Source organism: Salvelinus fontinalis, chromosome 18 (assembly GCF_029448725.1).
Source record: "Salvelinus fontinalis isolate EN_2023a chromosome 18, ASM2944872v1, whole genome shotgun sequence".
Lineage (NCBI taxonomy): Eukaryota > Metazoa > Chordata > Actinopteri > Salmoniformes > Salmonidae > Salvelinus > Salvelinus fontinalis.
This window is the reverse complement of record NC_074682.1, coordinates 24774430-24918005: the sequence shown is the minus strand read 5'-3', so window position 1 is coordinate 24918005 and position 143576 is coordinate 24774430. Positions and strand designations below refer to the sequence as shown.

At 45.7% G+C, this 143576-nt stretch overlaps 2 protein-coding genes across 7 annotated transcripts in view; both read left to right on the top strand.

Moving 5' to 3' along the window:
- Window positions 1-14308, top strand: part of LOC129815194 (forkhead box protein P4-like) — a 202600-nt gene extending 188292 nt beyond the window's left edge. For all 6 annotated transcript variants that reach the window (XM_055868702.1, XM_055868706.1, XM_055868705.1 and 3 more), the window contains exons 15-18: window positions 3862-3983; window positions 6892-6958; window positions 7889-8064; window positions 8151-14308. In XM_055868702.1, coding sequence (XP_055724677.1) covers window positions 3862-3983; window positions 6892-6958; window positions 7889-8064; window positions 8151-8304 — 519 coding nt within the window. In that variant the 3' untranslated portion in view covers window positions 8305-14308. The remainder of the gene's footprint in view (window positions 1-3861; window positions 3984-6891; window positions 6959-7888; window positions 8065-8150) is intronic.
- A 21334-nt stretch (window positions 14309-35642) lies between these two features.
- LOC129815193 (myoD family inhibitor-like) lies at window positions 35643-96637 on the top strand. The gene is made up of 5 exons (XM_055868699.1): window positions 35643-35788; window positions 36251-36913; window positions 39279-39456; window positions 91712-92089; window positions 92236-96637. Exons 3-5 carry the CDS (start codon window positions 39312-39314, stop codon window positions 92490-92492), a joined length of 780 nt encoding a protein of 259 aa, XP_055724674.1. The 5' UTR covers window positions 35643-35788; window positions 36251-36913; window positions 39279-39311; the 3' UTR covers window positions 92493-96637.
- The last annotated feature ends 46939 nt before the right edge of the window (window positions 96638-143576 follow it).

The following is a 143576-nucleotide window of genomic DNA, read 5'->3' as shown; positions in this document are numbered from 1 at the left end:
GTACCTGTGTTTAGTGTGTGTGTCTCTGCCATGCTCCTGTGTTTAGTGTGTGTGTCTCTACCATGCTCCTGTGTTTAGTGTGTGTGTCTCTGCCATGCTCCTGTGTTTAGTGTGTGTGTGTGTCTCTACCATGCTCCTGTGTTTAGTGTGTGTGTCTCTACCATGCTCCTGTGTTTAGTGTGTGTGTCTCTGCCATGCTCCTGTGTTTAGTGTGTGTGTCTCTGCCATGCTCCTGTGTTTAGTGTGTGTGTCTCTGCCATGCTCCTGTTTTTAGTGTGTGTGTCTCTGCCATGCTCCTGTGTTTAGTGTGTGTGTCTCTACCATGCTCCTGTGTTTAGTGTGTGTGTGTGTCTCTACCATGCTCCTGTGTTTAGTGTGTGTGTCTCTGCCATGCTCCTGTGTTTAGTGTGTGTGTCTCTGCCATGCTCCTGTGTTTAGTGTGTGTGTCTCTACCATGCTCCTGTGTTTAGTGTGTGTGTCTCTGCCATGCTCCTGTGTTTAGTGTGTGTGTGTCTCTGCCATGCTCCTGTGTTTAGTGTGTGTGTCTCTGCCATGCTCCTGTGTTTAGTGTGTGTGTCTCTGCCATTCTCCTGTGTTTAGTGTGTGTGTCTCTACCATGCTCCTGTGTTTAGTGTGTGTGTCTCTGCCATGCTCCTGTGTTTAGTGTGTGTGTCTCTGCCATGCTCCTGTGTTTAGTGTGTGTGTCTCTACCATGCTCCTGTGTTTAGTGTGTGTGTCTCTACCATGCTCCTGTGTTTATTGTGTGTGTGTGTCTCTGCCATGCTCCTGTGTTTAGTGTGTGTGTGTGTCTCTGTCATGCTCCTGTGTTTAGTGTGTGTGTCTCTGCCATGTTCCTGTGTTTAGTGTGTGTGTGTGTCTCTGTCATGCTCCTGTGTTTAGTGTGTGTGTCTGCCATGCTCCTGTGTTTAGTGTTTGTGTCTCTGCCATGCTCCTGTGTTTAGTGTGTGTGTCTCTGCCATGCTCCTGTGTTTAGTGTGTGTGTCTCTACCATGCTCCTGTGTTTAGTGTGTGTGTGTGTCTCTACCATGCTCCTGTGTTTAGTGTGTGTGTCTCTGCCATGCTCCTGTGTTTAGTGTGTGTGTCTCTGCCATGCTCCTGTGTTTAGTGTGTGTGTCTCTACCATGCTCCTGTGTTTAGTGTGTGTGTCTCTGCCATGCTCCTGTGTTTAGTGTGTGTGTCTCTGCCATGCTCCTGTGTTTAGTGTGTGTGTCTCTGCCATGCTCCTGTGTTTAGTGTGTGTGTCTCTGCCATGCTCCTGTGTTTAGTGTGTGTGTCTCTACCATGCTCCTGTGTTTAGTGTGTGTGTCTCTACCATGCTCCTGTGTTTAGTGTGTGTGTCTCTGCCATGCTCCTGTGTTTAGTGTGTGTGTCTCTACCATGCTCCTGTGTTTAGTGTTTGTGTCTCTGCCATGCTCCTGTGTTTAGTGTGTGTGTCTCTGCCATGCTCATGTGTTTAGTGTGTGTGTCTCTGCCATGCTCATGTGTTTAGTGTGTGTGTGTCTCTGTCATGCTCCTGTGTTTAGTGTGTGTGTCTCTGTCATGCTCCTGTGTTTAGTGTGTGTGTCTCTGCCATGCTCATGTGTTTAGTGTGTGTGTGTCTCTGCCATGCTCCTGTGTTTAGTGTGTGTGTCTCTGCCATGCTCCTGTGTTTAGTGTGTGTGTCTCTACCATGCTCCTGTGTTTAGTGTGTGTGTCTCTGCCATGCTCCTGTGTTTAGTGTGTGTGTCTCTACCATGCTCCTGTGTTTAGTGTTTGTGTCTCTGCCATGCTCCTGTGTTTAGTGTGTGTGTCTCTGCCATGCTCCTGTGTTTAGTGTGTGTGTGTGTCTCTGCCATGCTCCTGTGTTTAGTGTGTGTGTCTCTGCCATGCTCCTGTGTTTAGTGTGTGTGTCTCTGCCATGCTCATGTGTTTAGTGTGTGTGTGTCTCTGCCATGCTCCTGTGTTTAGTGTGTGTGTCTCTGCCATTCTCCTGTGTTTAGTGTGTGTGTCTCTGCCATGCTCCTGTGTTTAGTGTGTGTGTCTCTGCCATTCTCCTGTGTTTAGTGTGTGTGTCTCTGCCATGCTCCTGTGTTTAGTGTGTGTGTGTCTCTGCCATTCTCCTGTGTTTAGTGTGTGTGTCTCTACCATGCTCCTGTGTTTAGTGTGTGTGTCTCTGCCATGCTCCTGTGTTTAGTGTGTGTGTCTCTGCCATTCTCCTGTGTTTAGTGTGTGTGTCTCTGCCATGTTCCTGTGTTTAGTGTGTGTGTCTCTGCCATGTTCCTGTGTTTAGTGTGTGTGTGTCTCTGCCATGCTCCTGTGTTTAGTGTGTGTGTCTCTGCCATGCTCCTGTGTTTAGTGTGTATGTCTCTGCCATTCTCCTGTGTTTAGTGTGTGTGTCTCTGCCATGTTCCTGTGTTTAGTGTGTGTGTCTCTGCCATTCTCCTGTGTTTAGTGTGTGTGTCTCTGCCATTCTCCTGTGTTTAGTGTGTGTGTGTGTATCTGCCATGTTCCTGTGTTTAGTGTGTGTGTCTGCCATGCTCCTGTGTTTAGTGTGTGTGTGTCTCTGCCATGCTCCTGTGTTTAGTGTGTGTGTGTCTCTGCCATGCTCCTGTGTTTAGTGTGTGTGTGTGTGTCTCTGCCATGCTCCTGTGTTTAGTGTGTGTGTCTCTGCCATGCTCCTGTGTTTAGTGTGTGTGTCTCTGCCATGTTCCTGTGTTTAGTGTGTGTGTCTGCCATGCTCCTGTGTTTAGTGTGTGTGTCTCTGCCATGCTCCTGTGTTTAGTGTGTGTGTCTCTGCCATGTTCCTGTGCAGGAGCCATTAGTTGACTTCTTTGTCTGAACATGTTTCTGTCATATTTGATTCTGTTCAGAACAACTTCAAATAACCGTTACAAGGTTCTCTTTTCAGGCAGGCTCTCTACATGCTTATGAAAGCAAATGATCTCCTTCTCTCTCCCTCTGTGTCTCTATCTCCCTCTCTCGTCTCTCTCCCTCTGTGTCTCTATCTCCCTCTCTCGTCTCTCTCCCTCTGTGTCTCTATCTCCCTCTCTCGTCTCTCTCCCTCTGTGTCTCTATCTCCCTCTCTCGTCTCTCTCCCTCTGTGTCTCTATCTCCCTCTCTCGTCTCTCTCTCCCTCTGTGTCTCTATCTCCCTCTCTCGTCTCTCTCCCTATCTCCCTCTCTCGTCTCTCTCTCCCTCTGTGTCTCTATCTCCCTCTCTCGTCTCTCTCCCTATCTCCCTCTCTCGTCTCTCTCCCTATCTCCCTCTCTCGTCTCTCTCCCTCTCTCGTCTCTCTCCCTCTGTGTCTCTATCTCCCTCTGTGTCTCTATCTCCCTCTCTCGTCTCTCTCTCCCTCTGTGTCTCTCTCTCCCTCTGTGTCTCTATCTCCCTCTCTCGTCTCTCTCTCCCTCTGTGTCTCTCTCTCCCTCTGTGTCTCTATCTCCCTCTCTCGTCTCTCTCTCCCTCTGTGTCTCTATCTCCCTCTCTCGTCTCTCTCCCTCTGTGTCTCTATCTCCCTCTCTCGTCTCTCTCCCTCTGTGTCTCTATCTCCCTCTCTCGTCTCTCTCCCTCTGTGTCTCTATCTCCCTCTCTCGTCTCTCTCCCTCTGTGTCTCTATCTCCCTCTCTCGTCTCTCTCCCTCTGTGTCTCTATCTCCCTCTCTCGTCTCTCTCCCTCTGTGTCTCTATCTCCCTCTCTCGTCTCTCTCCCTCTGTGTCTCTATCTCCCTCTCTCGTCTCTCTCCCTCTGTGTCTCTATCTCCCTCTCTCGTCTCTCTCCCTCTGTGTCTCTATCTCCCTCTCTCGTCTCTCTCCCTCTGTGTCTCCATCTCCCTCTCTCGTCTCTCTCTTTCCCTCCATTCAGAATGCTGTGCGCCACAACCTGAGTCTGCATAAGTGTTTTGTGAGGGTGGAGAACGTGAAGGGGGCCGTGTGGACGGTGGACGAAGTGGAATACCAAAAGAGAAGACCGCCAAAGATGACCGGGTACAAATTCATCACACACATGTATCTGTCTGCCTGCCCACCCTGGCTCTCATTACACACATTTATCTGTCTGTCTGCCCACCCTGGCTCTCATCACACACATGTATCTGTCTGTCTGCCAACCCTGGCTCTCATCACACACATGTATCTGTCTGCCTGCCCACCCTGGCTCTCATCACACACATTTATCTGCCTGCCTGCCCACCCTGGCTCTCATCACACACATTTATCTGTCTGTCTGCCCACCCTGGCTCTCATCACACACATTTATCTGTCTGCCTGCCCACCCTGGCTCTCATCACACACATGTATCTGTCTGCCTGCCCACCCTGGCTGTCATCACACACATTTATCTGTCTGCCTGCCCACCCTGGTTCTCATCACACACATTTATCTGTCTGCCTGCCCACCCTGGCTCTCATCACACACATTTATCTGTCTGCCTGCCCACCCTGGCTCTCATCACACACATTTATCTCCCACATGAATCTGCCTGCCTGCCCACCCTGGTTCTGATGATAAGTGTGTGTGTGGGTGATGTGTCTGTGAGGCTATAGGTGTTGGCATGTATAATTGTGTCATTATTACTAGTGATTAACCGATATTACATTTTTGGCCCTTACCGATATCCGATATTTTCCTTGCCAAAAAAAACGATACCGATAACCGATATTTAAAATTTTAGCGGCCTTTTAAGAATTCTAGTACAGTTAAATAGTTAACACACACACATGGACGGAGCGGTCTGACGCACTGCATCTCAGTGCAAGAGGTGTATCTGCAGTCCCTGGTTCGAATCCAGGCTGTATCACTTCCGTCCGTGATTGGGAGTCCCATAGGGTGGCACACAATTGGCCCAGCTTCGTCCGGGTTTGGCCGGGGTAGGCCGTCATTGTAAATAAGAATTTGTTCTTAACTGACTTGCCTAGTTAAATAATGGTTACATACACATACACACACACCACACTAACCAAAAAGTTAGTGTCATCCCAAAAGTCACCCCTGGTGAGACAAAACCGCGACTCGTCAGTGAAGAGCACTTTTTACCAGTCCTGTCTGGTTCAGCGACGGTGGGTTTGTGCCCATAGTGCGGTGATGTCTGGTGAGAACCTGCCTTACAACAGGCCTACAAGCCCTCAGTCCAGCCTCTCTCAACCTATTGCGGACAGTCTGAGCACTGATGGAGGGATTGTGCGTTCCTGGTGTAACTCGGGCAGTTGTCGTTGCCATCCTGTACATGTCCCGCAGGTGTGATGTTCGGATGTACCGATCCTGTGCAGGTGTTGTTACACGTGGTCTGCCACTGCGAGGACGATCAGCTGTCCATCCTGTCTCCCTGTAGCGCTGTCTTAGGCGTCTCACAGTATGGACATTGCAATTTATTGCCCTGGCCACATCTGCAGTCCTCATGCCTCCTTGCAGCATGCCTAAGGCATGTTCACGCAGATGAGCAGGGACCCCAGGCATCTTTCTTTTGGTGTTTTTCAGAGTCAGTAGAAAGGCCTCTTTAGTGTCCTAAGTTTTCATAACTGTGACCTTAATTGCCTACCGTCTGTAAGCTGTTAGTGTCTTAACGACCGTTCCACAGGTGCATGTTCATTCATTGTTTATGGTTCATTGAACAAGCATTGGAAACAGTGTTTATACCCTTTACAATGAAGATCTGTGAAGTTATTTGGATTTTTACGAATTATCTTTGAAAGACAGGGTCCTGAAAAAGGGACGTTTCTTTTTTTGCTGAGTTTAGGTATGCATGTCAGCTTTGACAGCGGTTTTGCACATCGGGGCGTTAAACTAGACATTCCGATATGTTCACCCATAATTATTACCAAGGGGTTAACTCAGGAGTCAAATTTAAAGGCCTGCTCTGTCAGTGTGTGTGTTTCATATCTAAATGTGTGCATGTGTCCATTTCATATCTAAATGTGTGCATGTGTGTGTTTCATATCTAAATGTGTGCATGTGTGTGTTTCATATCTAAATGTGTGCATGTGTCCATTTCATATCTAAATGTGTGCATGTGTGTGTTTCATGTCTAAATGTGTGCATGTGTGTGTTTCATATCTAAATGTGTGCATGTGTGTGTTTCATATCTAAATGTGTGCATGTGCGTGTTTCATGTCTAAATGTGTGCATGTGTGTGTTTCATATCTAAATGTGTGCATGTGTGTGTTTCATATCTAAATGTGTGCATGTGTCCATTTCATATCTAAATGTGTGCATGTGTCCATTTCATATCTAAATGTGTGCATGTGCGTGTTTCATGTCTAAATGTGTGCATGTGTGTGTTTCATGTCTAAATGTGTGCATGTGTGTGTTTCCCATTCTACGTATTTGTCGACACCATTACTGTGCTGCTGTCTATGATGCAGGGTGGAGAGAGGTTTGTTAGTGTGAAGCGTGTGTAAACAAATCTTCACACACGGAAGACAGAGGCTTGTTAGCATGTGTAAAAAGATTTTCTTTCCAACTGCCAGAGAAATCAGGCCATATTACACAATCAAACACACACACATGCCTGCACAGCAGATATCAGAGACTGGGAACTGCTGGTGTGTGTGTGTTAACAGCATCTGTTTACAGTATGTGTGTATGCTTGTGTGTGTAGCGGGTGCATTTGTTACATTTGTAAGTTGTTTTTGGCTGCAGCTGCTCCTTTACACACATGCACTCAATATGTGGGCAGCAGGTAGCCTAGCGGTTAGAGTGTTGGGCCAGTAACTGAAAGGTCGCTGGTTCGAATACCTTAACCAACAAGGTGAAAAACCTTTCGGTTACTGGCCCAACACTCTTAATAACCGCTAGGCTTCGTGCTGCTCCGTGGCTGACCCTGTAAAAACAACACATTTCACTGCATCTATCCAGTATATGTGAGATGTGTTTAATTCTAATCTCCTTTCCTCTCTAGGAGTCCTACTCTGGTGAAGAATATGATTTCAGGCCTGGGCTTCGGTTCCCTAAACGCCAGCTACCAGGTTAGTGTACACACCTACACACACACTAGTTAGCAAGTTAGGCTAGATAGTGACACGTGCACACGTCCACAACACTCCTCCCAACACACACACACAGACGTACAGTGGTTCTTCCTTTAAAAGTTGTGGCATACTGCAGCACAGCTGGCGGGGTGCCGCAGAATTCTGTGGCACGTTATTTAAGTGTCAGCCATTGTTGCCAGAATGACGCAATTTACCACAATCTGCCACCATCTACCACAAACGGTCGCGGCATAAGCTCCAAACTTTTAAAGGAAGAACCACTGTGCACATACACCTTACTCCATCCGACTATGACTCAGATGACTTATAGCATCAAGTATTTGTTAGTTAAGGTCACTGCATGAAATTTGTGCCTGTCCTATAAAATCAATTTCAGTCACTCCCTGGGCAAACCAACCAGCAATGAATGCTCTCTCACTTTCACTCTCTTTCTCTCTCTCTACCCTCTAACCCACCCGCTCCCCACCACACACACACACACACACACACACACACACACACACACACACACACACACACACACACACACACACACACACACACACACACGCCACTAAACCCTTGAGCAGTGAAGAGTAGTGTGCAAGAGCCCCCTAGTGGTTGTATGTGGTAATCCTGAAGAGTTAGTTATCCAGGCAACACTGGTTTAGTCTTCAGCATTACTGATTATCAAATCAACGTTTATTCGTCACATACTCAGTTTACAGCAGGTTAAAACGGTGCAGCGAAATGCTCAGCAAGTACTCAACAGGACTAACCAGTCAAAGCATCTGTGTTACTGAATACATATATGGGTTCTTCTTGCTCACAAAGTTTATTTGTGGATCCATAAGTACTTGAAGTCAATTGTGATGTATGTGAGTGTCTTTTAATGTAAATCTGTGTGTTCCTGTGTGTGTGTAATAGGCAGCCCTTGCGGAGAGCAGTTTAACTCTACTGAACAGCCAGGGCCTGGTTAACCCCTCATCTGCCGCCAGCCTCAACATGCTGCATGGGATGGGTCATGATGACGTCAGCTCCACTGTGGAACAGGTCAACAGCAACGGCAGCTGCAGCCCTACACTCAGCCCACAGCAGTATGGGTAAGACACACACACGCAAACTCTCTAACAAACACACTCACTCTCTCTTTCTCTGTCTTTCTCTAACGCGTCCCTCTGCCTTTCAGACACCAGGTCCATGTGAAGGAGGAGCCCACTGAGATCGAGGAGGACAGCCGCTCCATGTCGCTCATGGCAACTGTCACTCAGAACATGGCATTTCCTAGCGATCGCGATGACCGCGATTTGGATGATGAGCTTCCCACCGAGGAGCTGGAGTAGGATTGGATGAGTTGAACCAGTGGACGGGACTTTGAGGTTTAATCCCGCCCGCTCATTTGGAGTGAAGCGAAATGATGACCACATAAAAAAGAAGATAGAGATTAAAAAAAAGATAAAGATCATAATTTTTATAAAGCAAGAAACCAACAACATTGACAAACAGGGTTAGACCTCCGTTACATACCGACGCAAAAATAACACTCTGGAGCATTGCTTTATTCCCACACATTTTCACCCACCTCACCCCCTCCTCCTCACCCCCTCCTCCCTCACCCCCTCCTCCTCACCCCCTCCTCCCTCACCCGATGAGCAGCGTATTGTCAGAGAGACAGCTCTCAGTGGTGATATTGAGGGAGGGTCCCCTCTCCTCTCTCCTCTCTCCTCTCCCTGTTGATTCACACAGATGGTCTACCCACCCTACAGTCCTTTAGTGCTGGTAGTTTGATTTCCACACCACTTCAATATACATACAGGTGTGTGAGAGAGAGTGTGGAGATACACACACATCAGATCATGTGTATATATTGTTTGGAACAGTCACCAGGAGGTGTATAACTCTCCTCCTCTTCTCCGGTCATGTTAGTTGCTTTTTCTTTTCTTATTTTGCCTGAAAAAACTGCTGGGCTTTGAGATGGAAGGAAGGACAGTGGTTTTCTCAAAGATTACCCCACCTGCTCACACATCAGAAACCAAGTGTACAAACCAGTCAGTGATCCATAGGTGGGACGGAGACTGGATTGCAGGATTCTGCCCTATGCCCACTCTCTAGCCATTCTCTGCCCTATGCCCACTCTCTAGCCATTCTCTGCCCTATGCCCACTCTCTAGCCATTCTCTGCCCTATGCCCACTCTCTAGCCATTCTCTGCCCTATGCCCACTTTCTAGCCATTCTCTGCCCTATGCCCACTCTCTAGCCATTCTCTGCCCTATGCCCACTCTCTAGCCATTCTCTGCCCTATGCCCACTCTCTAGCCATTCTCTGCCCTATGCCCACTCTCTAGCCATTCTCTGCCCTATGCCCACTCTCTAGCCATTCTCTGCCCAAGCCAGACAAGACTCTCTTTACTCATTATGACAAACAAAAAAAGAAGACATTGTTTCCCCCCAAAAAAATACCCTTTGGTGCTTTACACCTCCTTCATGAGTGATAGAGTGATGGGCACAGGTCATCCTGAGAGAGAAAGAAGAAGAGAGGGAGGAAGGAGAGATCATCCACACAGAGATATCTGACTAAAATAGTTTATGATTATGGAATACAAAACATTTTATATCCAAAAAGTGGTAGCTTTTTCACTTCCTTCTTTCTTTGATGTTATCATTAATTTTTAGGATTCATATTTCCATGGTGATATAATTCTGTTTCAAAGTGTATTTTGTAAAAATGCTTTGTTTCTTTAGTTTTTAGTTTTTATTAACTCGTTCTTGTTCAAACCATTCCAAACTAGTATTGGTGGCAAAGAAAGTGCAGTATTGTCCCAAAATTCCCCATACCCCAGCCCACCATGAATACCTTTCTGTGTGTCTGGGTTTGCCAGTTTAGATGGCAGGAGATTGAGAATAGCACTTAGGATCGAAGGCCTCAGCTCCTGAGAACACTCACCAATAATCCCAACATTATCATCCATTTGTATTATTCCTTTTTAACTAACTTTCAATCCTTATTATTTTATCTTCTCGTAGTTAGTTGAGAAACATCAGCTGTGATACAAAGCAATGCTTGAAAAAATATATTATGGCAGTCAGAGAATACCTCATCCCACAAATTTCCGCCCGGAAGTGTGTGCAAAATGTTAAAGAAGTAAGGGGGAATTCTTTGTGTGGGACACCAAAACGTGGCAACTCTGCTCAGTTTCATTTCAAAGTTCTATTGTTACTATAGTTACTGTATAGAAGCTGTCTGCAATTCACTGTGTGAGTTGAACTCATAGGAATAGCACGTGAGATTTAAAATCTTTTGTTTTCAGTGAGCGTAAAAGCATTACCTTCGCTGCAGTGCCATACCAAATTTAAACACATTATTTTTATGTATTTTCTGCTTTTTCTCCCATTTTATTTTTGTTACAGGTAACCAAAGAAATGTGTAGAAAACCAAAAACCCTGTAGTTTATTTCCCCTTTTGAGTTTTTCCTCTAAAGAACTGGCCATAAGACAATAAACATCTGACATTTAAATTATTATTGTATTATCGTAACTCTTACGTTGAATTTGTTCATGACAGTACTGACCATTCCAAAAACCAAAGTATAAAATGCTAAATAGAATTTGGTGATGTTAAAATCTTTTTACATGTGTTTAACTGGTGCAAATGACGACTAACATTAGGCATGCTATGGTTGAAGACCAAAAACAGTATTAACAAACAACCCTTTTGCAGTTCCTTAGATAAATAAAGAAAGCACTTAGGATTTAAATCTCTATCTCTCCATGCTCAGGCTACCTGTGTTTCAAACACAACCCTATGACAGGCTCTGCTGTAGGCAAGCCTAAGATGGGATTCAGGGTTAAAGATGACAAATAATTATCTTACCCTCATTAGGCACTTGAGTACAACATTTATATCCCTTTATGTGACACTAGAAGCCAGCAAAAAAACAAGTGGGCTGTTGTCAGTTGTCCATTAACTGGGATACAGTTAAAAACAAAAAAATACATTGTTATTGCACTGTAATAATGCATGTTTTGATTAATTTCCTCAACCAAAACAATATTTTCATTGTGAAACTCTATACATTCAAACATCCCTTTGTGCTATGCAGGAGAATGTCATATTTTGACCCGGCTCCCGGTTTGATTGAAAAGGACCAAAAGTCCCATTGTCTCGCAGTGAACAGTTTACTTAATGTACTTTCTTTACTCCTCACCTACAGTATACTCTAGCAGACACAACAGTTTAACAAATACCAAAAAGGACAGGTGTTATAATAAATAGGAACAAAATGATAATGTTTCGCTCTTATATTGTCTTCATGCTCTCACATTGCTATAGAAACACGTTGATATCCCCAGTCTGTGAGTAGTTGTGATAGAGACTGTTTGAAGCTGGCTGTCATTCCAAACATCACATCAGTAGACAAACAGAGGGTTTTTCAGAACAGACATACCATTATGACCATTTGTGATATTTACAGCAAAGAGAGAACAACTGACAAATTACAAAATCATACCAATGTGAAAGGAACACACCAAGGGACATGTCAACTTATGTATTTTTTCTAAAACAAAATTTGGGAACAGTTTTGTCAAATCAACTCTTGCACCATTTTCTTTGTTTTTTAATAAAGGAGTCTTTGTATTGACTTCCTGTGTAAAACAGCACTGTTTCCTGTATAAGTAGAGTTATGATGCTTCACGTCATCAGACTGATTTATAACAAACAAAGTGGGAGAGGGACACCGAGAGTAAAAACCAAAAATAACACTACCTCCTTTTCAAAATGGTTCACAATAAAAGCCAATGGGAGACTGGAGACCAGAAATATTTTTTTTTTTTTTTAATTCTTCCTCAATAATAATAGTGAAATATACCAAAACACAGCTTACTGTTAATACACATTAAGTGGGGCTGGAAAAGCTTGTCTGGTTATCTGAATTCCAAATTCATGAGCGTGAGCGCAAAAACAAAGAGACGTTACAACAACATTACACCCCGTTAAAGATGACTACCTCTCCTAAAACCACAGAGAACCGGTGCGTTCTCCTAAGAGTGAAGAGTGAAGTGGTCACCATGTTTAAAAGGTCTACTCTCAGCTGTGTATTATTGGCTCTCTCTGTACTGTCCATTATCATAAAACACCGTGAACAGCCTCTTAACTGGGTGCTCTAATTGTATGCACGCATATTTATGAGCCGGCTTTGCCGGCAGCCAATGATAGTCCGGTCGTTAGCTGCGACTCAATGGGGCAGGAAGCTGGTTGTCAGGAGTGATGATGGGCAGAATGTATGAGTGCCCTGCACCCGCCATTGGGCCCACACACAGTAGTGCCCGCCACACGCCAGTGGCCCGCACTACACATGAATGGAGAGAACAGCTTTAAGATGGCAGCGATAAAGGAAACACACCCACACACACTCACAGGCTGTAGTCAGTGTTCAGTCGAAAGGGCCCTTAGTATCAGTCAATAAGCCTCAGAGCTGGGAATTAAAGCCCTGTGACATGGAGCTGGCCCTTCACGGTGAATAGTGGCCCCTGTCACTAGGAGCCGGGCCCCTGTTGGCCCCTTGGTTCAGACAGCTGAGGAGAGGCTCTGAGTAACTAAAGATACTATCCAAAGACAAACACAGAGCTTGCTGGGAGACGGACAATAATAACAGCTTACAAAGGAATGAATGATTACTACTATTATTATTGTTATGATCCAAACTCTCACAAAAGAGGCACTGCTGCATTCAGTAAATAAATGATGTTTGAATTCTCATCCTTTAAGGTACACCTGTAAGCCAAGCTGTTTTATCAAGATGTAGATTGACATTCGTTGATGATGTTGACAGATCGCCATAGACACTTCTGTTCCTTCTCCGGTTTGGCTGTTATGGTGTATTATTGTATATTAACGCTTGGCTTAGCTCTCGAGGGCATTCTTTACCATTATTTCTTTTTGATTTTCTCTTTTGTTAATTTAGTTTTTGTAAAGCTTCCAGCTTGGATTCCTATACTGTATTGCTAATGCTGAAGTGTATGTATTTATCATATTAAGTGCTGCAGGTATCTTTGTTGAATAGTTATTCCTTTCTTTTTTTGTTTTCTTCATAAAACGTCTGGGACGATGATTTTTTAAGTGTATTATCTCTAAAAAATAAAATAATTACAGTTAGATAAGTGGTTTAGGTAACAGCTGTTTGTATATTTATCTTAGCTAGGTCTATTTTGATACATTTTGTCTCTGTACTGCATTTTTAAGGAAAGAAAAAGAAAAACAAGAGTAAAACAAAAAGTTGACTTCATTATGTATTGATGATACCTCAGAAGGTCTTTTCTCTAAGACAGGACCAAAACCTCAGAAAAAAATTGAGAAAGAGGAAAATAATTGAAGAAAATATGTAGCCCCTCTCTTGCTTTTAAAGATGGAGCAATGTAAAGGTGATGTTGTGGGTCCTTTATGTGTCCTCTGACCCCTGACCCCTGACCACAGTCATTCCTCTGATGACCTTTAACTTACAGCGGTCAATCACTCAATAGGACAACTGGGCGTGGCCCTCAATCAAACACCTGATGGCATTTGTCCAATTAGAATCATAACCAAAGGTGTTGTGAGTGGCCATGGCTTACAAGCTAACAGACCACCACAACTATAACCAAACCAACCCTAGGCACTAATCTATCACAAGCTACTTCCCATACCTCAAACCATTCTTCGCTATCACCATCGCTATCATCTCTTGGACGAGCACTCTTCCTATTGGATCATTAGTGACTCCAGGGACCTCATTGGCCCCGCCCCTGCTCTATGATTGGACAGCTCTTAGGTGTCATGTTGAGGAAAAGGGAACTTAAAGGACAGTTGCCCATGTTATTATGAACTTCACAGCCCCCCCAAAAAATGGAACTACCACTTCAGCTGTCCTCTGGTTGTATCTTAGGAATGTGTGTACATTTTCAGCAGTGACTCTCTGTAACTTTACTTCGTTTCAGTTTCTGTTTACCTCTCTTTTATCTTTTTATTTTGTTCTGTTTGTTAATTTTTTGAAAGTGTGACCCAGGGGAATGGGTAAAGTTGGAGCAGGCGGTGGTTTTTAAGATGGTCTAAAAGAGGTTTAAAAAAAGGTGACTTTGCCACCGAGACCTTTGCCCTTTCCCCCTTCCCTGGGTGGCCATGTAATGCCAGTCACTGCCCTTTTCCTCATGCTGTATAAAACACACATATATCTGTGTATTTGTAACCTGAATCTTCTTGTGTCTGTCCATGCAGACAATAAAAACAACTGTACAGTAGGTCTAGTTGCATGTAATCTGTACTAATTATTGACAATGGCATTATAAAATGCAATAAAATACTTATTACACTGTCTGACTGTGTCAGCGTGATGTTCTTTATCTGTCCAGATGTGCCACTGGTTTTACTCAACGCACGCTATTCCTAGAGGTAAAGGGATGGTTCCGTAGTGCAGTCAAGTGCCTCATACACCTGCCCCACACCATAGCTGTAGCCACTATTCCCTTGGCCCTACTCTCCCACTTCCCCACCTTTCTCTCCAGCTCACCAATGTTTCACCCCTTCCTCCTGAGACTTAGAAAGAGCTCCATGGTGTGTGTCAGAGAGAGAGAGCGAGGAGGGAAATATGCTTTGAATAAGAGCGGCAGACAGGGCGAGGCCTCAGAACAAACAGACTCCTGGCAAGGAGCACACTCACACAATACACACTCACACAATACACACACACACAATACACACCCACACGATACACACACACAATACACACTCATACAATACACACACATGTACACACAATACACAATACACACTCACACAATACACACTCACACAATACACACCCACACAATACACACTCACACAATACACACACACACACACGCAATACCCACACCCACACACAATACACACTCACACAATACACACTCACACAATACACACCCACACAATACACACACACACACGCAATACCCACACCCACACACAATACACACTCACACAATACACACTCACACAATACACACACACACACAGCACATACTGTAGGTGGACTCACTCATCAGTCCAGCCCAATTGAGGAAAGGGAGAGAGTGTGGGAGCAGGGGTCCCAATGTGGGTGTGGTGTGTGAGTCAAGGGAAACATCTGGACTAGTAGAGGTATGGAGTGTGTCTGGTGAGAGACATTCCATCCTCTACCAGTCTCGCCATCTCATTTAGCTGATGACATTTGTCAAATCATATTCACCACTTTGACTGCGTGACATAGTGCTCACCCTGTTTTTTTCTGTGTTGTAGTGCTCACCCTGTTTTTTCCTGTGTTGTAGTGCTCACCCTGTTTTTTTCTGTGTTGTAGTGCTCACCCTGTTTTTTCCTGTGTTGTAGTGCTCACCCTGTTTTTTCCTCTGTTGTAGTGCTCACCCTGTTTTTTCCTGTGTTGTAGTGCTCACCCGGTTTTTTTCTGTGTTGTAGTGCTCACCCTGTTTTTTTCTGTGTTGTAGTGCTCACCCTGTTTTCTCCTGTGTTGTAGTGCTCACCCTGTTTTTTCCTGTGTTGTAGTGCTCACCCTGTTTTTTCCTGTGTTGTAGTGCTCACCCTGTTTTTTCCTCTGTTGTAGTGCTCACCCTGATTTTTTCTGTGTTGTAGTGCTCACCCTGTTTTTTCCTGTGTTGTAGCGCTCACCCTGTTTTTTCCTGTGTTGTAGTGCTCACCCTGTTTTTTTCTGTGTTGTAGTGCTCACCCTGTTTTTTCCTCTGTTGTAGTGCTCACCCTGTTTTTGTCACGATCGTGTGGCGGATTGACGGACCAAAACGCAGCATTTGGAAAATAAGCCATCTTCTTTTATTTTAAAGACGACGAAGAAATAAACACGAAACACTTAATACAAACTAACAAAACAACAAACGATCGGGAAGCTAATAAACGTCGTGCACATACAACAGGCTACAAACGTTCCACATAGACAACTACTCACAACCAATGAAAGCCTATGGCTACCCTAAATAAGGCTCCCAATCAGAGACAACCGAAATCAGCTGTCTCTAATTGGGAACTCATTCAGGTAACCATAGACTCTCCTAGACAACTAAACATACATAGACAACGCTAGACACATGTACTCAACACAAACCCATATACTATACCCAACAACCCCTTTACCATAAAAACACCCAAAACCAACAAAACACAAACATTCCCCATGTCACACCCTGACCTAACTAAAATAATAAAGAAAACAAAGAATACTAAGGCCAGGGCGTGACATAACCCCCCCCTTAAGGTGCGAACTCCGGGCGCACCATTACACAGTCTAGGGGAGGGTCTGGGTGGGCTTCCATCCACGGTGGCGGCTCCGGCTCTGGTTGTGGTCCCCACGTCACCACAGTCCCTAACCACCTCCTAGGCTTCCTCCAAATGACCCCCCTCCACATTAACCCCATTGCATTAAGGGGCAGTTCCGGACTAAGGGGCAGCTCCGGACTAAGGGGCAGTACCAGGGTAAGGGGCAGTACCAGGGTCAGGGGCAGTACCAGGGTAAGGGGCAGTACCAGGGTAAGGGGCAGCACCAGGGTAAGGGGCAGCACCAGGGTAAGGGGCAGCACCAGGGTAAGGGGCAGCACCAGGATAAGGGGCAGCTCCGGACTGAGGAATGGCAGCTCCGGACTGAGGAATGGCAGCTCCGGACTGAGGGACTGCAGCTCCGGACTGAGGGACGGCCCATGGCTGGCTGACAGATCTGGCTGCTCATGGCTGGCTGACGGATCTGGCTGCTCATGGCTGGCTGACGGATCTGGCTGCTCATGGCTGGCTGACGGATCTGGCTGCTCATGGCTGGCTGACGGATCTGGCTGCTCATGGCTGGCTGACGGATCTGGCTGCTCATGGCTGGCTGACGGATCTGGCTGCTCATGGCTGGCTGACGGATCTGGCTGCTCATGGCTGGCTGACGGATCTGGCTGCTCATGGCTGGCTGACGGATCTGGCTGCTCATGGCTAGCTGACGGATCTGGCTGCTCATGGCTAGCTGACGGATCTGGCTGCTCATGGCTAGCTGACGGATCTGGCTGCTCATGGCTAGCTGACGGATCTGGCTGCTCATGGCTAGCTGACGGATCTGGCTGCTCATGGCTAGCTGACGGATCTGGCTGCTCATGGCTAGCTGACGGATCTGGCTGCTCATGGCTAACTGACGGATCTGGTTGCTCATGGCTGGCTGACGGATCTGGCTGCTCATGACTGGCTGACGGATCTGGCTGCTCATGGCTAGCTGACGGATCTGGCTGCTCATGGCTAGCTGACGGATCTGGCTGCTCATGGCTAGCTGACGGATCTGGCTGCTCATGGCTAGCTGACGGATCTGGCTGATCCTGTCTGGTTGGCGGCTCTGGCAGATCCTGTCTGGTTGGCGGCTCTGGCAGATCCTGTCTGGTTGGCGGCTCTGGCAGATCCTGTCTGGTTGGCGGCTCTGGCAGATCCTGTCTGGTTGGCGGCTCTGGCAGATCCTGTCTGGTTGGCGGCTCTAGCGGCTCCTGTCTGGCTGGCGGCTCTAGCGGCTCCTGTCTGGCTGGCGGCTCTAGCGGCTCCTGTCTGGCGGACGGCTCAGTAGGCTCATGGCAGACGGGCGGCTTTGCAGGCTCATGGCAGACGGGCGGCTTTGCAGGCTCATTGCAGACGGATGGCTCAGATGGCGCTGGGGAGACGGATGGCTCAGATGGCGCTGGGGAGACGGATGGCTCAGATGGCGCTGGGGAGACGGATGGCTCAGATGGCGCTGGGGAGACGGGCAGTTCAGTCATCGCTGTGCAGACGGCAGACTCCTGCCGGCTGAGGCGCACTGTAGGCCTGGTGCGTGGTGCCGGGACTGGTGGCACCGGGCTGGGGACACGCATCTCAGGGCTAGTGCGGGGAGCAGCAACAGGACGCACAGGACTCTGTGGACACACAGGAGGCTTGGTGCGTGGTTTAGACACTGGTGGTAAAGGGCTGGAGACACGCACCATATAGCTAGTGCGTGGAGGAGGCACTGGTGGTACTGGGTTGGGGCGGGGAGGTGGCGCCGGAAATACCGGACCGTGCAGGCGTACTGGCTCCCTTGAGCGCCGAGCCTGCCCAACCTAACCTGGTTGAATGCTCCCCGTCGCCTGACCAGTGCGGGGAGGTGGAATAACCCGCACCGGCCTATGTAGGCGAACCGGGGACACCATGCGTAAGGCTGGTGCCATGTACGCCGGCCCGAGGAGACGCACTTGTGACCAGATGCGTTGGGCCGGCTTCATGACATACGGCTCAACGCTCAGTCTAGCCCGGCCGATACGTGGAGCTGAAATGTACCGAACCGGGCTATGCACGCGTACAGGAGACACCGTGCGCTCTACTGCGTAACACGGTGTCTGCCCGTACTCTCGCTCTCCACGGTAAGTACAGGGAGTAGGCGCAGGTTTCCTACCTGACTTCACCACACTCCCTTTAAGGCCCCCCCCAAGAAATTTTTGGGTTGTACTCACGGGCTTCCAGCCTTGTCTCCGTGCTGCCTCCTCATATCGCCTCCTCTCGGCTTTAGCTGCCTCCAGCTCTTCACGAGGAAGGCGATATTCTCCAGGTTGTGCCCACGGCCCCTTACCATCCAGTATCTCCTCCCATGTCCACGAATCCTGTGTAGGTAGGTCCTGTTGCCGCTTTCCATGCCGCTTGGTCCTGTAATGGTGAGTAGTTCTGTCACGATCGTGTGGCGGATTGACGGACCAAAACGCAGCATTTGGAAAATAAGCCATCTTCTTTTATTTTAAAGACGACGAAGAAATAAACACGAAACACTTAATACAAACTAACAAAACAACAAACGATCGGGAAGCTAATAAACGTCGTGCACATACAACAGGCTACAAACGTTCCACATAGACAACTACTCACAACCAATGAAAGCCTATGGCTACCCTAAATAAGGCTCCCAATCAGAGACAACCGAAATCAGCTGTCTCTAATTGGGAACTCATTCAGGTAACCATAGACTCTCCTAGACAACTAAACATACATAGACAACGCTAGACACATGTACTCAACACAAACCCATATACTATACCCAACAACCCCTTTACCATAAAAACACCCAAAACCAATAAAACACAAGCATTCCCCATGTCACACCCTGACCTAACTAAAATAATAAAGAAAACAAAGAATACTAAGGCCAGGGCGTGACAGTTTTTTCCTGTGTTGTAGTGCTCACCCTGTTTTTTCCTGTGTTGTAGTGCTCACCCTGTTTTTTCCTCTGTTGTAGTGCTCACCCTGTTTTTTTCTGTGTTGTAGTGCTCACCCTGTTTTTTCCTGTGTTGTAGCGCTCACCCTGTTTTTTCCTCTGTTGTATTGCTCACCCTGTTTTTTCCTCTGTTGTAGTGCTCACCCTGTTTTTTCCTCTGTTGTAGTGCTCACCCAGTTTTTTCCTAGTGCTCATTAATTCATGTTATGTCTGCATTCTCTAACATCACAGTGATAACAGTGAGTAAATCCTCAGCCTTCTCTCTGCCCTTACCCTGTTTTGTGTTTCACCTCCGTTAAAGGTCAGGGATTCGGGAGGGACAGCTGATCCTAGAGCTGTGCCTATGGGTGATTTCTACCTGGAGTGAGCGGGTCAGCTGCAGTTGCTGTGATACAGTGTGTGGCCACCAGGAGGGGTAAACAAACCAGACAACAGAAGCAACAGCTTCAATACATAGCCTGGAGGACACCGAGCCTGTTTACATACTGTAGACATGATTCCTTCCTTTCAACTAGACACAGCCTGCAGGGCGGCAGGTAGCCTAGTGGTTAGAGTGTCAGACTAGTAACTGAAAGGTTGCAAGATCAAATCCCTGAGCTGACAAGATAAAAATCTGTCATTCTGCCCCTGAACAAGTTAGTTAAGAACAAATTCTTATTTTCAATGATGGCCTAGGAACAGTGGGAACAATGAAAATAATAATTTGTTCTTAACTGACTTGCCTAGTTAAATAAAGGTTAATAAAAAGGACACACAGGGTCTGTTCACATATTATACTGTAGAAATACTTCCTTCACTCCTTCATTCCTTGAGGTAATCACTGATTTGACCAGGTTTGGATTGGTGGAAACCATTGGGTGGAGACCTTGGGTGTGTTTCCAAAATGGGTAACTAAAGATACTGTCCAAATACAAACAGAGCTTAGTGTACACCCTCACTTGCTGGGAGACGGACAATAATAACAGCTTACAAAGGAATGAATGATTACTACTATTATTATTGTTATGATCCAAACTCTCACAAAAGAGGCACTGCTGCATTCAGTAAATAAATGATGTTTGAATTCTCATCCTTTAAGGTACACCTGTAAGCCAAGCTGTTTTATCAAGATGTAGATTGACATTCGTTGATGATGTTGACAGATCGCCATAGACACTTCTGTTCCTTCTCCGGTTTGGCTGTTATGGTGTATTATTGTATATTAACGCTTGGCTTAGCTCTCGAGGGCATTCTTTACCATTATTTCTTTTTGATTTTCTCTTTTGTTAATTTAGTTTTTGTAAAGCTTCCAGCTTGGATTCCTATACTGTATTGCTAATGCTGAAGTGTATGTATTTATCATATTAAGTGCTGCAGGTATCTTTGTTGAATGGTTATTTTCTTTTTTCTTTTTTTCTTTCTTTATAAATGTCTTGCACTGTGATTTTTTAAGCGCATTATCCCAAAAATATATATAATTAAAGTTAGATAAGTGGTTTAGGTAACACCTGTTCGTATATGAGCCGGCTCTTGTAGGTGAACGTTGGGAGCCAGCTCGCTTATCAGAAGAGCCTAATCTATTTATACAAATATTTTAAAAATTAAGATATGAATAATCAAAAGATTTAAATTAATAGAATGAACTCATTCAAATAACGAAAAATAAAAAAATATAGGCCTAAATGCTCAAGCGCACACACATTCGTTCTGACTGTCTGCTCAGACTAACAGCCTCACATGTTGTTCCTGTCAATCAGACACTCATTGTCAACCTATGAACCAAAGATGCGTGAGGTAGGGCCGAGCCAACTCACTCACAGTCACACACTGAACAGCCGAGGAGAGAGAGGAAGGACAGCTGTGAAAACAACAGCTGGAAAATGAGTCGGAAGCACAGTAGTATTTGGATGCATTTTAATAATGTAGACAATGTTAGAGCAGTGTAGAATTTGCCAAATCAAAATCTCATATAAAGCCAGTCCTATGCACATCCTACACCGGCATATGCGAACTGTACCCCCAACTGTGAAGCTAGCTGAAGCGGAGCTTCGAGAAACTAGCGGGCCTGCTAGTGATAGTGGTGGAGCCAGAACCTCCACACGTGGAGATATATCCACTCAGTCAAGTAGGCCTACTCTGTACCCACAGCTACGCAGTCTTCTATGGACCAGTTAATGCCAAAGTCTATGTCTGTAGCAAAACAAGGCCAAATTGATATTGCATTGACTAAAATGATTGCCACCGATTTCCAGCCATTTTCGACCGTGGAGGACAGAGGTTTTAGGAATTATAGCAATAGTCTATATCCAATGTACACAATTCCAAGCCGGAAAACCCTTTCAAAATCACTTATTCCACAAATGTACGACAGCACACAGGCTTCAGTGCGGGAAAGAGTCCAAAAAACTACTGCAGTTTGCCTTACCACTGACTGCTGGACATCAAGGGTAACCACTTCTTACATGTCGGTTACCTGTCACTTCATTGAATATTTTTCGATGTCTAGCTGTCTTCTGGACTGCTTTGAGTTCAGCGACAGACACACCTCAGAGAACTTGGCAGAGGAACTGTTAAGAGTGGCCAGAGAATGGCAAGTATATGGAAAAGTGGTATGTTGTGTTAGCGACAATGCAGCTAACACAACCAAAGCCATGAACATTTTTAAATGGGCCCATCATCCATTTCTTGCCCACACAATAAACCTGATTGTAAGAGATGCTCTGAAGGTAAAGAAGCCCACTGTAGACAAAGCGAAAGCAGCTGTGGAATACTTCCATAGGAGCACAGTAGGTGCTGAAAAACTAAAGTCTACACAATGCCAGATGGGGATGCCTGAACTGAGGCCTAAACAAGACTGCACTACAAGGTGGAATTCAACATTTTATATGTTGAAGCGGTTTCTTGAGTCAAAGGATGCCATCATCTCTACCCTGGCCATTGTCAATGCACCTGTTGATGCTTTGACCCAAGAGGAATGGGAGGTGGTGGAGGAGGTGTGCAGAGTCCTGGAACCCTTTGAGCAGGTCACTGTGGAGATCAGTTACTACATCATTATTTAGTCCAGTATTATATATGTATATGAGCAGTAGATGAGAATGTAGTATCAGTAGACAAAACATGAACCTGAACTAATTGTTCTCTCTTTTCAGCTATGTGACAGCCTCAAAAATGATACTCCTGTGTAAGGGTCTGCAGTGAATCACAGCCAGCCGCCAGAGAGAAGCAAATGTAACCACAGGACATGTGACAGAGTTGATGGACACCCTATGTTCATCAATGGACAGAAAGTTCCACAGAATGGAATATAATCACGTGCTATCAGAAACCTCTGCACTTGACCCCAGGTTTAAGAAGTTAGCCTTCAGTGATACCAGAGCGATTGATGAGGCTCTTAAAGAATAACCTCAGCAGCAGGGAGGGACAGCCCCAGCAGTCAGCTGGCTCAGACACCAGGGCAACAGGAAAAAGAGGGATCAGATGGAGTAGAAGCACCAGTTGTAGTGCCACAAACATCTGCTGTTTGGATAATGTTTGAGGAGAGAGCAACTGGGGATGCAGCACGAAGGAATCCCTCAGCAGATGCCATAATGGAGGTCCGATCCTATTTGGAGGAGCACCTCCAAAGATCTGAAGATCCTCTGAGCTGGTGGAAGATCAAGGCCTCTGTCTACCCACGGCTTACTAAAGTCATGACAGGGAGACTGCATAGTGGCCACATCCGTACCCTCATGAGGGTCTTCTCGAAAACGGGACAAATAATTACTGAGAGAAGAAACCGCATCAGCCCCTCGAAAGTGAGGCAGCTTGCATTTCTGAATGCAAATCTCTCATAAAAGCGAAATATGGTCAGCATTACTGTGTGCTGCTGGTCATAACATGGCAATAAAGAAGAGAGAGATAGAGGGACCAGTTTAATGTTTTAAGTGGGATGCTGCAGTTTTGCACATTGTTATTTATTTTTCTGTGATATGGTGCAATATTCTATTATTATGTTGTTCAGATTGTATTCCTTTTGAATTGTTACATTTATATGCACTTTGTTTATATACATTTTAAAGTTATACTTTAAAATAAGTATTAAATAAATATTAAAATAAGTATTCAGAACCTTTGCTATGAGACTCAATTGAGCTCAGGTGCATCTTTTTTCTAATGATTTTCCTTGAGAAGTTTCTACAACTTGATTGGAGAAACTGTGACAAAATTCAATTGATTGGACATGATTTGGAAAGGCACACACCTGGATATATAAGGTCTCACAGTTGGCAGTGCATGTCAGAGCAAAAATCAAGCCATGAGGCCAAATTAATTGTTTGTAGAGCTTCGAGACAGGATTGTGTCGAGGCACAGATCTGCGGAAGGGTACCAAAATATTTCTGCAGCGTTGAAGGTCACCAAGAACAAAGTGACCGCCATCATTCTTAAATTGAAGAAGTTTGGAACAATCAAGACTCTTCCTAGAGCTGGCCACCCGGCCACACTGAGCAATCGGGGGAGAAGGGCTTTGGTCAGGGATGTGACCTGATGGTCACTCTGACAGAGCTCCAGAGTTCCTCTGTGGAGATGGGAGAACCTTCCAGAAGGACAACCATCTCTGCAGCACTCCACCAATCAGGCCTTGATGGTAGAGTGGCCAGATGGAAGCCACTCCTCAGTAAAAGCCACATGACAGCCCGCTTGGAATTTGTCAGAAGGCACCTAAAGGACTCAGACCATGAGAAACAAAATTCTCTGGTCTGATGAAACCAAGATTGAACTCTTTGGCCTGAATGCCAAGCATCATGTCTGGAGGAAACCTGACACCATCCCTACGGTGAAGCATGGTGGTGGCAGGATAATGCTGTGGGGATGTTTTTTAGCGGCAGGGACTAGGAGACTAGTCAGGATCGGGGGAATGATGAAAGGAGCATAGTACAGAGAGATTCTTGATGAAAATCTGCTCCTGAGATCTCAGGACCTCAGACTGGGACAAAAGTTATCCTTCCAACAGGACAATGACCCTAAGCACATAGCCAAGACAACGCAGGAGTGGCTACGGGACAAGTCTCTGAATGTTCTTGAGGCAGAGCCCGGACTTGAACCTGATCGAACATCTCTGGAGAGATCTGAAAATAGCTGTGCATCGACACTCCCCATCAGAGCAGGAGAGGATCTGCAGAGAAGAATAGCGGTGTGCCAAAGCTTGAGCGTCATACCCAAGAAGACGTGAGGCTGTAAATGCTGCCAAAGGTGCTTCAACAAAGTACTGAGTAAAGGGTCTGAATACTTATGTAAATGTTGTATTTCTGGGGGGTTTTCAAAAAGTTTTTTTGCTTTGTCATTATGGGGTATTGTGTGTAGATTGTTGAGGGGGGAAACAATTTAATCCATTTTAGAATAAGGTTGTAACATAACAAAATGTCAAAAGTCAAGTGTTCTGAATACTTTCTGAATGCACTGTATGTGAATCTACTTCTAACATAGTGATGTTGCACACTGCTGAAGAAACTGACTAAACTCCCGGGCTGGGTGATTTTCATAGTGGATGGGAGGTTCCCATGTTTTTTACATCTGTTTGGGTGATGGGATGGGATGTAGTGGATGGGGGGCGAAATGAACCTCACCGTTTAAATTTCAGTGCTGGTTCAAGTTACTGAGAACTTGAACCTTTGGCAATGTGCAAATTTGCTACATTTGTCATTAGCTGGCTAGCAAGTTCACCAATTCAGGATTAGATAACTGTCTGGGTATTCACAATTGACACTGCTGATTTTATGATTAGTTTGTTTGGTTATTCATCCCTGAACAGCTGAAAACGAAGACGAGAATGCCTGCTAGCTAGCCATCACATCCGATGAGCTAACATAGCTTGGCCAGCAGTAATTCAACTTTTGAATAAAACATTTATATGAAAGTAATATGTTGAACATTTTGACAGAATTTGGTGAATAAATAATCTTTATATTTACATTTTACAAAGTTATTCCTGTGGAACACTTCCCCCCCCAAACGAGGATTAATCTCTACCACTTCTCTCTCCTGGATCCGGGATCCTCCTCATCAAAAAAGCTGACTAGCATAGCCTAGCCTAACGGGACAGGGATATCATATAATATAATTTTCATGAAATCACAAGTCCAATACAGCAAATGAAAGATAAACATCTTGTGAATCCAGCCATCATTTCCGATTTTTAAAAAGTTTTACAGCGAAAACACAATATGTATTTCTATTAGCTAACCACAATAGCCAAAGACTCAACCGCATATTTTCACCATGTTTCTACCGCATAGGTAGCTATCACAAAACCGACAAAATAGAGATATAATTAGTCACTAACCAAGAAACAACATCATCAGATGGCAGTCTTATAACATACATTTATGTTTTGTTCGAAAAATGTGCATATTTGAGGTATAAATCATAGTTTTACATTGCAGCTACCATCACAAATAGCACCGAAGCAGCCAGAATAATTACAGAGAGCAACGTGAAATAGATAAATACTCATCATAAAACTTTTATGAAAAATACATGGTGTACAGCAAATGAAAGATAAACATCTTGTGAATCCAGCCAATATTTCCGATTTTTTAAGTGTTTTACAGCGAAAACACAATATAGAATTATATTAGCTTACCACAATAGCCAAACACACAAATGCATTTATTCACCGCAAAAGGTAGCTATCGCAAAAACCAGCAAAAGATATAAAATTAATTACTAACCTTGAACAACTTCATCAGATGACAGTCTTATAACATCAGGTTATACAATACACTTATGTTTTGTTCGAAAATGTGCATATTTAGAGCTGCAAGCCGTGGTTATACATTGTGAATATGTATCAACATTTCCCCAGAATGTCCGGAGCTATTTTGGACACTCACCTAATCTGACCAAAGAACTCATCATAAACTTTACATAAAAATACTTGTTGTATGGCAAATGAAAGATACACTGGTTCTTAATGCAACCGCCGTGTTAGATTTTTAAAAATAACTTTACCATAACAAACAGCTTGCGTTATTGTGAGACAGCGCTCGCCAAAACGGCGGAGAATAGGAATCAACATTTTCCACAGAAATACGAAATAAAATCATAAATTGTTCTTACTTTTGCTGAGCTTCCATCAGAATCTTGTACAAGGAGTCCTTGGTCCAGAATAAATCGTTGTTTGGTTTTAGAATGTCCCTTTCTTCTGTCGAATTCGCGCCACAATGCTAGCCAATGTTGATAACGTTCCCATTTTCTCTCGACGCAAAGAACGGAAAACTCCAAAAGTCCCAATAAACATTGAATAATCTGATAAAACTTGGTTGAAAAAACCTACTTTACGATGTTATTTTCGCATGTATCAAATAAAATCAGAGCCGGAGATATTCGCCGTGTAAACCGAACGCTTATCAGAAGACAATATCGAGGTACTTCGCGCGCCTTGGTAGACAAAGGAAATTCCTGACCTGCCACTCCAAAAGCTCTTGTTCGACCTCAGATCAAGCTAGACACCCCATTCCACCTTCCACTGCCTGTTGACATCTAGTGGAAGGCGTATGAAGTGCATGCATATCGATAAATATAAGGCAATTGAATAGGCAGGCCCTGAAACAGAGCCTCGTTTTCAGATTTTTCACTTCCTGCATGGAAGTTTGCTGCAAAATGAGTTCTGTTTTACTCACAGACATAATTCAAACAGTTTTAGAAACTTCTGAGTGTTTTCTATCCAATAGTAATAATAATATGCATATTGTATGATCTAGAAAAGAGTACGAGGCCGTTTCATTTGGGCATGATTTTTTCCAAAGTGAAAACAGCGCCCCCCTATTGACAAGAAGTTTTAAAGTCTGCCATTCGTTTTTGGAATTTTCACTGTGAATATAATGTTGAGAGATAAGCTAAAATTAACTTTATTGTCAGTGATGGAAAATTGTCATGGACACATAATACTACTGTATTTTAAATATCACATATCAAATCCATATAAAAAACATAACATTTCCATTTGACTACCCACTGGACATTTTAACAATGAAATGTGGTCTCATAAGTCCAAGGATGACCTTTAAAATATAGTAGCTGGTTCCTTTTAGTCACAATGTTTCATTGTGGATCCAAAGATGCTGTGTTAGTCAAAAGCTGCTCGCACCCCAGATACACTGACAAAATACTGTGTGCGCGCCACACCCCAGATACACTGACAAAATACTGTGTGTGCGCCACACCCCAGATACACTGACAAAATACTGTGTGCGCGCCACACCCCAGATACACTGACAAAATACTGTGTGCGCGCCACACCCCAGATACACTGACAAAATACTGTGTGAGCGCCACACCCCAGATACACTGACAAAATACTGTGTGCGCGCCACACCCCAGATACACTGACAAAATACTGTGTGCGCGCCACACCCCAGATACACTGACAAAATACTGTGTGCGCGCTTGCATGCATGCCTGCACGCGTGTGTGCATCTGTGTGTGTCTACGTGGGTGAGCGTGTGCGTGTGTGTCAGGACTCCCTCACCCCTGACAGACTCAGATTGCCACTGGGTGGAGGTGTGTTATTCCAGCCCAGCTGAGAGAGATCAGGTTTCATTCCCTTTTCTCTTTCTCAATCTCTCTCTCTCTCTACTCTTCTCTTCCTACTCTTTTCTTCCTCTCTTCTTCCCTACCTCTCTCCATCCTTCTTCCACTACCTTGCCCCTCTTTCAGTTTCTCCATCTCTCTCCCCCTCTCCCTCTCCACAGGGTTTGAAACATGCCCTAAAGCGTATCTTTAAACCTCAGCATTCCACTGTGGATCTGTTGCCACAGGGAAAAGATTTAAAACCGTTGAGTGTTTTTGGAAAGTTTAAACTTTATTTAATCTGGTGCTTTTTGTGAACTGCTCTGTTAGTCACGAGGGAGGAAATTTGTTCTTGACGCTTAAATCCCTGTGACATTTGGTTTGGAAGAGACCCGCCATACGCATACTAAAAACGTGCACACACACACACATACAAACACACACACACTTTACCACCATATGCATACTAAACAGAACCTCTGTACAGTACACAATGTGAGCCAAGGTGTAGGTTCCACCTTAAAAAGCACAACAATCTCTGATTGTTCTGAAATGTTTACTCAGTGCTTCAACAAAGTACTAAGTAAAGGGTCTGAATACTTAAGTAAATGTCATATTTCAGTTTTTTTTTAAAATAAATTAGCAAACATTCCTGAAAACCTGTTTTTGCTTTATCATTATAGGCTATTGTGTGTAGATTGATGAGGAACAAAACAATTTAATCAATTTAAGAATAAGGCTGTAATGTAACAAAATGTGAAATACTTTCCGAAGGAACTGTATAGTACTCAACATCTGATTTGCATCAAATTTTTTCCACCAATGGGTAAGATACCAAATAGCAGGAACAGCACCATCTAGTGGTCAGAACTTGGTAATATCAGGATGTATAATGGGACATAAACCTAACAGCTTCAATTACTAATTTCTCTGAAGAGGGGAAAATAACCATCACCAAATTCACTGGAAATACATTACATGCTCCCGAGTTATGCAGCGGTCAAAGGCACTGCATCTCAGTGCCTGGTTCGAATCCAGGCTGAATCAAGGCGCACAATTGGTCCAGCATCGTCCGGGTTTGGTCGGGGTAGGCCATCATTGTAAACAAGAATTTGTTCTTAACTGACTTGCCTAGTTAAATAAAGGTTAAATAAAAAATATTTTTTTTAAAATTGAACATAGAGAACATGGGTCTGTGGGTGGCTTTTGACTATTTTCAAGGGATTCCTCATGTCTTTCCCATTGGTACAAACAAGTTTAGTCCAAATCAGATGTTGGCTACTATATTTATTGAATATTATATGAATCCTGTAAAATAAAATGCCCAATTTGGGTGCAATCAGTTAGCTTAATATCTCAGAGATCAAATTATATTTCAACAAAATAATGTTGCAGGAATGCTAATCTTATATGTTTCTAACTGCAGAAACCATTTCAGAACAATCTGAGATGGTGGGTGTCATGGCTTGCTGAAATGACATGGAACGACCCAGGTGCAACACACAGAGACGTTATTCTTGGCTTGCTACACTAGAGTTTGGCGTATACGTGTTACTCATTTATATTAAACTACTGTATGTCTTACTCATCTGGAGAGAAATACTGGACAAGCTCAACCCGGGTTCTTTCGTGTGAGAGAGTTTGTGCGTCTGTGTGCATACTCTACGTTTGTGAATTTGTGCGTATGTGTGTCACTGGTGTGCATGTGTATATGATCATCGACATACACATTCGTGCATGTATTTATGCAATCGTATTGGCTTGTGTGTTGTGTGTGTGGTAGGTGTATATGTGAGTGTGTGCAGGCGTGCGTGTTTGAGGAAGAGGCTAAAGCTGAGCCAAGGCTAGCTGTTAGCTGTAGCTCTGAGAGGAACGCTGAAACACTGAGGTCCAGACAGACCCTCTGAGTCATGCTCATCCTGTACAGAGACCTCTCTCTGCCTCTCTCTGTGTATGTGTATATGTGTGTGTGTGCATGCTTGTGTGTTTGCATGTGTGTGTGTGTGTGTGTGTGTGTGTGTGTGTGTGTGTGTGTGTGTGTGTGTGTGTGTGTGTGTGTGTGTGTGTGTGTGTGTGTGTGTGTGTGTGTGTGTGTGTGTGTGCGTGCGTACTAGAGAATGTTTTTGCTGTCCTGTATGTTGACTCACTCTACAACAACACAGGACAGTTCTTTTTGGTTCTTTTTGGATAGGCTTGTTTGGGTTAAACTAATAGAAGAGGCCTATTGGGCTCTCACTCTGTGGTTAGGCCCAAAATTGTGAAACACACAAACGAACCAATAAAGTATACAAATGACACAATGATTTAAATACTCATATATACAGTGTTTACATTTATGTGCATACTAATACACACACAGGTCTGTGTTCCATCCACGTACAATTGGTATTAAGATCATTTAAGAAGCATTTTTGTGCTATCAAACTGTCACCCTATGTCACCCAAATGTCACACAGTTTGCCAATAGTTGTAACTGTCCCCGTCCAGAGCCATACTGTAGCAGCCACTCATACTGTAACTGTCCCCGTCCAGAGCCATACCGTAACTGTCCCCGTCCAGAGCCATACTGTAGCAGCCACCCATACTGTAACTGTCCCCGTCCAGAGCCATACTGTAACTGTCCCCGTCCAGAGCCATACTGTAACTGTCCCCGTCCAGAGCCATACTGTAACTGTCCCCGTCCAGAGCCATACTGTAGCAGCCACCCATACTGTAACTGTCCCCGTCCAGAGCCATACTGTAACTGTCCCCGTCCAGAGCCATACTGTAACTGTCCCCGTCCAGAGCCATACTGTAACTGTCCCTGTCCAGAGCCATACTGTAACTGTCCCCGTCCAGAGCCATACTGTAACTGTCCCCGTCCAGAGCCATACTGTAACTGTCCCCATCCAGAGCCATACTGTAGCAGCCACCCATACTGTAACTGTCCCCGTCCAGAGCCATACTGTAACTGTCCCCGTCCAGAGCCATACTGTAGCAGCCACCCATACTGTAACTGTCCCCGTCCAGAGCCATACTGTAGCAGCCACCCATACTGTAACTGTCCCCGCCCAGAGCCATACTGTAGCTGCCACCCATACTGTAACTGTCCCCATCCAGAGCCATACTGTAACTGTCCCCGTCCAGAGCCATACTGTAGCAGCCACCCATACTGTAACTGTCCCCATCCAGAGCCGTACTGTAACTGTCCCCATCCAGAGCCATACTGTAACTGTCCCCGTCCAGAGCCATACTGTAACTGTAAGTGCAGTCATCTTCAGTGTAATAATGCCTGTGATGAGAGCAGCACTCCAGTCTGCAGGCTCCTGAGGGCTCACTGAGAGAGAGGGCCCCAGCTGCAGAACAAAAGCATCTTTGTGAGTGATTGAAACCACATTTTCTCCTCCCTCTCCTCTCCTCCCTCTTCCCAGCTACGCCAGACCGTTCGAACCCACTGAAAACAATCAACGTCAAAAGTTTAAAATAATACCCAGAAAAACCTCCCTGCAGATATCTAAAGCACAAAGCGGTGGTCTATGTTGCACATACACACACACACACATAGTCATTGCCAACACTTCGCCTAGCTCTCCCAAATTCTCACTTTCAACCTGACCTCTTTCTTTCTCTCTCTCTCACTCTCTTTCTCTCTCCCTCCCTTGTCCCTTTCCCTTCCTTCCCTCCATCTCCTTCCATAATCCCCCCTTCTCCATTCCCCTCTTTCCTTCTCTCTCTTTTCTTTCTCTTCTTGCTAGAGTCAGTGTGTTGTACTGTGTTGTGTTGTTCTGTGTATTTTGTGTTGTATTTTCCTGCATTGTCTGTGATACTGAAAAAATAAGACCCACTCCAGGCATCAGCCACTAGATGAGACAAACTGGCTTTCACGGTGGAAATCCTGTCTTTAGAGCAATACCTCACCCTAAAACATATGTTTGCCAGACCTTTACATACCTTATGTTGTCTAAAGTAGAGCTGAGTAAACAGTACCCACCATATGTTGTGTAGACCCAACTACACGTAATTGCCAAAATAAAGGAAACACCAACATAATGTGTCTTAATAAGGATTTGGGCCACCACGAGCTGCCAGAACAGCTTCAGTGCGCCTTGGCATTGATTCTACAAGTGTCTAGAACTGTATGGGACGCCATTCTTCCACAATAAATTCCATAATTTGGTGTTTTGTTGATGGTGGTGGAAAACACTGTCTCAGACATTGCTCCAGAATCTCCCATAAGTGTTCAACTGGGCTGGAATCTGGTGACTGAGACACACACACACCCTTTAAACCCCCTATGCTCCTTTAAGACCCCTCTTTCAAAGACACTGAGATCTCTTCTTCTAGCCATGGTAGGAATAATAATAGGCAACTGGGCGTATTTATACAGGACCCTAAGCATGATGGGATGTTACTTGCTTAAATAACTCAGGAACCACACCTGTGTGGAAGCACCTGCATTCAATATACTTTGTATCCCTCATTTACTCAAGGGTTTCCTTTATTTTGGCAGTTACCTGTATACACATTAGGATAAATATGCAGTCTTCAATGCATCGGAAAGAGTTCCCAAGGGTAGTACAGTACAGTAAACAGTTAATTGGCTGCCTGGACATGGGGCTAGCCCAAAATTTTAACATACTGGGTTAAAATATTTGTACAAGTAGTCCTATCCTGTTTTGCGTTCTGTGCCTGTTTGACCCAGTATAGCAGCTTTCTGGGCTGTGATTCATGTTTCATCCATTGGAAGGTGATTTGAGAGGAGCGGGCAGACAGAGGTGTGGAATGTTTAGGGCCAGTGCCATATTTGGCTGGCTGTCAGATGATGAGCTGGCATATTGAGCTGCCGATGGCAACACATCATATCTCAGGAGTAGGGCAAGAGAACTTCCTGACCATGTGACTTGACCAAGAAAAAGCCTGGGAGGGAGTTATATGTAGGGGCAGGAGTTTAACCTGGTCAGGTCATGCTTTAAGGAAAAACTCCTGTTCCCGCTCATGAGGTGCAGAGCAGAGAGAAGTGTAATAATATAGAGGAATCAAATCAAATCAAATGTTATTTGTCATATGCTTCATGAATGACAGGTGTAGACTAACAGTGAAATGCTTAATTACGGATCCTTTTCCAACAATGCACGAGAAATAAATACACAGTGAATAACGAACAAGAATAATGAGTAAAAATAACATGGCTATATATAGGGAGTAGCAGTACCAAATCGATTTGCAGGGGTACGAGGTAATTAAGGTGGCTACAGCATGTACATATAGGTAGGGGTAAAGTGAATAGACAACAGGATAGATAATAGACAGTAGCAGCAGCGTATGTGGTGAGTGTGAAAGTGAGTGTGTGTGAGTATGAATGTGTCTGTTGCATCAGTATGCATGTGTGCGCGTGTTACGTTTGTATGGGTGCATGTAGTGTGTGTGTGTGTGTGTGTGTGTGTGTGTATGTGTGTGTGTGTGTGTGTGTGTGTGTGTGTGTGTGTGTGTGTGTGTGTGTGTGTGTGTGTGTGTGTGTGTGTGTGTGTGTGTGTGTGTGTGTGTGTGTTTTGGGGTGTCAGAGAATACATGTATATAAACTCTGCAAAAAAAGGACCCTGTTTTTTTAAAGTTGATTCGTAAAAAGAACCATAAACAATGAATGAACATGCACCTGTGGAACGGTCGTTAAGACACTAACAGCTTACAGATGGTAGGCAATTAAGGTCACAGTTATGAAAACTTAGGACACTAAAGAGGCCTTTCTACTGACTCAGAAAAACACCAAAAGAAAGATGCCCAGGGTCCCTGCTCATCTGCGTGAACGCACCTTAGGCATGCAGCAAATAGGCATGAGGACTGCAGATGTGGCCAGGGCAATAAATTGCAATGTCCATACTGTGAGATGCCTAAGACAGCACTACAAGGAGACAGGACGGACAGCTGATCGTCCTCGCAGTAGCAGACCACGGGTAACAACACCTTCAAAGGATCGGTACATCCGAACATCACACCTGCGGGACAGGTACAGGATGGCAACAACAACTGCCCGAGTTACACCAGGAACGCACAATCCCTCCATCAGTGCTCAGACTGTCCGCAATAGGTTGAGAGAGGCTGGACTGAGGGCTTGTAGGCCTGTTGTAAGGCAGGTCCTCACCAGACATCACTGGCAACAACGTCGCCTATGGGCACAAACCCACCGTCGCTGGACCAGACAGGACTGGCAAAAAGTGCTCTTCACTGACGAGTCGCGGTTTTGTCTCACCAGGGGTGATGATCGGATTTGCGTTTATCGTCGAAGGAATGAGCGTTACACCGATGCCTGTACTCTGGAGCGGGATCGATTTGGAGGTGGAGGGTCCGTCATGGTCTGGGGCGGTGTGTCACAGCATCATCGGAATGAGCTTGTTGTCATTGCAGGCGATCTCAACACTGTGAGTTACAGGGAAGACAGCCTCCTTCCTCAGAAATGTCCAGGAACTTGCAGGAGCCTTGGTGGAAGAGAGGGATTACATCTCACCGCAAGAACTGGTAAATCTGGTGCAGTCCATGAGGAGATGCACTGCAGTACTTAATGCAGCTGGTGGCCATACCAGATACTGACTGTTACTTTTGATTTTGACCCCCCCTTTGTTCAGGGACACATTATTCCATTTCTGTTAGTCACATGTCTGTGGAATTTGTTCAGTTTATGTCTCAGTTGTTGAATCTTGTTATGTTCATACAAATATTTACACATGTTAAGTTTGCTGAAAGTAAACGCAGTTGACAGTGAGAGGACGTTTATTTTTTTGCTGAGTATATGTATACACTGAGTGTACAAACCATAAGAAACATCATTTTTTCTATGACATAGACTGATCAGGATAATCCAGGTGAAAGCTATGATCTGTTATTGATGTCACCTGTTAAATTCACTACAATCAGTGTAGATGAAGGGGAGGAGACAGGTTAAAGAAGGATTTTTAAACCTCGAGACAATTGAGACATGGATTGTGTATGTGTGCCCTTCAGATGGTGAATGGGAAAGACAATAGATTGAAATGCCTTTGAACTGGGTATGGTAGTAGGTGCCAGGCGCACCGGTTTGAGTGTGTCAAGAACTGCAATGCTGCTGGGTTTTTCACACTGAACAATTTCCCGTGTCTATCAAGAATGGTCCACCACCCAAAGGACATCCAGCAATCTTGACACAACTGTGGGAAGCATTGGATTCAAAATGGGCCAGCATCCCTGTGGAATGCTTTCAACACTTTGTAGTCCATAACCCAATGAAATGAGGCTGTTCTGAGGGCAATAGGGGTGCAACTCAATATTAGGAAGGTTTTCCTAATATACTTAGTGTATGTGTGTCCAGTGTGTGAGCATAGAGTCACTGCAAGAGAGTTAGTGAAAAAAAGGGTCAAGGTGGGTAGTCTGGGTTAGCTATTTAGCAGTCTTGTTTAGCAGTCTTATTCGAGATTTGGTGAACTGCTAACTGCTGCTCTCCAGTACACACCTAGTAGGCTAGTAAAGCAGTGTGGACCTGAACATACATTTGTCAGGTCTCAAACATTGTTACTATAATAATGGTTTGTGCCAGAGCAGTTAAGTGAGCACTGTGCAGACCCTATCATTATGTTAGTCATGGTCTTTCAGAGTATGGCCTACAAAACGTTAGTAGGATCATGGGAGTTTGTTTTTAAAAGAGCCACCTCAAAGCATTTATATATAGTGTTCTCTGTGTTTTTTCACTACAAAGCTTGCTTTGTTTTCAGCTGCTTCAAATGGGTAACATGTGTTAAGAATATAACCTGACTGATTGATTGATTAAATGACACCTGTGCACCCTAAACATCTTGATAAGAGAAAGGATGGGCTACAGTTGACCTAGTGTCAAGATCCAGTAACAGGGTGATTTATTTGTGAGACAAATTGAATAGGATTTGGCATGCGTGTGTTGTTGAACTTCAAGCCTCTCTCGCTCTGAAAAATGCAGACTATTTTGTTTGAAAGCGCTTAAAGATGATTTACCGCGGCAATTTACTTCGCGCCTCCACCAGTCCTTCACACGTCAATCACACCAACGACTCTCATCAGTTTCGCTACCACGCCAGGTGCGCCTTGCGCTAGGATGAGGCTGCGCGAATGGCGTGAATGGGGCTTTTCAACTGTTTGATATACGATAACGACACGAGTTGCGGAGGCTATACACAATTAATTGTTGTGTAGACGACCTAAACGCACTTTTAACATGAACCATTTGTTAAAATGAGAGGACCAGACATGCATAAAGTAGGCCTAGGCTAGCCTATTCGGATAAATTATTTACAATTATTCAGATTATTTATGATTATTGTTAAAAATGTGGTCATACATCATCATAATGTACTATTGTATTACATAGTCCAGCAATTTCACAGTTACAATTATCTGATTATTGTTTATTGGGCTGGTAGCCCTATATTATTCTACTACGGTAATACACATTGATATCGTAATCCTAATTATTATATTGAGGCATGCATAATAATATGTAGCGCATCTGAAATAATCTGAGATCCCGTCTCTGGTTCTAGGTTAGGGGTTTGTGCCTGGAGGAAGCGCAGTAATCAGTGCTGACTGAAGTTTCCTGTCTAACAGACTGGAGCTGTCTCCAGACAAGCGTTTGAGAGGAGAGAGAAAGAGAAGGTGAGAAAGAGAGGGTTGAGTGAAGTATGGACATGGCTGATGATATCCAAAGGTTCAAAGCTAATTTTTCTGCCACAGCTGACAAATCGGGAGTTTGGAAAGTTTAACAACGTCTTTGGGGACTTTAAAGAGCCGAGCTGTAACTGTCAAACCTCTGTAAGCGCTCGGAAAGTTGCACCCGAGACAAAGACTGTTCTAGGGACTGCCCTTAGAGCTCGAACTTACATCTGCGCTGCACTGACAGGCGGAGGAACGGCACAGACTGAACTAGTGTCGCCGAAAGGGTTCGCTTTGAAAGGAGAGAAAAATTTATCGGACAAAGTCCTAAATCCACTTTTGCATCGAGAAATGCGCTAAAACTATTCCATGAAGGACTTTATGGAGACGAGAAGAAGAGTTGTGGTGTCTTCGAGACGCGAAAGTTAGATAAGAGGAGAGCAGAAGTGGAGTGGAGATCACCGGAGAGTGAGAGGAGAGTCTACCTGGAAAGGGGTCAGAAAATGAATTAGCGAACATCGAGTGACCTGTGTCCCACTCCCAGTCAACACTAAGTAAGTGGATTTGGGAGTTCTTGTCCAACTCCTTGCCGTTTGCTTTATTATAAATCGAGCTTGAACAGGACCCACAGGGTTGAGTCGGGCTGGCTTAGGGTGAGCATGCATGGACTCGTTAGGTAAACATAATGTGAAGATGCCTTCAGCTTAACACAGCTGTATACACTTGAGGACTTTGTCAACTTCATAACGTTTTCTAACATATTTAAATGTTTTAAAATAGCATAAGTCATTAAGAGTTTGATAACATTTCGATTTTATTATCATATCACCTTTGTAGGATGCACATATTGCAGATGCAATTGAGATAATATGCTATTGTAACTGTAAAGCCATTTCAGATTACTAAAAGTGCAGAAGCCCATTGAATATATAGACTTTTGTTGACCATGGTGAAATCAATTATGGCCAAGAAAGTTCTAGAATGAGTCCAGATAGTCATGACTCATGAGAAAGGAGAAGTGGAGATTCGTGTCACATGAGAGTACAATACATGAAATATGAATAGCCTATGTGAATGGCTGACTGGCTGTGCTATATATTGAGCTGTGACAGAGGCCTTGCGTGTGTGTTGCATGAGGAGTGTGAGGGTGCGGAGGCACAGCTGTCCCACAGAGGTGGTCAAGAACATGCAGCTGAGCTGGCACTCTCAAATCCCTCGAAGTTGGCCAACTTCTGAACTTTATACACTGTTAGGATTCTGAAACATTTTCAACATTCTGAAGAAAGGGTAATTTATGAGATGTAAATACTCAGTACCAACACTGCATGGTAATTTATGAGATGTAAATACTCAGTACAAACACTGCATGGTAATTTATGAGATGTAAATACTCAGTACAAACACTGCATGGTAATTTATGAGATGTAAATACTCAGTACCAACACTGCATGGTAATTTATGAGATGTAAATACTCAGTACCAACACTGCATGGTAATTTATGAGATGTAAATACTCAGTACCAACACTGCATGGTAATTTATGAGATGTAAATACTCAGTACCAACACTGCATGGTAATTTATGAGATGTAAATACTCAGTACAAACACTGCATGGTAATTTATGAGATGTAAATACTCAGTACCAACACTGCATGGTAATTTATGAGATGTAAATACTCAGTACAAACACTGCATGGTAATTTATGAGATGTAAATACTCAGTACCAACACTGCATGGTAATTTATGAGATGTAAATACTCAGTACAAACACTGCATGGTAATTTATGAGATGTAAATATTCAGTACAAACACTGCATGGTAATTTATGAGATGTAAATATTCAGTACAAACACTGCATGGTAATTTATGAGATGTAAATACTCAGTACCAACACTGCATGGTAATTTATGAGATGTAAATACTCAGTACCAACACTGCATGGTAATTTATGAGATGTAAATACTCAGTACAAACACTGCATGGTAATTTATGAGATGTAAATACTCAGTACAAACACTGCATGGTAATTTATGAGATGTAAATACTCAGTACAAACACTGCATGGTAATTTATGAGATGTAAATACTCAGTACAAACACTGCATGGTAATTTATGAGATGTAAATACTCAGTACAAACACTGCATGGTAATTTATGAGATTTAAATACTCAGTACCAACACTGCATGGTAATTTATGAGATTTAAATACTCAGTACCAACACTGCATGGTAATTTGATTTTTGGTTTGTTTGGTAGATTTTCTCTCCTTTTTCCGTTTCCATGCTGAGGGTGCTCTGCTGATTGGTGTGCTGAGGGTGCTCTGCTGATTGGTGTGCTGAGGGTGCTCTGCTGATTGGTGTGCTGAGGGTGATCTATGATTGGTGTGCTGAGGGTGCTCTGCTGATTGGTGTGCTGAGGGTGCTCTGCTGATTGGTGTGCTGAGGGTGCTCTGCTGATTGGTGTACAGAGCATGATCTATGATTGGTGTACTGAGCATGATCTATGATTGGTGTACTGAGCATGATCTATGATTGGTGTACAGAGCATGATCTATGATTGGTGTGCTGAACATGGTCTATGTTTGGTGTGCTGAACATGGTCTATGTTTGGTGTGCTGAGCATGGTCTATGTTTGGTGTGCTGAGCATGGTCTATGATTGGTGTGCTGAGCATGGTCTATGATTGGTGTGCTGAGCATGGTCTATGATTGGTGTGCTGAGCATGGTCTATGATTGGTGTGCTGAGCATGGTCTATGATTGGTGTGCTGAGCATGATCTATGATTGGTGTGCTGAGCATGATCTATGATTGGTGTGCTGAGCATGATCTAATGTTTTTGTCTTGTAACACTAGAGACAAAACGTGCCATCTGAGAGTGGATGTAGGTTTTCTGACTATATCTCCATTTCTCTGTCTCAGGCTTGACTCCTGTTCCCCCAGCCCCAGTGAGCCATGCCAATGGATGTGGAGAGGAGCCCTCCTGTCAGCTCACCTGAGCCCCCTGATGATGGGGACCCATGTCCCCCCACTCTGCACCCCGACCCCCCCACGGACACCCCAATCTCCACCCCCAGTCCAACCCCCACACCCACCACAGGTGAGTGATCTGTAGTGTCATTGACAGTACTCCAGGTCTAAGGGAAGGCAATGTCACTGCACGATGCTAAGCTCCTTTGAAAAGTGCCATCCTGTACATAAGGACAGAGCAGGAAATAAGAAGGCCCCATTCAAATACTATAAACATGTATCATTCCTTGGAGTCTGAAAGAGAAGAGGACGCCACATCAGATAACTGAGATGCATTGTCAATTGTGCAGTAGTACATGCACATGCAATGTTTGCCTGTGTGTGTGATGAGTTTGAACATGCCTGTCTAAGTGGATGGGGGACGTGATTACCATCAACAGTGATTGTCTGGATGTTGAAAGGCCTCTGCTATGGTTTGGAGTGTGGTTGTGTGTGAGTATGCATGTGTGTGTATATGGCATGCATTCATTGATGTGAGAGAGAGAAAAAGAGAGAGAAAAAAAGAGAGAGAAAAAGAGAGCGAGAAAGAGATACATACAATCACAAGAAGACTGAGAGAGACTAATCCCTGTCAGAGTGAGGGGCTGGTGGTTGAGTGTTGAAAGGGACTGGTGTGTGTATACTGTATGTGTGTATGTCTGTATTACACAGTCCTGTGTGGCTCACTTGGTAGAGCATGGCACTTGCGATGCCAGGGTTGCAGGTTTGATTCCCATGGGGGACCAGTATGAAAATGCATGTACTCACTACTGTAAGTCGCTCTGGATAAGAGAATTTAGCGACTGCTAAATTACGTGTATGTATTATGTGTGTTTAGTAATGAGAGAGAAGGCTTCTTCACTCATGTGATCCCTGAAAGGGGGATGGTTGTGTGTGTTGCCCTAAGCAATGTGTTTGTGCTCCTAGTGGAGTAGACAGAGAGGCAGTCTGTACAGTAGGTGATTTTGAAGATTCTCTCTTCCTTCCAGGACACCTAACTAAGCTCACTGTCAAACCAACAGTAAGACTACTGTGTGCGCGTGCACACGAGTTGTGAGCTGCAGCATTATGGGTGATATAAGGGTCACCTGGGAATTTTGGGAATGGCGGTTCTCGTTGTCTTCTGAAGCATGACAAAGAGTCTGATTGGTCATGGTGAGATTGATTGACAGGCGTGAGGGAGGAGGTGGGTGGGTGTTTGTGTGTGAAAGATTCTATGTTTTCATTGGCTAGAATTGTCTTCATTTGTTTCATCTCTATTTGCATCCAAAGTCTCCAGGAAGTCCTGGTAAGAGTACAGAGCTGTTTAAGATAGAGGGAGGTGTGGTTAGGAGTTAGGGAAGTGAAATGGGATGTCAAGTGGTTTGTTGCCATGGGAACCCACCACAAAAATCCTCTGTGGTGGGAGGAGACTTCTACAGGGCAAGTCTCGACCCAGAACATTAGGATCTAGATTTTAGAAGAACACAATAATATACGAACATGTGGATGCATGTGTGTCTGTCTACCACACACATGCACAAGCACACACATACCACATCACAACACACACCTCCAAAGCTTTGTGACTAATCATCAGAAATGTAAGTAGGCCAGCATTTCCCAAACTATGGGTCACGACCCTATGTGGGGTCGCCTGACTTGAAAATCGGGTCACGAGTGAGAATCAAAAATCGAATAGAAGTCGTGCTTGGTTCATAGACCTGTGTTATGTCAGAAACCTCAGGTAGCCGCTAGAAGTGGTTGTAATAAACAGAGTTGTTTCTATTTTCTTCCTACAAATGTGGCTCTATCCGCTGAACGGTTAAGCTACAAAATATTATGACCCCATCACTGAAAGATAAGACTCGCAGGAACTGAGAAAAAAATTATGAAATAAAAAGTTGGGTCACAAAGAAAAAGCCTCATGTGTCTTCTGTTTCCCTCAAGCTGCGTAGGACTCATTAGAACAGAGAGGACAGGACCAGACACTAAATCAGACTGGGGCTAAAAGAACATCATCAATGATGATTTCACTTCAGATTGAAATACTGTCAAAAGTACTTTCAGACTGATTTGTAATATACTGTCATATTCCCAATTAAAAAAGTAAACATTGCCCTTTATTTACATCACTTTGATTGCAAAATGTTTTGACATCAGAAATGGGTCGCGGCCCAAAACTGTGGGAACCCCTGAAGTAGGCCATAATATGATAATGAGTCATATTATTTAAGGTAATTAAGTTGTCTTGTGTTTAGTTTTAGTCTTCACCGAGTGTGTTGTCCTCAACGTGCAGTTCTCCCTAACCACTAGCTCCAGGTACAAGTTACCCGTAACCACCTAGAAAGGGGTGCGAAGGAGGTGGGTTGATTTGGGACGATGGGTATGAGTTTAGGTGGGTGAGGAAGAGGAGGGGATGAGAGTGGGGAATGAGGACTGGCTTCACTGCCACAGAGGGTAACAAGGACCTGCTTTCATCACTTACCTGCCCCCCACACCCTCCCAGAATACCAGACCAGCACTGGACCCGTATCAGAAGAGGAGTACACACACACACACACAAGGCCTATTGAGTTCTGCTACCTGAGTTGGTACCACAGGGATGTGTGTTTGTGTGTCGAGAGTGGTTCTGACTTCTTATTTGGTCTAGCTTCATCAGCAGCAGTGCTGTGCTCTGCCCAAAAATGTATTTTCTCTCTCTGTGCATCTACCCAGACGTCTGATGGCACAGGAGGTAATGTGCTTGCCCTGTACAGGTAACTGCATGATTTCTGGTTCCCCTGCTATTCCCCCTCTATCACTACATACCCGCGAATGTATGCGAATGTTGATAGAACTCTCCCTCTCTCTATCCCATTCTAAATACCACCAACTGTATCTCTCTCTCACTCTCTCTCTCTCACACTCACTCACTCACTCACTCACTCACTCACTCACTCACTCACTCACTCACTCACTCACTCTAACTCTTAAAACCGTTTGTTTGTATGATGTGTAATTTGCTTTCTTTCACTGATGGAAAAAATGTTGGTGCAGTTTGAGGCATTTTTACGACAAAGTTGAACTATGAAAAAGCATGGGAATTTGTTTCCCCAACCTCTCCAACTCTAATACACATTTGGCCCTCACTGAACTGGCCTACTGTAGCTGCTGGCCTAGAGAATGCAGGAAAGCACGGATGCAGAGGCTGTACTGCTCCTTAACCATGGCTGGTCCTTGGAGTGAAGATAATCTAGACATTGTTCTCCCCTACTGGAGCTCTAGGGATGTGTTTATTCCTGAGCTGGTTGTCTCTTTACTTCCATTTCTATGGTTTGATGCTTTGCAGATGGTGGTCTTAATGTTCAGTGCTTTGCTGAGGGTGTCTGCAGTGTGTTTTAGAGTGGGGATGTCAAACATTTAGGATGCCGCACAGACTATGGAGGCTCTGGTCTACAACGTGCAGTTAAATGCAGTTTGAGAGCATTTTTAAACTCTCTAAATGGTTAAACGAGAGAGAAATAGATGTCGTTTGTGAGTGGGCAACATATACTATCATCTTAAACTGTTTAATTATTTTGGCATATTAAATAATATAATAATAATTTCCCTGATGTGGACAGTTTGTGTTACAACCTTACGCAAGCTTGCACATCCTTTTGACTTCAGATTTGTGATTTTAGTATATAGGTGTATAGTCATCACGATGAGATAAGATTGATTGGTTGAAACAGATCAATATCTTTGGTTTTGTACTGTTGATTTTGTAACACGCTCTGGGGTGCACAGGACTTTTCTAACTTAATTGGCACAAACATTTTTGGGCGGCTCTCTATAAAACATTTGTTGGCCACATACCAATACACGGATTTGACAGTCAAACTATCACTTAAAGTAAATAGCAGCCAACTGTTGTCACTGTCGATATCCTATGCCGCATCGTGATTCGCTGAAGTTAACTAACAGAAAAGTGGTTTGATCCCTTTTCCGTGTTGTCAGCCTCCCAAAATCAGGTTATTCCAAGTTTCCGTGAGGCCTTTGAATAGTTTTAAACAGTTACACCCCAAACATTTGCCCCCTGTTCTATTGATTTCAGCGTGATATCCATGGAAGTGATTAACTTTCCACATGATTCAAAATGCAACACTTCAAAATGTATCTAGCTGTTTTCTACAAATGTACTCAATCAGGTAAAAACTGCTGTGATTTATTTATTTAGATGATATACCAGAAATCACTGCCAATTTCAAATCAAATGTTATTGGTCATGCACATGTTTAGCAGATGTTCTTGCGGTTGTAGTGAAATGTTTGTGTTCCTAGCATTGCAGTAGTATGTATTCACAACAATACACACACGTAAAAGAATGGAATTAAGAAATATATAAATATTAGATTGAGCAATGTCGTCGTAGCATTGTCTAAAATACAGTAGAATAGAGTACAGTATATAATGTACATATGAGATGAGTAAAGCAGTATGTAAACATCATTAAAGTGACTAGTGTTCCATTATTAAAGTGGCCAGTGATTATAAGTCTATGTATATAGGGCAGCAGCCTCTAAGGTGCAGGGTTGTGTAACTGGGTGGAAGCCGGCTAGTGATGGCTATTTAACAGTCTGGTGGCCTTGAGATAGAAGCTGTTTTTCAGTCTCTTGGTCCCAGCTTTGATGCACCTGAACTGACCTCGCCTTCTGGATGATAGCGGGGTGAACAAGCAGTGGCTCGGGTGGTTGTTGTCCTTGATGATCTTTTTAGCCTTCCTGTGACATCGGGTGCTGTAGGTGTCCTGGAGGGCAGGTAGTTTGCCCCCGGTGATGCGTTGGGCAGACCGCACCACCCTCTGGAGAGCCCTGCGGTTGCAGGTGGTGCAGTTGCCATACCAGGCGGTGATACAGTCCGACAGGATGCTCTCATCTGTAAAGGTTTGTGAGGGTTTTAGGGGCCAAGCCAAATTTCTTCCACCTCCTGAGGTTGAAGAGGCTCTGTTGCACCTTCTTCACCACACTGTCTGTGTGCGTGGACCATTTCAAATCGTCCGTGATGTGTACGCCGAGGAACTTGAAGCTTTCCACCTGCTCTACTGCGGTCCTGTTGATGTGGATAGGGGTGTGCTCCTTCTGCTGTTTCCTGAAGTCCACGATCAGCTCCTTTGTTTTGTTGACGTTGAGTGAGAGGTTATTTTTCTGGCACCACACTCCCAGAGCCCTCACCTCCTCCCTGTAGGCTGTCTCGTCATTGTTGGTAATCAAGCCAACTACTGTTATGTCGTCTGCAAACTTGATGATTGAGTTGGAGGCGTGCGTGGCCGCGCAGTCATGGGTGAACAGAAAGTACAGGAGGGGGCTGGAGGACAGGAGGGGGCGAAATGGAGGTGTTGTTTCCTACCTTCACCACCTGGGGCGGCCCATCAGGAAGTCCAGGACCCAGTTGCACAGGGCGGGGTTCAGACCCAGGGCACTGAGCTTAATGATGAGCTTGGGACGTACTATGGTGTTGAATGCTGAGCTATAGACAATGAACAGCATTCTTACATAGGTATACCTCTTGTCCAGATGTGATAGGGCAGTGTGCAGTGCGATGGCAATTGCATCGTCTGTGGATCTATTGGGGCGGTAAGCAAATTGATGTGGGTCTATGGTGTCAGGTAAGGTAGAGGTGATATGATCCTTAACTAGCCTCTCAAAACACTGCATGATGACAGAAGTGCGATAGTAATTTAGTTCAGGTACCTTTGCTTTCTTTGGTGCAGGAACAATGGTGGACATCTTGAAGCAAGTGAGGACAGCAGACTGGGATAGGGAGAGATTAAATTTGAGGACGTGGTTAGGGATGCCCTCTGGGCCGGCAGCCTTGCGAGGGTTAACATGCTTAAATGTCTTACTCACGTCAGCCACGGAAAAGGAGAGTCCTTGGTAGCGGGCCGCATCAGTGGCACTGTTTTATCCTCAAAGCCGGCGAAGATGTTTAGCTTGTCTGGAAGTTAGACGTCGGTGTCTGCGATGTGGCTGGTCTTCCCTTTAGTCTGTGTCTGAGCCGTTGAATTGTGACTCCACTTTGTCTCTGTCCTGACGTTTTGCCTGTTTGATTGCCTTAATGAGGGAATAACTACACTGTTTGTATTCGGCCATATTCCCAGTCATCTTGCCATGGTTAAATGCGGTGGTTCCTGCTTTCAGTTTTGCGTGAATGCTGCCATCTATCCACAGTTTCTGGTTTGAGTAGGTTTTAATAGTCACAGTGGGTGCAACATGTCCTATACACTTCCTGATGAACTCAGTCACCGTATCCGTGTATTCGTTAATGTTATTCTCAGAGGCTACCGGGAACATATCCCAGTCCGCGTGATCAAAACGATCTTGAAACGTAGATTCTGATTGGTCAGACCAGCGTTGAATAGACCTTAGCACGGGTACTTCCTGTTTGAGTTTCTGCCTATAGGAAGTGAGGTGCAAAATTAAGTTGTGATCAGATTTGCCAAAGGGAGGGCAGGGGAGGACCTTGTAGGCATTTTGAAAAGTTGAGTAGCAGTGGTCCAATGTTTTTCCAGAGCGAGTACTACAGTAGTCAATGTGTTGGTCGAACTTCAGTAGCGTTTTCCTCAAATTTTCTTTGTTAAAATCCCCAGCTACAATAAATGCAACCTCAGGATATGCAGTTTCCATTTAACATAAAGTCCAGTGTAGTTCTTTGAGGGCCGTCATAGTATCGGCTTGAGGGGGAACATACACGGCTGTGACTATAGCCGATGAGAAATATATTGGGAGGTAATACGGTCGGCATTTGATTGTGAGGTATTTTAGGTCAGGTGAACAAAAAGACTTGAGATTTTGTATGTTATCACAATCACACCATGAGTAGTTAATCATGAAACATACACCTCCGCCTTTCTTCTTCCCAGAAAGTTCTTTATTCCTGTCTGTGCAATGTACTGAGAATCCAGCTGGCTGTAGGGACGAGGACAGTACATCCATGAAAGCCATGTTTCTGTGAAACAGAGTATGTTACAATCCCTGATGTCTCTCTGGAAGGAGATCCTCGTCCTGAGTTCGTCTACTTTATTATACAGAGACTGAACATTAGCGAGTAATATACTCGGAAGCGGTGGATTGTGTGCACACCTCCTGAGTCGGACTAGAAGTCCACTCCGAATACCTCTTCACGTCCGGTGGTGTTTTGGAGCAGCCTCTGGAATTAGTTTAATTGCCCTGGGAGGTACGAACAAAGGATCCAATTCGGGAAAGTCGTATTCGTGGTCGTAATGCTGGTGAGTTACCGCCGGTCTGATATCCAAAAGTTATTTCCGGCTGTATGTAATAAGACAAAAAACATTCTGGCCTAATAATGTAAGAAATGACACAACAACAAAAAAATACTGCAAAGTTGCTTAGGAGCTAGAAGCAGAGCTGCCATATCTGTCGGCGCCATCTTAACCATTTATAGCTGTGTTGATGTTGAATGTGGTAGTGGAGATAGTGTCTATGTTAGATGCTTTTCTAATGGTCTTGATGCTTCTCTGATGTTGTCTTTGTTTCTTTTTAACGTAGACAAACACTAGGCTGTTGACAACGTCTCCTGGCAATAGTCCAATATCTGGACAGCAAATTCAAATTGCATGAAAGCCAGGAGACCTAACACACAGACAGACACTCAATGTCTTCACAATGCTGACCTTTGAAACCTCGTTAGCATAAAATTCCTGTTGATTCTGTGTGGCAAATAGAGATGCATGATCTCACAAACGTGTGTGTGTGTTTCTAACGTTATTCCCCAGAAGAAGTCTGAGACAAAGTAGCACAATTAAATTCCTCTTAGGCCTGTTTAACAGCAGACAGTTTCAGTCTTTAATTAGCTTAAACTTCTGCTTCATTCCCTCGAAGCAACAATAATGTGGCTTTCTGGACTCATTCCAGCATTCCTCTTAGAATGTGCTTTTCTCTCAAGTGTGTGTTTGACTCCTGGCTGGGTTTCAGGGCAGATTAGGCTGCGCTGTTTCTCTCTCTCTCTGTGTGTGTGTGTGTGGGGGGGGGGGGGGGGGGGGGTCATTGAGGATATGCCACAGAGGACAGGAGCATATCTCCATGACTAATTGTTTTCCTTTTGTCTTTTTAATGTCTTAATTACCCCTGAACCAACCATCACACACACACACTCACACGCTCACATTTTTCAGAGGGGGGAATGGATGTAACGCTATATAACAAAGCTTATTTGACTGGAGGTATTTGGGGTGATCATTGAACATATAGATGGGATGAGAGGCCATACAGTTGAAGTCAGAAGTTTACATACACTTAGGTTGGGGTCATAAAAACTTGTTTTTCTACCACTCCACAAATTTCGTGTTAACAAACTAGAGTTTAGGCAAGTTGGTTTGTGCATGAGACAAGTCATTTTTCCAACAATTGTTTACGGACAGATTATTTCACTTATAATTCACTGTATCACAATTCCAGTGGGTCAGAAGTTTACACACACTAAGTTGACTGTGCCTTTAAACATCTTAGAAAATTCCGGAAAATTATGTCATTGCTTTAGAAGCTTCTGATTGGCTAATTGACATCATTTGAGTCAATTGGAGGTGTACCTTTGGATGTATTTCAAAGCCTACCTTCAAACTCAGTGCCTCTTTGCTTGACATCCTGGAAAAATCAAAAGAAATCAGCCAAAACCTCAGAAAACAAATTGTAGACCTCCACAAGTCTGGTTCATCCTTGGGAGCAATTTCCAAACGCCTGAAGGTACCACGTTCATCTGTACAAACAATTGTACGCAAGTATAAACACCATGGGCCCACGCAGCCGTCATACCGCTCAGGAAGGAGACGCTTTCTGTCTCCTAGAGATGAACGTACATTGGTGCGAAAAGTGTAAATCAATCCCAGAACAACAGCAAAGGACCTTGTGAAGATGCTGGAGGAAACAGGTACAAAAGTATCTATATCCACAGTAAAACGAGTCCTATATCGACATAACCTGAAAGTCCCCTCAGCAAGGAAGAAGCCACTGCTCCAAAACCGCCATAAAAAAGCAAGACTACGGTTTGCAACTGCACATGGGGACAAAGATCGTACTTTTTGGAGAAATGACCTCTGGTCTGATGAAAAAAAAATAGAACTGTTTGGCCATAATGACCATAATGGCCATAATGACATCTCAAGACATCAGTCAGGAATTTAAAGCTTGGTTGCAAATGGATCTTCCAATTGGACAATGACCCCAAGCATACTTCTTAAGTTGTGGCAAATATGCTAAAGGTCAACAAAGTCAAGGTATTGGAGTGGCCATCACAAAGCCCTGACCTCAATCCTATATAAAATTTGTGGGCAGAACTGAAAAAGCGAGAAAAAAAGAGCAAGAGCAAGAAAAAGAGCAAGGAGGCCTACAAACCTGACTCAGTTACACCAGCTCTGTCAGGAGGAATGGACCAAAATTCACCCAACTTTTTGTGGGAAGCTTGTGGAAGGCTACCTGAAACGTTTGACCCAAGTTAAACAACTTAAAGGCAATGCTACCAAATACTAATTGAGTGTATTTAAACTTCTGACCCACTGGGAATGTGATGAAAGAAATAAAAACTGCAGTAAATCATTCTCTCTGCTATTATTCTGACATTTCACATTCTTAAAATAAAGTGGTGATCCTAACTGACCTAAGAAAGGGAATTTTTACTAGGATTAAATGCCAGGATATGTGAAACTGATTTGAAATGTATTTGGGTGAAGGATCTCTGCTCTGCGTGTCTATGGTATGGATGGCAGCTGGCTCGGGAACAGACATAGAGATCAGTGGAGGCTGCTGATGGGAGGACGGCTCAAAATAATTGTTGGAATGGAGTCAATGGAATGGTATCAACCACATAGAAACCACATCATTGATGTGTTTGATACCATTCCATTCACTCCATTCCAGCCATTATTATGAACCGTCCTGCCCTCAGCAGCCTCCACTGATACATTTGCTTGAGGACTGAGCTTGAATGATGCCAGGACTTGTCACAGACACTGGAACTAGGACATTTGTGAATGGCCTATAAACTTCTCTTCCCTCAAAAGGAGAATACTCCATTGAGAGAGTGAATGTGGAGAGTGAATGGATGGACATATGTCAAATGACAGCCAGCGAGTGCACTACTTTTGACCATAGGGCTCCACTCTGGATCTGGTCAAAACTAGTGCACTACTGTGTATACAGAACAAGATGTCTTTAGAGATCTAGCCAGTGTGATGTTATGTTTCTGTCAAATCAAATCAAAGTTTATTGGTCATGTACACAGATTTGCAGATGTTGTCGCAGGTGCAGTGAAATGCTTGTGTTTCTAGCCCAGTAATCCCGAGATATGCAAAACAAAACACACATAATCAAAGACATTTAAAGAAACTAATCTAGAAATATCAGAATGAGCGTTGTCAGAGTCCGGAATATAAATATATACAGTAGGGTTGGGTGGTATTCAGATTTTCATACCGTCATACCGTTTCTGTACCATACCGGGGTATACGGTATTATCGGAAATGCACACAAGGGGTGCAATTATTATTATCATTTTTTAAACAGGTATCTTGATCCAAGAGGAGATTGAATATCTCTGCTGTAACCAAGAAGCTTGATCTTGACATCTAGCCACTTATCTAGTAAGTTAGCAAACCTATCTTGTCTTGAATCCATCAATAGCCTAGGCGTAGGTGTGTGGAGACACACATAATGTACAATATGAGGAGGAAATTATAGTCCTAAAAAAGATTTCCAGTTTTACTGACTCACCAAATTATGCTCAGCTCACTCACCGCCAATGGCCGATGCACTCGTGCCAAAAGCTTTGTAAACAATGCTGTTCGCTCAATAGGCCTATTTGGAAGTTGATAACTTAGTAGCCTACAGACAGATTAGTCTTCTCTTTTCAACAGGATCAATTTGCATGACCAAAGGTATGTGGACACCTGCTCATCTAACATCTTATTCCAAAATCATGGCCATTAATATGGAGTTGGTCCCCCCTATGCTGTTATAACAGCCTCCACTTTTCTGGGAAGGCTTTCCACTAGATATTGTAACATTGCTGCGAGACCTTGCTTCCATTCAGCCACAAGAGCTTTAGTGAGGTCGGGCACTGATGTTGGGCGATTAGGCCTGGCTCGCAGTCAATATTCCAATTCACCCCAAAGGTGTTTGATGGGGTTGAGGTCAGGACTCTGTGCAGGCCAGTCAAGTTCTCCCACACCGATCTCGACAAACAATGTCTGTATGGACATCGCTTTGTACACGGGGGCATTGTTATGCTGAAACAGGAAAGGGCCTTCCCCAAACTGAGTTGGAAGCACAGAATCGTCTAGAATGTCATTGTATGCTGTGGTTTTGAGATTTCCCTTCACTGGAACTAAGGGGCCTAGCCTGAACCATGAAAAACAGCCCCAGACCATTATCCCTCCTCCACCAAACTTTACAGTTGGCACTATGCATTCGGGCAAGTAGCGTTCTCCTTGTGTCCGCCAAACCCGGATTCGTCCGTCGGACTGCCAGATGGTGAAGCGTGGTTAATCACTCCAGAGAACGCATTTCCACTGCTCCAGAGTCCAATCGCTTTACACCACTTCAGCCGACGCTTGGTATTGTGCGTGGTGATCTTAACTTGTGTGCAGCTGCTCGGCCATGGAAACCCATTTCATGAAGCTCCAGATGAACAGTTCTTGTGCTGACTTTGCTTCCAGAGGCACTTTGGAACTCGGTGGTGAGTGACGCAAACGAGAACAGATGATTTTTACGCGCTACACGCTTCAGCACTCGGTGGGCCAGTTCTTTGAGTTTGTGTGGCCTACCTTCACAGTAACAGCACTTACAGTTGGCCGGGGCAGCTATAGCAGGGAAGAAATTTGATGAACTGACTTGTTGGAAAGGTGGCATCCTATGACGGTGCCATGTTGAAAGTCACTGAGCTCCTCAGTAAGGCCATTCTACTGCCAATGTTTGTCTATGGAGATTGCATGGCTGTGTGTTCGTTTTTATACACCTGTATTTATTTTTTAATTTTTTAAACAGCATTGTTGGTTAAGTAAGCATTTTACTGTAAGGTCTACCTACACCTGTTGAATCCGGCGAATGTGACAAATACAATTTGATTTGAAATAGCCAAATCCACTATTGCAAAAGTCCTGTTTTGGCTGCATGCTGTTTACTGACAGATTTGCTGTGTGTTCCCGACTGTAGGCATGCCTTGTGATTGGGCTACACACAATCTACAGCTAGGCTATTAAAAAATATATAACCTATAGATCCTCTGTGGCAAAATGATAGGCCTACTCCTGGTGCAGTATTCAGCATTATTTCATTTCTTTCTGAACAGACAGCAGTAATTCTATTACTTATTTATCAGGTGTGCTGCTCCCCCCAGCACCTTCCGGGGCTACGATTCTATAAGGAAATAAATGATGAAGTGCAACGCTGCAGAGATGAGAGATGCAGGCTCATGTTTATCAGAGCAGAGAGAGGGAAAGTGAATCTCATTCTTGTTCTGTGAGAGATACAGATGTACTTCTCTCTCACGCCACAGCAATGGCCACGCTTTGGTCTATATAGGTTACAATGTTGCGCAAACTAGAAATCCGGGCTGGCCCAAAACAAATACATTCTTAGAATATCATACACATTTTCACATTACGTTTTTTAGGGGGCAGCCAGGAGAATTAACGATGAGTCAACTTCAATTAACTCTGATTGCTTTTATTTGAACTTTTACATTGCGAACAGTGAAAAGGATTTTTCATGCCACTAGAGGTACCAGATAAGGGCAAATGGGTTCCGTAACGAAACAGTCCAAAACTGAGAGGTGCCGGATCCTGTTCCGGCAGGATCCAGCTCAAATTAAGGACTGTATATAGGATAAGCCATTTCTAGAATACAGTATATAGATATACAGTGGGTGAAACAGTATGTAAACATTATTAAAGTGGCCAGTGTTCAATAACTATATACATAGGGCAGCAGTCTCTAATGTGCAGGGTAGAGTAGCCGGCTATTACCAGTGACTAAGGTTCCGGGCAGGGTACGGGTGAAGGCCGGCTAGTGGTGACTGTTTAACAATCTGATGGCCTGGAGATAGAAGCTGTTAATCAGTCTATCTTTCCTAGCTTTGATGCACCTGTACTGTCTCCGCCTTCTAGATGTTAGCGGGGTGAACAGGCCGTGGCCTGGGTGGCTGTCCTTGAGGCTCATCTTGGCCTTCCTGTGACAGTGGGGGCTGCAGATGTCCTGCAGGGAAGGCAGTATTCAGCCGGTGATGCGTTGGGCTGACCACACCACCATCTGGAGAGCCCTGCGCTTTCGGACGGTGTAAATGGCTTTCCAGGCGGGGATACAGCCTGACAGGATGCTCTCAATGGTGCATCTGTAGAAATTCATGAGAGTCTTAGGGGCCAAGCCACATTTATGCAGCCCCCTGAGGTTGTTTCGCCTTCTTCACCACACTGTCTGTGTGATAGGACCATTTCAGGTGGTCAGTGAAGGCTGAGCTGTAGTCAATGACCCTCTCCACTGCGACCCCGTCGGGGTGATTTGTTGAAGTTGAGGGAGAGGTTCTTTTCTGCCTGTAGGTTGTCTTGTCGTTGTTGGTAATCAGGTCTACCACTGTTGTATCATCAGCAAACTTGATGATTGAGTTGGAGGCGTGTGTGGCCACAGCTGAGCAAGCACCCCTGTGGGGGCCCCATGTTGAGGATCAGTGTAATAGAGGAGTTGCCTACCTTCACCACTTAGCTTTGGCCCTTCAGGAAGTCCAGGACCCAGTTGCACAGGGAAGGGTTCAGACCCAGGGCCCTGAGCTCAATAATGATCTTGGAGGGACTATGGTGTTGAAGTCTGAGCTGTAGTCAATGGCCTTCCTTCTTACATACTGGAGGCATGTCTCTTGTCCAGGTGGGATAACCCAGACGACGCTGGGCCAATTGTGCGCCGCCCCATGGGTCTCCCGGTTACGGTCGGCTGCGACAGAGCCTGGACTCGAACCCAGAATCTTTAGTGGCACAGTTAGAACTGCGAGTCAACCTGTTATTAAATCCAAGGCTTCACATACTTTTTCCAACCTGCACTGTGAATGTTTACACGGTGCGTTCAATAAAGACATGAACAATTCTAATTGTTTGTGTGTTATTAGTGTAATCAGACTGTATGTCTATTGTTGTGACTTAGAGGAAGATCAGATAACATTTTATGACTAATTTATGCAGAAATCCAGGTAATTCTGAAGGGTTCACATACTTTTTCTTCCCACTGTACGTCTCGTGTCTGAGCCGTTGAATTGTCTCTGCAATATGATTGTGCCTCTTTGATTGCCTTAGAGGTCATAGCTGGTCTGTTTGTACATGTTCCCAGTCAACTTGCCATGGCTAAATGCGGTGGTTCGAGCTTTCAGTTTTGAGCGAATCCTGCCATCTATCCACAGTTTGTGGTTTGGAGAAGTTCTAATTGTCACAGTGTGAAGAACATCCTCTATGCACTTCCTGATGAACCTCGTCACCAAGTCAGTGTAGACATGTAGTGTAGTCAATACTATTCTCAGAGGCGACCCGGAACATTTCCCGCTCCGCGTGATCAAAACAATCTTGGAGCATTGATTCCGATTGGTCCAACCATTGTTGAACAGTCTTACCACGGCTGCTTTCTGTTTAAGTTTCGGTCTATAGGTGAGACCTGATCAAAGACATTGAGGTAGAGCCCTACACAGTGAGTGGGCTGGAAAGTTCTGCCCCTCTGATGAAAGTTTGTCTTTACACATCTCTACTTCTCTAGACACTGTTCGGGTGGAACACATCCCCCTGTCTACTGTCAGTCAGACACATACACATGCAGACAGCAGTGATATCCTCTGTGTAGAGTGACTTCAGAGGGGGCATTAGTGAAGGCTGAATAGACAGAGACCGAGATGGAGCTGGTTTAGGGAGTTTCAAAGACTCCAGGTAAAGCCTCCGTGACTCTTTTCTCTTTCTCCTACCATACCCCCCTCTCCAGTACTAATACCAGGCTCCAGGCCCAGTCTCTTTCATGCTGTGCTCTCTCAGAGTCTTCCAGTAAATAAAGAACACTCAGCAGAGCACTGGAGAGAGTTGTGAGGAGAGGAAGGCTAGGGCTAAGATGGCAGCCAAGGTGAAAGAGTTGGCCAACTGTAGACTTTAGAACTGGGTGCCATATTGCTGCCTCTGAAGATTCCTTTTTACCCTCCTGTCTCTCCCTGCTAATGCAAACTACAACTTAACAGTAGTCTCTCTCTATCCAGCCCTAATCAGTCTAGATCTCTCATAGTGTCAGATTAATCGTGGTTCTCTCCGTCGGCCAAACATGACATATCACAGGCTCATTGGCAGGCTCTTTTTATAACAGCTTGTATGCTGTTATGTAAGTTTCTATACTACTATCATTCATATGTTAATGCTTTATTAGCCAACACTAGCGCTGTGTTGACAAGGTGACATTCCTTTGTTTACCAAATCTAGGGGAGAGTACACATAGACAAAGTATAGCCACACGCATACGCAGGCATGCATGCATACATGGACACACACATACACACACGTCACCAACAAACTGACCAACACATGTGTACACACAGCCTGCTCAAGCATTGCTTTATTACTATGTTCAGATTTGAAGTAGAGGCTCATCATTCTCAGATTTAAAAAATTGCTCCACAGTTTGGTGGTTGAGGCGTTTGGCATGAGTGCCAGCATAGGATTGGCTTTATCCACGTTTGATATTCGGTTCAGATTTGTTTGGTCCAATGGTGGTGGTTTACTAAGGGCAGACAAGGGCTTGGAGGCACAATCCTATTGGTTTGAAAGAACAATAGAAAGAATGATAGATAAAACAATTGACAGATGGACGGACGGACGGAGAGAATGATACAATGATAGACTGATCCATGGGTTAAACTTCTCTGTCACTGCGACGGATTTCCATCATATGGATACTGGAGAGGTCGTTTTTGAGACCAGCCTGAATCTAGCTACTATTGTTAATTAGTATTTTCCTGTAACTATTTATAGACATTGGTGTATGAGCGGCCCAAAAGCCTAATGTTTTTCCAATGCATTATTATAAAAAGTGACTTGTTAGATATTAGATTATGTATTGTATATTTGGAGGATGCATTATTGACATGTGTGTCTGTTCCAGGAGCGCACACATGAACACACCTGTATGTCGTTACCCTTAACGAGTTCACAATAAAGAAGCTTACCTTCAGAGGAGACGCTAACAATACTGACGAAGGGCGAAACGTTTGTCGATCTACCAACCCCTGAATGAAATGAATACTATAACGAAACCTTGAATTTCCTTTTTGGGTGCAGACCAGCTACACAATTCTGGAATTCCATTACATTTTGGTCGACACACCTATTCTGAGCATAGTGGTCACACAAACGTTCATAACCTAATACAGAAGCGTGTCTGTTCTATGAAATATATTCCCAAATAAATGATTATTTTCATTGTTACGCTGTGTGAACTGAACTGATATGGATGATTGTTGCTGACAGCGCTGATGTTCAGATTAAAGAAATGAGACAGTCTATAATGTGCACCACTGTGGCGCTCAACTCAAACAACGGTGTGTAGCCTACTAGTGTAACGGCAGCCTTAGCAGGGATCGGACCAAGACGCAGCGTAGTTAGCATCCATGATTTAATAATAAACAACTGAACATGAACACAATACAAAATAACAAATGTGGCAAAACCGAAACAGTCCTATCTGGTGCAATGAACACAAAGACAGAAGACAACCACCCACAAACCCCAACACAAAACAAGCTACCTAAATATGGTTCCCAATCAGAGACAATGACTAACACCTGCCTCTGATTGAGAACCATATCAGGCCATACATAGAAACGGACAAACTAGACACACAACATAGAATGCCCACCCAGCTCACGTCCTGACCAACACTAAAACAAGGAAAACACAAAAGAACTATGGTCAGAACGTGACAACTGGCAAAGTCATTCAAAGCCTATACTTTATCACTCAAGATGTAACTTTTCAGTGCTGCTATTTTTGCCGTGTAATGTTGTTATTAAAACTAAATCAGACAACCCCATAGTAGAATTGTTTACCTATTTACCTAGTCTGCTTGTTGTGGTGTGTTCTGTGCGAGAGAAATATTAATCTCGAGGCGCATTTAAGTTAATTAATAGAGCCATAGGGAAGGGAATACCAGCTTTCCATTGCTACCCCGCTTATTTCCATACTCCTGTAGATTGTGTGTGTGGCATCACTTTAAAGATGCAGCTACAACAAGAGTTTCAAGCATGGTTTTGGTGCAGCTGCGCAACAGAGCTCTTAAAGTGGCAATGGCATCTTCTTAAAAAGGGCAATGACATATTATTTATAATACCAGCAATCAGGATGTTGTGTCCAATGGGGTAAATGCAGATACCTCATTTATCTCTGCTGCTTGTTTTGTCCTTGATGAAGTACTGTAGCATTTCCTGTTTGATGAGACGTCGATACAACTACAAAACTGCCCATTCAGAACTCGGCTGAGGAGCCTGATGATCTAACAGTAGAATTCCAGTTTGACATTATGTGGTATTGTGTGTAGGCCAGTGACACAAAATCTCAATTTAATCCATTTTAAATTCAGGCCCTAACACAACAAAATGTGGAAAAAGTCAAGGGGTGTGAATACTTTCTGAGGGCACTTTATCCGCCTCACTCTCAGAGAAATAAGTAGTACTGCCAGGCTTTACACAGTCAAATGTAACAAATAACAAAACATTTTATCAAGAAATGTACAAATCATACACGTGTAAAACATTTACTTTTTACATTTTAGTCATTTAGCAGATGCTCTTATCCAGAACGACTTACATTCTGTTCATTCATCTTAAAATAACTAGGTGAGACATCCACATATCACTGTCAATATACTATCGTCCCGTAGCACCCACATCTATAACCATGAAATGCTTTGAAAGGCTGGTCATGGCACACCTCAACACCATCCAATTCGCATACTGCCCCAACAGATCGACAGATGAAGCAATCTCTATTGCAATCCACACTGCTCTCTCCCACCTGGACAAGAGGAATGTCTATGTGAGAATGCTGTTCTTTGACTACAGCTCAGCATACAACACCATAGTCATCTCCAAGTTCATCACCAAGCTCGGCTACCCTGCGACTGAATACCTTCGTCTGCAACTGGATCCTGGACTTTCTGGCGGGCCGCCACCAGGTGGTGAGGGTAGGCAACACCATCTCTGCCATGCTGACCGTCAACAGGGGGGCCCTTACGAATGTGCTTAGTCTCCTCCTGTACTTCCTGTTCACCCACGACTGCATGACCACGCACGACTCCAACGCCATCATCAAGTTTGCTGACGACACGACAGCGATAGGCCTGATCACCGACGATGATGAGACAACATATAGGGAGGAGGTCAGAGAACTGGCAGTGTGGTGCCAGGACAACAACCTCTCCCTCAACAAGACAAAGGAGCTGATTGTGGACTACAGGAAATAAAAGGGCGACCACGCCGACAGGGCTGTAGTGGAGTGGGTCGAAAGCATCAAGTTCCTCAGTGTCCACATCACCAAGGACTTAACATGATCCTCTCACACCAGCACAGTGGTGAATAAGGGACGACAGAGCCTCTTCCTCCTCAGGAGATTGAAAAGATTTGGCATGGCTTGGTATGATAACTGAACCACCTTAGATCGCATGGCGCTACAGGGGGTGGTGCGGACGGCCCACTACATCACTGGGGCTGAGCTCCCTGCCATCCAGGACCTCTATACCAGGCGGTGTCAGAGGAAAGCTTGGAAAATTGTCAAAGACCCTAGCCACCCAAGCCAGAGACTGTTCACTCTGTTACCACACGGTAAGCGGTACCGGAGTGCCAAGTCTGGGACCAAAAGGCATTTGAACAGCTTCTACCCCCAGGCCATAAGACACCTGAACAGCTTCTACCCCAGGCCATAAGACACCTGCACAGCTTCTACCCCCGGACCAAAAGGCATTTGAACAGGTTCTACCCCCAGGCCATAAGACACCTGAACAGCTTCTACCCCCAGGTCATAAGACACTTGAACAGCTTCTACCCCCAGGCCATAAGACACCTGAACAGCTTCTACCCCCAGGCCATAAGACACCTGAACAGCTTCTACCCTCAGACCATAAGACACCTGAACAGCTTCTACCCCCAGGCCATAAGACACCTGAACAGCTTCTACCCCCAGGCCATAAGACACCTGAACAGTTCATCAAATGGCCACCTGGACTATTGAATTACATTTTTGCTCACACTGACTCTATGCACACTGACTGGACTCTACCCACACACTCACACATACTGCACTGACACTCCAACACATAAACACAGACACTATATTCACTCACACATGCATATTGACGCTACACACACACTCACGCACATACACACTTTAACACTCTTCACACACGCTGCTGCTACTCTGTTTATTATCTATCCTGATTACCTAGTCACTTTTACCCCTACCTACATATACATATTACCTCAATTATGTCAACTACAGTACCTCGTACCCCTGCACATTTACTTAGTACCGGTACTCCTTGTATATAGCCTCATTATTGTTATTTTATTGTGTTACTATTTTACATTTTTTGGGGTGGAAATGTTCTTACTTTTTAACTCTGCATTGTAGAGAAAGAGTTCGAAAAGTAAGTATTTCATGGTAAAGTCTACACCAGCGCATGTGACGAATACAATTTTATAAACACACACAGAGCCTCTTCATCAGAGCAAGACCACTTTTCCTAGTTACCCTAGCATGTTGTTTGGATGGCTTTGATATTTTCTTTGATATATATACTGCAACCTGTGGTTACGGACAAAGGCACCCATCATTTCTGTAAAAGCGGAACTTTACAGTAGTCTTAAAGATGGCTTATAGAGCACTCTCAAGGGCAGTTTGATGGATTTTAAATACGCTGTTAAAAAAGTTGAAAATAACAGCTAGCAAGACACCTTGTTTTTTTTACAAACCACAGAGAAACAACTATAGTCTGTACTAGACTACTCAGAATTGGGTTGTTTAAAGATACAACCCTCTGTTCGCTCTACCCACAAACACATACTCTGAGAAGCTGTTTTAACAGCATCTGTCTAACTCTAATGTAGTCCAATGTGTTTCACCTTTCCTGTGTGTTTCTGATCAGAATAGGAGTGTTAGGGTCCAGATGAGAGAGAGGACAACAAGACCTGCTCCATGGAAGTTTGGGTGTGTGGATTGTGTCTCATGTGAGAACTAGAGCAGTGAATGGGATAATGAATGGTGAATAGAGCTACAGCAGGTCAGAACTGCTGCTGTGCTGTGGTCACACTTAGCAGGCAGAGTCTGACTGGTTAGGGAATTAAAAAGTATATATCTTACCCCCCCACGATATGGCACTGAGGGAGAGAGAGGAGGAGGAAGAGGGAGAAAGTGAGAAACCGAACTGAGGGGTGGGGCAGACAGGACAGGAAAGAGAGGACGGGTAGAGAATAGAAGGACAGCGGTTAGAGTAAATAAGCAGGGAAGGGGTGGTTGAGGCCTTTCACTGTGTGTGTGTGTGTGTGTGTGTGTGCACGCCTGTGCCTGTCTCTCAGATGGCAGATCAAACCCAGCTGTCTCCCATTTGCCCAGGAATGAGTCTGCACCTCTCAGAGGCGTGTGTGTGTGTAGTCCTGCATAATTACAGCTTCATCATAGACCGCCTGGCTCCAGTAAGGACATATAAAACACGTAAACTCACATACATTTAATGCAGTGTGTGTGTCCTCACATACACAAACACTGCAGGTTTCACAGGCATGCACATAGACCCCTAAACAGTCCCACCGGGTTGGATTTTACTGTCTCCAGATGCACACACACACACAATGATGCTCTCACTCAGTGTGTTTGAGCCAGATGAGTACTTCTACAGTCTGTGTTCCATCCAGTGAATAGCTTGGAGACATCAGTAGGCCAGGCGTAGGCAACCCTGGTCCTGGAGGGCCGCAGGCACTTCATGTTCTTCATTTAACCGACCTGGACAACCAGGTGTGTTAAATTTAGGCATTCACTGAACCGATCAATTAGCTCTGGAGCCTAGTTGTCCATGTGTTTGTTTGTTATATGTGGTAGTCTTAAGCCGTGTTCACATTGGCAATTTGAAGCGACTCAAATCCCCCCAAAAATGCATATCTGATTCGAATCTGTTCTTTTTCCTGGAGTCTGAACAGCCAAAAAGCATATGGGATCGTATATTGCAAGCCACATTTCAAAACATCTTCGTAGCTGGTTTGAAGTCAGATACCAATCTGATTTCTGGCTATGTGACTTGTGTCTGAATGGTCAAATCTGATTTATTTGCTTTCAAGTGGTTTTTAGACTGTTAGGGCTTAGCAGTTAAAAGTGTTGGGCCAGTAACCGAAAGGTCACTAGTTCAAATCCCCGAGCCAACTAGGGGAAAATGTGTCAATGTGTTCTTGAGCAAGGCACTGAACTCTAATTGCTCCTATAAGTTGATCTGGGTAAGAGCCTCTGCTAAATGACTTAAATGTACATTTGGCATATCTTGTTGCTTGCTAGCTACCTTGACAGTTTGACAAGAACATGTGGTAACTTGTTGATTGTTTAAAGACAAATGAGTGAATGTGCTAGAAAGCAAAATGGCTACCTAACTGTCTAGTTGTCTGCTGGGGCTAGCCAAAAAGGACTTGTTTTTAAAGTTGGATCATCTTATCCTTTGAGGCTTTAAAAGTGTTCTCACACTATGATTTTGTAAATTCATCCATGGCAGGTATTGTTGTCACCTTAGCCTGCTACATCACCAATCAGACTACACCACTGTCACCGTTGTTACTATGACAACTAGAGTAGCCATGTCAGCAAATGACTGATGTCTAAACATGCACAAATCCGATTTGGTCATTTGTAACTTGCTGTTAGTACAGTCAATGTTCCAAAACGGATTTGAAAAACAAAACTGATTTGAGCATTAAGGCCTCCAGTGTGAACCAGGCTGAAAGAGCACTGTACATTGGCAACTCTACCAAAGGCCAAACAAGCAGCTCAGTCAGTAACAACATATTGCTGTTTCAGTTGTTCTCGGGAACCTGAGGAGACATTCATTAACTTCAGAACAATTCAAGTATAACAGTTCACAGCTTTTTTTTTGTCATAAGGGTTTTGTGAATGTGTGTGTCCTTCCTCTCTCTCTCTCTGACAACACCTAGCAAGACCATTATCTGGGAGAGACACATATGTCCGCACATATTGTATGCACACACGCACACTCACACTCACACTCACACTCGCACGCACAATCACGCACATGCACACTAAATGTTTGGGTTCCACTGGTGTTGTGAGTCACACTGTTTCGACCCTGAATGAACACACACAGCCCCAAGAAATAGGTCAGATACACACTCACATACACACGCGCGCACACACACTCACATACACACGCCTCTGAATTGAATTGTCAACAGAGGGAGTTAAGTGGGCTAGGTTCCGAATTGCTGCAGAACAGGTGTCTACACGCAACACGCCACATGCTACAACCAAATGAAACACCTCTCTCTACTCTCCTACATTTGAGTATTTTTGGTCTGTTTGGTGGTAACTGTGATTTTTCGGGAGTCGCCATGACTACTGTAGGGAGGTGAGTCTGGCAGTATAGTTTTTGGCAGTCTCTCTTGGGCATATGAACCATGTATGAGTGATGTTTGAGTCGTCATCATAGTTGATGTACAAATAGTGTTAAACCTTTACCTGGGCTAACAGATTATAGTCAGAAGTGTTGGATTCTGGGGGTCACTACACACATAATCACACTGCAGTCAGGCCAGGGGGCCTCTCTTCTCTTCCACCTCGGTGCATGCGGGAAAGCAACCTGAGCTACTTCCTGACAGTAACTCTTGGTTTCTGAGTTACCGCAAAATAACCACAATCTGTAATGATGGTGTGTTTGAGAAGCTGTGTCAGAGAGAGATTGGGTAATGCTAAGAGAGGGACTGGATTTAGGGTTATGGGAAGTTGGGGCGGGTAGTATTGAAATCCTTATGAAACAGGTTTCTGTGTGTGTGTCTGGGTCTGGGGTGTCTGGGTCTGGGGTGTCTGGGTCTGGGGTGTCTGGGTCTGGGGTGTCTGGGTCTGGGGTGTCTGGGTCTGGGGTGTCTGGGTCTGGGGTGTCTGGGTCGGGGGTGTCTGGGTCTGGGGTGTGTGGGGTGTCTGGGGTGTGTGGGGTGTGTGGGGTGTGTGGGGTGTGTGGGGTGTGTGGGGTGTGTGGGGTGTGTGGGGTGTGTGGGGTGTGTGGGGCGTGTGGGGCGTGTGGGGCGTGTGGGGCGTCTGGGGCGTCTGGGGCGTCTGGGGCGTCTGGGTCTGGGGCGTCTGGGGTGTCTGGGTCTGTGTGTGTGTGGGTCTGGGTCTGTGTGGGTCTGTGTGTGTCTGGGTCTGGGGTGTCCGGTCTGGTGTGTCTGGGGTGTGTGTGTGTGTCTGGGTCTGGGGTGTCCGGTCTGGTGTGTCTGGGGTGTGTGTGTGTGTGTCTGGGTCTGGGGTGTCTGGGTCTGGGGTGTCTGGGTCTGGGGTGTCTGGGTCTGGGGTGTCTGGGTCTGTGTGGGTCTGTGTGTGTCTGGGTCTGGGGTGTGTGTGTCTGGGTCTGGGTGTGTCTGGGTCTGGGTGTGTCTGGGTCTGGGTGTGTGGGTCTGGTGTGTGTCTGGGTCTGGTGTGTGTCTGGGTCTGGGGTGTCTGGTGTGTCTGGGTCTGGGGTGTCTGGTGTGTCTGGGTCTGGGGTGTGTGTGTCTGGGTCTGGGGTGTGTGTCTGGGTCTGGGGTGTGTGTCTGGGTCTGGGGTGTGTGTCTGGGTCTGGGGTGTGTGTGTGGGTCTGGGGTGTGTGTGTGGGTCTGGTGTGTCTGGGGTGTGTGTGTGTCTGGGGTGTCTGGGTCTGGGGTGTCTGGGTCTGGGGTGTCTGGGTCTGGGGTGTGTGGGTCTGTGTGTGTCTGGGTCTGGGGTGTGTGTGTCTGGGTCTGGGTGTGTCTGGGTCTGGGTGTGTCTGGGTCTGGTGTGTGTCTGGGTCTGGTGTGTGTCTGGGGTGTCTGGTGTGTCTGGGTCTGGGGTGTCTGGTGTGTCTGGGTCTGGGGTGTCTGGTGTGTCTGGGTCTGGGGGGTGTGTGTCTGGGTCTGGGGTGTGTGTCTGGGTCTGGGGTGTGTGTCTGGGTCTGGGGTGTGTGTCTGGGTCTGGGGTGTGTGTCTGGGTCTGGGGTGTGTGTCTGGGTCTGGGGTGTGGGTCTGGGGTGTGTGTGTGGGTCTGGTGTGTCTGGGGTGTGTGTGTGTGTGTCTGGGGGGTGTGTGTGTGTCTGGGGGGTGTGTGTGTGTCTGGGGGGTGTGTGTGTGTCTGGGGGGTGTGTGTGTGTCTGGGGGGTGCGTGTGTGTCTGGGGGGTGTGGGTTTGGATCCGACATTATTCTCTCTTTTATTTTATGTCCTCCATAAAACCAGCTCCATACCCTGTGCTGCTGCCTATATCTCCCTCATCCCCTATACTGCCCTCCTTCCATTACCTTATACCTCCCTCCCTCCATCCCCCATACCTCTATCATCCCCTATACCTCCCTCCTTCAATCCCCTATACCCCCCTCATCCCCTATACCCTCCTCATCCCCCATACCTCTATCATCCCCTTTACCTCCCTCCTTCAATCCCCTATACCTCCCTCCATCCCCTATACCCCCCTCATCCCCCATACCTCTATCATCCCCATATACCTCCTCCATCCCCTATACCTCTCTCCATCCCCCTATAACTCCCTCCATCCCCTATACCCCCCTCATCCCCCATACCTCTATCATCCCCATATGCCTCCCTCCATCCCCTATACCTCTCTCCATCCCCTGTACCTCCCTTCTTCCATCCCCTGTACCTCCCTTCTTCCATCCCCTGTACCTCCCTTCTTCCATCCCCCTATACCTCCCTCCCTCCCCCTATAGCTCCCTCCATCCCCTGTACCTCCCTTCTTCCATCCCTCTATACCTCTCTGCACCCCCCTATAGCTCCATCCATCCCTTGTACCTCCCTCCCTCCATCCCTCTATACCTCCCTGCACCCCCTATACCTCCCTCCACCCCCTATAGCTCCCTCCATCCCCTGTACCTCCCTCCTTCATCCCCCTATACCTCCCTGCACCCCCTATACCTCCCTCATCCCCCCCATACCTCCCTCATCCCCCCCATACCTCCCTCATCCCCCTATACCTCCCTCATCCCCCTATACCTCCCTCCTTCCATCCCCCCTATACCTCCCTCCTTCCAACCCTCCTCCCGCTCCAGTTAAATGTTGCCCGTAGGTACAGCGTTCCCTCCCCCAATCCCAACCTTAATCATTAGAGAGACAATGTAAAACTGACCTAAGATCAGCATCTGCAAGCAACTTCATCCAACTCTACCTTCCTCCCTCCCTCTCATCCTCCTTTCCTCCCTCCCTTCATTCTTCCTCCCTCCCTTCCTCCCATCCTCCCGCTGTTACGTCTGGTTTTCTCTGTTGATGCAGATGGCTTGTGTGTGTGTCTGGGGCTCGTACTGTGTGTGAGTGTGGGCATACATTTGGAAGTCGTACAGTTGTATCATCAGCACCCTACAGGAACACTGTGACTAACTTTATAGAACCCCTCACTCTGCTACAACCACATCAATAAAGAGAGAGAGAGTTTGTATATGGCCTGTACACTGATTATGAAATATGAAATAGTGGCTCTTGCTGCTACTAGATGACTATGGTTTGTGTGTGTGCGGTGATGTCATGATGTAAAGGACATGTGTAGATGAAAACAGAAGCGAGAGTGCATTCTGCAGCCCAGATGCTCTGTCTCGCAGTGATGACATCATGGTTGTAGCATGTGTCTGGCGCTGGGCCTCTGACAAGCTGTCTGAGAACAATGTGCAGAGAGAGCTGTTAGAGTGTGTGTGTGTGCATGCTGTTGTGTGTGCTGTGCCACATGTGTGTATGCTATTCTCTTTGGTAGTTGGGTAGTGTGTTTCTGTTTCTCTAGCACATTGATTCAATAAAGCAGCCTCATAGTTGATACACGTCATTGACACTGTCAGTGGCTTAAGCCCACGTCACAGTGCTATACAGACTGCCAGTAAGAAGCTCTGAATAAGTGAGTGTTGGTTACACTATTCTAACTCATGATAAATCCTCCTTTGGGCTCTCCTGATTTTCTGTGAGTCTTAAAATAAGCTATGTTAGTCATTTGTCAGTTCTGAGTAAGAGAAGGATGCTAGAGAGAGATGGGGGAGGAGGGGTGTGTGTTTTGGGGGTTTGGCAACTGGGTGAAAGGCTGTCTGACTATTGACGGGTCTTTACTTTGGGGGCCTTCTCTTTCCATCCAAACCTCAGTTATTCTTCTGCTCCTACAGGTGGTCGTCACTAGTTACCACAGCCACAAAGTATGAAGTTTATCTTCTTAAAATCAGATTTTAACCTTAACCCTAACCTTAACCACACTGCTAACCATATGACTAACTAATAAAAAAATATATTTTTATTTTAAATTTTAAATTCATGAATATTTACAATATAGACAATTTTGACTTTGTGGCTGTGGTAACTAGTGACAACCCTGATACACTGTCCACCATCACCACCACTCTCACTGTTAGTCAGTCCAGTGCTCTGTCAGACCCCTCAGTCACACTCTCTCACTCACTTTCTCTGGCACCACAATGACACACAGAGATGGGATTCATGACTCATTTGTACAACTTCAGTCAGAAAACACTCCATACAGACAATAGCAATTTTTGTGAAATATTTTGTTTTTAGCTTTGTAAGGCGTACAATCACGCACACACAACACTGCCGTGGAAAGGCTGTGTTGGCAGTTTGGTGAGATATGTATGATGCTGGGATCATTAAAGGGGATGTGAACTGGGTTAGCGTGTTGCCGGTGTGAAATGTAACAAGATCGTGACACAGTGCCTTTAATTACACACCAGTCTGTGATGAATCTCTCCTCTTCCTCATCCTCCTCTTTCTCCTGGAGGCCTCGGACCTGATGGTGACACACACGCACACACACAAAGGGCCTGGAAAGAGTACATCATCTCTGTTGAAGGAGACCATTTGTCACTGACAGTGAACCCCAACTTAACCTCTGACCCATTCTTTCCCCTTCCCACTCTCCTCTGTTGACTTTCATGTTTCCCCTTTCCACTCTCCTCTGTGTTAACTTTCATGGTTTCCCCTTTCCACTCTCCTCTGTGATAACTTTCATGTTTCCCCTTCCCACTCTCTTCTGTGTTAACTTTCATGGTTTCCCTTTTCCACTCTCCTCTGTGATAACTTTCATGGTTTCCCCTTTCCACTCTCCTCTGTGTTAACTTTCATGTTTTCCCTTCCCACTCTCCTCTGATTTGACTTTCATGTTTCCCCTTTCCACTCTCCTCTGATTTGACTTTCATGTTTCCCCTTCCCACTCTCCTCTGTGTTGACTTTCATGTTTCCCCTTTCCACTCTCCTCTGTGATAACTTTCATGGTTTCCCCTTTCCTCTCTCCTCTGTGATAACTTTCATGGTTTCCCTTTCCACTCTCCTCTGTGATAACGTTCATGGTTTACCCTTTCCACTCTCCTCTGTGATAACTTTCATGGTTTCCCTTTCCTCTCTCCTCTGTGATAACTTTCATGGTTTCCCTTTCCACTCTCCTCTGTGATAACGTTCATGGTTCCCTTTCCTTCTCTCCTCTGTGATAACTTTCATGGTTTCCCCTTTCCACTCTCCTCTGTGATAACTTTCATGGTTTACCCTTTCCACTCTCCTCTGTGATAACTTTCATGGTTTCCCTTTCCTTCTCTCCTCGGTGATAACTTTCATGGTTTCCCTTACCTTCTCTCCTCTGTGATAACTTTCATGGTTTCCCCTTTTCCACTCTCCTCTGTGATAACTTTCATGGTTTCCCCTTTCCACTCTCCTCTGTGATAACTTTCATGGTTTTCCCTTTCCACTCTCCTCTGTGATAACGTTCATGGTTTCCCCTTTCCACTCTCCTCTGTGATAACTTTCATGGTTTTCCCTTTCCACTCTCCTCTGTGATAACGTTCATGGTTTCCCCTTTCCACTCTCCTCTGTGATAATGTTCATGGTTTTCCCTTTCCACTCTCCTCTGTGTTGACTTTCATGGTTTCCCCTTTCCACTCTCCTCTGTGATAATGTTCATGGTTTCCCCTTTCCACTCTCCTCTGTGATAACTTTCATGGTTTCCCCTTTCCACTCTCCTCTGTGTTGACTTTCATGGTTTCCCCTTTCCACTCTCCTCTGTGTTGACTTTCATGGTTTCCCCTTTCCACTCTCCTCTGTGTTGACTTTCATGTTTCCCCTTTCCACTCTCCTCTGTGTTGACTTTCATGTTTCCCCTTTCCACTCTCCTCTGTGATAACTTTCATGGTTTCCCTTTCCTCTCTCCTCTGTGTAGACTTTCATGTTTCCCCTTTCCACTCTCCTCTGTGTCTACTTTCATGTTTCCCCTTTCCACTCTCCTCTGTGTCTACTTTCATGTTTCCCCTTTCCACTCTCCTCTGTGTCTACTTTCATGGTTTCCCCTTTCCACTCTCCTCTGTGTTAATTTTCATGGTTTCCCCTTTTCACTCTCCTCTGTGATAACTTTCATGTTTCCCCTTCCCACTCTCCTCTGTGATAACTTTCATGGTTTCCCTTTTCCACTCTCCTCTGTGATAACTTTCATGGTTTCCCCTTTCCACTCTCCTCTGTGATAACGTTCATGTTTCCCCTTCCCACTCTCCTCTGTGATAACTTTCATGGTTTCCCTTTCCTTCTCTCCTCTGTGATAACTTTCATGGTTTCCCCTTTCCACTCTCCTCTGTGATAACTTTCATGGTTTCCCCTTTCCACTCTCCTCTGTGATAATGTTCATGGTTTTCCCTTTCCACTCTCCTCTGTGATAACTTTCATGGTTTCCCTTTCCTTCTCTCCTCTGTGATAACTTTCATGGTTTCCCTTTCCTTCTCTCCTCTGTGATAACTTTCATGGTTTCCCTTCCCACTCTCCTCTGTGATAACTTTCATGGTTTCCCTTTCCACTCTCCTCTGTGATAACGTTCATGGTTTCCCCTTTCCACTCTCCTCTGTGATAACTTTCATGGTTTCCCTTTCCTCTCTCCTCTGTGATAACTTTCATGGTTTCCCCTTCCCACTCTCCTCTGTGTAGACTTTCATGTTTCCCCTTTCCACTCTCCTCTGTGTCTACTTTCATGTTTCCCCTTTCCACTCTCCTCTGTGATAACGTTCATGGTTTCCCCTTTCCACTCTCCTCTGTGATAACTTTCATGGTTTCCCTTTCCTTCTCTCCTCTGTGATAACTTTCATGGTTTCCCTTTCCTTCTCTCCTCTGTGATAACTTTCATGGTTTCCCCTTTCCACTCTCCTCTGTTAATTTTCATGGTTTCCCCTTTCCACTCTCCTCTGTGATAACTTTCATGTTTCCCCTTCCCACTCTCCTCTGTGATAACTTTCATGGTTTCCCTTTTCCACTCTCCTCTGTGATAACTTTCATGGTTTCTCCTTTCCACTCTCCTCTGTGATAACTTTCATGTTTCCCCTTTCCTTCTCTCCTCGGTGATAACTTTCATGGTTTCCCTTACCTTCTCTCCTCGGTGATAACTTTCATGGTTTCCCCTTTTCCACTCTCCTCTGTGATAACTTTCATGGTTTCCCCTTTTCCACTCTCCTCTGATAACTTTCATGGTTTCCCCTTTCCACTCTCCTCTGTGATAACTTTCATGGTTTTCCCTTTCCACTCTCCTCTGTGATAACTTTCATGGTTTCCCCTTTTCCACTCTCCTCTGATAACTTTCATGGTTTCCCCTTTTCCACTCTCCTCTGTGATAACTTTCATGGTTTCCCCTTTTCCACTCTCCTCTGATAACTTTCATGGTTTCCCCTTTCCACTCTCCTCTGTGATAACTTTCATGGTTTCCCTTTTCCACTCTCCTCTGTGATAACTTTCATGGTTTCTCCTTTCCACTCTCCTCTGTGATAACTTTCATGTTTCCCCTTTCCTTCTCTCCTCGGTGATAACTTTCATGGTTTCCCTTACCTTCTCTCCTCGGTGATAACTTTCATGGTTTCCCCTTTTCCACTCTCCTCTGTGATAACTTTCATGGTTTCCCCTTTTCCACTCTCCTCTGATAACTTTCATGGTTTCCCCTTTTCCACTCTCCTCTGTGATAACTTTCATGGTTTCCCCTTTTCCACTCTCCTCTGTGATAACGTTCATGGTTTCCCCTTTCCACTCTCCTCTGTGATAACTTTCATGGTTTCCCCTTTTCCACTCTCCTCTGATAACTTTCATGGTTTCCCCTTTCCACTCTCCTCTGTGATAACTTTCATGGTTTTCCCTTTCCACTCTCCTCTGTGATAACTTTCATGGTTTCCCCTTTTCCACTCTCCTCTGATAACTTTCATGGTTTCCCCTTTTCCACTCTCCTCTGTGATAACTTTCATGGTTTCCCCTTTTCCACTCTCCTCTGATAACTTTCATGGTTTCCCCTTTCCACTCTCCTCTGTGATAACTTTCATGGTTTCCCTTTTCCACTCTCCTCTGTGATAACTTTCATGGTTTCTCCTTTCCACTCTCCTCTGTGATAACTTTCATGTTTCCCCTTTCCTTCTCTCCTCGGTGATAACTTTCATGGTTTCCCTTACCTTCTCTCCTCGGTGATAACTTTCATGGTTTCCCCTTTTCCACTCTCCTCTGTGATAACTTTCATGGTTTCCCCTTTTCCACTCTCCTCTGATAACTTTCATGGTTTCCCCTTTTCCACTCTCCTCTGTGATAACTTTCATGGTTTCCCCTTTTCCACTCTCCTCTGTGATAACGTTCATGGTTTCCCCTTTCCACTCTCCTCTGTGTTGACTTTCATGGTTTCCCCTTTCCACTCTCCTCTGTGTTGACTTTCATGGTTTCCCCTTTCCACTCTCCTCTGTGTTGACTTTCATGTTTCCCCTTTCCACTCTCCTCTGTGTTGACTTTCATGTTTCCCCTTTCCAGTCTCCTCTGTGTTGACTTTCATGTTTCCCCTTTCCACTCTCCTCTGTGATAACTTTCATGGTTTCCCCTTTTCCACTCTCCTCTGATAACTTTCATGGTTTCCCCTTTCCACTCTCCTCTGTGATAACTTTCATGGTTTCCCCTTTTCCACTCTCCTCTGATAACGTTCATGGTTTCCCTTTTCCACTCTCCTCTGTGATAATGTTCATGGTTTTCCCTTTCCACTCTCCTCTGTGTTGACTTTCATGGTTTCCCCTTTCCACTCTCCTCTGTGTTGACTTTCATGTTTCCCCTTTCCACTCTCCTCTGTGTTGACTTTCATATTTCCCCTTTCCACTCTCCTCTGTGTTGACTTTCATGTTTCCCCTTTCCACTCTCCTCTGTGATAACTTTCATGGTTTCCCCTTTCCACTCTCCTCTGTGATAACTTTCATGTTTCCCCTTCCCACTCTCTTCTGTGTTGACTTTCATGTTTCCCCTTTCCACTCTCCTCTGTGTTAACTTTCATGTTTCCCCTTTCCACTCTCCTCTGTGATAACTTTCATGGTTTCCCCTTTCCACTCTCCTCTGTGTTAACTTTCATGTTTTCCCTTCCCACTCTCCTCTGATTTGACTTTCATGTTTCCCCTTTCCACTCTCCTCTGATTTGACTTTCATGTTTCCCCTTCCCACTCTCCTCTGTGTTGACTTTCATGTTTCCCCTTTCCACTCTCCTCTGTGATAACTTTCATGGTTTCCCCTTTCCTCTCTCCTCTGTGATAACTTTCATGGTTTCCCTTTCCACTCTCCTCTGTGATAACGTTCATGGTTTACCCTTTCCACTCTCCTCTGTGATAACTTTCATGGTTTCCCTTTCCTCTCTCCTCTGTGATAACGTTCATGGTTTCCCCTTCCACTCTCCTCTGTGATAACGTTCATGGTTCCCTTTCCTTCTCTCCTCTGTGATAACTTTCATGGTTTCCCCTTTCCTTCTCTCCTCTGTGTTGACTTTCATGTTTTCCCTTTCCACTCTCCTCTGTGATAACGTTCATGGTTTCCCCTTTCCACTCTCCTCTGTGATAACTTTCATGGTTTCCCTTTCCTTCTCTCCTCTGTGATAACTTTCATGGTTTCCCTTTCCTTCTCTCCTCTGTGATAACTTTCATGGTTTCCCCTTTCCACTCTCCTCTGTGTTAATTTTCATGGTTTCCCCTTTCCACTCTCCTCTGTGATAACTTTCATGTTTCCCCTTCCCACTCTCCTCTGTGATAACTTTCATGGTTTCCCTTTTCCACTCTCCTCTGTGATAACTTTCATGGTTTCTCCTTTCCACTCTCCTCTGTGATAACTTTCATGTTTCCCCTTTCCTTCTCTCCTCGGTGATAACTTTCATGGTTTCCCTTACCTTCTCTCCTCTGTGATAACTTTCATGGTTTCCCCTTTTCCACTCTCCTCTGTGATAACTTTCATGGTTTCCCCTTTTCCACTCTCCTCTGTGATAACTTTCATGGTTTCCCCTTTCCACTCTCCTCTGTGATAACTTTCATGGTTTTCCCTTTCCACTCTCCTCTGTGATAACGTTCATGGTTTCCCCTTTCCACTCTCCTCTGTGATAACTTTCATGGTTTTCCCTTTCCACTCTCCTCTGTGATAACGTTCATGGTTTCCCCTTTCCACTCTCCTCTGTGATAATGTTCATGGTTTTCCCTTTCCACTCTCCTCTGTGTTGACTTTCATGGTTTCCCCTTTCCACTCTCCTCTGTGATAATGTTCATGGTTTCCCCTTTCCACTCTCCTCTGTGATAACTTTCATGGTTTCCCCTTTCCACTCTCCTCTGTGTTGACTTTCATGGTTTCCCCTTTCCACTCTCCTCTGTGTTGACTTTCATGGTTTCCCCTTTCCACTCTCCTCTGTGTTGACTTTCATGTTTCCCCTTTCCACTCTCCTCTGTGTTGACTTTCATGTTTCCCCTTTCCACTCTCCTCTGTGATAACTTTCATGGTTTCCCTTTCCTCTCTCCTCTGTGTAGACTTTCATGTTTCCCCTTTCCACTCTCCTCTGTGTCTACTTTCATGTTTCCCCTTTCCACTCTCCTCTGTGTCTACTTTCATGTTTCCCCTTTCCACTCTCCTCTGTGTCTACTTTCATGGTTTCCCCTTTCCACTCTCCTCTGTGTTAATTTTCATGGTTTCCCCTTTTCACTCTCCTCTGTGATAACTTTCATGTTTCCCCTTCCCACTCTCCTCTGTGATAACTTTCATGGTTTCCCTTTTCCACTCTCCTCTGTGATAACTTTCATGGTTTCCCCTTTCCACTCTCCTCTGTGATAACGTTCATGGTTTCCCTTTCCATCTCTCCTCTGTGATAACTTTCATGGTTTCCCTTTCCTTCTCTCCTCTGTGATAACTTTCATGGTTTCCCCTTTCCACTCTCCTCTGTGATAACTTTCATGGTTTCCCCTTTCCACTCTCCTCTGTGATAATGTTCATGGTTTTCCCTTTCCACTCTCCTCTGTGATAACTTTCATGGTTTCCCTTTCCTTCTCTCCTCTGTGATAACTTTCATGTTTCCCTTTCCTTCTCTCCTCTGTGATAACTTTCATGGTTTCCCTTCCCACTCTCCTCTGTGATAACTTTCATGGTTTCCCTTTCCACTCTCCTCTGTGATAACGTTCATGGTTTCCCCTTTTCCACTCTCCTCTGTGATAACTTTCATGGTTTCCCTTTCCTCTCTCCTCTGTGATAACTTTCATGGTTTCCCCTTCCCACTCTCCTCTGTGTAGACTTTCATGTTTCCCCTTTCCACTCTCCTCTGTGTCTACTTTCATGTTTCCCCTTTCCACTCTCCTCTGTGATAACGTTCATGGTTTCCCCTTTCCACTCTCCTCTGTGATAACTTTCATGGTTTCCCTTTCCTTCTCTCCTCTGTGATAACTTTCATGGTTTCCCTTTCCTTCTCTCCTCTGTGATAACTTTCATGGTTTCCCCTTTCCACTCTCCTCTGTTAATTTTCATGGTTTCCCCTTTCCACTCTCCTCTGTGATAACTTTCATGTTTCCCCTTCCCACTCTCCTCTGTGATAACTTTCATGGTTTCCCTTTTCCACTCTCCTCTGTGATAACTTTCATGGTTTCTCCTTTCCACTCTCCTCTGTGATAACTTTCATGTTTCCCCTTTCCTTCTCTCCTCGGTGATAACTTTCATGGTTTCCCTTACCTTCTCTCCTCGGTGATAACTTTCATGGTTTCCCCTTTTCCACTCTCCTCTGTGATAACTTTCATGGTTTCCCCTTTTCCACTCTCCTCTGATAACTTTCATGGTTTCCCCTTTCCACTCTCCTCTGTGATAACTTTCATGGTTTTCCCTTTCCACTCTCCTCTGTGATAACTTTCATGGTTTCCCCTTTTCCACTCTCCTCTGATAACTTTCATGGTTTCCCCTTTTCCACTCTCCTCTGTGATAACTTTCATGGTTTCCCCTTTTCCACTCTCCTCTGATAACTTTCATGGTTTCCCCTTTCCACTCTCCTCTGTGATAACTTTCATGGTTTCCCCTTTTCCACTCTCCTCTGATAACTTTCATGGTTTCCCCTTTCCACTCTCCTCTGTGATAACTTTCATGTTTCCCCTTCCCACTCTCCTCTGTGATAACTTTCATGGTTTCCCTTTTCCACTCTCCTCTGTGATAACTTTCATGGTTTCTCCTTTCCACTCTCCTCTGTGATAACTTTCATGTTTCCCCTTTCCTTCTCTCCTCGGTGATAACTTTCATGGTTTCCCTTACCTTCTCTCCTCGGTGATAACTTTCATGGTTTCCCCTTTTCCACTCTCCTCTGTGATAACTTTCATGGTTTCCCCTTTTCCACTCTCCTCTGATAACTTTCATGGTTTCCCCTTTTCCACTCTCCTCTGTGATAACTTTCATGGTTTCCCCTTTTCCACTCTCCTCTGTGATAACGTTCATGGTTTCCCCTTTCCACTCTCCTCTGTGTTGACTTTCATGGTTTCCCCTTTCCACTCTCCTCTGTGTTGACTTTCATGGTTTCCCCTTTCCACTCTCCTCTGTGTTGACTTTCATGTTTCCCCTTTCCACTCTCCTCTGTGTTGACTTTCATGTTTCCCCTTTCCAGTCTCCTCTGTGTTGACTTTCATGTTTCCCCTTTCCACTCTCCTCTGTGATAACTTTCATGGTTTCCCCTTTTCCACTCTCCTCTGATAACTTTCATGGTTTCCCCTTTCCACTCTCCTCTGTGATAACTTTCATGGTTTCCCCTTTTCCACTCTCCTCTGATAACGTTCATGGTTTCCCTTTTCCACTCTCCTCTGTGATAATGTTCATGGTTTTCCCTTTCCACTCTCCTCTGTGTTGACTTTCATGGTTTCCCCTTTCCACTCTCCTCTGTGTTGACTTTCATGTTTCCCCTTTCCACTCTCCTCTGTGTTGACTTTCATATTTCCCCTTTCCACTCTCCTCTGTGTTGACTTTCATGTTTCCCCTTTCCACTCTCCTCTGTGATAACTTTCATGGTTTCCCCTTTCCACTCTCCTCTGTGATAACTTTCATGGTTTCCCCTTTCCACTCTCCTCTGTGATAACGTTCATGGTTTTCCCTTTCCACTCTCCTCTGTGATAACGTTCATGGTTTTCCCTTTCCACTCTCCTCTGTGATAACGTTCATGGTTTCCCCTTTCCACTCTCCTCTGTGTTAACGTTCATGGTTTTCCCTTTCCACTCTCCTCTGTGATAACGTTCATGGTTTTCCCTTTCCACTCTCCTCTGTGATAATGTTCATGGTTTCCCCTTTCCACTCTACTCTGTGTTGACTTTCATGGTTTTCCCTTTCCACTCTCCTCTGTGATAACTTTCATGGTTTCCCCCTTTCCACTCTCCTCTGTGATAACTTTCATGTTTCCCCTTCCCACTCTCCTCTGTGATAACTTTCATGGTTTCCCTTTTCCACTCTCCTCTGTGATAACTTTCATGGTTTCCCTTTCCTTCTCTCCTCTGTGATAACTTTCATGGTTTCCCCTTTCCACTCTCCTCTGTGATAACTTTCATAGTTTCCCCTTTCCACTCTCCTCTGTGATAATGTTCATGGTTTTCCCTTTCCACTCTCCTCTGTGATAACTTTCATGGTTTCCCTTTCCTTCTCTCCTCTGTGATAACTTTCATGGTTTGGCTTTCCTTCTCTCCTCTGTGATAACTTTCATGGTTTCCCTTTCCTTCTCTCCTCTGTGATAACTTTCATGGTTTCCCTTCCCACTCTCCTCTGTGATAACGTTCATGGTTTCCCCTTTCCACTCTCCTCTGTGATTAACTTTCATGGTTTCCCCTTTCCACTCTCCTCTGTGATAACTTTCATGGTTTCCCTTTCCTCTCTCCTCTGTGATAACTTTCATGGTTTCCCCTTCCCACTCTCCTCTGTGTAGACTTTCATGTTTCCCCTTTCCACTCTCCTCTGTGTCTACTTTCATGTTTCCCCTTTCCACTCTCCTCTGTGTCTACTTTCATGTTTCCCCTTTCCACTCTCCTCTGTGTCTACTTTCATGTTTCCCCTTTCCACTCTCCTCTGTCTACTTTCATGTTTCCCCTTTCCACTCTCCTCTGTGTCTACTTTCATGTTTCCCCTTTCCTTCTCTCCTCTGTGATAACGTTTATGGTTTCCCCTTTCCACTCTCCTCTGTGATAACGTTTATGGTTTCCCCTTTCCACTCTCCTCTGTGTTGACTTTCATGTTTCCCCTTTCCACTCTCCTCTGTGATTAACTTTCATGGTTTCCCCTTTCCACTCTCCTCTGTGATAACTTTCATGGTTTCCCTTTCCTCTCTCCTCTGTGATAACTTTCATGGTTTCCCCTTCCCTCTCTCCTCTGTGTAGACTTTAATGTTTCCCCTTTCCACTCTCCTCTGTGTCTACTTTCATGTTTCCCCTTTCCACTCTCCTCTGTGATAACTTTCATGGTTTCCCCTTTCATCTCTTCTGTGATAACTTTCATGGTTTCCCCTTTCCTTCTCTCCTCTGTGATAACTTTCATGGTTTCCCTTTCCTTCTCTCCTCTGTGATAACTTTCATGGTTTCCCTTTCCTTCTCTCCTCTGTGATAACTTTCATGGTTTCCCTTCCCACTCTCCTCTGTGATAGCGTTCATGGTTTCCCCTTTCCACTCTCCTCTGTGATAACTTTCATGGTTTCCCTTTCCTCTCTCCTCTGTGATAACTTTCATGGTTTCCCCTTCCCTCTCTCCTCTGTGTAGACTTTAATGTTTCCCCTTTCCACTCTCCTCTGTGTCTACTTTCATGTTTCCCCTTTCCACTCTCCTCTGTGATAACTTTCATGGTTTCCCCTTTCCTTCTCTCCTCTGTGATAACTTTCATGGTTTCCCTTTCCTTCTCTCCTCTGTGATAACTTTCATGGTTTCCCTTCCCACTCTCCTCTGTGTAGACTTTCATGTTTCCCCTTTCCACTCTCCTCTGTGATAATGTTCATGGTTTTCCCTTTCCACTCTCCTCTGTGTAGACTTTCATGTTTCCCCTTTCCACTCTCCTCTGTGATAATGTTCATGGTTTTCCCTTTCCACTCTCCTCTGTGATAACTTTCATGGTTTCCCTTTCCTTCTCTCCTCTGTGATAACTTTCATGGTTTCCCTTTCCTTCTCTCCTCTGTGATAACTTTCATGGTTTCCCTTTCCTTCTCTCCTCTGTGATAACTTTCATGGTTTCCCTTTCCTTCTCTCCTCTGTGATAACTTTCATGGTTTCCCTTTCCTCTCTCCTCTGTGATAACTTTCATGGTTTCCCCTTTCCTCTCTCCTCTGTGTAGACTTTCATGTTTCCCCTTTCCTCTCTCCTCTGTGTAGACTTTCATGTTTCCCCTTTCCTCTCTCCTCTGTGTAGACTTTCATGTTTCCCCTTTCCACTCTCCTCTGTGTAGACTTTCATGTTTCCCCTTTCCTCTCTCCTCTGTGTAGACTTTCATGTTTCCCCTTTCCTCTCTCCTCTGTGTAGACTTTCATGTTTCCCCTTTCCTCTCTCCTCTGTGTAGACTTTCATGTTTCCCCTTTCCTCTCTCCTCTGTGTAGACTTTCATGGTTTCCCCTTTCCACTCTCCTCTGTGATAATGTTCATGGTTTTCCCTTTCCACTCTCCTCTGTGATAACTTTCATGGTTTCCCTTTCCTTCTCTCCTCTGTGTAGACTTTCATGGTTTCCCTTCCCACTCTCCTCTGTGATAACGTTCATGGTTTCCCCTTTCCACTCTCCTCTGTGATTAACTTTCATGGTTTCCCCTTCCCACTCTCCTCTGTGTAGACTTTCCATGTTTCCCCTTTCCACTCTCCTCTGTGTAGACTTTCATGTTTCCCCTTTCCACTCTCCTCTGTGTAGACTTTCATGTTTCCCCTTTCCACTCTCCTCTGTGATAACGTTTATGGTTTCCCCTTTCCACTCTCCTCTGTGATAACGTTTATGGTTTCCCCTTTCCACTCTCCTCTGTGATAACGTTTATGGTTTCCCCTTTCCACTCTCCTCTGTGATAACGTTTATGGTTTCCCCTTTCCACTCTCCTCTGTGATAACGTTTATGGTTTCCCCTTTCATCTCTTCTGTGATAACTTTCATGGTTTCCCCTTTCCTTCTCTCCTCTGTGATAACTTTCATGTTTCCCCTTTCCACTCTCCTCTGTGTTGGCTTTCATGGTTTCCCTTTCCTTCTCTCCTCTGTGATAACGTTCATGGTTTACCCTTTCCTTTCCTTCTCTCCTCTCTCCCACTTCCTTAATTCCCTGTTGTTACCCCAATCTCCCAGTTAAGTAGAGCTTTTATCCTAAATCCCTGTTCATCCTGCCTCCCTCCGCCTTCGTTCCCCACTCACAACACTCTACTTAGGGAAATAGGCTGCACTTCCTTCAGAATTCCACCCTTTAGGTGGAACACACCTATTTGCTATCCCGAGATTAGATTTCCCATCCCTATGGATTGTGATTGAAATGAGCTGAATCAGACATTGGATTATGGGGTCACATTGTTTTTGGTGGGTTACCGTCCAGCCCCCAAGTCGCATTGGTGATGAAAGAGGTGACAGTGGAAGGACAAGGTGACAGTACCTACCATTATAAAGCCCTAAATTGTGATTAGCTGTGATCCCTGGTCAAAGTGCTAGGTGTCACTCAGGTGTTCCTGTTCTAAATGTAGGAAGGGAGCACAATGGTCCAGGACCCTCACAGCTCTGATCTAGTTCAGATGGCCTGGTCTGAGCAGCTAAGCTGGCACAAACAGCACTCTGTTTACTGTCTACTGCTCAGACTGCTGAGTCACTGACGGAGGGAGGGAGGGAGGGAGGGTGAGGGGAAGGAGAGGAAAAGGGAGGAAAGTGAGAGGTAGGGGAGGAAGAGGGGAGGAGGGAGGTTGGAAAGATAGAAGGGTGCAGTGATCAGCAGTAATCATAGCCTTTCGCCAGTGTCTTGGGAGGAGGCTGACGGAATGAGAGGTGAAGGGGAGGTAGGGAGGTAGTGGGGGGGGAGCGATTTAGAGAGAGGGGGAGGAGGTGAGAAGAGAGGTTGGCTGTCTGTAGGGTAATGGGAGGTGAGCGGATGGAGGAATTTATGGAGAGAGAAGGTGGGGGGATGAGCTGTCAGCAGACTCTGAGTCACAATCTCTCAAGCCAGACATACCACACTCCCATCGCTACAGGCAACAGGCACTGGGCCTTTCACTCTCTCAGCTCTCTCTCTCTCAGCTGTCTCTCAGCTCTCTCTCTCTCTCAGCTGTCTCTCAGCTCTCTCTCTCTCAGCTGTCTCTCAGCTCTCTCTCCCTCTCAGCTGTCTCTCAGCTCTCTCTCTCTCAGCTGTCTCTCAGCTCTCTCTCTCTCAGCTGTCTCTCAGCTCTCTCTCCCTCTCAGCTGTCTCTCAGCTCTCTCTCCCTCAGCTGTCTCTCAGCTCTCTCTCCCTCTCAGCTGTCTCTCTCAGCTGTCTCTCAGCTCTCTCTCTCTCTCTCTCAGCTGTCTCTCAGCTGTCTCTCAGCTCTCTCTCAGCTCTCTCTCAGCTGTCTCTCAGCTGTCTCTCAGCTCTCTCTCAGCTGTCTCTCAGCTCTCTCTCAGCTCTCTCTCAGCTGTCTCTCAGCTCTCTCTCAGCTGTCTCTCAGCTCTCTCTGTCTCTCAGCTCTCTCTCTCTCTCTGTCTCTCTCTCTCTCTCTGTCTCTCTCTCTGTCTCTCTCTCTGTCTCTCTCTCTGTCTCTGTCTCTCTCTCTGTCTCTCTCTCTGTCTCTCTCTCTGTCTCTCTCTGTCTCTCTGTCTCTCAGCTGTCTCTCTGTCTCTCTCTCTCTCAGCTGTCTCTCTCTCTCTCAGCTGTCTCTCTCTCTCTCAGCTGTCTCTCTCTCTCTCAGCTGTCTCTCTCTCTCTCAGCTGTCTCTCTCTCTCTCAGCTGTCTCTCTCTCTCTCAGCTGTCTCTCTCTCTCTCAGCTGTCTCTCTCTCTCTCAGCTGTCTCTCTCTCTCTCAGCTGTCTCTCTCTCAGCTGTCTCTCTCAGCTGTCTCTCCCTCTCAGCTGTCTCTCTCAGCTGTCTCTCTCAGCTGTCTCTCCCTCTCAGCTGTCTCTCTCAGCTCTCTCTCCCTCTCAGCTGTCTCTCTCAGCTCTCTCTCCCTCTCAGCTGTCTCTCTCAGCTCTCTCTCCCTCTCAGCTGTCTCTCTCAGCTCTCTCTCCCTCTCAGCTGTCTCTCTCAGCTCTCTCTCCCTCTCAGCTGTCTCTCTCAGCTCTCTCTCCCTCTCAGCTGTCTCTCTCAGCTCTCTCTCCCTCTCAGCTGTCTCTCTCAGCTGTCTCTCAGCTCTCTCTCATCTCTCTCTCAGCTGTCTCTCTCTCTCTCAGCTCTCTCTCTCTCTCAGCTCTCTCTCTCTCTCTCTCTCTCTCTCTCTCTCTCTCTCTCTCTCTCTCTCTCTCAGCTCTCTCTCAGCTCTCTCTCAGCTCTCTCTCTCATCTCTCTCTCTCATCTCTCTCTCTCATCTCTCTCTCTCAGCTCTCTCTCTCAGCTCTCTCTCAGCTCTCTCTCAGCTCTCTCTCTCTCTCAGCTCTCTCTCTCTCTCAGCTCTCTCTCTCTCTCTCTCTCTCTCTCTCTCTCTCAGCTCTCTCTCTCTCTCTCTCTCTCAGCTCTCTCTCTCTCTCTCTCAGCTCTCTCTCTCTCTCTCTCAGCTCTCTCTCTCTCTCTCTCTCTCTCTCTCAGCTCTCTCTCTCTCAGCTCTCTCTCTCTCAGCTCTCTCTCTCTCAGCTCTCTCTCTCTCTCTCAGCTCTCTCTCTCTCTCTCAGCTCTCTCTCTCTCTCTCAGCTCTCTCTCTCTCTCTCAGCTCTCTCTCTCTCTCTCAGCTCTCTCTCTCTCTCTCAGCTCTCTCTCTCTCAGCTCTCTCTCTCTCGCTCAGCTCTCTCTCTCTCTCAGCTCTCTCTCTCTCTCAGCTCTCTCTCTCTCTCAGCTCTCTCAGCTCTCTCTCTCTCTCAGCTCTCTCTCTCTCTCAGCTCTCTCAGCTCTCTCTCTCTCTCAGCTCTCTCAGCTCTCTCTCTCTCTCAGCTCTCTCAGCTCTCTCTTTCTCAGCTCTCTCTCTCTCTTTCTCAGCTCTCTCTCTCTCTCTCTCAGCTCTCTCTCTCTCAGCTCTCTCTCTCTCTCTCTCTCTCTCTCAGCTCTCTCTCTCTCTCTCTCTCAGCTCTCTCTCTCTCAGCTCTCTCTCAGCTCTCTCTCTCTCTCTCTCTCTCAGCTCTCTCTCTCTCTCTCTCTCAGCTCTCTCTCTCTCTCTCAGCTCTCTCTCTCTCTCTCTCTCAGCTCTCTCTCTCTCTCTCTCAGCTCTCTCTCTCTCTCTCTCAGCTCTCTCTCTCAGCTCTCTCTCTCAGCTCTCTCTCTCAGCTCTCTCTCTCAGCTCTCTCTCTCAGCTCTCTCTCTCAGCTCTCTCTCTCTCAGCTCTCTCTCTCTGAGCTCTCTCTCTCTCTCTGAGCTCTCTCTCTCTCTCTCAGCTCTCTCTCTCTCTCTGAGCTCTCTCTCTCTCTCAGCTCTCTCTCTCTCTCAGCTCTCTCTCTCTCAGCTCTCTCTCAGCTCTCTCTCAGCTCTCTCTCAGCTCTCTCTCAGCTCTCTCTCAGCTCTCTCTCAGCTCTCTCTCTCTCACAGCTCTCTCTCAGCTCTCACAGCTCTCTCTCAGCTCTCTCTCTCTCTCTCTCAGCTCTCTCTCTCAGCTCTCTCTCTCAGCTCTCTCTCTCAGCTCTCTCTCTCAGCTCTCTCTCTCTCAGCTCTCTCTCTCAGCTCTCTCTCTCTCAGCTCTCTCTCTCTGAGCTCTCTCTCTCTCTCTGAGCTCTCTCTCTCTCTCTCAGCTCTCTCTCTCTCTCTGAGCTCTCTCTCTCTCTCAGCTCTCTCTCTCTCAGCTCTCTCTCTCTCTCAGCTCTCTCTCTCTCAGCTCTCTCTCAGCTCTCTCTCAGCTCTCTCTCAGCTCTCTCTCAGCTCTCTCTCAGCTCTCTCTCAGCTCTCTCTCTCTCACAGCTCTCTCTCAGCTCTCACAGCTCTCTCTCAGCTCTCTCTCTCTCTCAGCTCTCTCTCTCTCTCTCTCAGCTCTCTCTCTCTCTCTCTCTCAGCTCTCTCTCTCTCTCTCTCAGCTCTCTCTCTCTCTCTCTCAGCTCTCTCTCTCAGCTCTCTCTCTCAGCTCTCTCTCTCAGCTCTCTCTCTCAGCTCTCTCTCTCAGCTCTCTCTCTCTCAGCTCTCTCTCTCTCAGCTCTCTCTCTCTCAGCTCTCTCTCTCTGAGCTCTCTCTCTCTGAGCTCTCTCTCTCTCTCTGAGCTCTCTCTCTCTCTCTCAGCTCTCTCTCTCTCTCTGAGCTCTCTCTCTCTCTCTCAGCTCTCTCTCTCTCTCTCAGCTCTCTCTCTCTCTCAGCTCTCTCTCTCTCTCAGCTCTCTCTCTCTCTCAGCTCTCTCTCTCTCAGCTCTCTCTCAGCTCTCTCTCAGCTCTCTCTCAGCTCTCTCTCAGCTCTCTCTCAGCTCTCTCTCAGCTCTCTCTCAGCTCTCTCTCAGCTCTCTCTCAGCTCTCTCTCTCTCACAGCTCTCTCTCAGCTCTCACAGCTCTCTCTCAGCTCTCTCTCTCTCTCAGCTCTCTCTCTCTCTCAGCTCTCTCTCTCTCTCAGCTCTCTCTCTCTCTCACAGCTCTCTCTCTCTCAGCTCTCTCTCAGCTCTCTCTCAGCTCTCTCTCAGCTCTCTCTCAGCTCTCTCTCTCTCTCAGCTCTCTCTCAGCTCTCTCTCAGCTCTCTCTCAGCTCTCTCTCAGCTCTCTCTCAGCTCTCTCTCAGCTCTCTCTCAGCTCTCTCTCAGCTCTCTCTCAGCTCTCTCTCAGCTCTCTCTCAGCTCTCTCTCAGCTCTCTCTCTCTCTCAGCTCTCTCTCTCTCTCAGCTCTGTCTCTCTCAGCTCTGTCTCTCTCAGCTCTCTCTCTCTCAGCTCTCTCTCTCTCTCAGCTCTCTCTCTCTCTCAGCTCTCTCTCTCTCTCAGCTCTCTCTCTCTCTCAGCTCTCTCTCTCTCTCAGCTCTCTCTCTCTCTCAGCTCTCTCTCTCTCTCAGCTCTCTCTCTCTCTCAGCTCTCTCTCTCTCTCAGCTCTCTCTCTCTCTCAGCTCTCTCTCTCTCTCAGCTCTCTCTCTCTCTCAGCTCTCTCTCTCTCTCAGCTCTCTCTCTCTCTCAGCTCTCTCTCTCTCTCAGCTCTCTCTCTCTCTCAGCTCTCTCTCTCTCTCTCAGCTCTCTCTCTCTCTCAGCTCTCTCTCTCTCTCAGCTCTCTCTCTCTCTCAGCTCTCTCTCTCTCTCAGCTCTCTCTCTCTCTCAGCTCTCTCTCTCTCTCAGCTCTCTCTCTCTCTCAGCTCTCTCTCTCTCAGCTCTCTCTCGCTCTCTCTCAGCTCTCTCTCTCTCTCTCTCAGCTCTCTCTCTCAGCTCTCTCTCTCTCACAGCTCTCTCACAGCTCTCTCTCAGCTCTCTCTCAGCTCTCTCTCAGCTCTCTCTCAGCTCTCTCTCAGCTCTCTCTCAGCTCTCTCTCAGCTCTCTCTCAGCTCTCTCTCAGCTCTCTCTCAGCTCTCTCTCAGCTCTCTCTCAGCTCTCTCTCAGCTCTCTCTCTCTCTCTCAGCTCTCTCTCAGCTCTCTCTCTCTCAGCTCTCTCTCAGCTCTCTCTCAGCTCTCTCTCAGCTCTCTCTCAGCTCTCTCTCAGCTCTCTCTCAGCTCTCTCTCAGCTCTCTCTCAGCACTCTCTCGCTCAGCTCTCGCTCAGCTCTCTCTCGCTCAGCTCTCTCTCGCTCAGCTCTCTCTCAGCTCTCTCTCAGCTCTCTCTCAGCTCAGCTCTCTCGCTCAGCTCTCTCTGGCTCAGCTCTCTCTCAGCTCTCTCTCAGCTCTCTCTCGCTCAGCTCTCTCTCAGCTCTCTCTCTCTCTCAGCTCTCTCTCTCTCTCAGCTCTCTCTCTCTCTCAGCTCTCTCTCTCTCTCAGCTCTCTCTCTCTTTCAGCTCTCTCTCTCTCAGCTCTCTCTCTCTCTCAGCTCTCTCTCTCTCTCTCAGCTCTCTCTCTCTCTCTCAGCTCTCTCTCTCTCTCAGCTCTCTCTCTCTCTCAGCTCTCTCTCTCTCTCAGCTCTCTCTCTCTCTCAGCTCTCTCTCTCTCTCAGCTCTCTCTCTCTCTCAGCTCTCTCTCTCTCTCAGCTCTCTCTCAGCTCTCTCTCAGCTCTCTCTCAGCTCTCTCTCAGCTCTCTCTCAGCTCTCTCTCAGCTCTCTCTCAGCTCTCTCTCAGCTCTCTCTCAGCTCTCTCTCAGCTCTCTCTCAGCTCTCTCTCAGCTCTCTCTCAGCTCTCTCTCAGCTCTCTCTCAGCTCTCTCTCAGCTCTCTCTCTCGCTCAGCTCTCTCTCGCTCAGCTCTCTCTCAGCTCTCTCTCTCTCTCTCAGCTCTCTCTCGCTCAGCTCTCTCTCAGCTCTCTCTCTCTCTCTCAGCTCTCTCTCTCTCTCTCAGCTCTCTCTCTCTCTCTCAGCTCTCTCTCTCTCTCAGCTCTCTCTCTCTCTCAGCTCTCTCTCTCTCTCAGCTCTCTCTCTCTCTCTCAGCTCTCTCTCTCTCTCTCTCTCAGCTCTCTCTCTCTCTCTCAGCTCTCTCTCTCTCTCAGCTCTCTCTCTCTCTCAGCTCTCTCTCTCTCTCTCAGCTCTCTCTCTCTCTCTCAGCTCTCTCTCAGCTCTCTCTCTCTCTCTCTCAGCTCTCTCTCTCTCACAGCTCTCTCTCAGCTCTCTCTCTCTCACAGCTCTCTCTCAGCTCTCTCTCAGCTCTCTCTCAGCTCTCTCTCAGCTCTCTCTCAGCTCTCTCTCAGCTCTCTCTCAGCTCTCTCTCAGCTCTCTCTCAGCTCTCTCTCAGCTCTCTCTCAGCTCTCTCTCAGCTCTCTCTCAGCTCTCTCTCAGCACTCTCTCGCTCAGCACTCTCTCGCTCAGCTCTCTCTCAGCTCTCTCTCGCTCAGCTCTCTCTCAGCTCTCTCTCTCTCTCTCAGCTCTCTCTCTCTCTCTCAGCTCTCTCTCTCTCTCTCAGCTCTCTCTCTCTCTCAGCTCTCTCTCTCTCTCAGCTCTCTCTCTCTCTCTCAGCTCTCTCTCTCTCTCAGCTCTCTCTCTCTCTCTCGCTCTCTCTCTCTCAGCTCTCTCTCTCTCAGCTCTCTCTCTCTCTCTCTCAGCTCTCTCTCTCTCAGCTCTCTCTCTCAGAGCTCTCTCACAGCTCTCTCACAGCTCTCTCACAGCTCTCTCTCAGCTCTCTCTCTCAGCTCTCTCTCTCAGCTCTCTCTCAGCTCTCTCTCAGCTCTCTCTCAGCTCTCTCTCAGCTCTCTCTCAGCTCTCTCTCAGCTCTCTCTCAGCTCTCTCTCAGCTCTCTCTCAGCTCTCTCTCAGCTCTCTCTCAGCTCTCTCTCAGCTCTCTCTCTCTCACAGCTCTCTCTCTCTCTCTCTCTCAGCTCTCTCTCTCTCTCTCTCTCAGCTCTCTCTCTCTCTCTCTCAGCTCTCTCTCTCTCTCTCTCAGCTCTCTCTCTCAGCTCTCTCTCTCACAGCTCTCTCTCAGCTCTCTCTCTCTCTCAGCTCTCTCTCAGCTCTCTCTCAGCTCTCTCTCAGCTCTCTCTCAGCTCTCTCTCAGCTCTCTCTCAGCTCTCTCTCTCTCAGCTCTCTCTCAGCTCTCTCTCGCTCAGCTCTCTCTCAGCTCTCTCTCGCTCAGCTCTCTCTCGCTCAGCTCTCTCTCAGCTCTCTCTCAGCTCTCTCTCGCTCAGCTCTCTCTCAGCTCTCTCTCTCTCTCTCAGCTCTCTCTCAGCTCTCTCTCTCTCTCAGCTCTCTCTCTCTCTCTCAGCTCTCTCTCTCTCTCTCTCTCAGCTCTCTCTCTCTCTCTCTCTCAGCTCTCTCTCTCTCTCAGCTCTCTCTCTCTCTCAGCTCTCTCTCAGCTCTCTCTCTCTCAGCTCTCTCTCAGCTCTCTCTCAGCTCTCTCTCAGCTCTCTCTCAGCTCTCTCTCAGCTCTCTCTCAGCTCTCTCTCAGCTCTCTCTCAGCTCTCTCTCTCTCACAGCTCTCTCTCACAGCTCTCTCTCAGCTCTCTCTCTCTCACAGCTCTCTCTCAGCTCTCTCTCAGCTCTCTCTCTCTCTCAGCTCTCTCTCAGCTCTCTCTCAGCTCTCTCTCAGCTCTCTCTCAGCTCTCTCTCAGCTCTCTCTCAGCTCTCTCTCTCTCACAGCTCTCTCTCACAGCTCTCTCTCACAGCTCTCTCTCAGCTCTCTCTCTCTCACAGCTCTCTCTCAGCTCTCTCTCTCTCTCAGCTCTCTCTCAGCTCTCTCTCAGCTCTCTCTCAGCTCTCTCTCAGCTCTCTCTCAGCTCTCTCTCAGCTCTCTCTCAGCTCTCTCTCAGCTCTCTCTCTCAGCTCTCTCTCAGCTCTCTCTCAGCTCTCTCTCAGCTCTCTCTCAGCTCTCTCTCAGCTCTCTCTCAGCTCTCTCTCAGCTCTCTCTCAGCTCTCTCTCAGCTCTCTCTCAGCTCTCTCTCAGCTCTCTCTCAGCTCTCTCTCAGCTCTCTCTCAGCTCTCTCTCAGCTCTCTCTCAGCTCTCTCTCAGCTCTCTCTCAGCTCTCTCTCAGCTCTCTCTCAGCTCTCTCTCGCTCAGCTCTCTATCAGCACTCTCTCGCTCAGCTCTCTCTCAGCTCTCTCTCGCTCAGCTCTCTCTCGCTCAGCTCTCTCTCAGCTCTCTCTCAGCTCTCTCTCGCTCAGCTCTCTCTCAGCTCAGCTCTCTCTCAGCTCTCTCTCTCGCTCTCTCTCTCAGCTCTCTCTCTCAGCTCTCTCTCTCAGCTCTCTCTCTCTCTCTCAGCTCTCTCTCTCAGCTCTCTCTCTCTCTCTCAGCTCTCTCTCTCTCTCTCAGCTCTCTCTCTCTCTCTCAGCTCGCTCTCTCTCTCTCTCAGCTCTCTCTCTCTCTCAGCTCTCTCTCTCTCTCAGCTCTCTCTCTCTCTCAGCTCTCTCTCTCTCAGCTCTCTCTCAGCTCTCTCTCAGCTCTCTCTCAGCTCTCTCTCAGCTCTCTCTCAGCTCTCTCTCAGCTCTCTCTCAGCTCTCTCTCAGCTCTCTCTCAGCTCTCTCTCTCAGCTCTCTCTCTCTCAGCTCTCTCTCTCTCAGCTCTCTCTCTCTCAGCTCTCTCTCTCTCAGCTCTCTCTCTCTCAGCTCTCTCTCTCTCAGCTCTCTCTCTCTCAGCTCGCTCTCTCTCAGCTCTCTCTCTCTCAGCTCTCTCTCTCTCAGCTCGCTCTCTCTCAGCTCTCTCTCTCTCAGCTCGCTCTCTCTCAGCTCGCTCTCTCTCAGCTCGCTCTCTCTCAGCTCGCTCTCTCTCAGCTCGCTCTCTCTCAGCTCGCTCTCTCTCAGCTCGCTCTCTCTCAGCTCGCTCTCTCTCAGCTCGCTCTCTCTCAGCTCGCTCTCTCTCAGCTCGCTCTCTCTCAGCTCGCTCTCTCTCAGCTCGCTCTCTCTCAGCTCGCTCTCTCTCAGCTCGCTCTCTCTCAGCTCGCTCTCTCTCAGCTCGCTCTCTCTCAGCTCGCTCTCTCTCAGCTCGCTCTCTCTCAGCTCGCTCTCTCTCAGCTCGCTCTCTCTCAGCTCTCTCTCTCTCAGCTCTCTCTCTCTCAGCGCTCTCTCTCTCAGCGCTCTCTCTCTCAGCGCTCTCTCTCTCAGCGCTCTCTCTCTCAGCGCTCTCTCTCTCAGCGCTCTCTCTCTCAGCGCTCTCTCTCTCAGCGCTCTCTCTCTCAGCGCTCTCTCTCTCAGCGCTCTCTCTCTCAGCGCTCTCTCTCTCAGCGCTCTCTCTCTCAGCGCTCTCTCTCTCAGCTCTCTCTCTCTCAGCTCTCTCTCTCTCAGCTCTCTCTCTCTCAGCTCTCTCTCTCTCAGCTCTCTCTCTCTCAGCTCTCTCTCTCTCAGCTCTCTCTCTCTCAGCTCTCTCTCTCTCAGCTCTCTCTCTCTCAGCTCTCTCTCTCTCAGCTCTCTCTCTCTCAGCTCTCTCTCTCTCAGCGCTCTCTCTCTCAGCGCTCTCTCTCTCAGCGCTCTCTCTCTCAGCGCTCTCTCTCTCAGCGCTCTCTCTCTCAGCGCTCTCTCTCTCAGCGCTCTCTCTCTCAGCGCTCTCTCTCTCAGCGCTCTCTCTCTCAGCGCTCTCTCTCTCAGCGCTCTCTCTCTCAGCGCTCTCTCTCTCAGCGCTCTCTCTCTCAGCGCTCTCTCTCTCAGCGCTCGCTCTCTCAGCGCTCGCTCTCTCAGCGCTCGCTCTCTCAGCGCTCGCTCTCTCAGCGCTCGCTCTCTCAGCGCTCGCTCTCTCAGCGCTCGCTCTCTCAGCGCTCGCTCTCTCAGCGCTCGCTCTCTCAGCGCTCGCTCTCTCAGCTCTCTCTCTCTCAGCTCTCTCTCTCTCAGCTCTCTCTCTCTCAGCTCTCTCTCTCTCAGCTCTCTCTCTCTCAGCTCTCTCTCTCTCAGCTCTCTCTCAGCTCTCTCTCAGCTCTCTCTCTCTCTCTCAGCGCTCTCTCTCTCTCTCTCAGCGCTCTCTCTCTCTCTCTCAGCGCTCTCTCTCTCTCTCTCAGCTCTCTCTCTCTCTCTCTCAGCTCTCTCTCTCTCTCTCTCAGCTCTCTCTCTCTCTCTCTCAGCTCTCTCTCTCTCTCTCTCAGCTCTCTCTCTCTCTCTCTCAGCTCTCTCTCTCTCTCTCAGCTCTCTCTCTCTCTCTCTCTCTCAGCTCTCTCTCTCTCAGCTCTCTCTCTCTCTCTCTCAGCTCTCTCTCTCTCTCTCTCAGCTCTCTCTCTCTCTCTCAGCTCTCTCTCTCTCTCTCTCAGCTCTCTCTCTCTCTCTCAGCTCTCTCTCTCTCTCTCAGCTCTCTCTCTCTCTCAGCTCTCTCTCTCTCTCTCTCAGCTCTCTCTCTCTCTCTCTCAGCTCTCTCTCTCTCTCTCTCAGCTCTCTCTCTCTCTCAGCTCTTGCTCTCAGCTCTTGCTCTCAGCTCTTGCTCTCAGCTCTTGCTCTCAGCTGTCTCTCAGCTGTCTCTCAACTCTCTTTGTCTGTCTTTCTCTCTCTCACACCAATTTTCTCTCTTGCACACATTCTTGCACTTTCAGGCCTATGCTGGTCCTACACTTTCAGGCCTAGGCTGGTCCTACACTTTCAGGCCTAGCTGGTCCTACACTTTCAGGCCTATGGTGGTCCTACACTTTCAGGCCTATGCTGGTCCTACACTTTCAGGCCTATGCTGGTCCTACACTTTCAGGCCTAGGCTGGTCCTACACTTTCAGGCCTAGGCTGGTCCTACACTTTCAGGCCTAGGCTGGTCCTACACTTTCAGGCCTAGGCTGGTCCTACACTTTCAGGCCTATGCTGGTCCTACACTTTCAGGCCTATGCTGGTCCTACACTTTCAGGCCTATGCTGGTCCTACACTTTCAGGCCTAGGCTGGTGCTACACTTTCAGACCTAGGCTGGTGCTACACTTTCAGGCCTAGGCTGGTGCTACACTTTCAGGCCTAGGCTGGTCCTACACTTTCAGGCCTAGGCTGGTCCTACACTTTCAGACCTAGGCTGGTCCTACACTTTCAGGCCTATGCTGGTCCTACACTTTCAGGCCTGCTGGTCCAACACTTTTGTACAGTAAAATATCTCCTCTCCTCACTCTCACCCCCCTTCTCCCTCTCTCTGTTCTTCCTCCCCCTCTCTTCTCCTTCAGTCTGTGGTGTGCCAGTCTCATCATGTTAAGCCCACAGTCATTTAGCTGTTTATTTGTTCTTATTTTTAACTATGAACTGCTGAATCATTGTGTTTCTATGTGGCACGCCCTTTCATCACTCCTGAACCAAAATAGACAAGAGCCAAAGCTAAGGGGTGTATAACCGTAGAGCAGATCTCTCTCACCCTCCCTCACACACACTCTCCTCTGCGTCTCTATCTCACAAACACACACCCCTCTCTCTGTCTCTGTCTCTGTCTGTCTCTGTCTGTCTGTCTCTCTGTCTGTCTCTCTCTCTCTCGCAGTCTGTGTTGCACAAAGAGTTCATTCTCACTCTATGTGTGTCTGCGTGTGTGTGTGTGCATTTGTGCACGCAGTCATGACTCCTCTGAAACTCAGTCCGTCTGTCTTTCTGTCTGGCTGTCTGCCAGATGCCCATGCAGCCAGCCTTTTTACACGCACGCATGCACACACACACACACCCTCACCCTCCAAACCGACTGACACACACATGCAAAGGGAGAATGAACTCTCATACCACTCTTAATAATATCCAGACATTTCACTCTCTCTGTTCAGTTTGATGTTACTCCTCTCTCCATTTCCAGCAATATATATATTTTTAAATCCAATGGAATTCAGAAGAACAAACAATATTGTGTTCCTGCTGATGTTGTCTTTACCGACCAGAGGAATGCTCTGTTAACCAGACATGTACCACATAGAGAATGACTACAGTAGCAGAGAGATGTGGGGTAAAGGCATCGCTCTGTGTGGTTTCACTAAAACTGACTATGATTAGGGTTGGTGGCTGCAATTGTGGCTCTGTAATTGTGCGTGTGCGTTCTCTCTCTTCTCTCGACAAAACCAAACCCTTATACTGTATTGTACTGTCAATTTTTGGGGAAAGAGAGAGGGTGAGACAAAAGGAGAGGGAAAAGGGTAAGAAAGGAGACAATGCAGCCGAGCAGGTATTGACTTTTGACATTCTACAGAACAGAAAGATATGTTTCCCTGTGACTGCTGCCCCCCCCCCCCCCCCCCCCCCCTCCTCACTGCCAGACATCTGGAGTGAGGTTAGAAAATGCTGAATCACACTTGATTGGTGGTGTGAACCCGGCCAGGCCAATCACATCAGTCCTAGCATGGTTATCTGTCTCTGAACGATTATCTAATGTTGTTTCACTGCATCTTAGCCCCGGTATGTGTGTGTTTGTTTCTCTCAGGACATCCTGTAGTGCTATTCTACCCTTTGATGTTACACCTCTCTCCATCTGTGTGTTCAGGTCTAGAAAATATTTAGGGCCTCGATAGGATGGTATTAAATATTATCATAATATATAAAAAGCATGGTTCCATTTTAGCCCTCTCTCTTTTTCAGGGCCTCTGTTTGGTTTGGCAGAGGTGGTCTGCTTTTCACCACGTTGTTCTTTCTCTCAGTGTAATTAGTATTTGGTGGTGCTCAGAGTAAAATATGTTGGCCAGCCAAGATCAACCCTGGTCTGACTTAGAGGAGGAACAGTAGAGGGTTTGTAGGCTGTAAACACCCTGGGCTGAGGCTGTCTGAGTGTGCGTGCGTGTGCTTGCGTATGTATATGCGTAAATGTGTGTAGCCTACATTTCATACTGTGAAGAGAGAGAACCAGGACATTTCAGCATCTCTGTCCACATAAATCAAAGACTTAAAACTAGCAACCAGATACGCATCATAGTCACGAGTTACATATTAATGTATGGTGCACCTAGCAATGTGCAGCTGGCGTTAGTAGACCATGAAGCACCAATTGTCCTTGGTAAATTATTTTAATAGATTCTTGAGTTTGTCAAACTGGATTGAGTTGGCCCAAGTTTAGGCCTATTTTTTAAGGGGATTATCTGAAATGATGTGCTGTCCAAGACAAGTTTCTCCCACCAACTTGTGTTTCAGCCCTTGCAGTGAGAGGGGAGGACAGGAGGAGAGAGGAGAGGAGGGGAGAAGAAGAGAGGAGAAAAAGAGGCGAGGAGGAGCGTAGAGTGTCTGGGGGTTGTTGTGTAAGCATCTAGATGAGCAGGGTCAGAAGTCAGCACAGTACACATGCCCCTTCCCAGGAACCGTTGGGGCATGCTGTATGACTACGTTTCCCATGTGTCCCACAGTTACAATGAAAGGAACTATTGTAATTATTTTTTTTCTTTGTTCCTGTCCTCAGGTCAACCCCAGACTCGATCCACCCCCATACATCCCACCCAACCTTGCCTAACCCAGCCCACCAGCCAGCTACGCAACGGAGCCAAGCCCCACACACACACCCCGCACACACACGGCCCGCACTGCACACACGCCGCCAACACACATGCCCCGCACACACATGCCTCTCACCCCAATGGAGTGAGGAACGGAGGGCTCCATGATCGGCCGGCCCCCAGCTCCGTACCCAGGGCGGCCTCTTCCTCCTCGTCTTCCTCATCGGGGATGAAGAACCCTAAGGAGCTCCAGTCCAACCCCTCCATCACCTCTCAGAGCAGCAAGAGGAGCAAGAGCTCCTCCAAGAGCAACAGCTCCCAGATACCTACAGAGGCACAGGATGGTGAGAAGCTACCTACTTCTGTCCATCTCACTGTAGTACCCCACCTCTCCTATCTCTATTCCATCTCTCCCTCTTCTCAAAACACTATGCATTGTAATCAACTACCAGGTAAAATAAATATGAATAACTCTCCTTCTCTCCCTCAGACTGTTGTGTTCACTGTATCCTGGCCTGTCTGTTCTGTGAGTTCCTGACTCTGTGTAACATCGTTTTGGACTGTGCCACCTGTGGTTCGTGTGCGGGGGACGACTCGGCATGTTTCTGTTGCTGCTGTGCCTCCGAGGAGTGTGGCGACTGTGAACTGCCGTGTGACATGGATTGTGGGATCATCGACGCGTGCTGCGAGTCTGCAGACTGCCTGGAGATCTGCATGGAGTGCTGCGGCCTCTGTTTCTCCTCCTGAGCCTTTCAAACTGCACAGGGCCATAAATATATATATCTCACACACTGACACAGCTCAGGCTCAGTCAGAGATACTGTATATAATGACAAGATGGTCTTGTCTCCACCCTAACAATGGGAGTCATTGTCCCAAAGGCAGGCGGTCTGCTTATCAGTCTGCTTACCGCTCCACCTCTTCCTCTCTGGCTTAGTAGAGAGGGCAGTGGAGGGGCGGATCATTGGTCAATGTAAGGACATATCATTGGCTTTGACCAAGGTAGAGCACTGACATTGTTCAATGTTGTGGACAATCCGTTGGAATTGACCAATCGAAGGACAGGGACTACTCTTTGGCTTCTCCTGCTCACCTCCTCTGTGTTGCTTGTCGGTTTACTAAGGAGGACCATGGATATCTCTCATTGTTATGCAGATGTTTTGCTTAGAGCCCGGCCGATATGGGATTTTTGGGTCTGATAACGATAGGAGGGAGGCAAAGTCACTGATTTACTGATATATCAGCCAATATATTGTTTTTAGAGGTGGAATGAAAAACATACTTTTTTTACACAAATTGTGCTTCAAAGGATTAACAGATACTCTAAATGATAATTTCTTAAAATATTAAAATAAACATTATTTAAGATATCCACGAAAAAGCAACTATATGCTCAATAAATACAACAGTAATACTTGTTTAGTGTCCCTTCTTAGACATATCTTTAAGTTGTACCTATCTATGGCAGTAGATAAGAAGTATGCAAAAGTGCTTGTGTTAAACCACCACAAGGTTGAATGAATTAAACTTAGTCTCAAAGTAAATCTGAAACTGCACTGTTCACAAATAAGCATTGAAATGCAGTAACATGCCGTTCGTAATGTCACCACTAGGTGTCAGCGTCAGCATTTGTCTTGAGTAGATTTACCACAGTGTCTACAACAGTCAAAGGTCATGTAAACAAACACTTTATGGCAACCTTGCAATGAGAGTAGGATATGACAAGCACAAGCTAGCTGTTCATTACGACAATGTTTTCTTACAGAAACCATATCTACATTACTGTTATTCAATACAAAATATATTAGCTGTAAATTTCAACCGCAAATGGCCTGATGACTAAAAACATTTATGCAGGCAAATGCTTGCCGCACTTGTTTTAGTCACACGTTCTCATTTAGCTAGCTAGCTAGAGTTATCTCATCATGAATGCAAGCACATGGCCTGCTTTTTTCAGATTGCATATTTCGGAAAACAAACTAAATAAGCCCACTAGCTAATATAATAGGCCCAGACAGTAATAGTGTTATTTTTGTATCAAGAATGATTGTTCACTTTGGCGCTAGTCCAGTGTTGCACATAAGTAGCATAGATTGCTAGCTAGCAAAGCGAACTACCATGCTGGCTAGATAGCTGAGCTTACGTTAACTAAGTGAGAATGTGATGAGGACAGGGCTGCTTGCTTGTTGAAGTGTACTTTTGATTATATACTTATTCAAATACGCTGGCTGTGGCAAGCTACTCACGTTGTGACCTAGGCCTGAATGATGTTCAATGAGCAGCTCATAGAGCGCCCTCTTCAGGCAACCATTGACTATTAAAAAATGACCACAAATGAGCAGACGTATTTGTTTATTCTAAAAATAATGAAACGGTAGGGAGCAGGTCTCGAACCCTCGACCTTCCAGCCCGAAGTGCAGCGCGCTATCGACTGTGCCGCAAAAGCATGCTCAAGCGGCATTGTCGATTTCCGCGCTTATAACCACAGGGTCGTTACAATAATATCTGTGGAATAAATACCGATACAAATCTTTCTGTTAAAGGCTAATATCGTTCAACTGATTTATCAGTCGGGCTCTAGTTTTTCTACTGTATGGTCGCTGTGCTCCAGCGATGGTTCTGCGCGGCGTCTCTCTGGACTGTTCTTTTGGACTCTCAGTGAGCCATCTCTTATTACAGCAGAACACCCTGTGTCTCCAGAGGCTCAGCAGCACAATGACTGGCTCTCTCGATGCATGAGAATGACCTTGAAGGCAAATGAGAAATGGCTCCATTTAACAGGATTTTTGTGTTTCTGTAGATAAGACTGCAGAGTAATGGGAAAATGGTCGCTCAGATCTGAGCAGCACTCTAGTTTGTCCTTGGCAAGGTTAAAGTCTTCCAGTTTTAGTGCTAACCATTTCTTTCTCAAAGTGCACAGTCCATGTGGAGGGTCTGTCTACCGCGGTTGTCCTGTCAGAGTTGCTGGGACTGGGAGTAGGGGGCTCAGCTACAAACCAATGGAAATTGGCCAACAATGTTACAGACTTTTGTTCCATAGCCCAGCATTAGCACATCTAATTCAGCTAATCAAGATATAGATTTTTAGTTGATGATTTTAATCAGGTGGGTTAGTGCTGGGCTGAACGAAAGATCCGGAGTGAAGACCACTGGTCACTACAGTAGAGTCCAGTGTTTGTCCATGACCCATAGGCGCGTTGTAGACAGACCTAGCAAAGGACATATCCTCCATCTTACTCAAACATGTGAAAGGAGAGCTCTTTCTCTTAGGGCTTTCCTCTTTCTGTGATTTTATTTTGAATCTTAACCATACTGTCTGGATATTTTGAATGATTTCCATGTTGTGCTGTAAACAGATTTCAGATCTAACAGATAGACTGGAAGAGATCATTCAAACTCTCAATGCCTTTACCTGATATCTGTCATTCTCTTGTACTGTACTGTATTTGAACGGAAGGCCTCCACTTTACTCCAGGCCTGGATTGTCTCTCCTCACTACAAAAATGATATTAACCATCTTATTTTATGTCGATTTTTTTTTTTCTCTTTCTCTTCCAATATGAAAAGTACATTTCTATGTTATCAGGTCCAACCTCTCTCCCTGTAAAGCAGTAGTTCTTCAAAATGTTATTTTAAAATATCTGGGGATATTATGCTAAGTCATTTGAATGGTACGTAGATTAGTTTTATGACAATAGAATAGGTCCTGCAAACTCAAACACTACAACACATACCCCTTTCTGCCCAGCAACTCATATGCAATTTGTACTAAATCATGTGTTTATATTGAATATCCTGTGGATCCTGATTGTTCTGATCTGACACTGTGTTGATCCTCACATGACTGTGTGAGTTTTCTCATACCAAAGAAAATAGTTTTTGTAGCTTAGCCTCTGCCGAGTCTCCAATATCCGGATGTTCTGGTTTTCAGGGAAAATGGAAATAGAGCCTGTGATGCTGTTCCACTTTTGGACTTTAACAAGGCGACTTTCCATCTTAACTCCTCCTCCACATTTACTGGATTGGTTGAACATTGCAGAAGATAAACTTTTTTTCTTCTCGTCAAGACCGGTATGTAGGGGATCTAGTTTCAGGCGTTTATTTTACTCCTGCTATGTCAGGTTTGTCTTTATCTATGGATCCTATATTCTGTAGAAGGTTTTCAGCTTGGTTTTAGGGTATCATTTGGCTTATCAAACTATCCTCTTGCTTTTATTGATTCCAAGGGCTTGCAGACTTGTTTTACTGGGTGCACCTGCTAATGAAAGATGTGCCTTACTTGGAATACTAGGAATACTAGCAATCTCTCATATCTGTACTGTACCTCTACACGGTGCCTGAGGTAAAATTGAATAGTTGCATTAAGATTTTATCCCTGATTATGAATTATGTAGAGAGAGAGGCGTTGTGATATTGTACATCCAATCAATGTTTGGTAAAGCCCTGGAAATATGCCTAGCCCTAACTATGTAGGGGTTTTTCATGGAATTGTTTTTAAATCAGAAGTATGAATTTGAGAGATAGATGAAGCCATAATGATATTGGTTGTCTTGGATGCACTCTGAATCAAACAGGAACACTAGCTAATGTAGTCAAGTTGTGGTGTTTATACTCAAATAGTTAGGAGACAACTGGAAAATAAATCAACTTGATAATGCCCAGATGAACAATGACTTTCTGCATTCCCTAACAGTGCAAGGTACCTTTCCAGTGCAATCTATCATTTGATAAAAATAAAAAAAACATTTTATCAAATATGCCTTCAAACATCTCATGGATATAAACTCTAATGTTAGTCTGCTTTGGTGAAAGCAGTCAATTCTAGCATTATGTTCAATACATGTGTGTAGTGTTTACCCAGTGATGTGTGTAATAAAATGACTGTGTAAGAAGTGACCCGTGGTGCCTATTCCTTTTATCAGGTATGGACGCCCTCTATGTAGCTACTATTATGTTCAACAAGTACTCATCCAAAGTAACAAAGACTACTTTTATCTGTTTTTTAAAATTAATATTGTGAGGTGGTGCCTCCTGTACACAGAGCAGACGGCCAAGATGGACTCTTTGATGTTGATGTGCAGTGAAGGCTCTCAGTGCTCAAATGGCTCTGCTCTGAACAGACTGAAGTCTCCTTAAAACAGACACAGGAATAATGAAACCAATCAGGAATATACTGTATATGACAAAAGGTATTGAGTAATTTTAATAGGCAAGTAAATCTTCAGATTTGTACCAGTTTGTTGAGTATCTATAGCTGTACATGCGCTACAATATTGTGTAGCACTTTGATGGTCCAGATACAGTATGTCCTCATATCGTATCCATTCTCCCTGTTCTCCCCATAACCATGTCTTTGCACAGTTCTGTACACCTCCTCCATTCCTTGTCTTAGTAGAGAAAACAGAGCAACAACTGGCCTCATGCAGAACAGAGCACTTTAATATGCTTTTTAAAGGTCTGCCAAAGTCGTTGAGCAGGAATGCCTGTTTGGGCCAATGCATCAATGTGTGTAGAAACACTGGGACTTTTTTCTGTTTGAGATCTCCCCTCTCGCTTTCTCTCTGTTTCTCCACTCGTTCTACCCCCCTCTCATGCTTCTCTCCCACCTACTCTCTCCCCCTCTGTATACTATACCCACATAGATAATCACAGATGTGAATAGATGTTAAGAGTGGTGTGTGTGTACAGTGCACAGTTCCCCAGCCTGTCCATCCCACAGTGTGTAGAGGTCAGAGATAACGGGGCCAGTGTGTTGTGTGTGTGTACAGTATACAGTATGTGTGGCTGAGAGGTCAGTTCCCCAGCCTGTTCATCCTACAGTGTGTAATGGTAAATTGTAATTATTTTGCCACTATGGCCTATTTATTTATTATTATTTCCTTACCTCCCTAATCTTACTACATTTGCACACACTGTATATAGATTTTTCTATTGTGTTATTGACTGTACGTTTGTTTATCCAATGTGTAACTCTGTGTTTGTGTCGCACTGCTTTGCTTTATCTTGTCCAGGTCACAGTTGTAAATGAGAACTTGTTCTCAACTGGCCTCCCTGGTTAAATAAAGGTGAAATAAAAATATAATAAAAAAGAGGTCAGAGATAACGGGGCCAGTGTGTTGTGTGTACAGTATGTATGACTGAGAGGTCAGTTCCCCAGCCTGTCCATCCCACAGTGTGTAGAGGTCAGAGATAACGGGGCCAGTGTGTAGAGGTGGTCTCGGGCCACAGGCAGCACTGGAGGCCACCCCTACAGGTCACACAGAGAGACCCTTCAGTACTCGGCCTCAGACACAGTGAGGAGGAGGAGAGAGAGAGAACATCTCTGAACATCTGCAACTGTTTTGGAGGAAGCCTTTCTGGTGACGAACCCCATTTCCCTTTCCTAGTACACAGGCACGCACACGCACACACAAAGACACGCACATACACACACCCCCTCTAGAGATTTTCCATGCACCCAGCAAGCGCAGAGGACAAGTGGCTATTGAATATTAACCATTAAATTACAAAGACTGCATTCTAACAGAGGTGACAGGGTCACAGGCTGTGATGAAAATCATAAATGAATACTCCTGACATGAAGAGTGACTCGTTTTTGGCTTCTGTAAATTCAGCTTTCCCTTTTTCTCCATGAGTCAGGGAGATGCAGAGCAAAGGATATACTCTGTGTTTTATTAATGTGCAGGTCAATGGAATGCAACAATGGCCAGAGAGCACTTCAAGCTAAGCCCTCTACATACAATACGGTTGAACACTGTAGTGACGCTGTGCTTTGAAAAACAACACATCATATAATCTTCAGCTTGGTGTGCATGTAGAGGGTTTAGCGTGAAGTGCTCTCAGTACAGAGGCATTGTAATCCGGTTCGCATCAGTCGTGGAATGGATTGATGTATTGAAATCTATGATTTTCATCTGACAAAGCTCTTTTTAAGAGCATTTCTCTGTCGGCTGTATATACTTAGAAAGTGGAGAGCATCAGAGCCAGCAGATTATATTTATCCGTGCAAATCATACTGTATTCTTCACATTGAAGAGTTGTCGAAAAGTTAGAGGGAAGAGAGGGCTTGAGTCAGCACCTTTTCTAGAGTAGACCCTGTACCCTTTTCATTCCACTTCAAACACTGGCTAAAGCTGATGGTAGAATATTAAACTATTTATTTAACTTTCTAGAAATGCCTTGACATTTCATCTATTAAAGTACTTTTCTGTTTTTACATTTGTGGGCAGATGTTGCTGTTCTTTTCATATGGAACTAAATATTCTCTATAACTATTGGCTCTCTATCTGAGGCACAGAGACTTTAAAATCCCCACTATGTGGAACTAATTGATTGTGGGCAGAAGACACGCACACACACACACACACTCAAGCATGCACGCACACACAGACTGATTGTTGTGATTCAGGCAGATCTGTTTCTTAGTGGCTGGGTGAGCCAGTGAGTTGGGGGACTTGTGCCAGACTGTCCCCACAAATATATATTTTTTGTATCCACATGAGAGAAAGCGAGAGAGAGAGAGAGATGTTGCCTTGCTGCTCTCCCACTAAACCTTGTATCCGAACCACACCAGTGTTATAGAACACACACATGCTCACGCACACAAACACTCACACAAACACTCACACTTGCAGACGCACACAAACCCCCACACTTGCAGACGCACACAAACACACACACATGCACGCGCACACAAACACTCACCCATGCACATGCACACAAACAATCACCCATGCACATGCACACAAACACTCACCCATGCACATGCACACAAAGCAAGAAAGAAATGGAGAGCGCAAGAAAGAGAGTTATGTGCTTCAATGCATTCCAGATGGTTCAGTATATGTTGGCGTATATATGTGGACTGAGCACAGATGGTTGTTGAAAGTTTGATGCAAACAACAAGAACCTTGTCTGCTGTGGAACCATGTCTGCTGTGGAACCTTGTCTACTGTGGAACCATGTCTGCTGTGGAACCTTGTCTGCTGTGGAACCATGTCTGCTGTGGAACCATGTCTGATGTGGAACCATGTTTGCTGTGGAACCTTGTCTGCTGTGGAACCATGTCTGCTGTGGAACCATGTCTGCTGTGGAACCATGTCTGCTGTGGAACCATGTCTGATGTAGAACCATGTCTGCTGTGGAACCATGTCTGATGTGGAACCATGTCTGCTGTGGAACCATGTTTACTGTGGAACCATGTCTGCTGTGGAACCATGCTTGCTGTGGAATCATGTCTGGTGTGGAACCATGTCTGCTGTGGAACCATGTCTGCTGTGGAACCATGTTTGATGTGGAACCATGTCTGATGTGGAACCATGTCTGCTGTGGAACCATGTCTGATGTGGAACCATGTCTGCTGTGGAACCATGTCTGATGTGGAACCATGTCTGCTGTGGAACCATGTCTGCTGTGGAACCTTGTCTGCTGTGGAACCTTGTCTGCTGTGGAACCATGTCTGCTGTGGAACCATGTCTGCTGTGGAACCATGTCTGCTGTGGAACCATGTCTGCTGTGGAACCATGTCTGCTGTGGAACCTTGTCTGCTGTGGAACCATGTCTGCTGTGGAACCTTGTCTGCTGTGGAACCATGTCTGCTGTGGAACCATGTTTTCTCCAAATCAAATACATTTTATTGGTCACATACACGTGTTTAGCAGATGTTATTTCGGGTGTAGTGAAATGCTTGTGTTTCTAACTCCGACAGTGCAGTAACATCTAACAAGTAATAACTAACAATTTCAAAACATATACCCAATACACACAAATCTAAGTAAAGGAATGTACTTAAGAATCTAGAAATATATGGAAGAGCAATATCAGAGCGGCATAGACTAAGATACAGTACATAGTATAGAATACAGTACATACATATGAGATGAGTAATGCAAGATATGTAAACATTATTAAGTGTTCTGTTAATTAAAGTGTCCAGATATTCAAAGTCTATGCATACAGGCAGCAGCCTCTATGTGCTAGTGATGGCTATTTAACAGTCTGATGGCCTTGAGATAGAAGCTGTTTTTCAGTCTCTCGGTCCCAGCTTTGATGCACCTGTACTGACCTCGCCTTCTGGATGATAGCGGGGTGAACAAGCAGTGGCTCGGGTGGTTGTTGTCCTTGATTATCTTTTTGTCCTTCCTGTGACATCGGGTACTGTAGGTGTCCTGGAGGGCAGGTAGTTTGCCCCCGGTGATAAGTTGGGCAGACTGCACCACCCTCTGGAGAGTTCTGTGATTGTGGGCTGTGCAGTTGCCGTACCAGGCGGTGATAAAGCCCGACAGGATGTTCTCAATTGTACATCTGTAAAAGTTTGTGAGGGTTTTCGGTGCCAAGGCAAATTTTTTCAGCCTCGTGTGGTTGAAGAGATGCTGTTGTGCCTTCTTCACCACACTGTCTGTGTGGGTGGACCATTTCAGTTTGTCAGTGATGTGTACGCCAAGGAACTTGAAGCTTTCCATCTTCTCCACTGCGGTCCAGTCGATGTCGATAGGGGTGGGGGGTGGGGGTGGGGGGGGGTGCTCCCTCTGCTGTTTCCTGAAGTCCACGATCATCTCATTTGTTTTGTTGACGCTGAGTGAGAGGTTATTTTCCTGGCACCACTCCTCCAGGGCCCTCACTTCCTCCCTGTAGGCTGGTCTCATCATTGTTGGTAATCAGGCCTACTACTGCAAACTTGATGATTGAGTTGGAGGCGTGCTTGGTCACACAGTCATGGGTGAACAGGGAGTACAGGAGGGGGCTGAGCACGCACTCTTATGGGGCCCCTGTGTTGAGGATTAGCGTAGTGGAGGGGTTGTTTCCTACCTTCACCACCTGGGGGCGGCCCGTCAGGAAGTTCAAGACCCAGTTGCACAGGGCGGGGTTCAGACCCATGGCCTCAAGCTTGATGAGGAGCTTGGAGGGTACTATGGTGTTGAATGCTGAGCTAGCATCAATGAACAGCATTCTTGCGTAGATATTCCTCTTATCCAGATGGGATAGGGCAGTGTGCAGAGCGATGGCGATTGCATCGTCTGTGGATCTATTGAGGCGGTAAGAAAACTGAAGTGGGTCTAGGGTGACAGGTAAAGTAGAGGTGATATGATTCTTGACTAGTCTCTCAAAGCACTTCATGATAACAGAAGTGAGTGCTACGGGGCTATAGTCATTTAGTTCAGTTACCTTAGCTTTCTTGGGTACAGGAACATTGGTGGCCATCTTGAAGCATGTGGGACAGTAAACTGGGATAGGGAGAGATTGAATATGTCTGTAAACACATCAGCTAGCTGGTCTGTGCATGCTCTGAGGACGCATCTAGGGATGCCGTCTGGGCCGGCAGCCTTGTGAAGGTGTTAAAGCGTCTTGACGCTAGGGGTCAGATTATTATTTTTTTTTAAATAACGTTCCCAAGGTAAACAGACTATTTCTCAGGTCCAGATCGTAGAATATGCATATAATTTACAGATTAGGATAGAAAACACTCCAAAGTTTCCAAAACTGTCAAAATATTGTCTGTGAGTATAACAAAACTGATTCTGCAGGCGAAAACCTGAGAAAATCCAACCCGGAAGTGATTTTATTATTTAAAAATCTGTGTTTCCTGGCCCGTCTTTCTTCCATTTAAAGGGGTATCAACCAGATTCCTTTTCCAATGGCTTCCTCAGGCTGTGACCAGGCTTTAGACATAGTTTCAGGCTTTTATTTTGAAAAATGAGCGAGATTTTTCAAAAGTAGTCAGGTGTCCTCTGATTAGTTCCTCCGCGCGAGAGGGTAGCTCTCCATTTTCTTTTTCTCTCTTATTGAATAGGTTACGGTCCGGTTGAAATATTATCGATTATGTTTGTTAAAAACAACCTGAGGATTGATTATAAAAAACATTTGACATGTTTCTACGACCATTACGGATACTTTTTGGAATTTTCGTCGAACGGAAAAAGGCTTTGGTTTTCTGAACATAACGCGCAACCCAAATGGCGTTTTTTTTGTTATAAAAGTAATATTAATTGAACAAAAAGAACATTTGTTGTGTAACTGGGAGTCTCGTGAATGCAAACATCCGAAGATTATCAAAGGTAAGCGATTAATTTTATTGCTTTCCTGACTTTCGTGACCATGCTAATTTGGAGCTAGCTGTTGTAGCATTGATTGATACACTCACAAAAGCTTGGATTTCTTTCTCTGTAAAGCATATTTTCAAAATCTGACACGATAGGTGGATTAACAACAAGCTAAGCTGTGCTTTGGTATATTTCACTTGTGATTGCATGATTATAAATATTTGTAGTAATATTTTGCGCCCTGCAATTCAGCGGTTGTTTAGGAAAATGATCCCGTAAAAGGGATCCGTAGCGCAGAGAAGTTAATGGGATTTATCTGTTAATTGAATGATTAGAATATTCCACCCTGAAACATATAATTGTATGGAATTGGTTAGGAAGTAAAAAATCATAATCAATAAATGTGTAGTCCTAGTCAGAATTGGGGTAAAACAATATAGGTAATGATGTCTTTATGGTATTTTAAAGACAGGCTGTCTGAGCTCGGTGCCGACCTGACTGGAGATTTGGGAGAGAACGGAGAATGCGTCTTAAGGTCAAGGTCTCCCTAATCTCTGTCGGCTGGGTAGTGAGACAGTATGTGCGTAGGATACCTTCTGTTAGTGTGAATGTGTGTGCGTAGCAGGACATTGTGTGCGTATGTTTGTGTGGATGTGTGTGCGTATGTTTGTGTGAATGGGTGTGCGTGAGAAGTCAGTATAAAATGAATTGTTTTGTTTTCTTGACTTTAGAACGTTCCTGTGAATAAACCTTATTGACTATTTTAGCTGGGCCTCTGTCTGCTTCATTTCAATCAGTATCTTACAAATCCTGATCTAGCAGACTGAGTATTTTGAATTGAATTGGTATATGAACATTGAGAACATAATTCTCTTAACAATTGGTCCTTCGAGCCGGATCTCAATACCTGCCTCTGTCGTCCCAGGGAACTGCTGAAAACCGTGCACGGGCGGATCCAGGTTCCGTAAGACAATGATCTGACCTCTGAATTGAGGGTTTATTTCAGGCCAGTGGTGAACTGGTACACAACAGAGATGGTGACAAGATCCAACCTACATTGCTTTCCCCAGTCTATGAGAAGGTGAGTAAATCTTTATTCATGAATTATGGGGAATTGACGCTCGGGCTACATTCAGAAATATATTTGATTGTTTTGGTGTAGTTTAGGTGTTGATTTTAAAAATCCCACAAGGCATTCTTATCAGGTGACCTATTTTTTGAATTTTGTGTAGAGAACCCTGATATAGGTAGTATTCTAGGCAATGGGAAAATAGGAATTGGGTGTAGAGCCACCTAGGCAGCAGGAAAAGGGGATCCGTAATGACCCAAGGTATCTGTGGCCACTACCAATAAACTATCTAATGTTGAGACCTAACCGCTAAATTGGTCAAAATATATTAGCCGGTCTAACATACTAAGATCTAACAGCAATTGATCTGGAGTATATTAACAGAAAGGTGAGAGTCAGATCTACGCACATCTAGGTCTGATCATCCAACAAAGAAGGGAAGCCTAATATAGCGGAGGGAGATAAGAGACAGTAACGTCAAAAGAACAAGCAACAACAGAAAAATAGGCTGCCGACTAGAGATTTACGACCCCTGGAAAATAGCTTATAGTTGTATACGGGTGAGATCTAATGTCCGATCGACACCTCTATAGATAAAGTTTCAAGAAAGGAATTTAGCAACTTACGCGCAAAATAGGTCTGACTATCCCACGAAAGGAGACTGCCCACATAGAGTAAGAGAATAAAGAGACACACACATAGATTGTGCAGGAGAGCAGATATAGTAATTGGATAATGGGAAAAAGAGCACATACATAGATCATAGAAATACATACACATAGATTGTGAGAATGAGACAGATACATAAGGCATGTGGAGACAAGGCAGATAAACAACAGGCCGAGGGGCTAGACATAGAGAGGGTCAAAGGCAAGAACAGAGAGAAAAAGGTCAGGCGCCTACAGCCAGACCCAGAGGAGGAAAAGAAAGAAGCAGATCACCTCGAGATAATTGTAGATAAGCATAAACACGCTTAAATGTCTTACCCACGTTGGCCACGGAGAAGGAGAGCCCACAGTCCTTGGTAGCAGGCCTAGTCGGTGGTACTGTGTTATCCCCAAAGCGAGCGAAGAAGGTGTTTATCTTATCCGAAGCAAGACGTCGGTATCCATGACGTGGCAGATTTTCCTTTTGTAGTCTGTGATTGTCTGTAGACCCTGCCAAATACATCTCGTGTCTGAGTCGTTGAATTGCGACTCTACTTTTCTCTATACTGACGTTTTGCCTGTTTGATTGCCTTGCGGAGAGAATAACTACACTGTTTGTATTCTGCCATATTCCCAGTCATCTTGCCATGGTTAAATGCAGTGGTTCGCACTTTCAGTTTTGCGCGAATACTGCCATCTATCCACCGTTTCTGGTTAGGGTAGGTTTTAATAATCACAGTGGGTACAACATATCCTATACACTTCTTGATGAACTCAGTCACCGTGTCAGTAAATACGTCAATGTTATTCTCTGAAGCTACCCGGAATATATCCCAGTCCGCAACAATCTTGAAGCGAGGATTCCGATTGGTCAGACCAGCGTTCGATAGTCCTTAGCACAGGTACTTCCTGTTTAAGTTTATGCTTATAGGAAGGGAGGAGCAGCCATGGCTGATGTGGAACCCTGTCTGATGTGGAACCATGTCTGATGTGGAACCATGTTTGCTGTAGAACCATGTCTGATGTGGAACCATGTTTGCTGTAGAAACATGTCTGATGTGGAACCATGTCTGATGTTGAACCATGTCTGCTGTGGAACCATGTCTGTCGTGGAACCATGTTTGCTGTAGAACCATGTCTGATGTAGAACCATGTTGCTGTAGAACCATGTCAGTTGTGGAACCATGTTTGCTGTAGAACCATGTCTGTTGTGGAACCATGTTTGCTGTAGAACCATGTCTTTATTTCTGTATTTTTTTTACCACGTTTGTATTTGTTTTGTCGTTTTTGGGTTGGGAGGTTTACAGATAAAATATCAGAGAAATTATCATAGTGATCAAAAATTATTTTGTAATAGTAAAATTGGTATGTAAAGAAAAAGAAACAGAAAGAGGTGGGCCTACACCACCAACTCCCCATCCCATTCCCCCCAGCCCAACATGTCATCCGTCCAACCCCCCGCATCCCCCAACCCTTCCCACCAGAAACCATGTTTTCCACCCTTTTCCACTCCGCCTAGCAACACAGGTTGGTTGTCAGTATACCTCCCCACATCTCTATCTGCCCACCCGCCGGCCAACCCCTACCACTTAACCAATAAACACTAAGCACTATTATTACTACAACTACTACAACAGATCCAATGTCTAATGCCAATCCAATGCCCAGCCATGCAACTTGTAAACTTGATCTGCACTGTAAAAAGTATCAAGACATTATCTTCGACATTTGTGTCCCATAATAATGAACGTGTCGGGACGAGACAGACAGGCAGCTTTTCTCAGTCAGTCGAAATCATGAATCAGCATAATTTTTATGGATATTTAAACAATAAAAACAAATCTATAGAAAAACAGGTAAACTAAACGAAATGCAGCTAGTCTTTCCATCTTCAGTCTGAAGTGATTGTGTTAGATGTGTAGTTGGCTAGCGAGCAAGGGGGAAGAGCCTCCATAGCAACCATTTCTGTTTTCCATTGCAACTTGCAAAGTTCTGGAACTATCAACCAAAGCGTGAGCAGTTTTGCTTTAAGTGGCAGTCAATACGAATAGAACTAACGACCAGAGAATGCCTACAATTGCACTTGACAACCAGTGTTAGTGAATGCAGCATCACGTTTTGTTGAAAAATTGATGGTTTGGGAGATAATCTTTCCTTTTAATGCTGGTAACCCATTGTATAAAAGCAATAATACACTCGAGTCCATGTGTTATGACAGTTTTAACACATGGCCTCTCGTATTATTGCTTAAAAAGTAACTGTATCCACTGGCAAATTGCCATCTAAGAGCTAACATATTATTTTGTGGCAGTGCTGCTTGCCAGCAGTAATCATCTCTGATTGATTGAGAGATTCAGGGAGCTATCATCATTAAGTAACATAGTAGATGCAACGCATTGAATATTTATATTAATGCACTTCAAAATGAATTTTGTAACTTTGTCCCAGAAGCATTAGATTGAAGGTCACTCCCACATCATATAAAAGGAATGTGCCTACCTGATTTAGGGGACCAGGGCCTAAAATGTACTTTTTGGTCCCCCAGCCACTGTGGCAGGTACATTTAAATCTACCACTAACTCAGATTTTTTTTACCAGTTAATTATTATAATTTTTTTGCTAAAATTACACCAACAAAACACAAGAAAAAGAGATGAGCATGCTTTGTAATGTTTATGAAACTATAAATGTATTATTAGTAAGAAGAATTGTGGTATATTGTTTAATTTCATTTTTTGAACCAAAATATCCCAGATGAGACAAAAATGTCACCTGTCCCTTTAAGTGGGACGTTACGGTCGTAACGCGACTCGAGTCACATTTGTGCCTGTGATATTGAGTCTGACTAATAGAAGCGTTGTCTTCTCTTTACTAGCAGTTGAAACTCAAATATTGAAAAACAAGCTAGCTTTAGAACAAAATAATGTAAATAGCCAAGATTCGTTTCAAGTAAATTAGTTTACATTGTTTAAGGGATATATCATTGAAGACCACCTCTTCCAGGTCAATAGGAGACTAATACTGTATCTATATATTCAGCCAGGGGACAGAAGAATCATGTGTAAACCAATTTAGGATGGGACGCAGCGCTAGTGCCTGGAAATACAATTTAAATTTTAGTACGGATAGTCCTCCTACGTCTTTCCCTCGTTGTAATTTTGTTATTTTTATCTGGGAATGCTTACCTTGCCATATACAGTTGAAGTCGGAAGTTTACATACACTTAGGTTGGAGTCATTAGAACTTGTTTTTCAACCACTCCACAAATTTCTTGTTAACAAACTATAGTTTTGGCAAGTCGGTTAGGACATCTACTTTGTGCATGACACAAGTAATTTTTCCAACAATTGTTTACAAACAGATTATTTCACTTATAATTCACTGTATCACAATTCCAGTGGGTCAGAAGTTTACATACACTAAGTTGACTGTGCCTTTAAACAGCTTGAAAAATTCCAGAAAATTATGTCATGGCTTTAGAAGCTTCTGATAGGCTAATTGACATCATTTGAGTCAATTGGAGGTGTACCTGTGGATGTATTTCAAGGCCTACCTTCAAACTCAGTGCCTCTTTGCTTGACATCATGGGAAAATCAAAAGAAATCAGTCAAGACCTCAGAAAAAAAATAGTAGACCTCCACAAGTCGGGTTCATCCTTGGGAGCAATTTCCAAATGCCTGAAGGTACCACGTTCATCTGTACAAACAATAGTATGCAAGTATAAACACCATGGGACCACACAGCCGTCATACCGCTCAGGAAGGATAAGCGTTCTGTCCTAGAGATGAACGTACTTTGGTACGAAAAGTGCAAATCAATCCCAGAACAACAGCAAAGGACCTTGTGAAGATGCTGGAGGAAACAGGTACAAAAGTATCTATATCCACAGTAAAACGAGTCCTATATCGATATAACCTGAAAGGCCGCTCAGCAAGGAAGAAGCCACTGCTCAAAAACCACCATAAAAAAGCCAGACTACGGTTTGCAACTGCACATGGGGACAAAGATCGTACTTTTGGGAGGAATGTCCTCTGGTCTGATGAAACAAAAATATAACTGTTTGGCCATAATGACCATTGTTATGTTTGGAGGAAAAAGGGGGAGGCTTGCAAGCCGAAGAATACCATCCCAACCGTGAAGCACGGGGGTGGCAGCATCATGTTGTGGGGGTGCTTTGCTGCAGGAGGGACTGGTGCACTTCACAAAATAGATGGCATCATGAGGCAGGAAAATATGTGGATATATTGAAGCAACATCTCAAGACATCAGTCAGGAAGTTAAAGCTTGGTCGCAAATGGGTCTTCCAAATGGACAATGACCCCAAGCATACTTCCAAAATTGTGGCAAAAAAAACAAAGCCCTGACCTCAATCCCATAGAAAATTTGTGGGCAGAACTGAAAAAGCGTGTGCGAGCGGGGAGGCCTACAAACCTGACTCAGTTACACCAGATCTGTCAGGAGGAATGGGCCAAAATTCACCCAACCTATTGTGGGAAGCTTGTGGAAGGCTACCTGAAACGTTTCACCCAAGTTAAATAATTTAAAGGCAATCCTACCAAATACTAATTGAGTGTATGTAAACTTCTGACCCACTGGAATGTGATGAAAGAAATAAAAGCTGAAATAAATCATTCTCTCTACTATTATTCTGATATTTCACATTCTTAAAATAAAGTCGTGATCCTAACTGACCTAAGACACGGAATTTTTACGAGGATGAAATGTCAGGAATTGTGAAAATCTGAGTTGAAATGTATTTGGCTAAGGTGTATGTAAACTTCTGACTTCAACTGTACACTGAGTATACAAAACATTAGGAACACCTGCTCTTTCCAAGACATGGACTGACCAGGTGAATCCAGGTGATCCCTTATTGATGTCACTTGTTATATCCACTTCAATGACATGCGCCAAATACAAGAGACTTGAAATGCTTACTTACTAAGTGGCTAACAACTACTGCTCTCGTTCTCCCACAGACTATCCACACTGACTCTATGCCCATCCACAGGGCTCTACCCACATAGACACACACACCTTCACTGTCACACTTTCTCACACACCCTCACTCACACACTCATTACAGATGCCACACATTTACATCCACATGCGCACACCCCCTCACACACCTACGCTGCTGCTAATGTGTGTCAAGAACTGCAGAGCTTCTGGGTATTTCATGCTCAGCAGTTTTCCATGTGTATCAAGAATGGTCCACCATCCAAAGGACATCCAGCCAACTTGACACAACAGTGTGAAGAATTGGAGTCAACATGGGCCAGCATCCCTGTAATCAATGGAGAGTGAAATGTGATGCTAGCCTCATGATTGTGCATAGACTGTCTCAAATTTCAACAGGGACATCTCCGATATAAAGTGTTTTTTTTCACATTTTCTGTGATGTCATGTGCATCAAACTTATATCAGTACACTCCTAACAACCTAAGCATTACAAAAAACTTCAATTTGATCAAATAAGCCCCATGTATCAAAATAAAAATACATTTTTATCTTGACTAAATTTGACACTTTCTCATTGTCCCCCATACAAAAACTCCACACTTGCTTTATAATTAAGGATCTTCTTAAAGTGGACAGATTTTGGGCAGAGTAAACCCTCTCGCTTCGCCTCTTCCTCTCTGTCCTGGGAGAAGCACGTGTCTTATGTGAGAGTGTGCAGGCCATGTTTTCCCGGCAAATTGTACCACACGACTGTAATTCCAATCTTGAAAGCATTATATTCTGTGATCCTTGCCACTTTATTATGGCTTTTTAGAGCTATTTCAAATAACAATTGTTACATATACTGTACCTTTTAAAAAAAAATTTTTACTCGACTTGATTTCTCTAGGCCCATGCCAAATTTTGCCTGACTGAAAAAAAAGAGCTAACCAAACAAATGTAAAATAATAAGTTTAACAAAATAAATAAGTTTGCCCAATTCAAAATAATAGGTTTAAGTTGTTGAGTGGATTCTGTACACAAGTCAAAGGCAAACAAACAAAACACATATTTAACATTTTTATTAGGTGTCATCATTATTAATACATTTCAACATTATTATTTACAATGCTTCTCACATTTGTGTCAGGTTGGCTGGATGTCGTTTGGGTGGTGGACCATTCTTGACACACACGGGAAACTGTTGAGCTTGAAAAACCCAGAAACGTTGCAATTCTTGACACACTCAAACTGGTGCACCTGGAACCTACTACCATACCCCATTCAATGGCAATTAAATATTTTGTCATGCCCAGTCAACATCTGAATTGCACACATACACAATCCATGTCTCAATTGTCTCAAGCCTTAAAAATCCTTCTTTAACCTGTCTCCTCCCCTTCATCTACGCTGATTGAAGTGGATTTAACAGGTGACATCAATAAGGGATTATAGCTTTCATCTGGATTCACCTGGTATGGAAATAGCAGTTGTTCCTAATGTGTTTCCTAATGTTTTGTACATTCAGTGTACATGTAAACAGGAGTAATCGTGACCAATAGCAGGATGCATAAATAGATACTAATGGTAATCAATAATCAATGAACAGCAGCGTAGTGGAGTAATACAGCTAATCAGTAGGTGTGAGGGGGTGTGTGTATGTGAGTATGTGTGCGTGCGTGTGAGTAAGAGTGACATTGAAGGTGTGTGTGTGTCTACGTTGGTAGAGCCCTGTGGATGGGCATAGAGTCAGTGTGGATAGTCTTTGGGAGAGGGAGAGCAGTAGTTGTTAGCCATTTAGTAAGTAAGCATTTCACGGTGTGACAAATACATTGGATTTGATTTAATTTGAAGATGTTTAGGAGCATGTTGGTCTGTGCCTTGACGCACCGGTTACGTCTGCCGGATGGGAGCATGGAGAACAGTCCATGTCTCGGGAGGCTGGAGTCTTTGGCAATTTTTCGGGCCTTTCTCAGACATCGCCTAGCATGTAGTTGCTGGATGGCTGGGAGTTCACCCCTAGTGATGCGCTTGGCCGTCCGTACCTATGTACTGTAGAGCATTCTGGTCGAGGGCGGGACAGAATGCTCTCGATGGTGCAGCTGTAAAAGTTCCTGAGGATCTGAGGAACCATGTCAAATCGTTTCAGCCTCCCGAGGGAGAAGAGACGCTGCATGAGCCATCACCATATTAGACAATTCTACCACACAACCGAACCTCAACTCTTACTCTATATTGTTTGTGTGTGCGTGCGTGTGTCTGTGAGTGAGAGAAGGGGGGTCCTCGCCTGTATGTTGGTTGTGAGGCAGTATCAGTGCAGGGTAATTAAATGCCCTATCCATCCCATCTGTTTTTACTTCATCAAACATGAGATGGAGAGAAAATAATTAAAATATGAAAAATTGGATGGAGGAGATAACCAATCAATCAATCAAGTTTATTTTATATAGCCCTTCGTACATCAGCTAATATCTCGAAGTGCTGTACAGAAACCCAGCCTAAAACCCCAAACAGCAAGCAATGCAGGTGTAGAAGCACGGTGGCTAGGAAAAACTCCCTAGAAAGGCCAAAACCTAGGAAGAAACCTAGAGAGGAACCAGGCTATGAGGGGTGGCCAGTCCTCTTCTGGCTGTGCCGGGTGGAGATTATAACAGAACATGGCCAAGATGTTAATTTCTTTTATAAATGACAAGCATGGTCAAATAATAATCAGGAATAAATGTCAGTTGGCTTTTCATAGCCGATCATTAAGAGTTGAAAACAGCAGGTCTGGGACAGGTAGGGGTTCCATAACTGCAGGCAGAGCAGTTGAAACTGGGACAGCAGCAAGGCCAGGTGGACTGGGGACAGCAAGGAGTCATCATGCTCAGTAGTCCTGACGTATGGTCCTAGGGCTCAGGTCCTCCGAGAGAGAGAAAGAAAGAGAGAAGGAGAGAATTAGAGAGAGCATACTTAAATTCCCACAGGACACTGGATAAGACAGGAGAAGTACTCCAGATATAACCAACTGGCCCTAGCCCCCCGACACAAACTACTGCAGCATAAATACTGGAGGCTGAGACAGGAGGGGTCAGGAGACACTGTGGCCCCATCCGATGATACCCCCGGACAGTCCTTATTTATGGTAATGAAACTGCCATGCATACATTCAGTACACACACACACACACACACACACACACACACACACACACACACACACACACACACACACACACACACACACACACACACACAAAACATTTAGTAAGTAAGTATTTCACGGTATTTGAGGCATGTGACAAATGGGCTCCCGAGTGGCGCAGTGGTTTAAGGCACTGCATCTCAGTGTTAGAGGCGTCACTACAGACTCTCTGGTTCAAATCCAGTTTGTATTACAACTGGCCGTGATTGGGAGTCCCAAAGGGCCACGCACAATTGGCCCAGTGTCTTCTGGGTTTGTCCGGTGTAGGCCGTCATTGTAAATAAGAATTTGTTCTTAAAACTTCTTAGCGCTAGGGGTCAGATTTTTTTTATTTTCTTAAAATAACGTTCCCAAGGTAAAAGGACATTTTCTCTGGCCCAGATCGTAGAATTTGCATATAATTTACAGATTAGGATAGAAAACACCCCAGAGTTTCTAAAACTGTCAAAATATTGTCTGTGAGTATAACAACGTATTCTGCAGACAAAAACCTGAGAAAATCTAACCCGGAAGTGATATATTTTTTTAAAGATCTGTGTTTCCTGGCCCGTATTTCTTCCATTTAAAGGGGTATCAACCAGATTCCTTTTCCAATGGCTTCCTCAGGCTGTGACCAGGCTTTAGACATAGTTTCAGGCTTTTATTTTGAAAAATTAACGCGATTTTTCAAAACTAGTCAGGTGTCCTCCGAATCGTTCCTGCGCGCGCGAGAGGAGCTCTCCATTTTTTTGTCTCTTAATGAATAGGTTATGGTCCGGTTGAAATATTATCGATTATGTTTGTTAAAAACAACCCGAGGATTGATTATAAAAAACATTTGACATGTTTCTACGACCATTACGGATACTTTTTGGAATTTGTCGAAAGGAACGAGGCGTTGGTTTTCTGAACATAACGCACAACCCAAATGGCGTTTTTTTGTGATAAAAGTAATATTTATCGAACAAAAAGAACATTTGTTGTGTAACTTGGAGTCTCGTGAGTGCAAACATCCGAAGATTATCTAAGGTAAGCGATTCATTTTATTGCTTTTCTGACTTTCGTGACCAAGCTAACCAAGCTAATATAAGGCTAACTGTTCTAGCATTCATTGATACACTCACAAAAACTTGGATTTCTTTCGCTGTAAAGTATATTTTCCAAATCTGACACGATAGGTGGATTAACAACAAGCTAAGCTGTGTTTTGGTATAATTCACTTGTGATTGCATGATTCTAAATATTTTTGGTAATATTTTTTAATCTGATACGTTTGGGAATTTTCTTCTTCCTTTCAGGACCGGAACGAGGCTGTAGTTTTCTGAACAAAACGCGCAACCTAAATGGCGTTTTTTTGTTATAAAAGTAATATTTATCAAACAAAAAGAACATTTATTGTGTAACTGGGAGTCTCGTGAGTGCAAACATCCAAAGATTATCTAAGGTAAGCGATAAATTGTATTGCTTTTCTGACTTTCGTGACCATGCTAATTTGGGCCTAGCTGTTGTAGCATTGATTGCTACACTCACAAAAGCTTGGATTTCTTTCGCTGTAAAGTATATTATCAAAATCTGACATGATAGGTGGATTAACAACAAGCTAAGCTGTGTTTTGGTATATTTCACTTGTGATTGCATGATTATAAATATTTTTAGTAATATTTTTGCATTTGGCGCCCTGCAATTCTAGCGGTTGTTTAGGAAAGTGATCCCGCTTACGGGATTCGTAGTGCAGAGAAGTAACTGACTTGCCTAGTTAAATTAAAAATGGTTTGCACTCAGGCCTCCCTCTCTTGCTCAGAAATCCTGTTGCAAACAGGGGAGGAGCAGATGGCTAAACATTGATCTAGCTGGGTGGGAGACGCCGGAAGACTGATGTTTGCTAAAGGTTTTGGGGATGTTGTCTCAATGTCTTTCCTCCTGTTTAGCTACTGATGTGACTCTGTCATTAAGGCTCATAGAGAGAGAGAGACAGACATTTGAAATGTGTCTATTCCTTTGAAACTTTTTTGATTGTTTAATTCACTTTTGTTTATTATCTGTTTCACTTTCTTTTGGCAATATAAACATGTTTCCCATGCCAATAAAGCCCTTGAATTGAATTGAGAGGGGAGAGAGAAACAGGGAGACAGATAGAGTGGGGAAACAGATACACTGCACCCGCAGGTTTATAGGCGTCGTTACAGAACATCTGGATCTCTGCCAGGCCCCTCCGGCCACTCGTAACCTTGACAATGTGGTTCCAAGGGGAGAGGGGGGATGCACCCCCAATGCCCTCCAAAAAGTCTCACACCGTACCCCCAAACTCCAACCAACTCACTGCTTACATCTCAGTCCTAGCTCACTCTACAACCCCTGTGCCACATAGCCCACCTTCAAACCTTCAGCTAGCGTCCATCCCACGACCACACTGTAAACCCCAAAGTTAGTTTTTTTCATGTATTTCTTAACATTTACTTTTTATTTTTATTAATCTTTTTAGCCTTTTTTCATGATATCCAATTGGTAGTTACAGTCTTATCCCATCGCTGCAACTCCCGTAAGGACTCGATAGAGGCAAAGGTCGTGCATCCTCCGAAACACAACCCCGCACTGCTTCTTGACACAATGCTCGCTTAACCCGGAAGCCAGCTGCACCAACGTGTTGTAGGAAACACCTGGCAACCATGCCCGCCACAGGAGTCGCGATGGGACAAAGACAACCCAGCAGGCCAAACCCTCCCCTAACCCGGATGACGCTGGGACAATTGTGCCATGCCTCATGGGACTTCCAGTCGGCTTCGACATAGCCTGGGATCGAACCAGGATCTGGAGTGACACAGCTAGCACTGCGATGCAGTGCCTTAGACTGCTGCACCACTCGGGAGGCCCTCCCCAAAGCATTGTGATATCAAATGTTTAAAAGAAATTGCAGCATGCTCTACTGTAAGTAGATGTTTTTGAATTATTTTTTAAAAATGTTTTTTTTTGCTTGTACATTGAGTGATTGATTGATTAATCTTATGCTACACAAAGATAAATGGCATACATTTTTCTAAACTAATCCAATCATTTGGATTTTTTAGTCTTTTGAGTTTTAGTCTTTTGAGCTTCTAGTCATGAAATCTATGCAGCCTACTCAATCCCTTTTTATAGCTACTGTTTACAGGCCTCCTGGGCCATATACAACGTTCCTCACTGAGTTCCCTGAATTGCTATCGGACCTTGTAGTCATAGCAGATAATATTCAAATTTTTGGTGATTTTAATATTCACATGGAAAAGTCCACAGACCCACTCCAAAAGGCTTTCGGAGCCATCATCGACTCAGTGGGTTTTGTCCAACATGTCTCTGGACCTACTCACTGCCACAGTCATACTCTGGACCTAGTTTTGTCCCATGGAATAAATGTTGTAGATCTTAATGTTTTTCCTCATATTCCTGGACTATCGGACCACCATTTTATTACGTTTGCAATCGCAACAAATAATCTGCTCAGACCCCAACCAAGGACCATCAAAAGTCGTGCTATAAATTCTCAGACAACACAAAGATTCCTTGATGCCCTTCCAGACTCCTTCTGCCTACCCAAAGACGTCAGAGTACAAAAATCAGTTAACCACCTAACTGAGGAACTCAATTTAACCTTGCGCAATACCCTAGATGCAGTTGCACCCCTAAAAACTAAAAACATTTGTCATAAGAAACTAGCTCCCTGGTATACAGAAAATACCCGAGCTCTGAAGCAAGCTTCCAGAATATTGGAACGGAAATGAAGTCACACCAAACTGGAAGTCTTCCGACTAGCTTGGAAAGACAGTACCGTGCAGTATCGAAGAGCCCTCACTGCTGCTCGATCATCCTATTTTTCCAACTTAATTGAGGAAAATAAGAACAATCCGAAATTTATTTTTGATACTGTCGCAAAGCTAACTAAAAAGCAGCATTCCCCAAGTGAGGATGGCTTTCACTTCAGCAGTAATAAATTCATGAACTTCTTTGAGGAAAAGATCATGATCATTAGAAAGCAAATTACGGACTCCCCTTAAATGTGCGTATTCCTCCAAAGCTCAGCTGTCCTGAGTCTGCACAACTCTGCCAGGACCTAGGATCAAGAGAGACACTTAAGTGTTTTAGTACTATATCTCTTGACACAATGATGAAAATAATCATGGCCTCTAAACCATCAAGCTGCATACTGGACCCTATTCCAACTAAACTACTGAAAGAGCTGCTTCCTGTGCTTGGCACTCCTATGTTGAACATAATAAACGGCTCTCTATCCACCGGATGTGTACCAAACTCACCAAAAGTGGCAGTAATAAAGCCTCTCTTGAAAAAGCCAAACCTTGACCCAGAAAATATAAAAAACTATCGGCTTATATGGAATCTACCATTCCTCTCAAAAATTTTAGAAAAAGCTGTTGCGCAGCAACTCACTGCCTTCCTGAAGACAAACAATGTATACGAAATGCTTCAGTCTGGTTTTAGACCCCATCATAGCACTGAGACTGCACTTGTGAAGGTGGTAAATGACCTTTTAACCTTTCACGAGCCTCAACCCCGGATCCGGGAGCACCCCCCCCCCCCCCCCCCCCCCCCACACACTGATTAGCATCGCTAGCATAGCGTCACAATTAAATAGTAGCATCTAAATATCATTAAATCACAAGTCCAAGACACCTAATGAAAGATACAGATCCTGTGAATAAAGCCACATTTTCAGATTTTTAAAATGTTTTACAGGGAAGACAAAATATGTAAATCTATTAGCTAACCACGTTAGCAAAAGACACCATTTTTCTTTGTCCACCATTTTCTCTCTCCACCAGTAGCTATCACCAATTCGGCTAAACTAAGATATTGATAGCCACTAACCAAGAAAAAACCTCATCAGATGACAGTCTGATAACATATTTATGGTATAGGATAGGTTTTGTTAGAAAAATGTGCATATTTCAGGTATAAATCATAGTTTGCCATTGCAGCCACCATCACAAATCTCACCAAAGCGACTAGAATTACTACAGAGAGCAACTTGTATTACCAATTTACTCATCATAAAACATTTCTTAAAAATACACAGCACATAGCAATGGAAAGACACAGATCTTGTGAATTCAGACAACATTTCAGATTTTCTAAGTGTTTTACGGCGAAAACACATTTAAATCGTTATATTAGCATACCACATATGCGAACGTTACCCGACCATTGATTCAAGCCAAAGAGAGCGATATCGTTATCATCGCCAAAATATATTAATTTTTTCACTAACCTTCTAAGAATTCTTCAGATGACACTCCTGTAACATCATATTACAACATACATATAGAGTTTGTTCGAAAATGTGCATATTTAGCCATAAAAAAACGTGGTTATACAATGACAATACTAGCAAAACTAGCCTGAAAATGTCGGTCGCCATCTTTCACAGTGATCTTGTCTCATGGATATCTATTCATAAACTTGACTAAAAAAATATAAGTTGGACAGCTATCGAAAGACAAATTAGTTCTTAATGCAATCGCTGAATTACATTTCTAAAATTATCCTTACTGTGCAATACAGGGTTCGCCAAGCGAAGCTATGCCAAACAAAATGGCGGAATATGCGTTTAAAATTTTGACAGAACAACGATTTATCATCTTAAATATTTCTTACTATGAGGTGATCTTCCATCAGATTCTTGGGCAATGTATCCTTTCTTGGGTCTAATCTTCTTTTGGTCGAAAGATGCCCTCTGTCCGTCGAAATGCCCACTAACGTTCGACCGGGACCCCGAAACGTGCCCGGCTCTTCAAAGAGCATCACATAGAAATGCCTCAAAATCGCACTAAACGGATATAAATTGCTATAAAACGGTTTAAATTAACTACCCTATGATGTTTCTAACACCTATAACGAGTAAAAACATGACCAACGCTATATTACTGGCTAAACCAAGGCTTGGAAAAAGGCCAGTCAGATATCCTTCTTGCGTTGAGCGCAGAGTCCAAAAGAACGCTACTTCCGGTATTTTGTGATTTATAGAGGCACTGATTGCGCAATCGACTCCATTCAAAGCGTCATCACGTACTGACACCCAGGGGAAGACGTAAGCAGTGTCTGTTTCTCCATAGCATTTACAGTGACCTTTAAACTGACTCCAGATCAGTGGCCAAGATGTTTGAAATCTGACTCCCTATCATGAAAAGTGCTGTAGATTGAGTTCTGTTTCACTCAGAGACAAAATTCCAATGGCTATAGAAACTAGAGAGTGTTTTCTATCCAATAATAACAATAATATGCATATTGTACGAGCAAGAATTGAGTACTATGCAGTTTAATCTGTAGAGCAAATTATGCTAATGCGAAACAGCACCCCCTATAGTTGCAAGAAGTTAATGGCATCAGACCGAGGCTCTGCATCTGTCCTCCTGCTATTAGACCTTAGTGCTGCCTTTGATACCATCGATTACCACATTCTTTTGGAGAGATTGGAAACCCAAATTGGTCTACACGGGCAAGTTCTGGCCTGGTTTAGATTTTATCTGTCGGAAAGATATCAGTTTGTTCCTGTGAATGGTTTGTCCTCTGACAAATCAACTGTACATTTCGGTGTTCCTCAAGGTTCGGTTTTAGGACCACTATTGTTTTCACTATATATTTTACCTTTTGGGGATGTCATTCGAAAACTTAATGTTAACTTTCACTGCTATGCGGATGACACACAGCTGTACATTTCAATGAAACATGGTGGAGCCCCAAAATTGCCCTCGCTAGAAGCCTGTGTTTCAGACATAAGGAAGTGATTGGCTGAAAACGTTCTACTTTTAAACTCGGACAAAACAGAGATGCTTGTTCTAGGTCCCAAGAAACAAAGAGATCTTCTGTTAAATCTGACAATTAATCTTGATGGTTGTAAAGTCGTCTCAAATAAAACTGTGAAGGACCTCGGCGTTACTCTGGACCCTGATCTCTCTTTTGACAAACATATCAAGACTGTTTCAAGGACAGCTTTTTTCCATCTACGTAACATTGCAAAAATCTGAAATGTTCTGTCCAAAACTGATGCAGAAAAATTAATCCATGCTTTTGTTACTTCTAGGTTAGACTACTGCAATGCTCTACTTTCCGGCTACCCGGATAAAACACTAAATAAACTTTAGTTAGTGCTAAATACGGCTGCTAGAATCCTGACTAGAACCAAAAAATGTGATCATATTACTCCAGTGCTAGCCTCCCTACACTGGCTTCCTGTTAAGGCAAGGGCTGATTTCAAGGTTTTACTGTTAACCTACAAAGCGTTACATGGGCTAGCTCCTACCTATCTTTCCGAGTTGGTCCTGCCGTACATACCTACACGTACGCTACGGTCACAAGACGCAGGCCTCCTAATTGTCCCTAGAATTTCTAAGCAAACAGCTGGAGGCAGGGCTTTCTCCTATAGATCTCCATTTTTTATGGAATGGTCTGCCTACCCATGTGAGAGAAGCAGATTCGGTCTCAACCTTTAAGTCTTTATTGAAGACGCATCTCTTCAGTAGGTCCTATGATTGAGTGTAGTCTGGCCCAGGAGTGTGAAGGTGAACGGAAAGGCTCTGGAGCAACAAACCGCCCTTGCTGTCTCTGCCTGGCCGGTTCCCCTCTCTCCACTGGGATTCTCTGCCTCTAACCCTATTACAGGGGCTGAGTCACTGGCTTACTGGTGCTCTTTCATGCCGTACCTAGGAGGGGTGCGTCACTTGAGTGGGTTGATTCACTGATGTGATCTTCCTGTCTGGGTTGGCGCCCCCCCTTGGGTTGTGCCGTTGCGGAGATCTTCGTGGGCTATACTCGGCCTTGTCTCAGGATGGTAAGTTGGTGGTTGAAGATATCCCTCTAGTGGTGTGGGGGCTGTGCCTTGGCAAAGTGGGTGGGGTTATATCCTTCCTGTTTGGCCCTGTCCGGGGATATCATCGGATGGGGCCACAGTGTCTCCTGACCCCTCCTGTCTCAGCCTCCAGTATTTATGCTGCAGTAGTTTATGTGTCGGGGGGCTAGGGTCAGTTTGTTATATCTGGAGTACTTCTCCTGTCTTATCCGGTGTCCTGTGTGAATTTAAGTATACTCTCTCTAATTCTCTCTTTCTCTCTCTCTCTTGGAGGACCTGAGCCCTAGGACCATGCCTCAGGACTACCTGGCATGATGACTCCTTGCTGTCCCCAGTCCACCTGGCCGTGCTGCTGCTCCAGTTTCAACTGTTCTGCCTGCGGCTATGGAACCCTGACCTGTTTACCGGACGTGCTACCTGTCCCAGACCTGCTGTTTTCAACTCTCTAGAGACCGCAGGAGCGGTAGAGATACTCTTATTGATCGGCTATGAAAAGCCAACGGACATTTACTCCTGAGGTGCTGCACCCTCGACAACTACTGTGATTATTATTATTTGACCATGCTGGTCATTTATGAACATCTTGGCCATGTTCTGTTATAATCTCCACCCGGCACAGCCAGAAGAGGACTGGCCACCCCTCATAGCCTGGTTCCTCTCTAGGTTTCTTCCTAGGTTTTGGCCTTTCTAGGGAGTTTTTCCTAGCCACTGTGCTTCTACACCTGCATTGCTTGCTGTTTGGGGTTTTAGGCTGGGTTTCTGTACAGCACTTTGAGATATCAGCTGATGTACGATATCAGCTGATGTACGGGCTATATAAATACATTTGATTTCAATTGATTTTGTCTACACCCATTCAGCATCGTTCACATCCGCTGAAGCTTTTGCCGACCCATCTCTTTAAGGGTTGATCCGAGCGTTTTGTACTAACAACAGCAGTCAAGCAACCAAGTTAACTGGCTAACTTGCTAGCTACTTCCAGACACAAATGAGAGAACAGCTCACTGAACATTACTCGCACTAGCCGAGCTGTTTTGGCTGTTTTTATGTTATCCAGAGCATTGGTGACTGCAACTGTGATCAGATTGTCAGATTGTCCGCACGGAAATTCAGAGCGTTTTCACTCAAGGAGCGTTCAGAGCACACACTGTACGCTCTGGCCGATGAGTAGGGTTGATCCGAGTGTTCTGGCCTCACAACGGCAGTCAAGCACCCAAGCTAACTGGCTAACATTGGCTAGCTTGCTGAATACTTCCAGACACAAATGAGAGAACACCCCACTCTGACTATTTTACTGGCTAGGCTGGTTAGGCTGTTTTCATGTTATCCAGAGCATTGGTGACTATAACTGTGATGCTGGCTTTTTTGCTGACGTTTACACCGGCCATATTCAAACGGGTGTTGAGCGTTCGTAAATTCGTCAGCTATACTGCACTCTGGTACACTCAGATGAGAGTGCTCTGAAATCGGAGTAGATGGCCAGACTGAATTTACAAACGCACCCGAAATGGTTACTTGCATAGTGGAGTCTTTTGTTAAGACATGTAGCTAGCTAGCTAGGTAAACAATGAACCATAATCCCAACTCATGACATTACTACCCTGCATGAATCTGCAGGTAGCTAACCAACCAGGTTCAATGTTAGCTAGCCAACATTAGGTTATATCTAGCTAAGCAGATGGCTCTAAGATACGAATAATAAGATCATACACATAATGTTAGCTGGCAAGCCAGGCAGCAAATGTTAGCTAGCTAGCTAACAGTACACTTTAACTTGAAATGAAACCACTTTCTGTCAAAATTAGAAATGTGTAATATCTGAAACTGTAGCTAGCTAGACTATCTTACCCGTGTGCAGCATGTTTGGACATTTCTCCCTGGCACGGATGCTATGGTTGACCTTAATTTGATCCGGAGACAGGTGTTTTCTCTATCTCCTTAGCTATCACACTCTAATTCTACTGATTTCAAAACTCGGCCCTCCAGAAAGTGGAGAACAACACTTACGCAGTTTAATACGCAATAAAAAAAAAATTAAAGCCGCGTTTAAAAGTATTACCTACACATACTAACCAGCTCAAATAGACAGAAGCGTGCTATATGGCAGACCAATCCGAACGCATCTCTCGGCATGTCCACCTACTCATTATCTCAGCCAGTCATGGGTAGCGGGAAGGTTGCGTCTTTTTCTGTGGCTAAACCAACTAGGCTCGTAATTTAACAATTTTATCCATATTTACAGATAGCATACAATTTTCTTATATTAAGCCACATGTTCCAGAAGGCATTTCTGCCAAATAATGCATTTAGATTTTCTCTTGTGAAGTAGTGACCCACGACATATGCCTAGTTTCCTGAAACGGGTCTCTGCAGCACTCCACCAATCAGGCCTTTATGGTAGAGTGGCCAAACGGCGGCCACTCCTCAGTAAAATGCACAGGACAGCCCGCTTGGAGTTTGCCAAAAAGCACCTAAAGAATTCTCAGACCATGAGAAACAAGATTCTCTGGTCTGATGAAACCAAGATTGAACACTTTGGCATGAATGCCAAGCGACACGTCTGGAGGAAACCTGGCACCATCCCTACGGTGAAGCATAGTGGGGGCAGTATCATGCTGTGGGGATGTTTTTTTGCGTCAGGGACTGGGAGACTAGTCAGGATCGAGGGAAAGATGAACAGAGCAAAGTACAGAGAGATCCTTGATGAAAACCTTCTCCAGAGCGCTCAGGGCCTCAGATTGGGGGCGAAGGTTCACCTTCCAAAAGGACAACGACCCTAAGCACACAGCCAAGACAACGCAGGAGTGGCTTCGGGACAAGTCTCTGAATGTCCTTAAGTGGCCCAGCCAGAGCCTGGACTTGAACCTGATCGAACATCTCTGGAGAGACCTGAAAATAGCTGTGCAGGTGTGCAGAGCTTGAGAAGATCTGCAGAGAAGAATGGGAGAAACTCCCCAAATACAGGTATGCGAAGCTTGTAGTGTCATACCCAAGAAGACTTGAGGCTGTAATCGCTGCCAAATGTTTACTGAGTAAGGGTCTGAATACTTACATAGATGTGATATTTAAGTTGTTTTTGCTGTTTTTGCTTTGTCATTATGGGGTAGTGTGTAGATTGATAAGGGGGAAAAAATATATATACATTTTTGAATAAGGCATGTTACAAAATGTGTAAAAATCAATGGGTCTGAATACTTTCCTGAAAGCACTATGGTATAACGGGTTTCCTCAAAGGTTTTGAATAATGGCAGCGCATTGGGGTTTACAGTACATCATCATCACATACAACCATAGAACTGAGCTCTCTAGAGAGCAGTCAACTGCTTCACAGCACTCACTATGTCTGTAGCTTGGTCTATTCTCTTACCCCTCCCCTGATGGAACTCATAGTGCTACTGTAGCTGCTTAATTTTGGTCAGAAACCTAAAAATGGTTATATGTATTTAGTGCCCTGTAGAAAACTGAAAACGCTAAAAGAACAGAACGTAAAAAGACTACTAGTGCAGAGTGATGTTGACTTGCGGCATGTGTGTGTTTCTGTGTGTGTGAGCTTAATGTCAGACAGGCAGTTGGCAGGCCGTGCAATAACAGGCTCCTGTTCGAGTCTTGCTGACTCATGCCATTTTAAGTAAACAGCCAGCATAGACCAGGGCCTTGTCCACACATACACACACACGCGCACACCCACACGCACACGCACACGCACGCACACACACACACACACACACACACACACACACACACACACACACAAACACAGGTCACAAGTCAACATCTCTGGTCTAAACAGCCTCTCAGGTTTCTGCCAGTCCTCCAGTTGGGTCTCACACACAGAATCCTGTCCATTTCACATTTCATTTACTCCTGATTTAGAGACATATGCTGCCATTTAAAATCGTCAATATAAAGACTTGAGTTTGGCAACTTGGTGAGGAAACGCATCAAAAATTAGAAATTAACATGAAGGTCAAATGAGACATTTAGCATTGAAAGAGATCACAGAGACCAAGACATGCTGAAAACAGCTCCTGGTCTGAGTCAAAAAGATCCTCTAGAAAAACAACAGCTCCATCCCCTATCCTTTGTAGAGAGAAAGAAACCAAACTAGAGAGGAGGGGATTAGGGGATGAGCAGCCTGAGACGATGAGACGTAACGTGGTTAATCAAATTACTATAATACAGTATGTTACGTTTGGAATAGTTACATAGGACCGAATGTTACTTAAAAACAAAGGAGGGTGGTTGGTTGAGGTGAATGGGTAGGCGTATAACGCAAACATATTTAAATCTCATCACAGACAACTTTAGCATTTTAGCTAATTAGCAACTTGCAACTACTTACTACTTTTTAGCTTCACCCACACAGCCAGACTAATGCTAGCACAGTGAGGAGCTCATATCACACAGTCTTCTGCTGCCAATCTACACCAGAGAATAATTTTACTGGTGAAGAGATCAGTAAGAGGCTTTTATGTCACTTTCAGAAGTTTAGAATGGTATTTTTCAAAATGCTTTTACAATTGCTAAGAGATTAAAGGAAATATGATTATAGATTGAGACATTTACATATTTTTGATTATTCTCTGGAAAGATGTTACATTTATTTGCTATTACATTTTATATTCACTATTCCATTTATTCATTATTCGTCACATGACAGAACAGAGTAGCCTATAAATGAAAACCCCTCATATGAAAAGCATGCTAGCTAACCCTTCCCCTAACCTTAACCCTTTAACCTAACTCCTAACCCTAACCTTAACTCTAACCTTAAACCCTAAATCGAACCCCTAGCCTAGCTATTGTTAACCACCTAGCTAACGTTAGCATTAGCCACTTGGAATTCGTAACATATCAAAAGTTTTTCAAATTCATGACACATTGTATGAATTGCCATTCGTAACATATCATACAAATTGTAATTCGTAACATATCATATGAAATGCATGCCATATGAAACGTAACATATCATACTAATGCAGTGTCCCGGATATTCGTTGACTATGTTATGTCTACCCCTGAGACCAGGTTGGGATGAGGGATGAGGACGTAGACCACAGAAGAGACAGGGAGCAGAGAGATGAGACGGGGACCAAAGGATAGAGAGAGAATAGCAAGTTGAGGAGTGTGGAGTGGGGAAGGCAAAAGCAAGAGCACACAATGAGAACCCAGACCAGAGGGAGCCCTTAGGGAGTGCACAGGAAGAGGTGCCTCGTACGCACAAACCAACATTTCCTGCCATGAGTGTGTGAGCGTGTGTGTGTGTGTGAGCATGTGTGGGTTTGCATGTGTGTGTGTGATCTCTGGCCAAGTGTGTGAGCGTGTGATGGCAGCCGCTCAAACGGATCCAGTCCATTTGACCTGGACACACAACATACACCCCAGGGAGAGCGAGGGAGAGAGGGGGAGTGGAGGGGGTGTAAAAGGGGTGAGGAGAAGATGGGGGAGAAAGGGGGCAGTGAGGATGGGGGAGGGAGAGAAGTGAGCCCTGTCCTGTTTGGGTCATAACGCACTGATCACCGTGGAAATGTCAGAACCCTGTTCCGTATCGACTGTTGCTCTTGCGTTGTTACTCACCTACTGTCACACGTCCAGTTCAGCAAAACGTAAATATTTCAAACAGAGTAAAAGTGAAAACATCACAAGTCTAAAAGGCCAAAATCACGACACTGTGTTTTCATCACTTCTATCTCTCATTTTTAAACCACAATGAAAGAGAAACATCCATTTCATCTCTTCTTGTTGAAAGTTTATTTTCACAGCTTTCTGTAAAGCTCAGAACTTTAATAATTTATTTAATTCACGCTTTGCTCCTTACTGTAAAAGAAGGACAAATAACAGTCCTGAAACATAAAGCCTACTGTAGCTTGTTGTCCAACAGTTCCACACTACATGTACTTTATATTAAAGGAGGACTTAAATGTTCCAGACTACATGTACTTTATATTAAAGAAGGACTTAAATGTTCCTTACTACATGTACTTTATATTAAAGGAGGACTTAAATGCTCCTTACTACATGTACTTTATATTAAAGGAGGACTTAAATGTTCCTTACTACATGTACTTTATATTAAAGAAGGACTTAAATGTTCCTTACTACATGTACTTTATATTAAAGAAGGACTTAAATGTTCCTTACTACATGTACTTTATATTAAAGCAGGACTTAAATGTTCCTTACTCCATGTACTTTATATTAAAGAAGGACTTAAATGTTCCTTACTACATGTACTTTATATTAAAGAAGGACTTAAATGTTCCTTACTACATGTACTTTATATTAAAGAAGGACTTAAATGTTCTTTACTACACGTACTTTATATTAAAGAAGGACTTAAATGTTCCATACTACATGTACTTTATATTAAAGAAGGACTTAAATGTTCCTTACTACATGTACTTTATATTAAAGAAGGACTTAAATGTTCCTTACTACATGTACTTTATATTAAAGAAGGACTTAAATGTTCCATAAATCTACATGGTGGTATGTTACAGTCCTGTATAACAGAACAGAGAAGGGAACAAAATGGTGGTGCATGGCTACACATGTTCCTGAGAACTGGAATTTTCCCTAATCCTGTTCTCCTGTTCTCACACCTGTGTATGTGGCTAGAACTAAAACGCGGTTAGATTTTATTGCAAAGTGTGCATACTTCGAAATCCATGCCAATGTAGTGATATCTAAACATTGAACTTTACATGAATATCCTCTATTGGATTGCCTACCAATTGTTCCTTGTAGCTTTTCAGCTGAATGGCAAAGAAGGCACACTAAATGTGTATATTTTGGGCCAATGGAGGTGCTTACTGTCTGTGATTATGTCAAGACTCGCATACAGAACATCAACACCTGGTTGTGCCACCTGTATTCATATATGTTCCCCAGCTCCCTTTCCTCTGTGCTGCCTAGCCAGTGGGCGGAGGAGGAGGAAATGGCTGACTGGCCAGAGCTGTGCTCCAGAGCAGAATATCATTGCACTATTACACTGTATTATACACTGCTCAAAAAAATAAAGGGAACACTTAAACAACACAATGTAACTCCAAGTCAATCACACTTCTGTGAAATCAAACTGTCCACTTAGGAAGCAACACTGATTGACAATAAATTTCACATGCTGTTGTGCAAATGGAATAGACAAAAGGTGGAAATTATAGGCAATTAGCAAGAAACCCCCCAAAACAGGAGTGATTCTGCAGGTGGTGACCACAGACCACTTCTCAGTTCCTATGCTTCCTGGCTGATGTTTTGGTCACTTTTGCGTGCTGGCGGTGCTCTCACTCTAGTGGTAGCATGAGACGGAGTCTACAACCCACACAAGTGGCTCGGGTAGTGCAGTTCATCCAGGATGGCACATCAATGCGAACTGTGGCAAAAAGGTTTGCTGTGTCTGTCAGCGTAGTGTCCAGAGACAGGCCAGGAGACAGGAGACAGGCCAGTACATCAGGAGACGTGGAGGAGGCCGTAGGAGGGCAACAACCCAGCAGCAGGACCGGTACCTCCGCCTTAGTGCAAGGAGGTGCACTGCCAGCAGGCCACAAATGTGCATGTGTCAGCATATGGTCTCTCAAGGGGTCTGAGGATCTCATCTCGGTACCTAATGGCAGTCAGGCTACCTCTGGCGAGCGCATGGAGGGCTGTGCGGCCCCACAAAGAAATGCCACCCCACACCATGACTGACCCATCGCCAAACCGGTCATGCTGGAGGATGTTGCAGGCAGCAGAACGTTCTCCACGGCGTCTCCAGACTCTGTCACGTCTGTCACCTGCTCATTTGCTCAGTTTGAACCTGCTTTCATCTGTGAAGAGCACAGGGCGCCAGTGGCGAATTTGCCAATCTTGGTGCTCTCTGGCAAATGCCAAACGTCCTGCACGGTGTTGGGCTGTAAGCACAACCCCCACCTGTGGACGTCGGGCCCTCATACCACCCTCATGGAGTCTGTTTCTGACCGTTTGAGCAGACACATACACATTTGTGGCCTGCTGGAGGTCATTTTGCAGGGCGCTGGCAGTTCACCTCCTTGCACAAAGGCGGAGGTACCGGTCCTGCTGCTGGGTTGTTGCCCTCCTACGGCCTCCTCCACGTCTCCTGATGTACTGGCCTGTCTCCTGGTAGCGCCTGCATGCTCTGGACACTACGCTGACAGACACAGCAAACCTTTTTGCCACAGTTCGCATTGATGTGCCATCCTGGATGAACTGCACTACCTGAGCCACTTGTGTGGGTTGTAGACTCCGTCTCATGCTACCACTAGAGTGAGAGCACCGCCAGCATTCAAAAGTGACCAAAACATCAGCCAGGAAGCATAGGAACTGAGAAGTGGTCTGTGGTCACCACCTGCAGAATCACTCCTGTTTTGGGGGGTGTCTTGCTAATTGCCTATAATTTCCACCTTTTGTCTATTCCATTTGCACAACAGCATGTGCAATTTATTGTCAATCAGTGTTGCTTCCTAAGTGGACAGTTTGATTTCACAGAAGTGTGATTGACTTGGAGTTACATTGTGTTGTTTAAGTGTTCCCTTTATTTTTTTGAGCAGTGTATATGATATTCAGTTAAATAGGGCGCCAGTGAAACCCATCACATTGTAAAGTGGAGGAAAAGTCCCCTCCGTGACGGGGTCTGGGTAAGAAGGTTTACAGCCAGCGGGGGTGGTGGCGCGGTTAGGGAAGACTCTGCTTAGGGACACACAGACTAACGCTGGCCACTCCTGCTTAAGAAGGTCAGCCATATTTCTGTGTGGCCGTCCTCTATATACTGACCCCCATAGCACAACACTTTGTGAATTTTGTGAATCACATTTTGTGAATTACTGCACATATCCAGCCAGGAAGCATCTTCATAAAATATATATTGATGGTTTTGAATAGTAATATTTTATTTTGGCTTGCTATTTGGAAGTTACTGTAAGAAAGTGGTACTTTTCCATTGGCTCTAGGAAGCCAGACCTGTCCTCCCCGATCAGACTGAGATAGACTGGAGACATCTTTATGAACAATCTTTACCTGTCAGATGGGAATGAGCCTTTTCTCAAATCTCTTGTCTCTGTCTCCCCCTCATCTCTCTCTCCATTATCTCACTCTCTTTCTCCCCCCCTCTCTCTCTCGTGTATACACACATACACTTTTACTCTATCTCTCAATTTTCTCCATCTCTCTCTCAGCCGTAGTGTTTTAGATGTGAGAGTGAGATAACACACAGCTCGTCTGCTCTGCCGACAGTTCCTAATGATCTCCTCTCACACCCAGAGCTCTGACTCAAATGGCCTTAGAGATAGAATGAGTAGAACAGACAGTCCATCAGTCTACAGAGAATTGCTTTGAATGGGGATGTTGATTCTACTCATTTTGATTCTATGCTTCACCCACACAGCCAGACTAATGCTAGCACAGTGAGGAACTCATATCACACAGTCTTCTGCTGCCAATCTACACCAGAGAATCATTTGACCGGCGAAGAGATCATTAAGAGGCTTTTATGTCACTTTCAGAAGTTTAGAATTGTATTTTTCAAACTGTCTTTACAATTTCTAAGAGATTAAAGGAAGCATGATTATAGATTTAGAAATTGACATATCTTGGATTATTCTCTGGAAAGATGTTACATTTTATTCACTATTTCATTTTTATTCTATATTCAGTTTATTCATTATTATTCTCATGACAGAACAGAGTAGCCTATAAAGGAAAACCCTTCATATGAAAAGCATGAAACCATTTCCTTTCATCAGTTCATAGAATTGCATGTTCCAAGGTCAACGTTAAAAGTTACAGCTTTCAACAAATCCAATTGCAGAACTTCTATTGATGTTCTACTATTCACACTCTGATTGTCATGGCCTGAGGCAAATAAAGCAGCCCAAGACTGGCAATGGTGGAGAACTTTAGTACAGGTCCTATGTTCAAATGTTCTATATGATTTCAGAAGCTACATGTCCTGGCCAGTTCTCCCAGCTAAAATTGTAATATCCTAAAGAGACAGTGAGTATAACAGTGCTGGTGTCAGCTAGCTGTTTAAAGGATGAGGGCATCACTGAGGCCTGGTGACCACTGCAGCTCAACACAGGTACACTACAGTACCCCTCTGCTTCTAATGAGAGTGTGTGTGTAAGCGCAGACACTTGAAGTGCCACACACACACACAGGCACATGCGCACGCACACACAGGCCTACATCTCCCCTGCCCCCTACCATGCCCCCACCACCCTTGCCTCCAGTCCTCAGTTCAGCCTGAGTGCCTCAGTGACATTGTGTGTGTGTGTGTGTGTGTGTGTGTGTGTGTGTGTGTGTGTGTGTGTGTGTGTGTGTGTGTGTGTGTGTGTGTGTGTGTGTGCGTGTGCGTGTGCGTGTGCGTGTGCGTGTGTGCGTGGTTGCGTGCGTGCGTGCGTGCGTGTCACAGAGCGATCCCTCTGTCTGGCTGACCCCAGTGGAGAAAGGGAAGGATAAGAAAAGGCAATTAAAGGAGAGATGGCTTGTGCGTCTCCAGGAGCGCCTCTGACCGTTAACCTTCCTGGAGACAGAGAGCGAGAGAGAGCAAACCTAACGATGAAGACAATCCGTTTAGACTAAAGCGCTCCCTCGTTTTTACAGAGCTAATATCCTGCCTTTTTAAACCCTTCCAATCGCAATTGTAACTTTGTGTGGACGGTTCATTTAATAGTAAGTTGAGCCCAGATGTATTTGTGTATCCAAGGACCTGTACACATCAAGCCACTGTTACTCTGATACAACCATTTGGCAGTATTTTAGGAAAGAAAATATTGTGTCATACTGTCAGAGATACATGCATGTCTGAGAGTCCTAAACAATTGCGTCTCTGATAGTCATGTGTTCCAGGTGTGTTTGGGCCTGGAAGGTAGTGTGTAGGGGGAGTGTTGTGTGCAGGGGGAGTGTTGTGTGTAAGGGGGAGTGTTGTGTGTAGGGGGAGTGTAGTGTGTAAGGGGAGTGTAGTGTGTAGGGGGAGTGTTGTGTGTAGGGGGAGTGTAGTGTGTAGGGGGAGTGTTGTGTGTAGGGGGAGTGTAGTGTGTAGGGGGAGTGTAGTGTGTAGGGGGAGTGTTGTGTGTAAGGGGAGTGTAGTGTGTAGGGGGAGTGTTGTGTGTAGGGGGAGTGTTGTGTGTAAGGGGGAGTATTGTGTGTAAGGGGGAGTGTAGTGTGTAGGGGGAGTGTTGTGTGTAAGGGGGGTGTAGTGTGTAGGGGGGAGTGTTGTGTGTAGGGGGGAGTGTTGTGTGTAAGGGGGAGTGTTGTGTGTAAGGGGGAGTGTAGTGTGTAAAGGGGAGTGGTGTGTGTAAGGGGGAGTGTAGTGTGTAAGGGGGAGTGTAGTGTGTAAGGGGGAGTGTTGTGTGTAGGGGGAGTGTAGTGTGCAAGGGGGAGTGTTGGGCGTAGGGGGAGTGTTGTGTGTAAGGGGAGTGTAGTGTGTAGGGGGAGTGTTGTGTGTAAGGGGAGTGTTGTGTGTAGGGGGAGTGTTGTGTGTAGGGGGAGTGTAGTGTGTAGGGGGAGTGTAGTGTGTAGGGGGAGTGTTGTGTGTAAGGGGAGTGTAGTTTGTAAGAAGGAGTGTAGTGTGTAAGGGGGAGTGTTGTGTATAGGGGGAGTGTTGTGTATAGGGGGAGTGTAGTGTGAAGGGGGAGTGTTGTGTGTAGGGGGGAGTGTAGTGTGTAAGGGGGAGTGTTGTGTGTAAGGGGAGTGTAGTTTGTAAGGAGGAGTGTAGTGTGTAGGGGAGTGTTGTGTATAGGGGGAGTGTTGTGTGTAGGGGGGAGTGTTGTGTGTAGGGGGAGTGTTGTGTGTAGGGGGAGTGTTGTGTGTAGGGGGAGTGTTGTGTGTAGGGGGGGTGTAGTGTGTAGGGGAAGTGTTGTGTGTAGGGGGAGTGTAGCGTGTAAGGGGGAGTGTTGTGTGTAGGGGGAGTGTAGTGTGTAAGGGGGAGTGTTGTGTGTAAGGGGGGTGTAGTGTGTAGGGGGGAGTGTTGTGTGTAGGGGGGAGTGTTGTGTGTAAGGGGGAGTGTTGTGTGTAAGGGGGAGTGTAGTGTGTAAAGGGGAGTGGTGTGTGTAAGGGGGAGTGTAGTGTGTAAGGGGGAGTGTAGTGTGTAAGGGGGAGTGTTGTGTGTAGGGGGAGTGTAGTGTGCAAGGGGGAGTGTTGGGCGTAGGGGGAGTGTTGTGTGTAAGGGGGAGTGTAGTGTGTAAGGGGGAGTGTTGTGTGTAAGGGGGAGTGTAGTGTGTAAGGGGGAGTGTAGTGTGTAAGGGGGAGTGTTGTGTGTAGGGGGAGTGTAGAGTGTAAGGGGGAGTGTAGTGTGTAAGGGGGAGTGTTGTGTGTAGGAGGACTGTTGTGTGTAGGGGGAGTGTAGTGTGTAGGGGGAGTGTAGTGTGTAAGGGGGAGTGTTGTGTGTAAGGGGGAGTGTAGTGTGTAGGGGGGTTGTTGTGTGTAGGAGGACTGTTGTGTGTAGGGGGAGTGTAGTGTGTAGGGGGAGTGTAGTGTGTAAGGGGGAGTGTTGTGTGTAAGGGGGAGTGTAGTGTGTAAGGGGGAGTGTAGTGTGTAGGGGGAGTGCAGTATGTACGGGGAGTGTAGTGTGTAGGGTGGAGTGTTGTGTGTAGGGGAGTGTGTAGGGGTAGTGTAGTGTGTAGGGGGAGTGTTTTGTGTAGGGGGGAGTGGTGTGTGTAGGGGAGTGTAGTGTGTAGAGGAGTGTGTAGGGGGAGTGTTGTGTGTAGGGGAGTGTAGTGTTGTGGGGGAGTGTAGTGTGTAGGGGGAGTGTAGTGTGTAGGGGAGTGTGTAGGGGGAGTGTAGTGTGTAGGGGGAGTGCAGTATGTACGGGGAGTGTAGTGTGTAGGGTGGAGTGTTGTGTGTAGGGGAGTGTGTAGGGGTAGTGTAGTGTGTAGGGGGAGTGTTGTGTAGGGGGGAGTGGTGTGTGTAGGGGAGTGTAGTGTGTAGAGGAGTGTGTAGGGGGAGTGTTGTGTGTAGGGGAGTGTAGTGTTGTGGGGGAGTGTAGTGTGTAGGGGGAGTGTAGTGTGTAGGGGAGTGTAGTTTGTGGGGGAGTGTAGTGTGTAGGGGGAGTGTAGTGTAGGGGAGTGTGTAGGGGTAGTGTAGTGGGTAGGGGGAGTGTTGTGTGTAGGGGAGTGTAGTGTTTGGGGGATTGTAGTGTGTAGGGGGAGTGTAGTGTGTAGTGGAGTGTGTAGGGGGAGTGTAGTGGGTAGGGGAGTGTAGTGTGTAGGGGTAGTGCAGTGTGTAGGGGGAGTGTAGTGTGTATGGGAGTGTAGTGTGTAGGGGAGTGTAGTGTGTAGGGGAGTGTGCAGGGGAGTGTGTAGGGGGAGTGTAGTGTGTACGGGGATTGTAGTGTGTAGGGTGGAGATTTGTGTGTAGTGTAGTGTGTAGGGGAGTGTGTAGGGGGAGTGTAGTGTGTAGGGGGAGTGTGTAGGGGAGTGCAGTGTGTAGGGGGGAGTGTAGTGTGTAGGGGGAGTGTAGTGTGTCGGGGGAGTGTTGTGTGTAGGGGGCGTGTTGTGTGTAAGGGGGAGTGTTGTGTGTAAGGGGGAGTGTTGTGTGTAGGGGGAGTGTTGTGTGTAGGGGGAGTGTTGTGTGTACGGGGATTGTAGTGTGTAGGGTGGAGTGTTGTGTGTAGTGTAGTGTGTAGGGGTAGTGTAGTGTGTAGGGGAGTGTGTAGGGGGAGTGTTGTGTGTAGGGGGAGTGTTGTGTGTAAGGGGGAGTGTAGTGTGTAAGGGGGAGTGTAGTGTGTAAGGGGGAGTGTTGTGTGTAGGGGGAGTTTTGTGTGTAGGAGGAGTGTAGTGTGTAGGGGGAGTGTAGTGTGTAAGGGGGAGTGTTGTGTGTAGGGGGAGTATTGTGTGTAGGGGGAGTGTAGTGTGTAGGTGGAGTGTAGTGTGTAAGGGGGAGTGTAGTGTGTACAGGGAGTGTAGTGTGTAGGGGGGAGTGTTGTGTGTAGGGGAGTGTAGTGTGTAGAGGAGTGTGTAGGGGGAGTGTAGTGGGTAGGGGAGTGCATTGCGTAGGGGAGTGTATCGGGGTAGTGTAGTGTAGGGGAGTGTGTAGGGGGGAGTGTTGTGTGTAGGGGAGTGTAGTGTGTAGAGGAGTGTGTAGGGGGAGTGTTGTGTGTAGGGGAGTGTAGTGTGTAGGGGAGTGTTGTGTGTAAGGGGGGGTGTAGTGTGTAGGGGGAGTGTAATGTGTATGAGGGAGTGTTGTGAGTAGGGGGAGTGTTTTGTGTAAGGGGGAGTGTAGTGTGTAAGGGGAAGTCTAGTGTGTAAGGGGGAGTGTTGTGTGTAGGGGGAGTGTTGTGTGTAAGGGGGAGTGTAGTGTGTAAGGGGGAGTGTTGTGTGTAGGGGGAGTGTTGTGTGTAGGAGGACTGTTGTGTGTAGGGGGAGTGTAGTGTGTAAGGGGGAGTGTTGTGCGTAGGGGGAGTGTTGTGTGTAAGGGGGATTGTAGTGTGTAAGGGGGAGTGTTGTGTTGTGGGGGAGTGTAGTGTGTAAGGGGGAGTGTTGTGCGTAGGGGGAGTGTTGTGTGTAAGGGGGAGTGTAGTGTGTAAGGGGAAGTGTTGTGTGTAGGGGGAGTGTAGTTTGTAAGAGGGAGTGTTGTGTGTAGGGGGGAGTGTAGTGTGTAAGGGGGAGTGTTGTGTGTAGGGGGAGTGTTGTGTGTAAGGGGGAATATTGTGTGTAGGGGGACTGTAGTGTGTAAGGGGGAGTGTAGTGTGTAGGGGGAGTGTTGTGTGTAAGGGGGAGTGTTGTGTGTAAGGGGGAGTGTAGTGTGTAAGGGGGAGTGTAGTGTGTAAGGGGGAGTGTTGTGTGTAAGGGGAGTGTTGTGTGTAAGGGGGAGTGTAGTGTGTAAGGGGGAGTGTTGTGTGTAGGGGGAGTGTTGTGTGTAGGAGGAGTGTAGTGTGTAAGGGGGAGCGTAGTGTATAAGGGGGGGTGTTGTGTGTAAGGGGGAGTGTTGTGTGTAAGGGGGAGTGTTGTGTGTAGGGGGAGTGTAGTGTTTAGGGGGAGTATTGTGTGTATGGGGGAGTGTTGTGTGTAGGGGGAGTGTAGTGTGTAGGGGGAGTGTAGTGTGTAGGGGGAGTGTTGTGTGAAGGGGGAGTGTTGTGTGTAAGGGGAGTGTAGTTTGTAAGAAGGAGTGTAGTGTGTACGGGGAGTGTTGTGTATAGGGGGAGTGTAGTGTGTAGGGGGAGTGTTGTGTGTAGGGGGGGGTGTAGTGTGTAAGGGGGAGTGTTGTGTGTAAGGGGAGTGTAGTTTGTAAGGAGGAGTGTAGTGTGTAGGGGGAGTGTTGTGTATAAGGGGAATGTTGTGTGTAGGGGGAGTGTTGTGTGTAGGGGGAGTGTTGTGTGTAGGGTGAGTGTTGTGTTTAGGGGGAGTGTTGTGTGTAGGGGGAGTGTTGTGTGTAGGGGGAGTGTAGTGTGTAGGGGAAGTGTTGTGTGTAGGGGGAGTGTAGTGTGTAAGGGGGAGTGTTGTGTGTAGGGGGAGTGGTGTGTGTAGGGGGAGTGTAGTGTGTAAGGGTGAGTGTTGTGTGTAGGGGGAGTGTTGTGTGTAAGGGGGGGTGTAGTGTGTAGGGGGGAGTGTTGTGTGTAGGTGGGAGTGTTGTGTGTAAGGGGGAGTATTGTGTGTAAGGGGGAGTGTAGTGTGTAAAGGGGAGTGGTGTGTGTAGGGGGGAGTGTAGTGTGTAAGGGGGAGTGTAGTGTGTAGGGGGAGTGTAGTGTGCAAGGAGGAGTGTTGGGCGTAGGTGGAGTGTAGTGTGTAAGGGGGAGTGTTGTGTGTAAGGGGGAGTGTAGTGTGTAAGGGGGAGTGTAGTGTGTAAGGGGGAGTGTAGTGTGTAAGGGGGAGTGTAGTGTGTAAGGGGGAGTGTAGTGTGTAAGGGGTAGTGTTGTGTGTAGGGGGAGTGTTGTGTGTAGGGGGAGTGTAGTGTGTAAGGGGGAGTGTTGTGTGTAAGGGGGAGTGTAGTGTGTAAGGGGGAGTGTTGTGTGTAGGGGGAGTGCTGTGTGTAAGGGGGAGTGTATTGTGTAGGGGGAGTGTAGTGTGTAGGGGGAGTGTAGTGTGTAGGGGGAGTGTGTAGGGGGAGTGTGTAGGGGAGTGCAGTGTGTAGGGGGGAGTGTAGTTTGTAGGGGGAGTGTAGTGTGTAGGGGGAGTGTTGTGTGTAGGGGGAGTGGTGTGTGTAAGGGGGAGTGTAGTGTGTAAGGGGGAGTGTTGTGTGTAGGGGGAGTGTTGTGTGTAGGGGGAGTGTTGTGTGTACGGGGATTGTAGTGTGTAGGGTGGAGTGTTGTGTGTAGTGTAGTGTGTAGGGGTGGTGTAGTGTGTAGGGGAGTGTGTAGGGGGAGTGTAGTGTGTAGGGGGAGTGTGTAGGGGAGTGCAGTGTGTAGGGGGGAGTGTAGTTTGTAGGGGGAGTGTAGTGTGTAGGGGGAGTGTTGTGTGTAGGGGGAGTGGTGTGTGTAAGGGGGAGTGTAGTGTGTAAGGGGGAGTGTTGTGTGTAGGGGGAGTGTTGTGTGTAGGGGGAGTGTTGTGTGTAAGGGGGAGTGTAGTGTGTAAGGGGGAGTGTTGTGTGTAGGGGTAGTGTTGTGTGTAGGAGGAATGTAGTGTGTAGGGGGAGTGTAGTGTGTAAGGGGGAGTGTTGTGTGTAGGGGGAGTGTTGTGTGTAGGGGGAGTGTTGTGCGTAGGGGGAGTGTTGTGTGTAAGGGGGAGTGTAGTGTGTAAGGGGGAGTGTTGTGTGTAGGGGGAGTGTAGTTTGTAAGGGGGAGTGTTGTGTGTAGGGGGGAGTGTAGTGTGTAAGGGGGAGTGTTGTGTGTAGGGGGAGTGTTGTGTGTAAGGGGGAATGTTGTGTGTAGGGGGAGTGTAGTGTGTAAGGGGGAGTGTAGTGTGTAGGGGGGAGTGTTGTGAGTAGGGGGAGTGTTGTGTGTAGGAGGACTGTTGTGTGTAGGGGGAGTGTTGTGTGTAAGGGGGAGTGTAGTGTGTAAGGGGGAGTGTAGTGTGTAAGGGGGAGTGTTGTGTGTAGGGGGAGTGTAGTGTGTAAGGGGGAGTGTTGTGTGTAGGGGGAGTGTTGTGTGTAGGGGGGAGTGTTGTGTGTAGGAGGACTTTTGTGTGTAGGGGGAGTGTTGTGTGTAAGGGGGAGTGTAGTGTGTAGGGGGAGTGTTGTGTGTAGGGGGGAGTGTTGTGTGTAGGAGGACTGTTGTGTGTAGGGGGAGTGTTGTGTGTAAGGGGGAGTGTAGTGTGTAAGGGGGAGTGTTGTGTGTAGGGGGAGTGTAGTGTGTAAGGGGGAGTGTTGTGTGTAGGGGGAGTGTTGTGTGTAAGGGTGGTGTAGTGTGTACGAGGGAGTGTTGTGAGTAGGGGGAGTGTTTTGTGTAAGGGGGAGTGTTGTGTGTAGGGGGAGTGTAGTGTGTAGGGGGAGTATTGTGTGTAGGGGAGTGTAGTGTGTAGAGGAGTGTGTATGGGGAGTGTTGTGTGTTGTAGAGTGTAGTGTGTAAGGGGGAGTATTGTGTGTAGGGGGAGTGTAGTGTGTAGGGGGGGGTATTGTGTGTAGGGGAGTGTAGTGTGTAGTGGAGTGTAGTGTGTAAGGGGGAGTATTGTGTGTAGGGGGAGTGTTGTGTGTAGGGGAAGTATTGTGTGTAGGGGAGTGTAGTGTGTAGAGGAGTGTGTAGGGGGAGTGTTGTGTGTATGGGGAGTATTGTGTGTAGTGGAGTGTAGTGTGTAAGGGGTAGTATTGTGTGTAGGGGGAGTGTAGTGTGTAGGGGGAGTATTGTGTGTAGGGGAGTGTAGTGTGTAGAGGAGTGTGTAGGGGGAGTGTAGTGGGTAGGGGAGTGTATTGCGTAGGGAATTGTGTCAGGGTAGTTTAGTGTAGGGGAGGGTGTAGGGGAGAGTGTTGTGTGTAGGGGAGTGTAGTGTGTAGAGGAGTGTGTATGGGGAGTGTTGTGTGTAGGAGAGTGTAGTGTGTAGGGGAGTGTAGGGGGAGTGTAGGGGGAGTGTAGTGTGTAGGGGTGTGTGTCGGGGGAGTGAGGTTTGTAGGGGGAGTGTAGTGTGTAGGGGGAGTGTAGAGGGAGTGTAGTGTGTAGGGGGAGTGTAGTGTGTAGGGGAGTGTGTAGGGGGAGTGTAGTGGGTAGGGGGAGTGTTGTGTGTAGGGGAGTGTAGTGTGTGGGGGAGTGTAGTGTGTAGGGGGAGTGTAGTGTGTAGGGGAGTGTGTAGGGGGAGTGTAGTGGGTAGGGGAGTGTAGTGTGTAGGGGTAGTGCAGTGTGTAGGGGGAGTGTGTAGGGGGAGTGTAGTGTGTAGGGGAGTGTAGTGTGTAGGGGAGTGTAGTGTGTAGGGGAGTGTGTAGGGGAGTGTGTAGGGGGAGTGTAGTGTGTACGGGGATTGTAGTGTGTAGGGTGGAGTGTTGTGTGTAGTGTAGTGTGTAGGGGAGTGTGTAGGGGGAGTGTAGTGTGTAGGGGGAGTGTGTAGGGGGAGTGCAGTGTGTAGGGGGGAGTGTAGTTTGTAGGGGGAGTGTAGTGTGTAGGGGGAGTGTTGTGTGTAGGGGGAGTGGTGTGTGTAAGGGGGAGTGTAGTGTGTAAGGGGGAGTGTTGTGTGTAGGGGGAGTGTTGTGTGTAGGGGGAGTGTTGTGTGTACGGGGATTGTAGTGTGTAGGGTGGAGTGTTGTGTGTAGTGTAGTGTGTAGGGGTAGTGTGGTGTGTAGGGGAGTGTGTAGGGGGAGTGTAGTGTGTAGGGGGAGTGTGTAGGGGAGTGCAGTGTGTAGGGGGGAGTGTAGTTTGTAGGGGGAGTGTAGTGTGTAGGGGGAGTGTTGTGTGTAGGGGGAGTGGTGTGTGTAAGGGGGAGTGTAGTGTGTAAGGGGGAGTGTTGTGTGTAGGGGGAGTGTTGTGTGTAAGGGGGAGTGTAGTGTGTAAGGGGGAGTGTTGTGTGTAGGAGGAATGTAGTGTGTAGGGGGAGTGTAGTGTGTAAGGGGGAGTGTTGTGTGTAAGGGGAGTGTTGTGTGTAAGGGGGAGTGTAGTGTGTAGGAGGAATGTAGTGTGTAGGTGGAGTGTAGTGTGTAAGGGGAGTGTTGTGTGTAGGGGGAGTGTTGTGTGTAGGGGGAGTGTTGTGTGTAGGGGGAGTGTTGTGCGTAGGGGGAGTGTAGTGTGTAAGGGTGAGTGTAGTGTGTAAGGGGGAGTATTGTGTGTAGGGGGAGTGTAGTGTGTACAGGGAGTGTAGTGTGTAGGGGGGAGTGTAGTGTGTAGGGGGGAGTGTTGTGTGTAGGGGGGTGTAGTGTGTAGAGGAGTGTGTAGGGGGAGTGTAGTGGGTAGGGGAGTGCATTGCGTAGGGGAGTGTATCGGGGTAGTGTAGTGTAGGGGAGTGTGTAGGGGGGAGTGTTGTATGTAGGGGAGTGTAGTGTGTAGAGGAGTGTGTAGGGGGAGTGTTGTGTGTAGGGGAGTGTATTGTGTAGGGGAGTGTTAGTGGGAGTGTAGGGGTAGTGTATTGTGTAGGGGGAGTGTAGTGTGTAGGGGAGTGTAGTGTGTAGGGAAGTGTAGTGTGTAGGGGAGTGTGTAGGGGGAGTGAGATGTGTAGGGGGAGTGTAGTGTGTAGGGGGAGTGTAGGGGGGGTGTAGTGTGTAGGGGGAGTGTTGTGTGTACGGGGATTGTAGTGTGTAGGGTGGAGTGTTGTGTGTAGTGTAGTGTGTAGGGGTAGTGTAGTGTGTAGGGGAGTGTGTAGGGGGGAGTGTAGTGTGTAGGGGGAGTGTGTAGGGGAGTGCAGTGTGTAGGGGGGAGTGTAGTTTGTAGGGGGAGTGTAGTGTGTAGGGGGAGTGTTGTGTGTAGGGGGAGTGGTGTGTGTAAGGGGGAGTGTAGTGTGTAAGGGGGAGTGTTGTGTGTAGGGGGAGTGTTGTGTGTAGGGGGAATGTAGTGTGTAAGGGTGAGTGTAGTGTGTAGGGGGGAGTGTTGTGTGTAGGGGGGTGTAGTGTGTAGAGGAGTGTGTAGGGGGAGTGTAGTGGGTAGGGGAGTGCATTGCGTAGGGGAGTGTATCGGGGTAGTGTAGTGTAGGGGAGTGTGTAGGGGGGAGTGTTGTATGTAGGGGAGTGTAGTGTGTAGAGGAGTGTGTAGGGGGAGTGTTGTGTGTAGGGGAGTGTATTGTGTAGGGGAGTGTTAGGGGGAGTGTAGGGGTAGTGTATTGTGTAGGGGGAGTGTAGTGTGTAGGGGAGTGTAGTGTGTAGGGAAGTGTAGTGTGTAGGGGAGTGTGTAGGGGGAGTGAGATGTGTAGGGGGAGTGTAGTGTGTAGGTTGAGTGTAGGGGGGGTGTAGTGTGTAGGGGGAGTGTTGTGTGTACGGGGATTGTAGTGTGTAGGGTGGAGTGTTGTGTGTAGTGTAGTGTGTAGGGGTAGTGTAGTGTGTAGGGGAGTGTGTAGGGGGGAGTGTAGTGTGTAGGGGGAGTGTGTAGGGGAGTGCAGTGTGTAGGGGGGAGTGTAGTTTGTAGGGGGAGTGTAGTGTGTAGGGGGAGTGTTGTGTGTAGGGGGAGTGGTGTGTGTAAGGGGGAGTGTAGTGTGTAAGGGGGAGTGTTGTGTGTAGGGGGAGTGTTGTGTGTAGGGGGAGTGTTGTGTGTAGTGTAGTGTGTAGGGGAGTGTGTAGGGGGAGTGTAGTGTGTAGGGGGAGTGTGTAGGGGGAGTGCAGTGTGTAGGGGGGAGTGTAGTTTGTAGGGGGAGTGTAGTGTGTAGGGGGAGTGTTGTGTGTAGGGGGAGTGGTGTGTGTAAGGGGGAGTGTAGTGTGTAAGGGGGAGTGTTGTGTGTAGGGGGAGTGTTGTGTGTAGGGGGAGTGTTGTGTGTACGGGGATTGTAGTGTGTAGGGTGGAGTGTTGTGTGTAGTGTAGTGTGTAGGGGTAGTGTGGTGTGTAGGGGAGTGTGTAGGGGGAGTGTAGTGTGTAGGGGGAGTGTGTAGGGGAGTGCAGTGTGTAGGGGGGAGTGTAGTTTGTAGGGGGAGTGTAGTGTGTAGGGGGAGTGTTGTGTGTAGGGGGAGTGGTGTGTGTAAGGGGGAGTGTAGTGTGTAAGGGGGAGTGTTGTGTGTAGGGGGAGTGTTGTGTGTAAGGGGGAGTGTAGTGTGTAAGGGGGAGTGTTGTGTGTAGGAGGAATGTAGTGTGTAGGGGGAGTGTAGTGTGTAAGGGGGAGTGTTGTGTGTAAGGGGAGTGTTGTGTGTAAGGGGGAGTGTAGTGTGTAGGAGGAATGTAGTGTGTAGGTGGAGTGTAGTGTGTAAGGGGAGTGTTGTGTGTAGGGGGAGTGTTGTGTGTAGGGGGAGTGTTGTGTGTAGGGGGAGTGTTGTGCGTAGGGGGAGTGTAGTGTGTAAGGGTGAGTGTAGTGTGTAAGGGGGAGTATTGTGTGTAGGGGGAGTGTAGTGTGTACAGGGAGTGTAGTGTGTAGGGGGGAGTGTAGTGTGTAGGGGGGAGTGTTGTGTGTAGGGGGGTGTAGTGTGTAGAGGAGTGTGTAGGGGGAGTGTAGTGGGTAGGGGAGTGCATTGCGTAGGGGAGTGTATCGGGGTAGTGTAGTGTAGGGGAGTGTGTAGGGGGGAGTGTTGTATGTAGGGGAGTGTAGTGTGTAGAGGAGTGTGTAGGGGGAGTGTTGTGTGTAGGGGAGTGTATTGTGTAGGGGAGTGTTAGTGGGAGTGTAGGGGTAGTGTATTGTGTAGGGGGAGTGTAGTGTGTAGGGGAGTGTAGTGTGTAGGGAAGTGTAGTGTGTAGGGGAGTGTGTAGGGGGAGTGAGATGTGTAGGGGGAGTGTAGTGTGTAGGGGGAGTGTAGGGGGGGTGTAGTGTGTAGGGGGAGTGTTGTGTGTACGGGGATTGTAGTGTGTAGGGTGGAGTGTTGTGTGTAGTGTAGTGTGTAGGGGTAGTGTAGTGTGTAGGGGAGTGTGTAGGGGGGAGTGTAGTGTGTAGGGGGAGTGTGTAGGGGAGTGCAGTGTGTAGGGGGGAGTGTAGTTTGTAGGGGGAGTGTAGTGTGTAGGGGGAGTGTTGTGTGTAGGGGGAGTGGTGTGTGTAAGGGGGAGTGTAGTGTGTAAGGGGGAGTGTTGTGTGTAGGGGGAGTGTTGTGTGTAGGGGGAATGTAGTGTGTAAGGGTGAGTGTAGTGTGTAGGGGGGAGTGTTGTGTGTAGGGGGGTGTAGTGTGTAGAGGAGTGTGTGGGGGGAGTGTAGTGGGTAGGGGAGTGCATTGCGTAGGGGAGTGTATCGGGGTAGTGTAGTGTAGGGGAGTGTGTAGGGGGGAGTGTTGTATGTAGGGGAGTGTAGTGTGTAGAGGAGTGTGTAGGGGGAGTGTTGTGTGTAGGGGAGTGTATTGTGTAGGGGAGTGTTAGGGGGAGTGTAGGGGTAGTGTATTGTGTAGGGGGAGTGTAGTGTGTAGGGGAGTGTAGTGTGTAGGGAAGTGTAGTGTGTAGGGGAGTGTGTAGGGGGAGTGAGATGTGTAGGGGGAGTGTAGTGTGTAGGGGGAGTGTAGGGGGGGTGTAGTGTGTAGGGGGAGTGTTGTGTGTACGGGGATTGTAGTGTGTAGGGTGGAGTGTTGTGTGTAGTGTAGTGTGTAGGGGTAGTGTAGTGTGTAGGGGAGTGTGTAGGGGGGAGTGTAGTGTGTAGGGGGAGTGTGTAGGGGAGTGCAGTGTGTAGGGGGGAGTGTAGTTTGTAGGGGGAGTGTAGTGTGTAGGGGGAGTGTTGTGTGTAGGGGGAGTGGTGTGTGTAAGGGGGAGTGTAGTGTGTAAGGGGGAGTGTTGTGTGTAGGGGGAGTGTTGTGTGTAGGGGGAGTGTTGTGCGTAGGGGGAGTGTAGTGTGTAAGGGTGAGTGTAGTGTGTAAGGGGGAGTATTGTGTGTATGGGGAGTGTAGTGTGTAGGTGGAGTGTAGTGTGTAAGGGGGAGTGTAGTGTGTACAGGGAGTGTAGTGTGTAGGGGGGAGTGTTGTGTGTAGGGGAGTGTAGTGTGTAGAGGAGTGTGTAGGGGGAGTGTAGTGTGTAGGGGGAGTGTAGGGGGAGTGTTGTGTGTAGGGAAGTGTTAGGGGGAGTGTAGGGGTAGTGTATTGTGTAGGGGGAGTGTAGTGTGTAGGGGAGTGTAGTGTGTAGGGAAGTGTAGTGTGTAGGGGAGTGTGTAGGGGGAGTGAGGTGTGTAGGGGGAGTGTAGTGTGTAGGGGGAGTGTAGGGGGGGTGTAGTGTGTAGGGGGGAGTGTTGTGTGTAGGGGGGAGTGTTGTGTGTAGGG

What these genes read in the sequence shown, in the direction of transcription:
- LOC129815193 (XM_055868699.1), top strand. Translation starts at nt 39,312, where the DNA reads ATGCCAATGGATGTGGAGAGGAGCCCTCCTGTCAGCTCACCTGAGCCC. An exon ending in AACCCCCACACCCACCACAG is followed by an intron (nt 39,457 to 91,711) that starts GTGAGTGATCTG and finishes TCCTGTCCTCAG; the next exon opens with GTCAACCCCAGACTCGATCC. An exon ending in ACCTACAGAGGCACAGGATG is followed by an intron (nt 92,090 to 92,235) that starts GTGAGAAGCTAC and finishes TCTCTCCCTCAG; the next exon opens with ACTGTTGTGTTCACTGTATC.